Source organism: Petromyzon marinus, chromosome 63, assembly GCF_048934315.1.
Source record: "Petromyzon marinus isolate PM22_M1 ecotype Great Lakes invasive population chromosome 63, UKy_Petmar_22M1.pri1.0, whole genome shotgun sequence".
Lineage (NCBI taxonomy): Eukaryota > Metazoa > Chordata > Hyperoartia > Petromyzontiformes > Petromyzontidae > Petromyzon > Petromyzon marinus.
This window is the reverse complement of record NC_133729.1, coordinates 4949576-5063121: the sequence shown is the minus strand read 5'-3', so window position 1 is coordinate 5063121 and position 113546 is coordinate 4949576. Positions and strand designations below refer to the sequence as shown.

Genomic DNA, 113546 nt, shown 5'->3' with positions numbered 1-113546 from the left:
AACTAGCAAGTCGTGCCACTGGTGAGACGAGGCCCTTGAAGAAGGCTGCCTCTGGTGTAGACCAAGCAGTTTCAAAGACAATGCCGTCTCTTCTCAGAGCATGCTGCTGTCTGCATGCTTTTTTTTACGCAAGTACGTGTGGTCAATGGAGACACGATTCCTTGCAAAGCGATTCTATTTTAGCGTTCGAACATGTTCTATTGCCAGAAATGGTTATTAAACCAATGATTATTTTGTTCATGTCGAGTAATGAATTGCTCGGGTTGAGTCGTTCGGGGCCGTCCATAAATGACGTCACGCGATTTTGGACGATTTTTGACCCCCCCCCCCCCACTTCGTCACACGACGTCATAAAAAGTCAGACCCCCCCACCCCCCACCACATATGACGTCACAAAGCTCTGCCCCCCCCCCAAAACCATATTTCCATTTTGGAAATAAAAGATGCTTCAAATTGCTTTAAACTATTGTCATTGTAGTGCGTATTTAATGTGGCGCTGCGCTCTGATGTTGTAGGATAAAACATTTATTAAGTCTATTTAATTAAGTAGAACGTGTTGTCTATATTTAAAGTTGCGCATTTTGGTGTGTAGCAGCAGCTGTAGGAGTTGTAGCATCAGCGGCTGTAGAGGCTGTAGCAGCAGTAGCTGTAGCAGCAGTAGCTGTGGTTGCTGTAGCCGCATCTGTAGGAGCTGTAGCAGTATCAGCAGCTGTAGGAGCTGTAGCAGCAGTAGCAGCAGCAGCAGCAGCAGGAGTTGTAGCATCAGCGGCTGTAGGGGCTGTAGCAGCGGCAGCAGTTGTAGTTGTAGCATCAGTAGCTGTAGCGGCTCTAGCAGCAGCTGTAGTTGTAGCATCAGAAGCTGCAGCGGCTCTAGCAGCAGTAGCAGCTGTAGCAGCAGCTGTAGCAGCAGCAGCTGGGGCAGCAGCAGCTGGGGCAGCAGCAGCAGCAGCTGGGGCAGCAGCAGCAGCAGCTGGGGCAGCAGCAGCAGCAGCTGGGGCAGCAGCAGCAGCAGCTGGGGCAGCAGCAGCAGCAGCAGCTGGGGCAGCAGCAGCAGCAGCTGGGGCAGCAGCAGCAGCTGGGGCAGCAGCAGCAGCAGCTGGGGCAGCAGCAGCAGCAGCTGGGGCAGCAGCAGCAGCAGCTGGGGCAGCAGCAGCAGCAGCTGGGGCAGCAGCAGCAGCAGCTGGGGCAGCAGCAGCAGCAGCTGGGGCAGCAGCAGCAGCAGCTGGGGCAGCAGCAGCAGCAGCTGGGGCAGCAGCAGCAGCAGCAGCTGGGGCAGCAGCAGCAGCAGCTGGGGCAGCAGCAGCAGCAGCTGGAGCAGCAGCAGCAGCAGCTGGAGCAGCAGCAGCAGCTGGGGCAGCAGCAGCAGCAGCAGCTGGGGCAGCAGCAGCAGCGGGAAACTGACCAAACGAGACGATCTCTGTAACGAACTCAAAGATGTTCTCGTGACTCTGCTGATGAGACGCTGATGTAAAAACCAGCATAGAACTTTGCTTATTTTGACCCAATGCTGCTGAAAATTTACAGCCCCAGAAGAGCGAAAGGGTGATGGAATGTGTACAACATTTTTTTTACGTGGACATAGTTAGGTGGCTTTGCGAGAGTTTGAAACGTATAAGTAATGGGTCCCCTGCAGCCAATTTTGTTTGAAACTTGCTCACCCACCTCCAACCTCCCCAACCACCCCCCTCCACCAACCTCCCCCCAACCTCCCCCCCCCAACTCCCCCCTCCCCCAACCTCCCCCCAACCTCCCCCCAACCTCCCCCCCCAACCTCCCCCAACCTCCCCCCTCCCCCACCTCCCCCCAACCTCCCCCCAACCTCCCCCCAACCTCCCCCCTCCCCCGACCTCCCCCCAACCTCCCCCCAACCTCCCCCCTCCCCCAACCTCCCCCAACCTCCCCCCAACCTCCCCCCTCCCCCAACCTCCCCCAACCTCCCCCCAACCTCCCCCCAACCTCCCCCCAACCTCCCCCCAACCTCCCCCCTCCCCCAACCTCCCCCCAACCTCCCCCCAACCTCCCCCCTCCCCCGACCTCCCCCCAACCTCCCCCCAACCTCCCCCCTCCCCCAACCTCCCCCCAACCTCCCCCAACCTCCCCCCCCAACCTCCCCCTCCCCCAACCTCCCCCCAACCTCCCCCCAACCTCCCCCCTCCCCCAACCTCCCCCCAACCTCCCCCCAACCTCCCACCAACCTCCCCCCTCCCCCAACCTCCCCCCAACCTCCCCCCAACCTCCCCCAACCTCCCCCCAACCTCCCCCCAACCTCCCCCCTCCCCCGACCTCCCCCCAACCTCCCACCAACCTCCCCCCCAACCTCCCCCCTCCCCCGACCTCCCCCCCAACCTCCCCCCCCCAACCTCCCCCCCCAACCTCCCCCCCCAACCTCCCCCAACCTCCCCCCAACCTCCCCCCAACCTCCCCCCTCCCCCAACCTCCCCCCAACCACCAAACGCTGCTGGTTCTTGTTCTAACCTTGCCCAGATTCACTTTGCAATTCCCTCCCGTCCTCCATCACCACCGAGCCCCTACTAACCTTATTCAACGCAACATTGTTTTTCTCACGCTCTCTGTGGTGCCACAGCAAGCGAAGCCGCTCCCTCGGAGCCGGGCCTGCCGCCGCGATGCCGCAGCAGCAGCAGCAGCATCATCACACTCTCCCGAGCCTGCCACTGTGATGCAGCAGCATCATCATCATCACACTCTCCCGAGCCTGCCACTGTGATGCAGCAGCATCATCATCATCATCACACTCTCCCGAGCCTGCCACTGTGATGCAGCAGCATCATCATCACACTCTCCCGAGCTTGCCACTGTGATGCACCAGCAGCATCATCATCACACTCTCCCGAGCTTGCCACTGTGATGCACCAGCAGCATCATCATCACACTCTCCCGTGCCTGCCACTGTGATGCACCAGCAGCATCATCATCATCACACTCTCCCGAGCCTGCCACTGTGATGCAGCAGCAGCATCATCATCACACTCTCCCGAGCCTGCCACTGTGATGCAGCAGCAGCATCATCATCACACTCTCCCGAGCCTGCCACTGTGATGCAGCAGCATCATCATCACACTCTCCCGAGCCTGCCACTGTGATGCAGCAGCATCATCATCACACTCTCCATTGCCTGCCACTGTGATGCAGCAGCATCATCATCATCACACTCTCCCGAGCCTGCCACTGTGATGCAGCAGCATTATCATCACACTCTCCCGAGCTTGCCACTGTGATGCACCAGCAGCATCATCATCACACTCTCCCGTGCCTGCCACTGTGATGCACCAGCATCATCATCATCATTACACTCTCCCGTGCCTGCCACCGTGATGCTGCAGCAGCAGCGAGGCCGTCCGGACGACTCCGTGGCCGCGACGCCGCCACCTCCAAGCGACGGGGCCGACGGTGCCCCTCCCTTACCACCCCCCACATGAACACACACACACCCCCACATGAACACACACACACCCCACACGTAGAGCCCCCACATGAACACACACCCACGTAGAGCCCCCACATGAACACACACACACATAGAGCCCCCACATGAACACACACACATAGAGCTCCCACATGAACACACACCCACATAGAGCCCCCACATGAACACAACACACCCCCACGTAGAGCCCCGAGGGGAGGTCACCTGGCCGACAGGTTTTTACCCAGAAGCCCTCTCATGGGACCAAGCTTCACGGTTTCCTGCGGCCAGGGAATTGGGCGACCTCCCCCGAGGCTAACTCGCACCACGGCCCCCGTGATTTGGGTTGTAATCACGTGGTCACGACGGGGCTGCTGAGCCACCGCGGGTAGAAAACACATACGACACACACGGGTCAGCAGGCAGGTAGGGAGGGGGACGGAGTCACGAACGGCGGGAAAAACAGGGCCGGTCCTCTGATTGATAGAACAAATGTGCTTCTTCTTTGGTTCTTTCGGTAAAGTCACGTAGAATGAGAATGAAATAATAAAATAATAAAATAAAATAACCCAATAAAATTCTCACGACGTTTCGGCCACAATTGAAGCTCTGTCGGGACGACAGTTCTGTTATGTTCTTTCACCTGAAGAAGGCTGCTTGTGTTGTGGCCGAAACGTCGTAAGAATTTTATTGTGTTGTTTTATTTTATTATTTTATTATTTTATTCTCATTCTACGTGACTTTACCGAAAGAACCAAAGAAGATGAATCCTTGCAGTCACGAAAGCTTTAAATCGAAATTTAAAACAAATGTGCTTGTTTAGAGGGTAAAAAGCGGACGTCTGAGAGAGCACCGGCCCGGGGAGAGTGGCGGAAAATCCGAGCCACCTGATTGGCCGGGAAGGTCAAGCGGATCAGTACCGAACTATCTTTGATGTGGGGAACAATAAAGAGGCGAGAGAAGGTAGGGAGAGGGGGGTCACGTGTTCCTCTCGAGTCAGGGATCGTGGGTAGTCACCTTGCCGGCCACTGGATCGTCCGTGAGACGAGTCACAGCGCAGCCAGGACACCGCTCCCAGCGAGAACTTCGAGCAGCCTCGCCTCTCCACGGCTTCCCGCACATCCGAGCCGAACCGTGAGTACGCAAGAGAGAGTTGGGATTTAGGGTAAGATCCTTGGGAGTTTGATTCTAAGGGGACGAAGTAGATTGGGTTTAGACCATCGGGAGATAGGTTAGACCTGCCCTGCTGACTCATACTGATTTGGGTGAGAGTAGCTCGCAGACACGCCGGAAATAAATCGTTGGCGGTGAATAAACCTTGCCGTGTGGTTTCTGCGAGTGTGGAACGGGCGCATGGTGGTGTGAGTCCGCTCGTCGTGGTACGGGGATTTGCGCGCGGGTAACTCTGTTGAGGCGGCAATTGTGTACGCATCCGACCAGGGTTCCTGCGTCGTTGTACCCTGCGCTTGCGCGCGAGTGTGTATTTACCCACGTGTTTACGCACGAGTGTGTATTTACCCACGTCTTTACACGCGAGTGTGTATTTACCCACGTGTTTACACGCGAGTGTGTATTTACCCACGTGTTTACACGCGAGTGTGTATTTACCCACGTGTTTACGCGCGAGTGTGTATTTACCCACGTGTTTACGCGCGAGTGTGTATTTTCCCACGTGTTTACGCGCGAGTGTGTATTTACCCACGTGTTTACGCGCGAGTGTGTATTTACCCACGTGTTTACGCGCGAGTGTGTATTTACCCGCGTGTTTACGCGCGAGTGTGTATTTACCCGCGTGTTTACACGCGAGTGTGTATTTACCCACGTGTTTACACGCGAGTGTGTATTTACCCACGTGTTTACACGCGAGTGTGTATTTACCCACGTGTTTACGCGCGAGTGTGTATTTACCCACGTGTTTACGCGCGAGTGTGTATTTACCCACGTGTTTACACGCGAGTGTGTATTTACCCACGTGTTTACACGCGAGTGTGTATTTACCCACGTGTTTACACGCGAGTGTGTATTTACGCACGTGTTTACACGCGAGTGTGTATTTACCCACGTGTTTACGCTCGCCCCTGCGTGTAACTCGTCGATAGCGTGTGCGTGTGGCGAGCGGCGGCGGACTCGTACAGGGGCACGTGAGGTTGCTCATGCGCCCTTGTGTTTAACGCGTGCGTGAGGCAGACGGGCGACGTGCACGCCAGATCATCCACACGGCCTTTGTTCAGCGTGTGCCCGCGGCGACCGACGGCGGACTCGCCGCCCGGGTACACGTGGGATAATTCATACAGCCCTTTAAATAATCTCCGAGACAACCCCCCGATACGGCTACGCGTAGTGCGAGTGACGTCCCTGCCCTCTGACCCCCCCGTCCCGCGCGTGCGATTGGTGTGTCGCCCTACGGCCGACTCCGAACCCCCGACCCCGCAGCCCTTTTTAACAACCTCCATTGCCCGCCCTCCTCGGTGGCGACGCGCGTGCGAAGGACGTCAATTGCCCTCTGACACCCTGACCCCCGGTTCAGCGCGTGCGAGTGGTGCGCGGGTGTTGCGCGAACGGAGACGTCGCGTTTGAGTGGCTGTGAAGCGACGGATTGACTCCGGGCAGCCGTGCGCCAGCCCCGAGTTCTGCCCCCCCCCCCCCCAAACAGGGCCCGCGGACCCGAGGAGATGAGCCGGGGAGCGGCAGCCCTCTCCCCACGAGCGAGGAGTTGGATAGCGGCGGTTCTCACACGAGCGAGGAGTCCGGAGCCTGCAGCCCTCCCGAGATCAACCCTCCACCGGAGGGGGAGCCGTTGAGCCCGCGTCCCCCACGCGAACTCCTATCAATAATAACTCTGAGAGTCCTGTCTAATGTTAGCCCCCCCTCACCCCCCGGCATTTATTTGACCTTTGGGCCTGTACTCAGGAACCGCGTTTATGCAAACAAATAAAAAACGTAAATACTTTTCAAGAATTAAACAACAATGGACTGTGTTAATTCAGGAAAGCCTCACAGAGTCTCAAGGCGTTTCACAAGGGGCCTGTCACATTGGGATATTTGGCCATTTTTTTGTTGTTGTTGCATTAACGAGGTTCGGCTCCGCGTTGGACACAGTACCCCGGGCAAACCCCGCCGTGCGTGCGGGATGAAAGCGCTCGGAGATGCACGCAAATGTGGAATCGTCTCCACTGCTGTTCTGCGATCTGCTCGCCACATCACAGCCCGGCAGGTTTAGGGGTTTCACAAATGTGCGTGACCCGGCCAATGATCGCCTCAATAGCGCCGTGTCCTTGCAGTGGAACCAGTTCTACTGCAGTTTAATTATACACTAACCACCGGCAAAAAGATACGGAGTATTTGGTTCACTCTTGCGAGAGAATGCCACCTCTGATAAAGGAATGTGTGAAATGGTGAAGAGGCTGCCGATGAATTGCTTGCCTCCACTACTGCAGGGATCTACGGAGATGCACCGCTACTCTTCCACTCTGGCCAGACGTATTGGAACATTTTGATTTAAAGCTGTCGGGACTGCAGGGAAACAATAAAATGAAGATATATATTGGAACATATGAACATATGAGAGTACCCACACTTGAAAATGTGAAGACCCATCAGTTAACAGAGATAAGTCATGATCTTCCAATTCAAACTCACCTTGTGTTTCAGGTTATCCTTCAGTTCAAGACTTCAGCCACATGCTCCACCACCCAGTCACACGCTCCACTACCCAGCCACACACTCCACTACCCAGCCACACACTCCACTACCCAGCCATACACTCCACTACCCATCCACACACTCCACCACCCAGCCACACGCTCCACTACCCAGCCACACACTCCACTACCCAGCCACACACTCCACCACCCAGCCACATGCTCCACCACCCAGCCACACACTCCACCACCCAGCCACACACTCCACCACCCAGCCACACGCTCCACTACCCAGCCACACCGTCCACTACCCAGCCACACGCTCCACCACTCAGCCACACCGTCCACTACCCAGCAACACACTCCACTACCCAGCCACACCGTCCACTACCCAGCCACACCGTCCACCTCCCACCCACACCGTCCACCACTCAGCCACACCGTCCACTACCCAGCAACACACTCCACTACCCAGCCACACCGTCCACTACCCAGCCACACCGTTCACTAAGTTGATTCCACCGCACAATCTGCTGAACCTGGGGTGAGCACCACGGGGTTTTTGTCTGCACGGCATCCCCCAAGCTCTGGAACTCCCTGCACTTGGAGGTGGGGGAACTCACAGTCGATAGAGACGTCCAAGTCCCGACCGAAGACACCACATCATCACCTGTTTCACTCGGACTCCCCTCTCTCTCTCTCTCGCTGTCTCTTCAGTCTCTCTCCCATGGTTATTTTTGAGAGAGAGATAAAAAAAAAGTTTCAACCCCTTGCGACAATAATACAGGAGGGAGGTGTTAAGATGTTCACACCTTTTTTGCACGGCATCAAGTCCGCACCAAGCCACCCATCATTTATCTTTAAAACTGCTCATGGTGTTTTCGTTTGTTGTCCTTCACCGCACCTCCGATTTACACGGTTGGCTGCGTACGGCGCAAAAAGAAGTTCAGCGCATATTTATATTCAGTTTCATTTATTAGGTACTGGCTGCACTACCCGGGACTTGGATTCACCACGCCCGGCCGCCTTTGTCTCCCCAGTGGCGATGTTCACACACCACTTATTCGTTTTGAGGCTGAGTCGACATAGGGGAGGCCCAGGACCGGTTCAAATAATCGCCACAGGTGGTGGCCGTGAGCGGGAATCGAACTCGGGTCGCCGGGTTCGTAGCGCGGCGTAGCGCTAACCGCTACACCACAATGCGTTACGCTTCCACGTGCGCGGGTCACGTGACAGATTTGACGTCACAGCTCACTTGCCGTGCAAAATAAAATCAATGCATTATTGAGCTCCCCCCCCAAAAAATAAAAAAAACCCACAAAAGTGTATTTTTATAATTTTTGCATGGTGTACAGCCTGGAAAGTACCCGCATGGCAAATTTCAACCTTGTTCCATGTCGGTAAGTACACTAAACATTTTGAACAAACACACGCATTCACGACCTTGTGAGCCCATGCGGCTCTTGACTCGGCGCTCTGAAGCCCATCGTTGAAGGGCGCCTTTCGCATCTCATGAGTAGCAGCAGTAGCAGCATGATCATCATTCTTATTGAACGCATCTGTCAGTTTCACGCACATTGCTTCGCGAGCGATCCCGACTCGGCTGACGGAGGGCACTTGCGCGTGGAGGCCTCTTGCAGAGGTTTTTGACCTCGGCCGTAAAATAAAACTTCGGTTGAAATTATACGGCTCCTGTGGCTGATGAGATGTATGTAATAAGCGCGTGTGTGTGTGTGTTTTTAAAAAAAACATATCGTTTATTTTGAATGTGGAAGCACAAATATGCGGTAAGACGTTAAGTATTATCATCATTATTCATCATCATCATTATTATTCATCGTTCTGTCTTTGGTTTTTCATTATCATCATCATCATTATTCATCATTCTCTCTTTGGTTTTTTCATCATCATCATTATTATTCATCATTCTCTCTTTGGTTTTTTCATCATCATCATCATTATTCATCCGATGTCGCCACCTCGTGCCGACTGCCGGTACAATCTCTCGGATTTTGCGGGCCACAATTTCGGCGGCCCTGCTCCATGCGATTCGCGATTCGGGGACACACGCTGCTGCTGCTGCTGCTGTTGGCTGCTGCTGCTGTTGCTGTATAACGGTGGCTGCAAAAACGAGACGCAATGGAAACAATACAAACGAGACAACAACAACAACTCTAGATTTTGAAGCTCTCGTGACTGCAAGGATCCATCACACTCTTTGGTTCTATTCGGTAAAGTCACGTAGGTAAAAAAATAAAATAACAAAACATCGCGACGTTTCGGCCACAACACAAGTGGTCTTCATCAGGTGAAGGGACCGGACTGTCCAGAGGACAGCGTTGTAGTGAAGACAGTCAAGCCCAGGTCGCGTCCTTTAAGCTTTGTGAGAGGAAACAATTAACGCCTTGACAAAGGAATTAGCATAACAATGATGTACTGGACCGACACGGTTAGGGTGGTGGGGGGTGGGGGAGTTTACATAATGTTGATGTGAAGGCAAATAAGCTGCTGTCAAAAGTTTGGAATACCACTACTTGAATAAATATACTGTGCCATTGAAAATTAGTTTAATGTTTGGTTTGATTTGGAACATCTTCTTTGGTTCTTTCGGTAAAGTCACGTAGAGTGAGAATAAAATAATAAATTGATAAAATAAAATAACATAATAAAATTCTCACGACGTTTCGGCCACAACACAAGCGGCCTTCATCAGGTGATGGGTGATGGTGATGAAGGCCGCTTGTGTTGTGGCCGAAACGTCGTGAGAATTTTATTGTGTTATTTTATTTTATCAATTTATCATTTTATTCTCATTCTACGTGACTTTACCGAAAGAACCAAAGAAGGTTAATCCTTGCAGTCACGAAAGCTTTAAATCGTGATTTAGAACATCTTTCCAACAACAACAACAACAAACAAATCGGTTCTTTAATCGCAATCCAAATCGTGCGGCGAATCGGATCGCGAGAATCCCCGCACGTTGCGGGCAGGAACCGGGCAAATTTATTGATGGGGCGAACCGTTCCCTGTGATTTGCGGCCACGGTACAATCGTCGTCGTCGTCTTCTTCGATATAATATAAAATAAAACGACAGAGTTTTAGAAACTCCTGCCTTTCTTACACATTGACTAGGGTACTCTTAGGAGCTACGCATTCCTGTTTTGGGTGCAGCATCAATTGCGTTTGTATATACCAGTTTGCCATGTGATTTAAAATGCTTGCCACAATAACTGCTGATGCCTCACTCATGTTGCTGGGCTCACCTTCAACCCGGTTTTTTTTATTTTTCCGCCCTGCAATACTATGCGGCATTACCAGTCAATCGAGATACAATTGAATAATGAATATAAATGTCATTTTCCTCCATCCACGACAGTAGATGTGGAGCACTCGGTTTACCAAGCTGACTGTTGTGTCTTACTCACGCTGTGTTCACGCCACCATGATCAAGGTCAACCCCCCGATTAGCACGGTTGGCTACGTACGGTGAGAAAGAAGTTCAAGATGCAGACAACATACATCTCTCTCTCTCTGCGTTTTCCCTTCACACTGCTCCACTTTGGAATTCCCTGCCACCGTCCGATATTTTCCCCAAGCCCTGAATCCACGGTGGCTATGAGATGTTAACTACCTCGCCTGGTATACAGGAGGTCGTGGGTTCGATCCCGACCCTGACGCCTGCCGTCTGTATATTTGGAGTTTGCGTGTTCTCCCCGTGGTCGCGTGGATTTTTCTCCAGGTCCACGGGGTTTTCCCTGAACGTTTAGAAACATGAGTTTTTGGCGGCTGCTATACATTTCCACCTGGTAAGCCAATTCGTTGAGCCATCATATGTGGCCACGTCGCTTTATTCTGGAGAAATCCGATGAGCTATGAAGCTCTTTTTTTTCTGTCACAGATGTCCAATGGGTTTGCGGGTCAAAACACGCGCTAACGCTTAGCTGTTACAACGTTAAAGAAAACAGCCCTGTTCGTCGCTGGCCTTTTGACGTTTCGAGCCCTTGGGGCGTGTGCTCAGAAACTGTGTCAGAATGAGTCGACGAATTTGTATCACCTCGTTAATTGTAGGGCCAATTGAACCTCATGGCGGGACCCTGGGGTCCCATAAGGCCACCACGGGCTCTCGCAAAAAAAAAAACTGCGTTGCGACCTCAGTTAATGTCTGTTGAAGGCGAACGGCACACGGCGATCTGTGCCTCTCGACGAGCTCGACCAAAAAGTTTCGAGGTTTTGTTTATGACCGCGGCAATGTTTGGCAACGGCAACCGGGTGCTCGGTGAAGGACGAGAGAGGATTGATTTGCCGGTGGGGGCCGCGGCGTTTATTATGCGCTCTGGGGAACGGAGTCGCCTTAAGGTTCAATTGTGGAAAACTCTCGCAGAGGACGGCGTTTGCGGCTCATGCTGCCGTGGCGAAAGGTCGCAACAGCTGCGACTTTCACGAGGGCCATCAGCGTGGCAGTGCGGGGAAAGAAGTCACGGGCATGGCCAATGTCCCGTGCCGGTGCCGGATGAAGCGAGTGCCGGGCCCGCAGCATATGACGATATAAAGGGGCCCTAAATATATGTTTAAAAACAAAACCACAAATATTAAAACACACATTTTTAGCTTGCACAGTGAAGTAAATTGTATGTTTTCATTTGCTATACAGCCACACGACAAATCGCTAACCTCAATCACCCGAACGGTTCGTAAAAGTTGAAGGCGGTATAGTACTATAGTGATAGAGCAAGTGCAGAATCACGGAACCGGAGTTGACGGCTTGAGAGCGTTTAGCGCGGGGGCCTTGAAAGTGCGGGGCCCGTAGCTACTACTACTACTACATGTGTAATAGTAGTAGTAGCTACTACTACATGTGTAGTAGCTACTACTACATGTGTAGCTACTACTACTACATGTGTAGCTACTACTACATATGTAGCTACTACTACTACATGTGTAGCTACTACTACTACTACATGTGTAGCTACTACTACATGTGTAGCTCCTACTACATATGTAGCTACTACTACTACTACATGTGTAGCTACTACTACATGTGTAGCTCCTACTACATATGTAGCTACTACTACTACTACATGTGTAGCTACTACTACATATGTAGCTACTACTACTACATGTGTAGCAGCTACTACATGTGTAGTAGCTACTACTACATGTGTAGCTACTACTACTACATGTGTAGCTACTACTACTACATGTGTAGCTACTACTACTACATGTGTAGTAGCTACTACTACATGTGTAGCTACTACTACTACATGTGTAGTAGCTACTACTACTACACGTGTAGTAGCTACTACATTTGTAGCCACTTTTGCGACTACGCTCATCCGGCACTGCTCCACGTACACAACCTTAACACACACACACAGGGAAATGTCGAAATGCGAGAAAGGGGTGGGGAATTGTAACGACGAATCGCTTAAATTTCGATTTAAAGCTTTCGTGAATTGCAGGGATTCATCTCCTTTGGTTCTTTCGGTGAAGGAACACCTGTGGAGGGCTACTTGTGTCGTGGCCGAAAACGTCGTGACAATTGTATTTTGTTACGTTTTATTATTTTTGTTTCCATAACTACGTGGTGACTTTACCGAAATAACCAAGATAGACGCTATCGTAATGTCGGGTCGCTCTGCACATCCACGTGTCGTTACCCGGCTCTCTCTCTCTCTGACCGACTTTCCGAGAAACGACGTGCCCCTCCTTCGGGGTGACGCGAATATAAATAAAGCCACCAAAAACGCCGCTCAGCGTTCAGCCCTCTCTCGCCCAGCTGAGCACGATAGGGCATCGTTAGCGCTGGGTGAGTCCGCCTTACTCGACCGCAAGACGACGGGCACCAATCATCATGCAAATAGACAAATTTAAGCATCTTGCTTTTTGAAAGTTTGTCCGCATTTACTGTACCGCGCTTCGAGCTCGAAGACTCGGGGGGGGGGGGGGTGGTGGGTGATGTGTTTCCGCGTAGTATTATTATTGTTTCATTGTTTAAGTTGTATGTACGTAGTGTATAATGTAGTGTATGTAATATTTGACACTGAAATCAAGCGTGGCGACATATGGTGCCGATCGTCGGACCGGGTTTCAGATTGGTAACAAATTGGCATTTGTTTCACGTGACAACCCTTTCCGCGTTGGCTGTAGCGGGTTGTAACGACGCGTGTGTACGTACGCAATCTCACCCCCTACAAATAAAAAACAACCCTCTATTATGGATCATATTGGTCTGCTGAAAGCCTACGTGTTAAACTGAGTCATTCTCGTCTCCACGACGTGTCACGTATAACCCATCCGACATCGTCATGATGGTTGGTTGCAGTTCCTACAGAAAGAAAGAGGAAGTGAGCACAATAAAAACCGTGTTGGTCACTAATCATACACAGCAGTCGTGCGCGTCATTGTGGGGAATGTAAGTAAACGCCTAACCATCATGTTATAAGGAACAGTATGCAGATTGGTGATTTAAATATACATTGCCTCCCCCCTCCTCCCCGATGTGTGATATTGCAGATAACAGGAAGATATTTCTTCCCAGCTCCTGTGTGTGGGTTACACACCCCGGTATGTGATACGACTCCTAACGCATCTGAATTGTGTGCGTGTGTGTGTGCGCGCGCCTCCTGTAACGTGAAATAAAAAGCATCGTAGGGGACTTTGCGAAATCATCTCTGCTGTCAACATTGCAGATGGCTTTGTTGTCTGTACCGTACAGTATTTCTATTCATGGACGCAGAAGTCGCAGCCAGTGAGTAAACGTTAGGGTTTGATGAACATTGACCCGTGAACCAAAGGTCCAGGAGCTGGTAATCCATTGAAGTGGAATGTCAGCCGAGATCTGCCGATTGAACCGTTCAATCGGCAGATCTCGGCTGAGGTTTTGGGGCAAAACTGGGAAACATTTTCCCCCCAATTTTCAGTTTTAATGTTTTTCATAAGCATATATATATTTTTTTAAACAGAGGAACGCTTTTGATTTAAAGCTTTCGTGACTGCACTTTTTTCAATTTTTCTTGCTGTGCAGGTTTTCACACCTGATGATGATTGCTTGTGTTGCAGTCGAAACGTCGTGAGAATTGTATTGTTTTATATTTTTATTATTTTAATGTTTCCCTTCTACGTGACTTTACCGAAAGAACCAATAATTTTTTGGGCTGTGAAGTAATAAGGATACATTCCATTATTGATCAGAGGCAGATTTTGCATGTTCAGCAGTACAGAATCAGAATATGTATTTGTCCTGGAGGAATCTGATGAGCTATTAAGCTCTTTTCACAGATCTCCAGTAGGGGCAGGTCAGAACGTTGCCAGGCTCTGTCACATCTGTGATGGGGTCCACCCCGTCCTTAATCAAATATAACAACCACTTTTGTCTTTCCAACAACAAATGCAATCTAAAAAAACGAAAATGTGAAGGTGGTGTGTAATGCTCAACATTATGTCATTATGTACTCTATAATAATACTTGTTAGGAATCACAAAAGTCAATACATTTGGGGTAAACTTTTAATAGTTAACAGCAATTAACAATATATTCTTAGCTCTTTCGGTAAAGTCACGTTGAAGGGAAACAATAAAATAATAAACTATATTAAAAAAAACAATAAAAATTCTCACGACGTTTCGACCATAACACAAACGGCCGTCATCAGGTGTGCCGGTTTGCATTAATTTATTTATTTAAATTTTTCGTCTCCCCCCTCCTCTTTTCAGAACATAGATGGACTAGTCCTTCTAAATAAATTGCCAAATCGCTGCGCGTGGCGCTGACGTTTTTTTTTATAAATAAAAAAATGCACCGTTTAAAAATAAATTAATTAATGCTAACCGACACACCTGATGACGACCGTTTGTGTTATGGTCGAAACGTCGTGAGAATTTTTATTGTTTTTATATATTTTATTATTTATATATATTATTATTTTATTGTTTCCCTTCAACGTGACTTTACCGAAAGAGCTAAGAATATGAATTACTGCAGTCACGAAAGCTTTAAATCAGTAATTAACAAACCAAATGTTTTGCAGTGAACTCCAACAATGGCGTCTGGCACCGATCATCTGGACGAACTTGATCAATTCTACAAAAAGAAAGTTGAATTTCCACCTAAACAGCTCGAAGGCCACATCAACACTGCTACTCGGGAGGTGGGGAAACTCCTGCAAGAGATGAAAAAATTTCAAAAACCAGGCTTGGAACCCGTCATTGCAGATAATATCATTCCCACCGGCAGCTCGTACGAAGGACTCAAAGTTCGGGGAGAAATGGAGCTGGATTTTATGATTCCTCTCTCTCACCCTGAATTCAACTTTGTCCCACTCTCACATGCTAGTGTACCAGGTGGCTATCGTCAATTAAAAGTCGAGCGACACAAACAATTGCAAAAGCCCCAGACCGTATCAACACCATCAAATCCATCATTTGAAAATGAATTCACCGAAGGCGGATTCCTGATCCCATCAAAGGTATATCATTGGTTTCAGTCATTAGCAGACAGAGCAATGAATAGCATACGAGATAAGGTTAGATTTCCTGTGAGGTTTACAGGCTACCAACCAGCCCGTAGGCTCGTCATAACTCTCAGCCCTGACAATGAAATCTACGTGGACCTGGTCCTTGCGGTCTTCATTGGGGATGGTCTCTACGTCGTGGCCAAGCCTTTGAAGATGGCCCCAGAACTGCTTCTCTGGAGGCTGTCGTTCTCGGTCTTCGAGAAAGACATCCTGAATCAGCTTCCGAGCTCTTCCTGCCACCTGAAGACCCTGAAGATCCTCAAGTACCTACGGGAGCACGACACTCGGCTGGAGGAGACGTCGCAGTTTGCGAGTGGGATCTGCTCGTACCACCTGAAGACGGCCTTCTTCCACCTGCTGACGCGCACGCACCCGACGCAGTGGGAGGACACCGCAAAGAACCTGCGTGCCCGCCTTGACGACCTCATGGAGCTCCTGATTAAGGGCATGGAGGAAGGGCAGCTCAACCACTTCTTCCTGGGAAATAAATCGAGCCTGGCAAAGAAGGTGGGCGCGCGGAGCATGAAGAGTGAGGCCGTTCTCAATCTCTTTGACGCAAAATTTATGAATGCAACCACCCTCAATCAGGCCAAGGGGAGACTCATCATCATTAAAAGCTCTCTGCCTGCCATACTCAAAAAATACTAATCCGTTTGTGTAGCTAAACTAAGGCCTACTGATCTATGTAGCTTTTTTTTGTCATAAGTGGCCTGGCCACAAATGATACCACTAAAGAAGTGGCTCATCATGTGCAAATTTATAGCAGCCAAATACTCTAAACGTATGTTGATTCTAAAAGCCAGAGGAACCAGAGAAAAGTCCACGCGACCACGGGGAGAACATGTGTAGTGACTTAACTCGGAGACACGAAGAGTTGGAAGCACTTCTTTTATTTAACCGAGCACCCTTGGCACAATACACAGCCTATGCTGGTGCACACTCTTCTGTCACTCGCTTATGCACAACTCTACGTGTGTCGCTAGCCTATACACAACGCTAGCCGTCTAACACTGACGGGGCTGAACCGAGACAGCCAACTAGCGTCTAGCAGCGCAATATCGACGGCGATGCAGGCGACGAGGCGACAGCGACGATGGCGGTGATCTTCAACAGCACGACGAGGATCCCACTCCAAACGACAGCCTCGAGCTCTTGCCCAGGGCCCCCCTTTTATGCTCCCAGCGTGGCCTCGCTCCGCCATGGCCACGGCCCTTCTCTAGAACCTACCAGCGGGTTCCTGGGCTTTCCCCACGTGCCCCTTCTGTAACCTTTCCCCCAGATATCCCCTCTGGTGTATCACGTGGCCTGCTGACGTCAGGGCTGCTGTAAGCCGCAGATGCCCTTCCCCGCCAGCAGCCAGCACTATGCTGCTACACTACTTATTCTATGCCACTACACATGTCAACTCCAAATATACGATTTCCTGTATACCAGGCGAGGTAGTATGTTGGAGAGTGGATTTACTCTCCAACGTACCGGTGGGCTGAAGTAGAAACTAATTTGCGTCTTGTTCACATGACAAATCCCTTACTAATTTGCTGTGTGTGGGTGGTGGAGGGTTACGGCACATTTATACTTACGCGATCTAACCCAAAAACCTTTATTGGGAGGGTCATTGTTGACGTCCATTGTTTCATCGACGCTATAGACATGGACTGAGATGCCTCACCAAGATTTGAACTCTTAGCTTCCCCTAAGTGGGAGTCGAGCACACTTGCTAAAGTGTTGCTTCCAATCGATAAAGCCTCAGAGGTCAATTACAATTTAGTTCATATTGCAGCATTGGGTGAACTAAATGGTGGGCCATAAGTAACTACCTGATTTACTCTTTGTTTTTTTCGGTAAAGTCACGTAGAAATAAGAATGAATATAAATTACATAATAGCATGCGGTGTTTCGATTGCAACACAAGCAATCATCATCAGGTAGAGGAAACACATAACCGCAGATATATATATACAGACCCTAAGTAGAGGGAATTAACACAGATACACCAGGGGATACAGAGAGGAAGGAGCACACTAAATCAAACAGGGTTTAGCAAAATTTGGAAACTATGTAAAGCAACACGGTCGGTTAAAACACAATTAACGCATGGTCTGGTTGATTATGCGATTTCAAAGATTGCTAAATTGTAAGTTAAGTGTGAAATTTAAGAGTGATAGAATACAGACCGCAAAGAGACATATGGGGAGACACTTAGGGTCTGTATATATATCTGCGGTTATGTGTTTCCTCTACCTGATGATGATTGCTTGTGTTGCAATCGAAACGCCGTATGCTATTATATAATTTATATTCTTTCTTATTTCTACGTGACTTCACCGAAAAAAACAAAGAGTAATTCCTCCAGTCACGAAAGCGCCGAATCGAGTTCAACTGCCTGATTTGTTTTGCCTTTAGCTTTTGAAAAATGTGATGAAAACACAAACTCCGAATAATGGGAAATTATTTAAAACGTGGAGATTTTATATAATTACGCGTGGAAAAGATTGTAAACGACCGTTGCCATATCCGTGCTCTTTCACCGGCATGTTCCGTCACTCTCCTCAAAACTTGTGGCGAAGTCGGAGATCGACCCAGTTCGAGGTCTGCCAACAACGCTTTGCGTCCGCCGTTGTTTCTGATTCCCGAAATCGGGACATCAACGCCCGATAACGGTGCGGAGTTGGGAGCTGTTCGGATCTTAAAATATCTGCGATAGTCTCTCCGTGTTGAAATAATTTAAAAGAAAATTCTGAAAATAAATTTCAACTGTTATTGCACGCTGCTGAGGTGTATAATCGATGCCTCATAAACTCCCAGGCTTCTACTTTATTTCTGCAAAAATAAAGTTTAACACAAAATACTGCTATTTCAAATCAGGAAGTTACTCATGGACAACCCGATAGAAATAACTTGAATATTTGGTTAAATAAATACGTGAGAATAACCATGTTTAGCATTGGGTTAGCAATTGATTTTGGGATTGGGTGTTTGCTTACAGAAATAAAAACGTTATTCCAAATTGATTGCCTCTGCTATTTATTAAATGAACGTGTTTAACGCTTCGTCACGGTTTTACCCCCAACAACAGTACCTCGCCAGATTATAGTTATTTTGTATTTTAATTTCATTAATAGTTTAAGTGCATGGGACTCTTAACTTACATTTGTCATGACAGTGGAGTCGACATGTGGTGTGAGTGTGAAGGGACTAGTGGCCAAGGGAGGTAATGACAGGGGAGTCAGCTGTGAGTGTGAAGGAACTGGTGGCCACGGGAGGTAATGACAGGGGTATCAGTTGTGAGTGTGAAGGGACTAGTGGCCACGGGAGGTAATGACAGGGGAGTCAGCTGTGAGTGTGAAGGGACTGGTGGCCACGGGAGGTAATGACAGGGGTATCAGTTGTGAGTGTGAAGAGACTAGTGGCCACGGGAGGTAATGACAGGGGAGTCAGCTGTGAGTGTGAAGGGACTGGTGGCCACGGGAGGTAATGACAGGGGGTATCAGTTGTGAGTGCGAAGGGACTGGTGGCCACGGGAGGTAATGACAGGGGTATCAGTTGTGAGTGTGAAGGGACTAGTGGCCACGGGAGGTAATGACAGGGGAGTTAGTTGTGAGTGTGAAGGGACTGGTGGCCACGGGAGGTATGGACAGGGGAGTCAGGCTACAGTGTGAATGCACTAGTGGCCACGGGAGGTAATGCCAGGGGTATCAGTTGTGAGTGTGAAGGGACTGGTGGCCACGGGAGGTAATGACAGGGGAGTCAGCTGTGAGTGCGAAGGGACTGGTAGCCACGGGAGGTAATGGCAGGGGTATCAGTTGTGAGTGTGAAGAGACTGGTGGCCACGGGAGGTAATGACAGGGGTATCAGTTGTGAGTTCGAAGGGACTGGTGGCCACGGGAGGTAGTGACAGGTGTATCAGTTGTGAGTGTGAAGGGACTGGTGGCCACGGGAGGTAATGACGGGGTATCAGTTGTGAGTGCGAAGGGACTGGTGGCCACGGGAGGTAATGACAGGGGAGTCAGTTGTGAGTGTGAAGGGACTGGTGACCACAGGAGGTAATGACGGGGTATCAGTTGTGAGTGCGAAGGGACTGGTGGCTACGGGAGGTAATGACAGGGGAGTCAGTTGTGAGTGTGAAGGGACTGGTGGCCACGGGAGGTAATGATGGGGGTATCAGTTGTGAGTGCGAAGGGACTGGTGGCTACGGGAATGTTCGAGAAGGGAGCGTGGTCAGGCGACGGGAGAGGACGGTGGAGTCTGCCGGTGGAGCGAAGGGTGGCGTGGCCTCGTGTCGGTATATAAGGGGGAGATGCGCGGGAGACTCGGGGCTGTTGCAGTGGGGGGTTTCTGTCTGATGTCAAGCGAACGTGTCTTCAATAAACAGCCATCTCAAGAAAAGTTTGTCAAGTCTTTACACATTTGATGATAAAAAAAAATAGATGTTAATGTGGCCTCGTAATCTAGCACTGAACAATAGATATGTGCCAAGGTCGGTCTGGGATATCAGCTCTGGAGGACTTCCCAATTAGACACAGACTAAATGTCCTGTGAAAGGAGTTTGAAAGCGTGAACGCATTGCCGTGCCCGCCTGCGCATGTGCTTCATGATGCGATGCGAATTAAACGTCCGCGTGCAAGCTGCGTTGCCATTTACATCACTAGACCTCCTTTGCCAGTACCAAAATGTAATAATAGGGTTTCCCCCTTTTTTCTACAAACAAAACTGAAACCTTTTTACAAGGATTCATATCTGCATTAACCACAATACCTGCAGTCAAAATGCAAACAAAAAACATACTATGATAATATATGCATTGTCCTTGAAACTGATTGGTCCACACCAAGGGACGGCTTTCTTTTGAGCCTCGACCCAATTGGTGCTCGACCAGATGACGTCAAAAGGCGTCACACAGCTCAAAGACAATGCACTATCAAAGTTATGAGGGCTCGGGGTGAGCATCTACATCATTAGACCTCCTTTGCCAGTACCAAAATGTAATAATAGGGTTTTTCCCCTTTTTTCTAGCAACAAAACTGAAACCTTTTTACGAGGATTCACGTGAAAAGGTTTCAGTTTTGTTGCCAGAAAAAAGGGGGAAAACCCCCTGTTATTGCGTTGCCATTGTTAGAGACTTCGCACTCGACCCAAAACCTGGAGAGAAAGACAAAGCGAAAAGCAGCGCTACAAAGGGTTTTAACTTGGTGACCGAAGTGCATTCAGCGTACACCACCCACTCTCGTCGCCGGATAAGAAGTTGCGTGCGACTGCATCCCACGACGTCACGCGTCACGCACCACGAGGAGGTAATATTCCGGCGAGGGCTTTACCATTCTGGCGAATTGCTTGATGATGCTGGATGTATTTACCAGCGAAACGTCGTACTCAAACTGTAAATGTGGATTAACTCTTCAACACACCGGTGGGCTGAAGTAGTGAATTATTTGTCTTTTGTCAACGTGACACTTTTTTTACTGTTTGGCCGTGTCGGGTGGTGGAGGGTTACGACACATTTATAAATAAACGCGATCTAACCCAAAAACCTTTATTATGAGTAATAGGATGTTCAAGCACCAAATTGACACGGTTTTTTTTGCCACGGCACCAAGTCTGCACTAACCGCACGTAATTTTTGTTAGGGGCCGTCCATAAATGACGTCACGCGATTTGGGACGATTTTTGCCCCCCCCTCCCCCCTCCCCTTCGTCACACGGCGTCACAAAAAGTCAGACCCCCCCCCCTCAAATATGACGTCACAAAGCTCTGCCCCCCCCCACCTCAAAATATAAAACATGCTTCAAATCGCTTTAAACTATTGTCATTGTAGTAGTGTGTATTCAATGTGTCGCTGCACTCTGATGTTGTAGGAGAAAACACTTATTTGAAAAGTATATTTAATTAAGTTTTATATATTTTTTTAATTTTATTGTTTCCCTTCTACGTGACTTTACCGAAAGAACCAAGAATATAAGTAGAACGTGTTGTCTATATTTATTAAAAGTTGCGCATTTGGATGTGACGTCACATTTCTCACCCCCCCCCCTTTCGTCACACATCGTCACAAATGTCTGACCGCCCCCCCCCCAGAGTGCGTGACGTCATTTATGGACGTCCTTTTAGAACTGCTTGTTCTATCCTCCACAACAGCTGAGCACCAGGGTGCGGTGATTGTTAAACGGCAAAGACTTGACTTCAAAGTGTTCCTCATATGAATACTTTGTGGTTCTGCGTGTTCCTCAGAAAGGCACACCTGTCAACCCATACGGTTTACCCCGTATACTTGTACATGCGAATTGAGTTTTCAGGTCCATTTTTTGTTTTTAATCTATTTGTGTTTCTCCATAAGGGTGATGGGACTTTGTAGGATGAACGTTGAGATTTATAAGGGGCACGGGGTGAGCAATAAGGTCTGAATTGGTCTGTAATAAGGTAGGGCACTGATACGGGATTTACAGGTATGTAGTGGTGAGTGTACTAGTGATGAGTATAGTGATGAGTGTACTAGTGGTGAGTGTACTACTGGTGAGTGTACTAGTGGTGAGTGTACTAGTGATGAGTGTACTAGTATTGAGTGTACTAGTGGTGATTGTACTAGTGATGAGTGTACTAGTTTTGAGTGTACTAATATTGAGTGTACTAGTGGTGAGTTTACTAGTGGTGAGTGTAGTGGTGAGTGTACTAGTGGTGAGTGTACTAGTGGTGAGTGTACTAGTGATGAGTGTACTAGTATTGAGTGTACTAGTGGTGAGTGTACTAGTGATGAGTGTACTAGTATTGAGTGTACTAGTGGTGAGTGTACTAGTGATGAGTGTACTAGTGATGAGTGTACTAGTGGTGAGTGCACTAGTGATGACTGTACTAGTGGTGAGTGTACTAGTGGTGAGTGTACTAGTGGTGAGTGTACCAGTGGTGATTGTCTATTTGTGTTTCTCTCTTGTGACGGGACTTTGTAGGATGAACGTTGAGATTTAAAAGGGGCACGGGGTGACCACGAAAGGTCTGAATTGGCCTGTAATAAAGTAGGCAACTGATAAGCGGGGTTGACAGGTGTTGAAAGGCAATTGCGATCAGAAGAATCAATGCCACAGCATCGCAATAATGAATTTTCTCAGCACGAAAACGACCCAAATCTCAATTGGGGTGGAAGGGGCTTCAACTGTACTCGTCTGTGCATGGGGGAGGCGGGTGGGGGCTCTGAATCCAATCCCTCGATCACCATTGCATTCACTTCAATAGCAATGATGTTTAAACAAAAATGAGGCAGTGACTGGAGACAGTGACTGGAGACAACGACTAGAGACAGTAGAGACAGCGACTAGAGACAGTGACTAGAGACAGTGACTGGAGACAGTGACTAGAGACAGTAGAGACAGTGACTAGAGACAGTGACTAGAGACAGTGACTAGAGACAGTGACTGGAGACAGTGACTAGAGACAGTAGAGACAGTAACTAGAGACAGTAACTAGAGACAGTGACTAGAGACAGTAGAGATAGTGACTGGAGACAGTGACTGGAGACAGTGACTAGAGACAGTGACTAGAGACAGTAACTAGAGACAGTGACTGGAGACAGTGACTAGAGACAGTAGAGACAGTGACTAGAGGCAGTAGAGACAGTGACTAGAGACAGTGACTAGAGACAGTGACTAGAGACAGTGACTGGAGACAGTGACTAGAGACAGTAGAGACAGTGACTAGAGACAGTGACTAGAGACAGTGACTAGAGACAGTAGAGACAGTGACTAGAGACAGTGACTAGAGACAGCTACTAGAGACAGTGACTAGAGACAGTAGAGACAGTGACTAGAGACAGTAGAGACAGTGACTGGAGACAGTGACTGGAGACAGTGACTAGAGACAGTGACTAGAGACAGTGACTACAGACAGTAACTAGAGACAGTGACTGGAGACAGTAACTAGAGACAGTGACTACAGACAGTGACTAGAGACAGTGACTGGAGACAGTGACTAGAGACAGTGACTGGAGACAGTGACTAGAGACAGTGACTAGAGACAGTGACTAGAGACAGTAGAGACAGTAGAGACAGTGACTAGAGACAGTGACTGGAGACAGTGACTAGAGACAGTGACTGGAGACAGTAACTAGAGACAGTGACTACAGACAGTAACTAGAGACAGTGACTACAGACAGTGACTAGAGACAGTGACTAGAGACAGTGACTAGAGACAGTAGAGACAGTGACTGGAGACAGCGACTAGAGATAGTGACTGGAGACAGTGACTAGAGACAGTGACTGGAGACAGTGACTAGAGACAGTGACTAGAGACAGTGACTAGAGACAGTGGAGACAGTGACTGAAGACAGTGACTAGAGACAGTGACTAGAGACAGTGACTAGAGACAGTGACTAGAGACAGTAGAGACAGTGACTAGAGACAGTGACTAGAGTCAGTGACTAGAGACAGTGACTAGAGACAGTAGAGACAGTAGAGACAGTGACTAGAGACAGTAGAGACAGTGACTAGAGACAGTGACTAGAGACAGTGACTAGAGACAGTGACTGGAGACAGTGACTAGAGACAGTGACTAGAGACAGTGACTATAGACAGTGACTAGAGACAGTGACTAGAGACAGTGACTAGAGACAGTAGAGACAGTGACTAGAGACAGTGACTGGAGACAGTGACTAGAGACAGTGACTAGAGACAGTGACTGGAGACAGTGACTAGAGACAGTGACTAGAGACAGTAGAGACAGTGACTGGAGACAGTGACTAGAGACAGTGACTAGAGAACGTGACTAGAGACAGTAGAGACAGTGACTAGAGACAGTGACTAGAGACAGTGACTAGAGACAGTAGAGACAGTGACTAGAGACAGTGACTGGAGACAGTGACTAGAGACAGTGACTAGAGACAGTAGAGACAGTGACTAGAGACAGTGACTGGAGACAGTGACTAGAGACAGTGACTAGAGACAGTGACTAGAGACAGTAGAGACAGTGACTGGAGACAGTGACTAGAGATAGTGACTAGAGACAGTAGAGACAGTGACTAGAGACAGTGACTAGAGACAGTGACTAGAGACAGTAGAGACAGTGACTAGAGACAGTGACTGGAGACAGTGACTAGAGACAGTGACTAGAGACAGTAGAGACAGTGACTAGAGACAGTGACAAGAGACAGTGACTGGAGACAGTGACTGGAGACAGTGACTAGAGACAGTGACTAGAGACAGTGACTAGAGACAGTGACTGGAGACAGTGACTAGAGACAGTGACTAGAGACAGTGACTAGAGATAGTGACTAGAGACAGTGACTAGAGACAGTAGAGACAGTGACTAGAGACAGTAGAGACAGTGACTAGAGACAGTGACAAGAGACAGTGACTGGAGACAGTGACTACAGACAGTGACTGGAGACAGTAGAGACAGTGACTGGAGACAGTGACTGGAGACAGTGACTACAGACAGTGACTGGAGACAGTAGAGACAGTGACTAGAGACAGTGACTAGAGACAGTAGAAACAGTGACTAGAGACAGTGACTACAGACAGTGACTGGAGACAGTAGAGACAGTGACTGGAGACAGTGACTGGAGATAGTGACTACAGACAGTGACTGGAGACAGTAGAGACAGTGACTAGAGACAGTGACTTGAGACAGTGACTGGAGACAGTAGAGACAGTGACTAGAGACAGTGACTATAGACAGTGACTAGAGACAGTGACTAGAGACAGTAGAGACAGTGACTAGAGACAGTGACTGGAGACAGTGACTAGAGACAGTGACTAGAGACAGTAGAGACAGTAGAGACAGTGACTAGAGACAGTGACTAGAGACAGTAGAGACAGTGACTAGAGACAGTGACTAGAGACAGTAGAGACAGTGACTGGAGACAGTGACTAGAGACAGTGACTGGAGACAGTGACTGAACGTGGTATGGTACAGCAGCAGGGGTTGGGTTAAAACCCGCGAGACCTCCTGCGCACCTGGCGAGGTAGTTAACATCTCGCCCACGATGGATTCCAAATATCGTGGAATTTAAATCTAAATCGTTTGCTTTTTCATCTCCATATGAATCGATTGGCGGTAGCCCGGGTCACCGCAAACTATTGGTGGACCGGGCAGAGTTTAAGGGGGGTTTTTCTTTTATTTTCTGGGAGCATCGCTGGTACCACCAGCCTGTCCTGCCGGAGGACGACGCTCGGAGCGATGATGAAGACGACGACCACGATGTCGATCCCGCCAGCACGACCACGTGACCGCCCGGTGCCACATTGCCTCCGAGTGGTCTCGCTCACACAGACAAGGAGGGTGGACCGCCCACCGTAAGAAGCGGAACGTGCTGGGGGAATGATCAGACCAGCATCGCGATGTACTTTCACAACAAGCGATGAGCAGCCGTTGCCACGCACAAATACCCCAGCAGCCCCCCCTGCCTTGTTTATGGGTGTTTTGCGTGTGGTTTTTTTAACTTCCATATTTACAGCTCCCATCTTCATAGGAACCTCTGGTTTCGGAGTTATGGAGGTTTTGGCACCCCCTGGGGTCACGATGGTGACCCGGGTCACCGCCAATCGATTCATATGTATATATAAAAAAATGCAAAGTTGTGATTATGTGTCTGTAAAAAAAATGTTGAGCGTACTTCCCGACACGCAACAAACTGGAAATTTGCCATGTGGGTACTTTCCAGACTGTACACCAGGCAAACATTATAAAAATAGACTTTTGTGGGTTTTTTTGGGGGGGGGGGGCGTGGGGGGAGCTCAATAATGCTTATACTTTTGATTTAAAGCTTTCGTGACTGCAGTCATTCATATTATTAGCTCTTTCGGTAAAGTCACGTTGAAGGGAAACAATAAAATAATACAATATATATAAAACAATAAAAATTCTCACGACGTCGGTTTGCATTAATTTATTCATTTTTAAACGGTGCATTTATTTATTTATAAAAAAGCGTTAGCGCCACGGGCAGCGATTTGTCAGTTTATTTAGAAGGACGAGTCCATCTATGTTCTGAAAAGAGGAGGGGGGAGACGAAAAATTAATGTATGCTGTCTGAAAGCCACCGTAAGCGTGAACAATCAATTAAGACCTGAAATGGTTAATCAAATCTTTCCAATGATTGCTAAGCCAGAATCCATCTTCTCGGTTGAAATTGTCTCTGTGCTTGTATATGTGAATAGCCTCATGAACGAATTCAGGTCTTAATTGATTGTTCACGCTTACAGTGGCTTTCAGACAGCAAACCGGCACACCTGATGACGACCGTTTGTGTTATGGTCGAAACGTCGTGAGAATTTTTTTTATTGTTTTATATATATTATTATTTTATTGTTTCCCTTCAACGTGACTTTACCGAAAGAGCTAAGAAAAATCCAGATACTTTTTTGCACGGCAAGTGAGCTGTGACGTCAAATCTGTCACGTGACCCGCGCACGTGGAAGCGTAACGCATTGTAGTGTAGCGGTTAGCGCTACGCCGCGCTACGAACCCGGCGACCCGAGTTTGATTCCCGCTCACGGCCACCGACGGTGACGATTATTTTAACCTGGGCCTCCCCTAGGTCGACTCAGCCTCAAACGAGTAACTGCTGTGGTGTGTGTGAACATCGCCACTGGGGAGACAAAGGTGGCCGGGCGTGGTGCTGGCCACCCCACCCACTCGTATTTAATAAAAGGAATGTATTTACCAGTCGTTAGGTCAACGTGACTGAGTACTGCAATCTGCTGTTGGAGACATCATTATTGTTCTGTTGTTGTAGAAGTAACTCATGCAGCCAGCTATGGCTCTAGGGTTTTGGTGTTACATGTTATTATTTATGTAGTTTATTGTCAAAAAAAATTCGGTCACAGTCCCCGTGATCACTGTTACGTTGCAATTATGGCTTTTATTTTTTGGTGATTTCGAAAAGTTTTTTTGGTTTGGACTTGTTTGTTTTGTTGTAGTACGGAGTTAGACTGATGGCCTTAATCTAAGTTGTCTTGTGGTTGTTGTTGTTTGACTTTGCATCCCACTGGGATTTTTTGCACACAGCGTTGGTGGTGTACACGGTGATTTTTTTTCAGGAATATTTTGCTGTTTTTTTCCATGGATTTTCTGTTTTGCACAGTCACACATAGTCACTTTAAGATGTTTTATTGTTCGTGTGTTTTTTTTTGTTTGTTGTGGTTGCACTCGATTCAAGAGCCGAATGGCTCACAGGGCTATACCACTATAAATAAACTGAAATAAATAAACTGAATGTGTGTGAATTGGGTATTGTGAAAAGTTGTGAACTATGAACAGGTCCCTGCAGGGTGGGCTGGTAGGAACATTGGAATTTTGCGCAATTTTATGACATTGTTACGTAAAATTGTGCAAATTGAGAGCGTCTTCCCACCTTTTTGCCCTCAAAATCGTTGAGGGTTCATCGGACAAATTAACCTCTGTAGAGGAATGGAATGGTGAAATCCTTATTGACTGAAATCTGCTCATTTTGGAGCAATGTATCATAAAATCGTTAAGGGCTGGGCCGAAAAATGTCAAGAATTGCATTTTAAAATGAGGAATTGTTTCCCGGTATACGGTAGTATGGGGCTTTTGAAAGGGGACGGACGGACGGACACATTAATCTATTGCAGGCTGGTACACTCAGTTTACAACTTCGTACCTACCAGTATTATTCTTTTATATATATTTTATTTTGATTTAAAGCTTTCGTGACTGCAGTAATTCATATTCTTAGCTCTTTCGGTAAAGTCACGTTGAAGGGAAACAATAAAATAATAAAATATATATAAAACAATAAAAATTCTCACGATGTTTCGACCATAACACAAACCGATACACCTGATGACGACCGTTTGTGTTATGGTCGAAACATCGTGAGAATTTTTATTGTTTTATATATATCTTATATATATTTTATTGTTTCCCTTCAACGTGACTTTACCGAAAGAGCTAAGAATATGAATATAACTATGATTATTGTTTTTTTTCTCACCAAATATTTCAATTGCTATTATTCATTGTTTCGTTTGCTTTATTTAAATGTATATTTTAGTTTAAATTGTGATTATGTGTTGGTTATCGTTTTAACAAATGCAGAGTACGGTATTGCCATTCTTTCAGTTTCATTTATTTTGGTACAGCCCTGTGGCGAGCCATTCGGCTCTTGAATCGGGTGCAACCGCAACACAAACAAACATAACAAAAACATGAACAAGAATAACATCTTAAAGTGACTTTGCGCAAAGAGAAAAATCCAGGTGAAAACTGCAAAGTCTTCAAAAAAATGCATCTAAATGTAGGTATCCTAAAGTATTTGATTCACATTCAGCAACCACAAAATATTCGGAACCGTCAGTTAATGTGTTAAAAGATTTCGTGACTGCACGTTGAAGGGAAACAATAAAATAAAAAAAAATCTATAATATATAAAAATTATTATTTTTATTATTAAAAATATAAAATATTTTTTTTATTGTTTCCTCTTTCTACGTGACTTTACCGAAAGAACCAAGAATATAAGTTAATGTTTTGTTTCTGTGCGTATTTTTTTTTGTTAAATCAGTTCAGTTTTTAATAAGTTGGCGAAGTATTCGCCCAACAATAACCCGTTCTTAAAATTCAATTGAAGGGCTGGAATCTGAATCGAATCAGTAAAATCATGGAAAGGGAATCGATTTTGGAATCGACTTCAATCTTTTATTGGAATCCCCCCATCCGCGTAACTGAACACGGAGACAGCCCGGATCGCTTTTAGCGATTCGCAATAAACAGCCCGCGACAGCCGGAGTCGATTCTGATTTGTACCGCACCGCAGACAGCGGGAGAATCGAAGGGTGGAAATCGGAAGCTCTAATTGGTTATAGAATCGATTAGCTCAGGCGAAAGCTGTGATTTGACGGCGCGGTCAGACACAGAGACACGGGGACAGGGAGACACGGGGACAGGGAGACAGAGACACGGGGACAGGGAGACAGAGAGACACGGGGACAGGGAGACAGAGACACGGGGACAGGGAGACAGACACACAGAGACACGGGGACAGGGAGACAGAGACACAGAGACACGGGGACAGGGAGACAGAGACACGGGGACAGGGAGACAGAGACACAGAGACACGGGGACAGGGAGACAGAGACAGAGAGACACGGGGACAGGGAGACAGAGACACAGAGACACGGGGACAGGGAGACAGAGACACGGGGACACAGAGTCAGACACACAGAGACAAAGACACGGGGACAGAGAAACACGGAGACGGAGACACGGGGACAGAGACACGGGGACAGACACACGGAGACAGAGACACGGAGACAGACACACGGAGACAGAGACACGGACACAGACACACGAGGACAAGGACACACATACGGAGACAGCGGGACACGAGGCTCCCAACAAGATACTCCACTGGCTGAATGGTGGTAAGGTTCCAGTCACTCTCTCCACTCTAGTCACTGTCTCTAGTCACTGTCTCTACTGTCTCTAGTCACTGTCTCTACTGTCTCTAGTCACTGTCTCTAGTCACTGTCTCTAGTCACTGTCTCTACTGTCTCTAGTCACTGTCTCCAGTCACTGTCTCCAGTCACTGTCTCTAGTCACTGTCTCCAGTCACTGTCTCTAGTCACTGTCTCCAGTCACTGTCTCCAGTCACTGTCTCTAGTCACTGTCTCTAGTCACTGTCTCTAGTCACTGTTTCCAGTCACTGTCTCTAGTCACTGTCTCTAGTCACTGTCTCTAGTCACTGTCTCCAGTCACTGTCTCTAGTCACTGTCTCTAGTCACTGTCTCTACTGTCTCTAGTCACTGTCTGTAGTCACTGTCTCTAGTCACTGTCTCTAGTCACTGTCTCCAGTCACTGTCTCTAGTCACTGTCTCTAGTCACTGTCTCCAGTCACTGTCTCCAGTCACTGTCTCTAGTCACTGTCTCTAGTCACTGTCTCTACTGTCTCTAGTCACTGTCTCTACTGTCTCTAGTCACTGTCTCCAGTCACTGTCTCTAGTCACTGTCTCTACTGTCTCTAGTCACTGTCTCTAGTCACTGTCTCTAGTCACTGTCCCCAGTCACTGTCTCTACTGTCTCTAGTCACTGTCTCTAGTCACTGTCTCCAGTCACTGTCCCCAGTCACTGTCTCTAGTCACTGTCTCCAGTCACTGTCTCTACTGTCTCCAGTCACTGTCTCCAGTCACTGTCTCTAGTCACTGTCTCTAGTCACTGTCTCTAGTCACTGTCTCTAGTCACTGTCTCTACTGTCTCTAGTCACTGTCTCTAGTCACTGTCTCCAGTCACTGTCTCCAGTCACTGTCTCTAGTCACTGTCTCTACTGTCTCTAGTCACTGTCTCTAGTCACTGTCTCTAGTCACTGTCCCCAGTCACTGTCTCTACTGTCTCTAGTCACTGTCTCTAGTCACTGTCTCTAGTCACTGTCTCTAGTCACTGTCTCTAGTCACTGTCTCCAGTCACTGTCTCTAGTCACTGTCTCTAGTCACTGTCTCTACTGTCTCTAGTCACTGTCTCCAGTCACTGTCTCTAGTCACTGTCTCTAGTCGCTGTCTCTAGTCACTGTCCCCAGTCACTGTCCCCAGTCACTGTCTGCAGTCACTGTCCCCAGTCACTGTCTCCAGTCACTGTCCCCAGTCACTGTCCCCAGTCACTGTCCCCTGACTCCGTTGTCCTCCGCAGACTCCGCCGGGCTGGCGAGGATGAAGCTGCCACTGCGTGTGGCCCTCGCGGGCTGCGTCCTCTTGCTGTGCGGGGTTCTCTACGCACTCGGGTGGACGTCTGCTCTGCTGTTCGAGTTCAGGGGTGGAGGAGGAGGTGGAGGTGGAGGAGGAGGTGGAGGAGGAGGTGGTGGGGCCCCGGTGCTCAGCCGCGAGCTTCACCTGCACGGTGCCCGCGCTCAGCCGCCGGCCTTCGGCGTGAGGTACCAGAACGAAGGCCGTTGCGAGCTTGGTGGCCTTTTGTGCTATTATTATTTACACGCTTTTCATTCGCTCACTCTGTTGTTGTTGTTGTATCCTCAAATCTTGTAACTCAATTTCAACCCACTTCCCAATGTGGTATCGACTGCAAACTTATGCCATACCGATGACAATACTACATTCCGTCGTTAAAAATTAAAAAGAATATTCTTTTTTTAAACCATCTTTTTTACATGTTATGTTTCGGCTTGGGTCTAAGTGTCCACGGTCAACTGACGTTGGCTGTTACAGACAACACTCGCCCTATCGTTGTGGCAAGGGGCCACTTGCTGGAGCCGTGGAGTTCTGACGTTAACTAGTACGGTACATTTCATTGGAGCGTGTTTTTAAGAAAAGTAGTTTTTTAACAATATTACTTATTGTGTTGGCGGTCACTGGCGACCTCGCTGAGACCCGTAGTAAACTCCCGTCAACGGCAACCGCCTTCAGCAGTGGCCTTCTCGTCCCGTAGTTAAAGCATTCATCTGATACAGAGGTGCCGCAACCTCTGGAATTCCTATCTGCACGTTGCCAAACTATCATCATCCCTCACCGACTTCAAGCAGAGACTTAAACGGGTCAGTCTGGTGAGCCAAACTACCAATGTAGTCACCTCCATGTAGCCTAACTCTCACACACAAAAACAAAACACCGAGTTAAACGTGTGGAAAGTTAATTCGTTTGTATTGTTTAACTGATTGTACAATCGGCTTTGTATATACATTGTTCATTTCTTTCGGTGGTGTTTTTCATAGAAGCCCTCTTGGGTTTTCCAACCTCACCTCTGCACCACCTCTTTTATTTTTTACCTCTTTCTATGAGCACTGTTTAACTTTCGCTTGTTTTTCGTTGTTGTGAGAATAAACAACACAAAATAACACACCGGTATTCTTGGTTTCTCTCGGTAAAGTCATGTGAAAGGGAAAGAATAAAATAATAAAATTTAAACAATCACATTTTATTGTTTCCCTTCTCCGTGGTGACTTTACCGAAAGAACCAATAATGTGAATCCCTGCGGTCACGAAATCTTTCAATCGAAATATAATGCATCTGCTTGGCACGGCAGTCTCAGCTGAGCTGCCGCTGGACGGCTATGTCGCCCATCTGGACTAATGGGGCGTCAAAGAAGCGTGGTTTCCCCCTCCGTGCCAAAGCCGCTTCTGCGCGCAAGCACAGAGGAATCAGCCGACGCTGGAATCCTCCTGCTGTCTCTACATCTGGAGGGGAGAGACCCAGTTCGCGCCTCGCTGCACATGACAAGAGTTCAGAGTAAAGCAGTTAGGGGGGTGGGGTCGATGACCCAGCACTTGCCAGTTCACCCCAGTCGCTCGATAGGCGGCAGTCAGTCGCCTCCTGTTCACTCGTCTTTCGCGACCCCCCATGAAGTACTTATTCACGTGTTAAAACGGCTTGAACGTGGTTTTTTTTTTCCTTTCACGCACGTTTATATATAATTTAACCTCGAAATTTGATAAGCGCACGCACGCACGCACGTTGAGCTTCTTTCGCTCCGCACGTGGCCACCCGCGCAGCCGGACGGAATCCTAAATGGCGCCCGCCGTTTCGCAGCGAGCGCCTGCGGCAGCAGCGGCGCAGGCTGCGCCGGGCCGAGACGATGCACGTGGCCGTGGTGGCGTGCGGCCAGAGGGTGAACGAGACGCTCGTCATGGCCAAGTCGGCCGTGCTCTTCAGCCGCAAGCACCTGCACTTCCACATCTTCGCCGAGCGGCAGCTCCACCGCAGCTTCGCCGAAAGCGTACGTTGGGCGATGCCAACGCCGCAGGGCCCCCCCCCCCCTCCCCACGCCCCCCCCCCACGCCCCCCACGCCTCCACGTCCCCCACGCCCGCTGCCCCGGCTCCTACGGGCCGCTTGCTCGGCCGTATATCCACGTTACGCGGTCTCGCCTCCGACAGTCTGGTCACGACTGTACGGGGGTGTCTTTGGTGCCGCCGGCGACGAGACGTTGAGCTGCCTCGCCTGGTGTACGCTTTGAGGTCGTGCCCTTTGATCCCCCGACCCTGACCCCTGCTGTATATTTGGAGTTTGCGTGCGTGCGTGCGTGCGCGTGTGTGTGTCTCTCTCTCTCTCTCTGTCTCACCCCGTGGTCGCGTCGATCCTTCTCCGTGACCTCCGGTTTTTCCCTCCACATTTAGAATCGCGCATTGAGATTGCTCAGGTTATTTTTGGGTCCTGTGAATGTCCAAATGATGGGCCGCGTTGGTGGCCGCTGCACATCTCCACGTGATAATCCCCTTCGTCGGGCTATCATTTGAGGCCACGTCGCGTCTGAAAAAAAGAGCCTAATAGCCCCGTAGGCTTTGCCTGGTAAAATAAAATTTTAAAAAATGGTTTCGTTTTTATCAAGTAAAACGTTTTACTTACAGTTTAGAGGTCTCTTTGCGAGCGAGTCTAGGGCCCGGTGGTGGGATACGGTTAGTGGCTGCGCATCGACCGTGCGGGACCTGGCGGAGGGTCGAAAGCATTGGGAGCGACATGTGGTGGCACCGACAACTTTGGCCGGGATGGCACCTGCGCAGAGACTTAGCGGCGACGTTATCAGCTCGGGGGGGGGGGGTGGGTGGGTGGTACGGCAAATCGGTCATGTTGGGGCCCCAATATTGTGATTTGTCTCGCACGGTCGCACCCACGCTGCTACGTATTGCGGCTCCTCTAATCGCATCGTCATTACCCTCACGGCCTCGAACGGTTCACGCCGTCAGGGCACTCCGTCTTCGCAAGATGCGGTCACGACAGCTCCGTGGCACGGTGCTTGTCAAGGGGGGGGGGGGGGGGGGGCCCCCCAACTCGTAGCTTCGGTCGCCAGGGGAGGGCCGAGGCACCCCCTGGACCGCCACGCTCGTTACGCAACGTCACCTTGGTCCTGATGTTGTTGCTGAAGCGAGGAATGGCTCGTCGATTGTGCATCTCCCCCTACCGCGGGCAGCTTGACTCGTGGCCGGACGAGTATCGGAAGAAGTACAACTTCTCCGTGTACCCCATCACGTTTCCCAAGGAGTACGCCGAGGAGTGGCGGCAGCTCTTCAAGCCCTGTGCCTCCCAGCGCCTCTTCCTGCCGGTGAGAGACCACCCATGTCTGCGTATCGCAACATCGCCGGGCGCCGTAGGGTGCAGGCGGCTCGCTGCAGCGCCGGATGGGTGCTGGATGATGTTCAACACGCGCACGCTGTGGCTACGCGCATTAAGGAGGCTGGGACATCCTGCAACGAGCCTCGATGCTCTCTGGGGCCGCCACCCTGGCGAGATGTTAACTGCCTCGCCAGGTATGCAGGAGGTCGTGGGTTTTTAATCCCGACCCTGACGCCTGTATTTTTGGGAGTTTGCGTGTTTCTTTCCCACCGTGGTCACGTGGATTTTTCTCCGGGTCCTCCGCTTTTTCCCCTTAACATTTATAAGCACGCGCTCAAGAGTATTTCGCTGCTATAAATTTCCACACGATGATGATCCACTTTTTCGTTGAGCTATCATTTGTGGCCGGGTCGCTTCTGAAAAAGAGCTACGTAGCTCAGTGAGGCCTTACGTGGTAAAATAAAAATAAAAAAAAATTTGATTTAAAGCTTTCGTGACTGCAGTAATTCATATTCTTAGCTCTTTCGGTAAAGTCACGTTGAAGGGAAACAATAAAATAATAAAATATATATAAAACAATAAAAATTCTCACGACGTTTCGACCATAACAACAAACGGTCAAAACGTCGTGAGAATTTGTTTTATTGTTTTAATATATATTTTATTATTTTATTGTTTCCCTTCAACGTGACTTTACCGAAAGAGCTAAGAATATAAAAAAAAATAGTTTAGAAACAACGACAACCCAATTTCACATTGACTTAAGAAATGTCCTCTCTGGGCGGCATTAAAACTTTATAGAACGTCACCCAGCCGACCCGGATCTCGAATGACAACCTGTCCTGATGTTCAATTGAAAACCACCGTTGTCAAACGGTAAACCGGTGAGCCGTTTTCAGAATCGGTAACCAATTCCAGCGCAGTGGCAGTAGCGAGCGCACGCGTCGGCACGCGCACGCCCGAACGTTCAAACCACGCGGCGTAGGTCTACGTCACCACGTGGTACATTCACCCCCTCGCCTCTCGGCCAGAGGCACAGCCCCGCAGAAGAACCTCAGCTAGAGGGAGTGGATTGTTCGGTCTACCCTTCCACACTGACCAGATGTCTTGGAAGAAGTGGGCCCACCCGCACATTCACCCCCCCCCCCCACCACCACGTGCCACCCGCCGATCGGCTAGCCAGGCGGTCGGCGGGTGGCTTACACACGCCGATAATCCGGCGCTGCGGAGGCTCGGTGGATCGGACAAACGTTGCGAGACTGCCTTCCCGTACGGCGCCGAGGAGGCGCCGTACCCCCCGGCTTGCCTGCAGTGTCGCGGTGCGGCAAAGCGATCGGCGAATATCGACCCGTCCCGTCTCTGTGCTCGTGGGGCCCTCTTGCGCCTGCGTGGGGTTTCTCCGGGTGCTCCGGTTTCCTGCGCTCGTGCAAACACGTGTGGTGCGCGAAGGGCCCGCCGGCGGGCTGAAACATCTTCATTAGTGGAGAACTGCGGATCAAACGTCGGCGCGCTGGCTTTGAGCCTGGCATCATTCCTGCTTGGGTCCTGTTGTTCCTCAGCGGATTGCGAGGTGCAATTTTCACGAACAACATTGTGCGTACTCTTTGGTTCTATTCGGTAAAGTCACGTAGTAGGTAAAAAAACATAAAACAACAAAAAATCACGACGTTTCGGCCACAACACAAGCGGCCTCCATCAGGTGAAGGGACCGGGCTGTCTCGAGGACTGCGCTGGAGTGAAACACAGAGCCAAGCTCAGACCGCGACCTTTAAGCTGTGTGAGAGGGATTGAGGTGCCTTGACAAAGGAATTAGCATAAAAAAAATAGCATTTGATTGGCGGACTTAGCATGATGAAAGGTGTAGCACGCGGCAGTGCACCTTTAAGCTGTGTGAGAGGGGTTAAGGTGCCTCGACAAAGGAATTAGCATAAAAAAAAATTAGCATTTGATTGGCGGACTTAGCATGATGAAAGGTGTAGCACGTGGCAGTGCACCTTTAAGCTGTGTGAGAGGGGTTAAGGTGCCTCGACAAAGGAATTAGCGTAAAAAAAATTTGTCGAGGCACCTTGATCCCTCTCACACAGCTTAAAGGTCGCGGTCTGACCTTGGCTCTGTTTCACTCCAGCGCTGTCCTCGAGACAGCCTGGTCCCTTCACCTGATGAAGGCCGCTTGTGTTGTGGCCGAAACGTCGTGATTTTTGTTGTTTTATTTTTTTACCTACTACGTGACTTTACCGAATAGAACCAAAGAGTACGATGGATCCTTGCAGTCACGAAAGCTTCAAATCTAGAACCTTTTATACATATGAAGTAATCACATTTTTTTTGTTTACTGTACTGGACCCATTTATGCTGCTGGGTGGACAGAGGTGGGGGGGGAGGGGATTTGATAACATTTCCACATTGATAGAAATGAACTGGATTGCAAGTCCAGTGCGCTAAACCATCGCTGCATGGCACCTCTGTTGGCTTCTCAGTTAAGGTGGTGGAACGAGTTGAGTCATGGGTACCTTGATCAAGGGGCCTTTTTGCCAGTATCAAAAGTATGAAAAAAGAGGGTTTACCCTTTCTGGCAATAAAGCAGGCGTTTAGATATTCACACACCGAACAGACACCTTTTGCAACGAAAATCAAGTCCGCATTCACCACGGCACGGTACTTGCGGTGATGGTGCAAACAAGCACTCATTATTTACGCACGCATTGCCTTTGAAGCTGATTGGCCTACACCAGAGACTACAGCCTGCTTTATGGCCCAATCTCGCCAGTGTCAGACCGGGGAACAGCGCCAAAAGGGCGCGCAAAACGAACGCATTCAGCGCGTAAAAACTAACGTGCTCCTTTCGTTCCGCGCTTGACATGTCTGCTTGTGCGGCAAACTGGGGGGGCCCGGGGGGGGGGAGGGGGGAGGGGGGTGGGTTGTGCATCGGTTGCCGCTGCCCCTCCAGCCCTGACCACTCGCGTCCCCTCCCCCCGCGCCACTTTGCCCGGCTCAGACTCTGCTGGCCGACGTGGACTCGCTCCTGTACGTGGACACGGACATCCTGTTCCTGCGCGCCGTCGACGACCTGTGGGCGATGCTGCGGACGTTCACCGCGGTGCAGGCGGCCGCCGTCGCCCCCGAGCACGAGGAGCCGCGCGTCGGCTGGTACAGCCGCTTCGCCCGGCACCCCTACTACGGCGCGACGGGCATCAACTCCGGCGTGATGCTGTTCAACCTCACGCGCGTGCGAGCGGCCACGTACAAGGTGCGCGCTGTTGAGTACCTCGCCTGGCACGCGGGATGGTCGTGGGTTCGTACACGGCGTTGAGTACCTCGCCTGGTATACGGGATGGTCGTGGGTTCGTATACGGTGTTGAGTACCTCGCCTGGTATACAGGAGGTCGTGGGTTCGTACAAGCTGCGCGGTGTTAACTACCTCGCCTGGTATACGGGAGGTCGTGGGTTCGTATAAGGTGTTGACTACCTCGCCTGGTATACAGGAGGTCGTGGGTTCGTACAAGCTGCGCGGTGTTAACTACCTCGCCTGGTATACGGGAGGTCGTGGGTTCGTATAAGGTGTTGACTACCTCGCCTGGTATACAGGAGGTCGTGGGTTCATACACGGTGTTGACTACCTCGCCTGGTATACGGGAGGTCGTGGGTTCGTACACGGTGTTGACTACCTCGCCTGGTATACGGGAGGTCGTGGGTTCAATCCTAACCCAAACGATGTCTGTATAATTGGAGTTTGCGCGTCTCTCTCACCCCTTTGGTCGCATGGATATTTCTCCTGTCCCTCCGGTTTTTCTCTCCACATTTCGAATCAACGTGCGTTCAAAGCGTCAGGCCGCTATACACTTCCACGGGATGATAAAGCGACTCCGTTGAGCTGTCATTGGTGGCCCCCCGGGTAGCTTCTGACGAAGCAGCGACATGGCTCAGTGGGACCTTACCGGGTAAAATAAAAAGTAGCCGAGTTTGCCGTTTAGGCGCCTTGCGTCAGCTGTCCCCTCCAGTGGTTCGCGCACCGCGCGGACATCACAGCACGCACGGCACGACGGCGCTCACAGTACGATGGCACGCGAGTCACCGTGTGCACGCACGTTGAACTTCTTTTTGCACCGTACGTAGCCAACCGTGCCCGTCGGAGGCGCTCCTGTTGCCGTGCGTGCCGCCGCTGCGACATGTTTGCGGCCGCTGATTTGTGGGTTTCCGCTGAAGCCGTCCCGTGCTTTCTGTCGACGCAGAATGACATGAGCCCTGTGCAGCTGCAGTGGGAGGAGATGCTGCTGCCGCTGTACAAGAAGTACAAACTGAACATCACCTGGGGGGACCAGGATCTCCTCAACATCATCTTCCACCACAACCCCGGTGAACAGCTGCTCGGAGCTCGGCGGCGGGCGCCGAGAGGGAGTACGGGATTTCAGTATTGCCTCGTTATTCACGCGACCTTGATGTCGGCGATGCTGGGCTGTCTGCGAGCTGCACTCGGAACTCAGAATCCCTAGAGAGAGCGGGAAAGAAAGTGAGGGTGTACGGCAACGGGAGGGAATTGTGATGCGATAAAGTGATGGGAATCGCGGTCATCGTCACCGTTGTCAGCGTCACCGTTACTGTGCAGCATCGGAATCTAACGCGAGTTAATTTACAAACTGTTTATCTAATACTCTCCTATTTATTTGTTTTTAACTTTAGGTTTGTTATTACCGATTTAAAAAAAAAAATATATATAGTGTTGTGACAATTGCCATGTATATTTGATCTCGATTTGAAGCCGTCGTGACCGCAGGAATCCACGCACTTTGGTTCTTTCGGCAAAGTCACGTGGGCAGAAAACAAATAAATAAATACATCACGACATTTCGATTGCGACGCAAGCAATCGCCATCATCAGGTGTGACAACCACAGCAAGAGACAAATTTTTTTTTTTTACCGAAGTGGGAGAGATGCCGGAGTTAAGAGGGTTTGTGTAAGTCAGAGAGGGCGGTGGGGGAAATGAGGAGAGGTGGGGGAGAGCGTTGCGTGTGCGATGACGACTGGGATCATAAGACTGGGCAGAGGTGGGGGGGGCGCTGTAAGTGACCTGACGTGGTGTCAGGTGCGGAGAGGAGGGCAAAACGGCTACACGATTGCCGCCAAGACAGATGCATTCTGACCGCTTGTGTTGTGGTTATTGCAAACATGACGCCTTGTATGAAGGTGTCAGTTTTTTTGTGCCAGTCAAAAGGGTAAAAACCTATTACTATATATCTTGTTACCGGCAAAGGAGGTCTCGTAACGTTGGTAGTTTTTGACCCCCGGGATTTCTATTCGGTTTTGTGATTTATTTATTTTTTTGCGCTCCGATTGAAATTGTCTCCATCGTTGAACGTTTTTCTTTCTCCTGCCGTTGCTTGCGTCACTTTCGGTGACCCGTGGCCACGTATATATTTTTTTTTTTTGCGAACGAGACTCTCCCTTGCCTCTGTAGTTTTTTTTTAGCCCCCTCGTTGCATTTTCGAATACGAGCACGGCGCTGAGCAACAACCGGGCATCGACCCTCCCCCCTCGCCTCTCTGCCTCGACGTCGCTTCGTGGTGAAGCGAAACTTGCACCCTTTTTTTTCCGTCGACGTTTTGGCGAGACCGCAGAAATGCTCCACGTGTTCCCGTGCGAGTGGAACTACCGTCCGGACCACTGCATGTACGGCAGCAACTGCAGGAGCGCCGACACGCACGGAGTCTTCGTCCTCCACGGGAACCGCGGAGTCTACCACGACGACAGGCAGCCGGCCTTCCGCGCCGTGTACGACGCCATCCACAACGTACGGGACTCGTACGGGAACGTTTACGTTTCGAAATGGACGTCACGCGCGCTTTATCTGTTATGGCGGCGTACACCGGACGTTAAAGCGGGATCGGGTGCGTGACTGCTGATATAAGTTTACACGTGGTGGTGGTGGTGGTGATGATGGTGATGGTGGTGATGATAAGCCACTTCGTTGTTTGAGCCGTCATTCGTGATGGCCAGGTCACTTCTGAAAACGAAGCTAAATAGCTCATTAGGACTTTACTTGATTAAAAAAAAACACCACATTTATTTGTATATATTTTTTGTTAAAGTTGTTTACATTGCCTCAATTTTTTTGCACTTTTATTGTATCTTTGTATTTCGATTTAAAGCTTTCGTGACTGCAAGGATTCATCTTCTTTGGTTCTTTCGGTAAAGTCACGTAGAATGAGAATAAAATAATAAATTAATAAAATAAAATAACACAATCAAATTCTCACGACGTTTCGGCCACACACGACAGAGCTTCAATGAACGTTCATTGAAGCTCTGTCGTCCCGACAGGTCTGTTCCTTTCACCTGAAGAAGGCCACTTGTGTTGTGGCCGAAACGTCGTGAGAATATTATTGTTATTTTATTGTATTAATTTATTATTTTATTCTCATTCTACGTGACTTTACCGAAAGAACCAAAGAAGATATTTTTGTATTGTTCGTCGTTGTAATGTTCTGATCCGTTCCGACTGGACTTCTGTGATGAAAGAGCTTTACAGCTCATCGAATTACTCGGGGATAAATAAACATTCAGATTCTGAGGCAATGGAAACGCCACCGAATAAACATGCAGGGAATGCACCGCATTCACATCTCCATCCCACCTAGCTAAGGAGGCATTGGAGAAGCTTGGTTTTAAATGATTAAAAGTAAAACTAAACTATTTTTATATTCTTAGTTCTTTCGGTAAAGTCACGTTGAAGGGAAACAATAAAATAATAAAATATATATAACGATAAAAATTCTCACGACGTTTCGACCATAACACAAACGGTCGTCTTCAGGTGTGTGGGTTTAGAAGACGACCGTTTGTGTTATGGTCGAAACGTCGTGAGAATTTTTATTGTTTTATATGTATTTTATTATTTTGTTGTTTCCCTTCAACGTGACGTTACCGAAAGAACTAAGAATATGAATTACTGCAGTCACGAAAGCTTTAAATCAAAATGTAAACTATTTTTTTTATTTTGACAGGTAACGCCCACTGAGCTACGTATCTCTTTTACAGACGCGACCTGGCCACAAATGATAGCTCAACGAAAAGTGGCTTACCACGTGGAAGTGTATAGCAGCCAAATGCTCCAAACGCGCGACATTGATTCAAAATGTGGAGGGAAAAGCCAGAGGACACCGGACGAGTGTGCAAACTCCAAATATCCGGGCGTCTTGGTGGGGATCAAATCCAACACCTCCTATATACCAGGCGATGGCAGTTAACATCTGGTCAAATCTAAACAATGATCACTGCGGCCACACACAGCACAGAGTCAGCTGAAGCCGGAATCCTTCTGCTGTCACATATCTGGGGTGGAGCTCCCAGTTCCTACCCTCACTGCACTTGATAGAATTCAGAGTAAAGAAGGCCAGGTGAGCGGTGATCCAGCACTCACTCCAGTCACTTGCTCACTGGCGATCAGCCTCCTAATGGCTCTTCTGTTGCCACTACCACGATGATTGTTCCCGTAAACTGCACCTATTGATTCTCACGCTGAACAAAAAGAGCTACATCGCTCAGTGGGCCTTGTCTGGTTAAATTGAATAGTTGTTAAATTAAATAGTCGTATTAGCGTGTGCTTGGCTCGTCGCAGCAGCCATTGGCGTTTGCGTGCGATCACGCCGTGGCTCCGCGTGCCGCACGCTACTACAAGGCGCTCGGCGCTCCTAAAATAAATGCACTCCTCAGAAGGCTGTGTTGCCGCTGGGAAGAGTAAAACAAAAACAAAAACATTTAAAACGGAGACGCTGAAATGGAAGGGTAGCGCATTACCAACTTTAGTGTGGGGGGAGGGGGGGGGGGTTATTTTTGATCACTGCCCGATACGATAGCTTCGCAAACGGTGCTGGTCGTCAGTTTGCGCATGAAGTCGCCTCGTCCACAAACGTTCGGGTCAGAAACCACGTCGCCCGACCGGGCCTCCCAAAACAAAAACGACAACAACAAAAACCACGCGGACCAAAAAAAAATTCACTGCCATCTTATCCGTTGTTGTTTGTTGTTATTGTTGTTTCCTCTGCCCCGCCCGTTCACAGTTCCCCTTTGACGAGAACCTCTTCCAGTCTCTGCTTTATCCCCTGGAGCGCCAGCTGCTCGCCACGGTGCACACTCACTGCGGACGCTCCTCCCACCTCTTCACGCGCCAGCTGCAGCGCACCATGCGGGCGGTGTACGACAAGATGGGGCTCGCCTCCTAGGGGGCGCCAGCAAGGAGACGCGCCCCCAATGACACGTTCTGTTAGGCGCCGTGCGTGTGTGTGTGTGCTGTTGGTGTGTGTGTGGTGTGTGTGTGTGCTGTTGGTGGTGTGTGTGTGTGTGTTGTTGGTGGTGTGTGTGTGTGCTGTTGGTGGTGTGTGAGTGGGGTGTGTGTGCTGTTGATGGTGTGCGTGGTGTGTGCGTGTGTGTGTGCTGTTGGTGGTGTGTGCGTGGTGTGTGTGTGTGCTGTTGGTGGTGTGTGAGTGGTGTGTGTGTGCTGTTGATGGTGTGCGTGGTGTGTGCGTGTGTGTGTGCTGTTGGTGGTGTGTGCGTGGTGTGTGTGTGTGCTGTTGGTGGTGTGTGCGTGGTGTGTGTGTGTGCTGTTGGTGGTGTGTGTGTGTGCTGTTGGTGGTGTGTGTGTGCTGTTGGTGGTGTGTGTGTGTGCTGTTGGTGGTGTGTGTGCTGTTGGTAGTGTGTGTGTGTGCTGTTAGTGGTGGTGTGTGTGCGTGGTGTGTGTGTGTGCTGTTGGTGGTGTGTGTGTGTGTGCTGTTGGTGGTGGTGTGTGTGTGCTGTTGGTGGTGTGTGAGTGGTGTGTGTGCTGTTGGTGGTGGTGTGTGTGGTGTGTGTGTGTGCTGTTGGTGGTGTGTGCGTGGTGTGTGCTGTTGTTGGTGTGTGTGCTGTTGGTGGTGTGTGAGTGGTGTGTGTGCTGTTGGTGGTGGTGTGTGTGTGCTGTTGGTGGTGGTGTGTGTGTGCTGTTGGTGGTGTGTGTGTGCTGTTGGTGGTGTGTGCGTGTGTGCTGTTGGTGGTGTGTGTGTGTGCTGTTGGTGGTGTGTGTGCTGTTGGTGGTGTGTGTGTGTGCTGTTGGTGGTGGTGTGTGTGTGCTGTTGGTGGTGTGTGAGTAGTGTGTGTGCTGTTGGTGGTGTGTGTGTGTGTGCTGTTGGTGGTGTGTGTGTGTGCTGTTGGTGGTGTGTGTGTGTGCTGTTGGTGGTGTGTGTGTGTGTGTGTGCTGTTGGTGGTGTTTGTGTGCGTGCTGTTGGTGGTGTGTGCGTGTGTGTGTGCTGTTGGTGGTGTGTGCGTGGTGTGTGCTGTTGTTGGTGTGTGTGTGTGCTGTTGGTGGTGTGTGTGCTGTTGGTGGTGGTGTGTGTGTGCTGTTGGTGGTGGTGTGTGTGTGGTGTGTGTGCGTGTGTGTGTGTGCTGTTGGTGGTGTGTGTGTGCTGTTGTTGGTGGTGTGTGCGTGGTGTGTGCTGTTGTTGGTGTGTGTGTGTGCTGTTGGTGGTGTGTGTGTGTGCGTGTGTGTGCTGTTGATGGTGTGCGTGGTGTGTGTGCGTGTGTGTGTGCTGTTGGTGGTGGTGCGTGTGTGTGTGCTGTTGTTGGGCTGTGTGTGCGTGTGTGTGTGCTGTTGGTGGTGGTGTGTGCGTGTGTGCTGTTGTTGGTGGTGTGCGTGCGTGTGTGTGTGCTGTTGTTGGTGGTGTGTGTGCGTGTGTGTGTGCTGTTGGTGGTGGTGTGTGCGTGTGTGCTGTTGTTGGGCTGTATGTGCGTGTGTGTGTGCTGTTGGTGGTGTGTGCGTGGTGTGTGCTGTTGTTGGTGGTGTGTGTGCGTGTGTGTGTGCTGTTGATGGTGTGTGCGTGTGTGTGTGCTGTTGGTGGTGTGTGCGTGGTGTGTGCTGTTGGTGGTGTGTGTGTGTGTGTGCTGTTGTTGGTGGTGTGTGCGTGTGTGTGCGTGTGTGTGTGCTGTTGTTGGTGTGTGAGGTGTGTCTGCGTGGTGTGTGCGTGTGTGTGTGCTGTTGTTGGTGTGTGAGGTGTGTCTGCGTGGTGTGTGCGTGGTGTGTGCTGTTGGTGGTGTGTGTGTGCTGTTGGTGGTGTGTGCGTAGTGTTTGCTGTTGGTGGTGTGTGCGTGGTGTGTGCTGTTGGTGGTGCGTGGTGTGTGCTGTTGTTGGTGTGTGAGGTGTGTCTGCGTGGTGTGTGCGTGGTGTGTGCTGTTGGTGGTGCGTGCGTGTATGTGTGCGTGTATGTGTGCGTGGTGTGTGTGTGCTGTTGGTGGTGTGTGCTGTTGGTGGTGTGTGTGTGCTGTTGGTGGTGTGTGTGTGTGTGCTGTTGGTGGTGTGTGTGTGTGTGCTTTTCGTGGTGTGTGTGTGTGCTTGTAGCGTAGCGGTTAGCGCTACGCTGCGCTACCAACCCGGCCACCCGGGTTCGATTCCCGCTCACGGCCAACACCAGTGACGATTATCTGAACCGGTCCTGGGCCTCCCCTAGGTCGACTCAGCCTGAAATGAGTACCTGGTGCGTGGTGTGTAAACAAAGGCGGTCGGGCGTGGTGGCTGGCCACCCACCCCGTCGTGTACCGTTCCGGCCTTCACAGGTGCTGCTCGCTAACAGCACTTGCCCCAACAGTCTGTTGCAGGCTACACGGGGGATCTTTGTTTGTGTACCGTGTTGTATGTCCAGGGCTGTGTTTGTGCAGTATGCGTGTGGCCGCGGTGTGTGTGTGTGTGTGTGCTGTTGGTGGTGTGTGGTGTGTGCTGTTGGTGGTGTGTGTGTGTGCTGTTGGTGGTGTGTGTGTGCTGTTGGTGGTGTGTGTGTGCTGTTGGTGGTGTGTGTGTGTGCGTGTGCGTTGGGCTGTCTAGCACTGGAGAGAAGAGTGCACTTTTCGGTTCTCGTCCCAGTTACATTTTTATTTTTTTTTAAACCTCGCGCCACCGGCAACTTCGTCGCGAGGAAGAGACGCGCGGCCGTTGGGAACTCTCGGACCCGCGTCGGGCTAACAGCAGAGCCCCCCGGAAGACGACGTCCCCGGCGACGCGTCGAGTCGTCCGAGGTGCCCCCTACTCGAGCCGTCGCGATGTCGCTGCCTCCTCCGGCGTGGCCGTTCGCGGAAGAGAAGAAACCCATCGGGGGGGGGGGGGCCGGGGGGCCGGGGGGCCGGGGGGGGGGCGGTGGCGGTGTTGGGTGGTTGAGATCGCCAACAGGAGACGGCGTGGACTACGTTTACAAAAACTTTTTGTTTTTGCCTTTCATTACCCAGCCGCTGCATGGAGATGCATTAGGTCTGCTTTTAAATGCCCGCCGGGTTCAAATAGGCGAGCGAAGACGCGCGCCCCCCTCCCCTCCCCCCGTCCGCATGTCTGCGCCTCGGGTACGTGAAGGCGGTGCGAATTGTGGTCTTATTTATTCCGGCTGTGTACTGTGTAGTTTTGTGTGCGCGAGCTCGGACCCATGTCTAACAGAGAGGGAGGGGGGGGGGTGTTCTTGGCCGGAAACATTGCCTGACGTCTCATCGGCATCGGCAAAAGCAAGCCTTGCCGATGAGACATTTGCGTGCCGAAGATCAGCCCAAGGGGGCTTTGCTTTGTGTTGAAGCAACGCTGCTAAAAATGTTGCCCTCCCAGAAGGCCGTGTGGCTGATGGAATGTGTAAAATACTTTAGATTATTTTTTTTTTACGTGGACGGACGGACAGACAGATATATATTTGTAATATAAATGGGCGCATGTAAGTTCACAGAAATGGGAAATCTATGTCACGTGAAAATATCCCACGTTGCCTGCGCAGCATATCGAGTGTGAGTTGCTGTTGCGGATGCCAACCTGCCTGGGTTTATTTCCCTGCCAGTCAGCAAAGTCGGTGTTTGTGTTTTGGGTGGCAGCCAAATGCTTTGTACGGAGATCTGGTACCAGTGTTGTGTTGAACTTTATAACGGAAGACCGCACGGTTTTGACAGACCAAGGCTGTCCCGCCACCGTGACACGCCACGGTGGCCAGGAGATGTTTACTCCCTCGCCTGGTATGCAGGAGGTCGTGGGTTCGATCCCGACCCTGATGCCCGCTGCTGCTGTATATTTGGAGTTTGCGTATTCCCCTCTACCTGTGGTCGTGTAGATTTTTTTTTTTATCTTCGGAGGCCCTCCGGTTTATAACCTCCTCCAGATTTAGAAACACGCGTTTAAGAGTATTTGGCGGCTATAAGTGTCCACGTGGTAAGCCGCCGCCTCGTTCAGCTGTCAGTTTGTGATAGAGCCAGGTCGCTTCCGAGAAAAGTTGCGACATAGCTCAGTGGGCCTTACCTGGTCAAATAAATCGCAGTATAAGTATGCTTGGCAATAATGGTCTGTGCAAAAGCTGGCAGCCATTCGGCACATCGCAGCAGCCATTGGCATTTGCGTGTGATCACGCGGTGGCTCTGTGTGCCACACGCTACTACGGGGACTCCTCTACTTACGAACGTTCGACTTACGAACTTCCAGAGATACGAACAAACCTGTCCGTATGTCCAGTTGCCCCTGCTGCACAATAGATGGCGGTGGTGGCATCTACATCTGCGGACAGAACACGAAGAATCGGTGGCATCTACAGGAGACGATGCAGCTTTTAAAGCCATTCCTCGTGTTTATTGTACACGCCGTACAACGTGTTTGGAATCGACGGGAGCGAGGTTGGACTTGCGAACAAATCGACGTACGAGCTTACCTCTGGAACCGAACTCGTTCGTAAGCAGAGGAGTACCCTGTATAGGTTCACTGCATTTCTGTCCTGACGGTCGAGTCCCTACGCTGTCGTTCAGGCCGTTACAGTATTATCGTTACGCAAGGTGCGACTGCCCTCTCGAGAGATCGATGCCGCTGTCGGAGAGAGCTCTTGAGCGCAGGGCGTTCCAAACGATGCCGAGAGCTCAATCGGGGCTTCGGCCTCTCCCGGATCAGCCCTCGTTCGTTCTCAAACGCGGCGGAATTCGACGACGCCGCAGCCTGATCACCGTTGGCCGCAACAGAAGACACGAGGTGCTTTGGTTTGAATCTTCACTCAGGGCTACAAATGCGTAAATATGCTTCGTATGAAAAATAAGAATGGGGTTTTTTTATTTTTTATTTTCGTTGTTACCCCTTTCCGTCAAACAAACAGGAGATGTTAAGATGTTCATACACCAAATAGACACCTTTTGCAAGGAATCAAGTCCGCATTAACCACGTACATGCGGCGAGCATGGAAAACAAGCACGCTCTGATCATGTGTGGATAATATACGGATTGTCTTTAGAACTGATCGACCTACACCAGAGACGGCCTTTTTTTTTCATGGCCAGGGGTGGGCAACCTTTTTCTCTGCCAAGGGCCATTTGGATATTTATAAAACATCATTCGCGGGGCCGTACAAAATGATCAACTTAAAAATTAGCCCGTTTATATTTGGTCTAACATTGAATTAACTTAAAACCCCTAATGCGATCGGCTGGAACCGCTTCTCTTTGGCGAGGCGCGGTGATGATGATGATGTTAGCCGGCTATTGACGATGTTGCCGCTACTCGCTACTGCTTTTCCACGTTTGCTCCTACCTGGATTTATTGAATTTCGAGTCCCGCCTGCGATTGCCTTGGCAGGGCCGGAGACCCAATTATTTTGCGGGCCTCGCGGGTCGGACATTCCCCACCCCTGTTTCATGGCGTAGTCTCACCAGTGTCAGACAAGAGGCGAACAGCGCAGAGACGATGCACATATCAGAGCATTTGTAGTTCGGGGATGAGCAGCTACGTCTTGGGGGGGGGGGGGGGACACCCCCTTTTCCCAGTAGGAATCGGTTTTACCCTTTGTTTGCGTGTTCACCACAAGCGCTGCGCGTTAATTCCTCGCAAAAAAGGTTTCTGTTAAGCGCGTTTGGACATCTTAACAGCGGTTTTATTGGCAGGAAGGGTCAAACTGAACCCTTGTTTTTCATACTTTAATACTTCCAAATGAAGGTCCCATTGCGTGCGGGTTGTGCAGTCCTCACACAGGCGCCCGGGTGCTTGCGAGGCTGCGGTGGGGGGGGGGGCCCTTGGAAGAGACCTTCGGCACAAGGCAACAAGCGAGCTTCGAGGCATTTCTGCTCGTCTGCTTGCTGCCCTGAGGCCAGAGGAGGGAATTCCACATTCCTACGGCGGAGGGACCAGAGTCTCGCTTCAAGGGGACAGCCACCACCCACGTTTTGGCGAAGGATGGTGGCTCTGCCGTCGAGCACAGCTGGGTAATTGGGACTTCGGAACAACGGGCATTGTGCTCGTGACCCGGCCAAGCCTGTGAGTGGCGACAGCGCGGAGCTTTGGGGGGGGGGGAGGGTGGGGGGCTTGTTCGGTGTCCTGATCGCTCTTCAACTACAGCAGGACTGCCACAACGCGCGATCCGTAGCGCGCTGCGCCAGGCGCGCGCCGTGTTTAGCAGGGGGCGATAGCCGCCTCGTATTTTTACGAACAAGATTGTATTGGGTTTTTTTTTTTGCAGCCATGGGACGTGAAACCGATGGTTGTTTTTTGTGTGTGTGTGTGTGTAAATTGCTACGTAACGTAGTAATCTTTGACATTCCGAAACGTGCGTGGCCCTTTGATCAGCTCTTGGCCGTCTTAAAAATTTGCTTTGGTTGTCTTGCAATGCCATCGTCCTCAAGTTGGCCAAAACATCCCAATATAGGACCACAGAGCTTGGGCAACTTGCGCGTTCAAAACGCCGCGGTGTTTATTTTTTCTGTCCGCAAATTCGCATGCGTTACGCTTTACATATATATTAAAAAAAAAACATTACAGTGTTATTACGATACGCAAGACTGGCTCGGCTTGGAGTTTGTCCGTGTTCCACGCTGCGCGCGGACGCTGTTGCCCGCCGCTGTTGCCCGCCGCTGTTGCCCGCCGCCACTGTGGAGTCAGCGACGATGGTTTGGTTTATCGGCACGATTGTTGGCAGGAAAAAACTTCATGCCCATGGGCAACGAGGAAGGGAGGCGGCCCGTGCCGTAGCTCGCCAGGAGACAGCGGCAGCGCGAGTTGTGGACCGATATCCACCGTCTCATCCGGATGGGATCGAGGATGACCCCCTCGCACGTGCGTGGGTTGAATTTCTTTGGCACCGTACGTAGCCAACGGTGGGTGCTCATCGCAGGTGCCGGGGGGAGGGGACGACGACAACTAATTAATTTACCGAAAATATGTATAGAGCGAGTCCTCTACTTACGAACATCCGACTTACGAACTTTCAGAGATGCGAACAAACCTGTCCGTATGTTCGGTCCGTATGCGGACATTGACGCCAGACGAAATACTTCTTGAACTCGTGACGTCGATTCTCAATGTGTGATGGGGGGGAAAAAAACGACGGACCCGGAGAAAAATCCACGCGACCACGGGGAGAGAGAGAGAGACACCGCAAAGTCCAAATATACGATCTCCTGTATACCAGGCGAGGTAGTTAACATCCCGCCACCGTGGCTACGGGGTTGCACCTTTTAAAATTCAGAGGAGCTGCATTTTAAACAACATAGAGCCTACATATTACACCCTCTGAGCTACTTAGCACTTTTTCAGAAGTTGACCTGATCATCACAAATGATAGCTCAACAAAGTTGGCTCATCATCATCATCATCACGTGGGAATTTATAACAGCAGCCAAATGCTCTGAACGCGTGACGTTGATTCTAAATGTGGAGGGAGAGACACGCAAAGTCCAAATATACAGCAGCAGCGGGCGTCATGGTCGGGATCGAACCCACGACATCCTGTATACCAGGCGAGGTAGTTAACATCTCGTCACCGCGGTGTTAATTGCAGTGTAACAAAACAATTGTCCCTGGGTAGTAAGTGTTATTTCCGAATTGCTTATGCCTCAAAAGTATGGAAAAATTGGCTTTTACTCCCCACAAACTTTGCGTTTGTGACCAGGACAGTGATATTTTGAAATGTACCTATGTTCAATGAAAGAACGGGCGAATTTGTGTCTTTTGCTCACATTAAGTAAGGCCTGGTCACAAAAGCAAAGTTCGTGGGGAATAATCCAATTTTCTAAACTTTTTAGGCATAAGCAATAAAAAATATATATTGCACTTAGTACCCAAGAATAAAAATTGTGTTACATGGTATTATGTATCAGAATGAGAATCCGATAAGCTATGAAGCGGCCAGCAATTTACATCAACGATACTAAAAAAACGACAAGAGGAAGATAGAGCAAATGTAAAGAAGTCGCTAAAGTTTAACACACTGCATTGAAGTACAAATTGCACGAGCCTTTAACATTGAAGTCTATGGGAGAATTTAACATTGAAGTCTAATAGGGGCCTTTATTTAACATTGAAGTCTATGGGAGGGAGCCTTTAACATTGAAGTCTATGCGATTTAACATTGTGTCTCTGCCCTCTATATAAAAAAAAAAGAATGTTACTGGTAGGAACCTCCCCTGGTTACACCACCAGCCCACAGGCGATTATTGTGTCCATCCGTCCGTCGTGCATCCAAAAATGGGAGGGGTGGGGCTGGGTGGAGAGGGGAGGGTGGGAAGGGAGGGGCTGGGTGGGGGGTGGGGAGGGGCTGGGTGGGGAGGGTGGGGAGGGGCTGGGTGGGGAGGGTGGGGAGGGGCTGGGTGGGGAGGGTGGTGCTGGGTGGGAGGGGTGGGGCTGGGTGGGAGGGGTGGGGCTGGGTGGGGAGGAGCTGCTCACCCCGTGGTGCCCTTATAAAACTCAACGTTTAACCTACTCAGCGCCGGCTTGTGCCCGCCCTCATAGTCGAGCATATTTGCGGAATACACCACGTGGTGCCGCCGTTGACCCTGGCCAATGACCGAGCGACCCAACGTTCCTACCAGCTCCCTCTGCAGGAATGTGTTTAAACCTCTGTATTTGGTGTTTGAACATCTTAACGCCTCTTGTTTTATTGCCAGGAGGGGTAAAGCCTATTCTTATTCATTTTTGACACTGGCAGAAAGGTCCCATAGATACACTATTGTTGGTAAACACACGACTGTTGGCACCGTGGTGGCGAGATGTTCACTCCCTTTGCCTGGTATGCAGGAGATTATGGGTTCAATCGCGACCCGAACGCCCGCTATAGATTTGGAGTTTGCGCGTTCTCTCTCTCTCTCTCACGCCCTCTCCACCGTGGTCACGTGGATTTTTTCTCCGGGTCCTCCGGATTCTCCCCTCCACATTTAGAATCGACATCGCGCGGAGAGCATTCGGCTGCTTTTTTTTAAAAAACCTTCCACGTGACGATGATGAGCCACCCCCTTCGTTGAGCCGTCATTTGTGATGGCGAGGTCGCCTCTGAAACAAGCGATTCGTCGCTCAGTGGGCCTTATACCTGGTTTAAAAAAAAATAGTAAATATACGTCTGGCGATGCTGCTACTGCTGCTTTGGCAGTGCACAAGCACAACCAGCAGCAACGATTGAGCGCGTTCCGTCAATGAAAACTATTTTATTTCGCCAGGTAAGGCCCGCCGGGCGATGGAGCTCTTTTTTGCAGAAGCGACCTGCCCGACACAAAAGACATCTCAATGGAGGAGCTTATCATCGTGTGCAAATTTACAGCAGCGTCCAAATGCCCTGAACGCGTGGTGATGTTGAATATAAATGTGGAGGGGGAAACCGGAGGACCCGGAGAAAAATCCACGCGACCACGTGGAGAGAGAGAGAGCGAGAGACACGCAAACCCCAAATATACAGCAGGCATCGGGTTGGGATTGAACCCATGACCTCCCCCATACCAGGCGAGGCGGTTCGCATCTCGCCACCGTGCTGCCAGTAACCACACTGGCCTTAAAGGGAACAGATATAATGAGTGACGTTTCGGGCAATGACCCTTCTTCAGAGTTCACGAATGGAGAGGCCAGTAGAGAGACGGAGTGGGCGATGCGAGTCGGTGACTGAATCTGTTTACACCGTGGGGCCTGGATGATGTGAATTTGATTGCAGAAATTAGTTAGTTTTTAAACAGTAATAGCTTACCAATATTTGGGGTGCTGCTTGCATCAAGTTACCTATCCTAGGTAACTGTTCATCACCAGTACCATCACCACCGCCGTCACCACCGCTGACCAACGCGCGGGTGTGACCGCGGCGAGGTGAAGTGAACGAGTGCCAGTGAAGACGCGGTGGAGTTAGGAAAGTGTGAATGACGACGCCTCGTTTTCGCAAATAGGTCGTCACTTTATTATTAACACCGCGACCCGATTTGCCGTTGCCTCAACCCCCATGCTGACGTCGCTTACAGCATCGTCTCTCGCTACACGTTATCCGTTGCCTCTCGGACCTTTGCCTCCACCACCGACTACTTACTCCATAAACCGCTTTGATTGACGCCGTTTCGATATTCGCCGTCGCACCTTCCAAGAACGCATCCCCCGCTTAAACCGGGGTATCACCGCACTGCTCACTTTATTGATCCCTGAGTTACGGCGATGATGACGACGACGATGACGCCGGCGACGATGACAAATGATGACGACGACGTTGACGATGAACGTATGCATGCTGAACTTCTTTCGGACCGTATGTAGCCAACCGTGCTAATCAGAGGTGCGGGGCCAGCAGACCGGCAGCATTCACCCCCCCAACTCCGGGGAGGTCAACGTTAAACATCCGATGGATGCCGGATCTTGTAGCCAGCGGCATGTCGGATAAAATTACGTTTTTGCTTGGACTTCTCATCATTCCTCCTCTGGCCTTGACGATGAACCAAACTGCACATGGCATATGTACCCATGTGACGAGACGGCCCCCGGATTTGATTGGCTATGCCGTTGTCGGGTGGTGGAGGGCTATAAGTTAACGACACATTACATTGCCACCTACGCGACGATCAAACCCAAAAAAATTATCTCGCAGTGAATCAACGCGCCTCCGATTTCCCAGTGTGCGACTTCAAAATTCAACATCTCGTTTCTTTGTGAACTCCTTGTCGTGTTCAGTTTGATGTCCTTCCCTTGCACACCTCCGATCAGCACGGTCAGGCTACGTACGGTGCGAAAGAAGTTCAACATACATGCGTACGTGCATATATATGCGTACACATGCGCACTTGAAGGTTCTTCCACACAGGCATAGCTGCCATCGACTAAAGAAATGCGCTTGGGAGACCTGTGCTACCGTTGTTGTAAACCATCGCTTTCTATGGATTAACGCGTCGGCTTTCGCCAACAAATGTTACCCACAATTCATGTTTTTTAAGGCCGAAGCAGGAAGACTCCTTCGCAATTTCTGGCCGATCGCCCGATGGAAGCTGAAGTGGTGACGAATTGGCGCCACGTTTTCCGTTTACGCGACCTTTACCGATTGGGATGTGGCATGGGTTTGACGGACACATTAAAATCCCACCAAATTAGTTTTTTTTTTAAATTATTATACTTTCTAACCATGTCCAAATTATTAGTATTATTCAGTTTGTTTCCCCAGGGATGCCTCGCTAAGTCTCAAGACCCGTTTTAGTAGAGGGGTGGGTTGGAGACGGGGTGGGGTGGGCGGGGCGGAAGGCGATGATCGCTGGCTGCCGCCGCTGCTGCTGCTGCATCACAGCCGAGCCATCCGTGATGTTAGTTTTCACTGACATTTCCGTCCGGCCAATTTGGACCACAACGTTCCCGGCTCTTGCACGCACGCCTGCCGGCGCGGTCGCGGTCGCGTCGCGGGAGATCTCCGGCGTGCGCCGGGCCAAGCGGTCGTTTTCCACGGTCGGTCAAACCGGGCCGCGGTGCCAACCCGGGGGGGGCCGGCACGCGCTGGATCCAAAACCGTCGTCGGAAAATGGTCGGGGCAGACCCCCCCCTCCCCCCCCCCCCCCAGGCGCGTTAACCAACAACGTACGTGCCCGGCCATAGCGAGCGACGTTGTGTTGTACTGTACTCCGGAGGGGGGGCAGTTCGCGGCTTCAGAGCCGAGAGGGCGAGGCGCCGGTCTCGGGCCGCGCGCTCCGCACCGCGTTCTCGTAGCAGAGCTTGGCGAAGATGGGCTCCACCTGGCACGGCGGGAGAGAGAGGGAGAGAGAGAGAAGAAAAAAAAACCGATGGCTTAACGACGACGAGTGTGCTCACTTTGACACGCAGGCTTTTTCGGGAAACCAGCAATTTCTCGATTTGAAGCTTTCGTGTCCGCAAGGATCCATGCTCTTCGGTTCTATTCGGTAAAGTGACTTTACCGAATAGAACCAAGGAGTATAAAGCCAGGATTATTCACGGTTAAGAGTTTTTTTTTTTGTTTGTTTGGGGGGAGTTAGATCGCACGAGTACAAATGCGTCGTTAACCCCGTCAACGATTCTGGCAAAAAAAAAAAATGGAAAATCGCTCGATGACTCTGGACGTAATCACCGGGGAAACGGCACGGTACTCAAATTGTTCAGCGTTGTCGGGTTTGCTTCTCCAACGCACCACCGGCAGTAACCCCCACTGGCACGCTTTGTTTACGTGACGAACCTTGCCCAGTGGCCCTTGCCTGGCAAAGTCAAAATTGGCCCATAACAGTTTCACAGTTTATATACGTGGACGTCTATGGGTCTCTCCGAGTCTCGGCGGGTTTCTTTGTGTCCGATTTCTGTAGATCACAATGGGTCCCCTGCAATAGCAAAACGACGTTCGACGCGCGGGCAGGGCGGGTAGGGTGGGTAGGGTGGGCAAGGTGGGTAGGGTGGGTAGGGCGGGTAGGGTGTTCAGGACGGGTAGGGCGGGCAGGACGGGTAGGGCGGGCAAGACGGGTAGGGGTGGGTAGGGCGGGTGGGGCGGGTGGGGCGGGTAGGGTGGGCAAGGTGGGTAGGGTGGGCAGGCAGGGTGGGTAGGGTGTTCAGGACGGGTAGGGGTGGGTAGGGCGGGTAGGGCAGGCAAGGTGTTCAGGGTGGGCAAGGTGGGCAAGGCGTTCATGACGGGCAGGGTTGGCAGGGTGTTCAGGACGGGCAGGGCGGGTAGGGTGTTCAGGGTGTTCATGACGGGTAGGGTGGGCAGGGTGTTCAGGGCCGGCAGGGTGTTTCAGGGTGTTCATGACGGGCAGGGCGGGCAGGCGCGGCGGTGCGCCGGGCAGGCCACCGACCTGCACGGTGACGAACTTGTGGTGCAGTGGCCTCTCGTCAGGGAACTCCTCGCCGAAGCAGAGCACAACGGTGAAGCGCGGCTCGGGCCCGCGGCCTTCCTTGAAGGCCCTCAGCTCTGCGTGCGTCAACGACAGCGTGTAGGTGGCGGGTGACGAACGGTCATCGGCGCGGACGAACACCCGCCTGCTCCCCCCCCCCCCCCCCCCGCTACCCTCGCCGCCCCCCGTGTAGCCGCAACGGACCGTCGGGGGTGGGTTGGCACGTGCATGTCGTGATTCGCGTGGAGCGGCACTTATAAAACTAAACATTGCCACCGTTTTTATTCTAGCTGGTTTGTGCCCCACCGAGCTGTGTAGCTCTTTTTCAGAAGCGACCCGGCCATCGAAAAAATAATAGCTCAACGAAGTGGGCTTATCATCATCATCATCATCATCGTGGAAATGTATAGCAGCGAAATAGCTCTAAACGCGTGACGTAGATTCTAAATGGTAAGAGGTAAAAACCGGAGGACACGGAGAAAAATCCACGTCACCACGGGGAGAGAGAGAGAGAGAGACACGCAAACTCCAAATATTCAGGGGGGCATCAGGGTCGAGATCGAACCCACGACCTCCTGTATACCTGGCGAGGTAGTTAACATCTCCGCACGTTCTCACGAAGCCGCCCACGGTCATCAACCCCCGTTCGAATGGGAGGCCCGTCGCTCCTTCTCAGCTTCTGTTCCCCCTGCATGGAGTCTCTCTTCCTCCGCTAAATTGTGTTGTGTTGCATCATCGTCGTTGTGACGGGCAATAATGATATAATCGGATTCCTCCAGTATACGTAAACATTCTGAAGCAAACCAAAAAATGATCTCAGTGGCCCCGTCCGTAGCCCTGCGCCCGCCCCGTCCTCGCCGTCCGTGCTAATCCGTTGAGCTTCATCGCTTTACAGGCAATCGGATACCTCCAGTGTAAATGAATTATTCAGTTTTTTTTTGGTTTAACACGTGGCTTTGCTTTCCAACACACCGGTTAGTGCTGTACTAGAACTGGCCACGTTTCCGTTTACGTGACAACCCTTACTAGTTGGCTGTGTCGGGTGGCGGCGGGTCTTTTTTTTATTTACGACGCATTGATATTCGCACGCGTTCCAACCCCAATAAAACCTCAGATTATTTTTATTACAACAATTTTTTCGGGGTAAATCTCAGCGGCCCCGTCCGTCGCCCCGCGTCCCACCCGCCCTCCCGTTCACCCGCCCGTTCACCCGCCCGTTCACCCACCGTCCCAGAAGCGGCGCACGTCAAACATCGTCACCACCTCCCGCTTCTCCAGCTTGTTGGGCCTAGGCGGCGGCACCGGCGGCGGCGGCGGCGCGCAGGGCCCGTCCCAGAAGACGCGGCCGCGGCACAGCCGCTGGGCCTGCAGGCCCCGGCGGGGGTCCAGGCGCAGCAGCAGGCCCCGGCGGGCGTGCCACACGGCCGCGCTCGCAAAGTCCTCGTGGAGGGGCCGCGCCAGCGAGCGGACGCGCGCCGTCGGCGGGAACGCCAACAGCTGCAGCGGCGGCGGCAGCGGCGGGGGGGGCGGGGAAGGAGCGCGGCGCGGTTGTGGCGCTGGTGGTGGTGGTTGTTGTCGTGGTGGTGATGAACGTGCTGGTGGTGGTGGTACTTGTGGTGGTTGTGATGATGATGAGTACGGTCGTGGTGGTTCTGGTGGTGGTGAACGTAGTAGTGACAGTGGTGGTGGTGATGAGTATGGTGGTGGTGGTTGTGATGATGAGTATGGTCTTGGTGGTTGTGGTGATGATGATGAGTGTGGTGGTGGTGGTTGTGATGATTGTGGTGGTGGTTGTGATGATTGTGGTGGTGGTGGTTGTGATGATTGTGGTGGTGGTTGTGATGATGATGAGTGTGGTGGTGGTGGTGGTTGTGATGATGATGAGTGTGGTGGTGGTGGTTGTGATGATGAGTGTGGTGGTGGTTGTGATGATGAGTATGGTCTTGGTGGTGGTGGTAGTTGTGATGATGATGATGAGTATGGTCTTGGTGGTGGTGGTAGTTGTGATGATGATGAGTGTGGTGGTGGTGGTGGTTGTGATGATGATGAGTGTGGTGGTGGTTGTGATGATGATGAGTATGGTCTTGGTGGTGGTGGTAGTTGTGATGATGATGATGAGTATGGTCTTGGTGGTGGTGGTAGTTGTGATGATGATGAGTGTGGTGGTGGTGGTTGTGATGATGATGAGTGTGGTGGTGGTAGTTGTGATGATGATGAGTGTGGTGGTGGTAGTTGTGATGATGATGAGTGTGGTGGTGGTAGTTGTGATGATGATGAGTATGGTCTTGATGGTGGTTGTGATGATGATGATGAGTGTGGTGATGGTGGTAGTTGTGATGATGACGAGTGTAGTGGTGGTGGTTGTGATGATTGTGGTGGTGGTTGTGATGGTGGTGGTGGTTGTGATGATGATTGTGGTAGTGGTGGTGGTTGTGATGAGTATGGTCTTGGTGGTAGTGATGAACATGGTCGAGCTAGTGATAGCGGTGATGATGATGATGTTAATAGTTGTGATGGTGTTTGCGATTGTGGTTGTATCGTTGATGGTGGCGCTGGTAACTGCAGTTGTGATGATGGCGGTGGCGGTGGTAATATTGGCCGTGGTGATGATGCTAAGGGCGGGCATGGGGCTGGTAACAGAAGTCCTGATAACGATGGCGTTGTTGATAGTAACAAGCGTGATGATGATGACGACGACAACGACGACGATGATGATGATGATGACGATGATTGCAGTGGTAGCAGTAGTAATGATGATGGTGCTGGTACCAGTAGGAGTGATGATGATGACGACGGCGGCGGTGGTTGTGATGCCGACTGTACCAACACTAGTTGTACCGATTGTGGTCGCGGCGCTTGCGATTGTAACAATGGCAATGATGATGGTGGGGGCGGGAGCTGCAATGCCCGCGGTTGTTGTGGTTGTGGTTGCAATGAGGACCGTGGTAGTGCGAGCGATAGTGGTTGTGGTGACGTTGATGACGGTGGTGGTGGTGATGATGATGACCACGATGACGATTGTGGTGGTGGTGGTGGTGTCAGTGATCGTGATGATGATATCGACAATGACTGCGGTGATTGTGTTGATGCTGATGATCGTGGTGGTGGTGGTGGTGATTGTGATGATGGTATTGATGATGCTGATGATCGTGATGGTGGTGATTGTGATGATGGTATTGATGATGATGCTGATGATCGTGATGGTGGTGTTGATGCCGCTGCTGCTGATCGTGGCGATGGTGGTGGCCGTGGTGGTGATGATGGTGGTGGCCGTGGTGACGATGATTGGTGGCGAGCCGAGTGCCGGGAGCCGGGTTGGCGGTTGGGGGAGGGAGCGATGCGGTATCCATGGGGGTTGGAGACCCGGACCCGTTTCACCACCAAGCCCCGGTAGCGGAACGTCACCTCCAGTTCTGGGGACCGGAGGAACAGCAGGGGAACAGCGGGGGAACAGCGGGAGAACAATGGGGGAACAGTGGGGGAACAATGGAGGAACAACGGCAGAAGAGTGGGGAAACAATAGGGGAACAGCGGGGGACAACAGGGGAACAACGGGGGAACAGCGGGGGAACGAGGGAACAGCGGGGGACAAGAGGGGAACAACGGCAGAAGAGTGGGGGAACAACAGGGGAACAACGGGGGAACAGCGGGAGAACAACGAGGGAACAGCGGGGGAACGAGGGAACAGCGGGGGAACAGTGGGGGAACAGCGGGAGAACAGTGGGAGAACAGCAGGGGAATGGTTTAGCAATGAGGGAACAGTGGGGGAACAGCGGGGGAACAACGGGGGGACAGCGGGGGAACAGCAGGGGAATGGTTTAACAATGAGGGAACAGCGGGGGAACAACGGGGGGACAGCGGGGGAACAGCAGGGGAATGGTTTAACAATGAGGGAACAGTGGGGGAACAGCGGGGGAACAGCAGGGGAATGGTTTAACAATGGGGGAACAGCGGGCGAACGGTTTAACAATGGGGGAATAACGGGTTAGAGAAAGACGCAGTGCGAGAGACCCAGAGAGATGCACGGGAAGAGGGACACGGAGAGAGACTGAGATAGACACGGAGAGAGACTGAGATAGACACGGAGAAAGACAGATAGATGGCCATTGGAAGAGAGACACACATACACCCTGCACTTTTACTCCGCTCGTCTGTTTGAACAATTTTTTTTTAAACGCGTTACACCGGTGATCTAAGTTAGATCGCGTAAATATAAGTACACAAATCCTCCCCCCTCTTCCCCCGTGAACTCTTGCAGCCACGACTCTACAAAACTCCCCCCCCCCCTCCTCCCGTGCCTATATAAAGCCACAACAGCTGATCAGTCTTGCCCGCCTGATGACGGACGCTTGTGTTGCGACCGAAACGTCGTGTTTCTTTCATTATTTTTTCTTCTACCTACGTGGACTTTACCGAAAGAGCCAGAGAGTATGGATTCCTGCAGTCACGAAAGCTTCAAATCGAGACTGAAATATCTAAATGTGTCGTAAAACCCGCCACCACCCGACACAGCCAACTAGTAAGGGCTTGTGTCACGTGAACAGAACGTGGCCAAATTTTGATTTAAAGCTTTCGTGACTGCAGTAATTCATATAATTCATCAAGTCACGTTGAAGGGAAACAATAAAATAAACAGGTCCCTGCAGGGTGGGCTGGTAGGAACATTGGAATTTTTCACTTCGTTAAAGTATTGAAAGGGGACGGACGGACACATTAATCTATTGCAGGCTGATACACTCAGTTTACAACTTCGTTCCTACCAGTATAAAATATATATAAAACAATAAAAATTCTCACGACGTTTCGACCATAACACAAACGGTCGTCATCACGTGTGAATTGTTATTGTTTTATATATATTTTATTCTTTTATTGTTTCCCTTCAACGTGACTTTACCGACAGAGCTAAGAATAAGAACGTGGCCAGTTCGTCACTAGTGCAGCACACCTGTGTGTGCGAGAGCAAATGCACAACATTTACACTCCGAGGACGACGTTTCGCCAGTAATTACAACCGGCATCATCAGGCGGACCGCCAGATCTGTGGAGAAATCCTCCTGTTTCGTTCCATAGAGGGATAGATGTGATGACGTCACTTGTGAACCCTTCACGTGGAAGGGGGGGGGGGGGTAATGAATACATATTAATTACAATGGGTATCCATTATGACGATGTTTACACATTGCACCAGGTACTCATTTGAGGCCGAGTCGACCTAGGGGAGGCCCAGGACCGGTTCAGATAATCGTCACTGGGTGTTGGCCGTGAGCGGGAATCGAACCCGGGTCGCCGGGTTCGGAACGCAGCGTAGCGCTAACCGCTGCACCACCGCTCCCCACTCACACCAACACGGCCTGCACCACACACATAGCCTGCATCTCCGCACTGTACAGGCGCCGTGGTGACGTCACCATCACCTCGTGGCGAATGGCGGGTATTGTTATTGGTGTATGTGTGTGTATGTATATGTGAGTGTATGTATATGTGTCTGTATGTATATGTGTCTGTATGTATATGTGTGTATGTATATGTGTGTATGTATATGTGTCTGAATGTATGTGTGTCTGTATGTATGTGTGTCTGTATGTATGTGTATGTATATGTGTGTGCATGTATATGTGTGTGCATGTATATGTGTGTGCATGCATATGTGTCTGTATGCATATGTGTCTGTATGCATATGTGTCTGTATGTATATGTGTCTGTCTCATACCCGTCAACCCCTTATCAGTGCCCTACCTTATTACAGACCAATTCAGACCTTATTGGTCACCCCGTGCCCCTTTATAAATCTCGGCGTTCATCCTACAAAGTCCCGTTGCAAGGGAGAAACACAAACAAATAGACACAATTCATTGCTTTGTTGCCCGTATTGAAACGGCTGCACGCCGTATGGATCTGAGAACCCATTTTCCCTGTAAGGATACGGGGTAAACCGTACGTGTTGCCAGGTTAGGGTGTCTGTGCGTGCGTGTGCGTGTGGGTATCGTAGAGTGAACGTCGATGTTTGTGGCAGGTGAACCAACTCCAGTACCCGATCGGAGCAGAGCTCTCCACTCGTCTTGGTTCATGAACGAGATGGCCTGCCCCAGCAGGACAGAGGACACTGCCAACAGTCAAACGGACAACGTCACTGCCATCGTCGTCATCGTTGACATCATCGCCACCATCTACATCATCATCATCAACAACATCATCGCCACCATCGCCATCACCGCGATACGAGCCGATTCCATCGCCCCCTAGCATCAGTTGCGTGCACCCCCTCTTGGGAGAGGGCTCCGGAAAGCTTCACCTGCACGGTCGCCATGCCGCAGGCTGAACCCCTCCACCCCTCATCCCTCCGCTCCCCCTCCCCCGCAAGTGGGATATTAATTTTTTGTCTATTTGTATGTTCATGGCAATTTCATGCAGTGCACAAACTTAAAACGCTAAAGAAATATAACGACAAACAATGTAAAACAAGAATGTGCACGAAATAATCTATTTAAAATCATGACGATTTGGCGATTCTTCGGCGTTTTTTCAAAATCTAGCATCCCCTCCCTCCCTCGAGGCCAATCGGTGATCTCCTGTAAAGCCTGAATCGATCCCATAGTGGAACCCTATAAACTACGAACAATTTTTGTATTTTATCTACCAGGTAAGGCCCCAACTGAGCTATGTACAGCTCTTTTTTTCAGAAGGGACCTGGACCATCACAAATGATGGCTCAACGAAGGGGCGGCTGATCATCACGTGCAAATGTCGAGCAGCAGCCAGATATTCTGAACGAGTGACGTAGATTCTAAATGTGGAGGGAAAAACCGGATTTCATGGAGAAAAATCCACGTGACCACAGGGACAGGGAGACGGGCAAACTCCAAATATACAGCAGCAGCAACAGGCGTCACGGTCGGGAGCGAACCCACGACCTCCTGTACACCAGGCGAGGTCGTTAACATCTCGTGGCGCACTTTAATGATGGCAGTGGTGACAATGATGACTATGATGACTGATGATGACAACGATGACGACGATGATGACTATGATGATGACTATGATGATGACTATGATGATGACTATGATGATGACTATGATGATGACGACGATGATGTCTATGATGATGACTATGATGATGACTATGATGATGACGACGATGATGACTATGATGATGACTATGATGATGACTATGATGATGACGACGATGATGTCTATGATGATGACGACGATGATGACGACGAGGACGACGACAATGACGATGATAACTATGATGATGACGACGATGGCGACGACAATGACGACGATGATGATGATGACTATGATGATGACGACGATGATGACGACGAGGACGACGACAATGACGATGATGACTATGATGATGACGACGACGACGATGATGATGATGATGACTATGATGATGACGACGATGACGGTGATGACTATGATGATAACGATGATGATGACGATGACGACGAGGACGACGACAATGACGACGATGACGACTATGATGACGACAATGACGACGATGATAATGACGACGATGATCACAATGATGACGACGACGATGATGACGATGATTACGATGACGACTATGATGATGACTATGATGATGACGACGTCGACGATGATGACTATGACGATGATGACTATGATGACAACGACGACGACGACAGTGATTATGACGACGACGATGATAATGATGACTATGATGACGACGATGACGACTATGATGATAACGACAACGACTCACCGGCCAGGGGGGAGGGCAGGCGACTCATGTGGGATGTGAAGTAATCAAAGCCTGGAGAAGAGGAAAGCGAAGACGACGACTCGTAGCAGTAGGAGGTGTTGGTGCTGGTGGACGCAGCATCGGAGCTCGTCTCGAACTGCGCTCGGAGAGACGCGCACAAACACGTACAGCACTACCGCTCACACTCACACGTACAGCACTACCGCTCACACTCACAAGTACAGCACTACCGCTCACACTCACACGTACAGCACTACCGCTCACACGTACAGCACTACCGCTCACACTCACACGTACAGCACTACCGCTCATACTCACACGTACAGCACTACCGCTCACACTCACACGTACAGCACTACCGCTCACACTCACACGTACAGCACTACCGCTCACACTCACACGTACAGCACTACCGCTCATACTCACACGTACAGCACTACCGCTCATACTCACACGTACAGCACTACCGCTCACACTCACACGCACAGCACTACCGCTCACACTCACACGTACAGCACTACCGCTCATACTCACACGTACACCACTACCGCTCATACTCACACGTACAGCACTACCGCTCACACTCACACGTACAGCACTACCGCTCATACTCACACGTACAGCACTACCGCTCATACTCACACGTACAGCACTACCGCTCATACTCGCAGAGACCCACAGAGACCCATACTCACAGAGACCCATACAGAGACTCACAGAGACCCATATACATATAGAGACCCATACAGAGACCCACAGAGACCCACAGAGACCCATTTCCAAATAGAGACCCATACTCAGAGACCCACAAAGACCCATACTCCTAGAGACTCACAGAGACCCATTTCCATATAGAGACCCATACTCACAGAGACCCACAGAAACCCATACAGAGACCCAGACTCATAGAGACCCATATTCAAAGAGACCCATACTAAGAGACCCACGGAGACCCATACTCAGAGACCCACAAAGACCCATACTCGTAGAGACTCACAGAGACCCACAGAGACCCATTTTCAAAGAGACCCATACTAAGAGACCCACAGAGACCCATACTAAATCTAAACTAGTTTTATTGTACCAGGTAAGGCCCACTGAGCTGTACAGCTCTTTGTTAGAATAGCTTATACAGCCATGGTGGCGAGATGTTAGCTACCTCGCTTGGAATACAGGAGGTCGTGGGTTTTGATCCCGCCCCCGACGCCTGCTATATATTCCATGTCTCTCCCTCCACATTTAGAATCAACGTCATGCGTTCAGAGTATTTGGCTCCTGCTATAAATTCCCACGTGGTGATGGTGATAAGCCAACTTCGTTGAGCTCTCATTTGATAAAAGAGCTAAGTAGCTCAGTGGGCCTTACCTGGTAAATTTAAAAAAAGCTGTTTGGTTTAATCATTTAAAGACAAGCTTCTCCAATGCCTCCTTAGCTAGGAGGGATGGAGATGGGAAAGCGGCACATTCCCCGCTTGTTTATTAGGTTGCGTTTCCATTGTGTCAGAATCTGAATATTTATTTATCCTGGAGTAATCGAATGAGCTGTAAGCTTATCGTAAAAAAAAAAAAATAGCTGATCGTTTTCACGTTCCATCCCCTAGCTGCCGCTCCTCGATTTGTCTCGACCCAAAACCACGAGGACCAGATGCCATAGGTTGACTGTCTGAGATGACTGGCAGATGCGCCACCTGCGCCCCCCGGTTGTGCCAATTTGCTGCGTTTCAGCTGCCCGGCGCTCCGCTCGTTGCTGCAGTTGGAGGGCGGCTGCCTCCCAACTTCCCAGTCGCAGCGTCCTTCGCGAGCCTCCTCCTCGACCACAGAGGCCGATCTCGACACCGCCGGTACCGGCCGTTGGCAAGCCCACTCAGCACACACATGCCCACACGCGCACACACACACGTACACACACGCACACGCGCACACAAACACACCTTGATCTCCAGAGCGGGGCCTTCAGGCTTCACCTCGGCCTGCTTCTCGTAGAAGGCGTGCCCCTCGTAGTCGTGGTCCATGCGCCTGCGTTTCTCTGCGGCGGCGGAACGCGACAACAAAGGTCAGAGGTTACGATCACCCCCATCCCCTCCTGCACTCTCCCCCCCCCCCCGTGTGTAGCCCACACAAGGCTGGTGGGGGCCACGCGTCGTTGGCGAGCAGCGGCACCTATAAAGCGGCACGGCGCCCAGCCGCCTTGGTCTCCCACGGCGCCGATGTTTTACACGCCGTGCCGGCTACCCATTTAAGACTGAGTGGATCTAGGGGATGCCCCGCCACCAGTATTTAAGTCAGGGGCGGAGCCGGGGGGGGGGGGGGGGGGGGTGACAGGGTAGACAATTGTCACCCCCGAAAAAAATAAAAAATCGAAAATCTGAAACATTCTGCGTGTAAGTGTACGACACTCGGTCTGGCGGACTCCGTGCAACTGCATTGTGAGAGCGCGTCGCCAACCGATGGCGTGGGGTATAGCCGATTTCTTAGCGCGTCGTCCTCGGCCTGCTCCTGAAGCGCAAGACGAGCCTGCCCTTCAGCGGAGGCGTGATCGTTCCCCTTCGCCGCCGCCGCCGCCGCCGGATGAAGAACGGATTTCGATCACGGTCCGATGAGCAAGAGCGGCAGCTACGGCTCCGGATCGCGACCCCGCCACGATGGCTCCCGATGGCGGAGTCGGACGCCCAAGCATTGCGCTACGCGTATCCGCAAGCGGGACGGTTCGTACCGCCTCCGGCTCCGCAACCTGGCCCCGACCGGGACGTTGAAATACCCGTCCAGGTTCGCTGGCGGCGCCGCCCCATCCGCCGCGCGACGGCGTCTTTGCTTGTCCAGTTCGACCGGCTCGAGTGCTCGTTCACCAGCGAGTCTGTTCACTCGCTTCTATTGCTACCTCTTCCCGCCGTCGTCAAGCGCTGGTGACGTTGCGTCGGCATTCATCAGCTCCCCCCGGCGTCTCAACCTGGAATAAGATCGGTGGCAAGAATTGCGGCCTGCTCACGCATCAGGGTGGGCACAGGTCGGCACACAACGTCGCCGTGAAGAAAGGCCGGGGGACCTTCCCAACGCCCGGCGGCACGTCATCACGGGCGACGCTGGGCCGGCCCGACAGAATGCCGAAACTCTTGACGGCAACCGCAAGCGCCTGGACGTCCTCCGTCGACGTCATGCGCGCCTGCGTGAACCGGGGCATTGCGATGCGGGGACGCGACGAGCCGCCGGGCTCCCTTAACCGGGGCGATTGTCTGGGGACTCTCAACATGCTACGAGAGTACGCGATGCACTGCTGCTTGCGGCCGTCACCTGGGAGAACGCGCCGCAGAATGCGACCGCGACCAGCCCCGAACGTTCAGAAGGGCCCGATCCGTGCTCACGCTCGACGCCGAGACTGGCGACGCGTTACCATTGCACCGTGGCGGACGAGTCGCGTGACGTCGGCGAGAAGGAGGAGCAGCAGCAGCTGGCCTTTCGTCAAGCGCTTTGTCGAGGTCAGCACGGGGGCATCCTGCGCGAGCGACTCGTCGACAATCGGCACGTGTCGGACGCGTGTGCGCCCGCCCTCCACCTCTGCAGCGCCATTGTCAACCTGCTCTCGAGTCGCCGGCGCCCCATTGAGACCGGCCGCGGCCAAGGATACGACGGCGCGTCGAGCACGAGCGGCGAGGTCGCTGGCCTGCGGCTCGCTCTCGTCGCTGCCCGCACAAAAATGGCGTCGCCGACGTTGCCGCGCTCTTTGACACCCCCGTCCAGAGGACACAATCCGCACTGCCGCCGGCTCGCGCAAGCGCAGCGACCGACCGCTCGCCGGGGCACACGAAGCTCGTCGACGGCCTGGTCGACGAGCTGGCCGTCTCTCCACCGGCCGCGGTCAGAATCAGGAGACGGCGTTGTCGGCGGCGGGCAACGCGAGCCGCTCGCCTCTCTGGCGCTCGCTGCACCGCCTGATTGAGATGTTCAACGCGGCGGCCGTCGTCGTCATCCAGAACGCGGGAGAGGGCGGCGCGCCAAAGGCAGAGCAAAGGGGCCGAAGCTCATCGCCTTCTCAGCGACGCGTTCTCGTTAAAGCTCGCGTGCTGCCCGCACCCGACGGAGCGCTTGCTTGAGATCACGAGCGATTTGCACGTGGCGCTGCGGAAAGAGGAGCAGGACGTTGTCAATGCGATGCGGCTTGCCGATTGCACCACTGAGTCGCTGAAGGCTAGGACGTCAACGCCTTCTGCGACGTCAACGAGGTACCCGTCTTGATTTAAAGCTTTCGTGACTGCAGTAATTCATATTCTTAGCTCTTTCGGTAAAGTCACGTCGAAGGGAAACAATAAAAGAATAAAATATATATGAAACAATAAAAATTCTCACGACGTTTCGACCATAACACAAACGGTCGTCATCAGGTGTGTCGGTTTGCATTAAATTAATGCAAACCGACGTCGTGAGAATTTTTATTGTTTTATATATATTTTATTATTTTATTGTTTCCCTTCAACGTGACTTTACCGAAAGAGCTAAGCATATGAGGTACCCGTCGTCGACATGAACGCGAACCGCACCCGCCCTGGACGTCCTCGGCGCTGCGCCTACGTCATCACCAACGACCACGTGTTTCACATCGACCTCGTTAACGCCTCGATCGACGAGATGCTGGTCGAGCTCGATCTGCGTTTCGGCGCGGAGTCGGTGAAGATGTTGCGGCCGGCGGTCCATTCATCGCCCCGCGATCGATTTTGAGTCGTTCAACGTCAGCGAGATCCTGGAGCTGGCCTGTGATTTTCCCGATCTCGACATGCTTCTCCTCGAGCTGCAGCTGCTCATACTTCGAACAGGAAATCCGGCGAGATGAAGAGCCGAAGAATGTGAACACGCTGCCAATGCTGCCCATGAACCTGGCGACAAGCGGCCGCGGAGATTCCGGCTCTCACCTGCTCTACCGCCTGGTGCGCCTCGTGTTGGCCCCACCGGTGGCCACCGCCACAGCCGAGCGCATCTTTGGCGCGATGAAGCACATTAAGACCCGATTGCGTACCGCCATGGGTGCCGAGTACTTTACTGACGCGACGCTCCTGCTCGTCGAAAACGACGTCGCAAAAGGCGTCACACCGACGACGAAATCATGGAGCAGTTCCAGCCGATGCGCCCGCACCGCAATCATGATCGTCCGAAGTCTAGTTCAACAGCCTGACTCTCTCATCATTCTTGAAATTAAAATTTGTTGAATGTCACCCCGGGCTGACAATCCTGGCTCCGCCCCCGATTTAAGTCGCCGATTTTTGGCTGCGTGCGGGAATCGAACTCGGGGTTGCCGAGTTTGCGGCGCTCCACTACCGCTCCTCAAAATCATCACCACACTCACCACTACTCGCCACTACTCACCACTCTCACCGTACCCACCACCTATACCACATTCACCACCACCACCACCACACTCACCACTCTTACCACCGTCACCACATCCACCACGCTCACCACTATCACCACCACCATCGTTACCACACCCACCACTCACCACACTCATCACCACGCTCGCCAAATTCCAACACCCAGCATTTGACACTAAGCGACGGTGACGACACCACAGAGCCTGTGCTAGGCTAGGTGCACACTCTGAGGTGCACCACCACCTCCCACCACCATTACCGCCACCACACTCACCGCCACTCTCACCGCCACCACAACCACCGCCACTCACCAACACCATCACCATCACGACTCTCGCCACCGTCACCACACTCGCCACCCGTCACCACACTCGCCACTCTCAACCTACCCGCAACCACTACCCATCACGACCACCGCACTCACTCTTTCCTCCTCCTCCTCCTCCTCCGTCGGCGCCGGTGCTGCCGGAGGAGCTGCCCGTGTCCTCCGGCAGCACGCGGTAGACCTTGTAGGGCTCGGGGATGTCCAGCTGGCTGCGCTGGGACACCTCCTGGAAGTCGGTGCTCTTGTTGAGGGCGCAGCGGAGGCGAGTCTTCATGGCAGACGGCTCGGCCTGCTCCTTGACGCTGAACTTGCCCCGGTTCTGGGCCCACGCCTAGGGCGGCGGCGGCGGCGGCGGCGGCAGGAAACCGTCGTCAACGGCAAGAACGCACGCCAATGGGAAAACGTCCATGGCAAACGTCGATGGCAAACGTCGACAAACGGACGGGGGGCGCGGGCGAAGAAACCAAACAAGCGAGGAATCATCTTCTTTGGTTCTTTCGGTAAAGTCACGTAGAATGAGAATAAAATAATAAATTGATAAAATAAAATAACACAATAAAATTCTCACGACGTTTCGGCCACAACGCAAGCGGCCGTCTTCAGGTGAAAGGAACAGACCTGTCGGGACGACAGAGCTTCAATGAACGATGTTAAGATTCGTAGCGACTTTTAAGCTGGTTAAAAGTCGCTACGAATCTTCGTTCATTGAAGCTCTGTCGTCCCGAGAGTTATGTACCTTTCACCTGAAGACGGCCGCTTGCGTTGTGGCCGAAACGTCGTGAGAATTTTATTTCATTAATTTATTATTGTATTCTCATTCTACGTGACTTTACCGAAAGAACCAAAGAAGATGAATCCTTGCAGTCACGAAAGCTTTAAATCGAAAGAAGCGAGTAAGTGTGGACGTGCGGAGCGAACCCTGAAGATGGCGCCGTGCATCCCTCGCGAGTAGTCGTGCTTGGACGCGTGCTTCCAGGGGATGCGGAACGTGGCCTTGGTGTCGTCCTCCCAGCAGAGGCCCGGGTAGAGGCCGCTCTCGATCTGTTCCAGCAGCCAGGGCCTCAGGCGAGCCTTGCTGTGCGCAACGTCTGCAGCGGCACCACGGCGGCAGGAGCAGCAGCAGGAGGAGGAGGAGGAGAAAGAGCAGGAGGAGGAGCAGCAGGAGGAGCAGCAGCAGCAGCAGGAGGAAGAGCAGTAGCAGCAGGAGGAGAAGCAGAAAGAGCAGCAGCAGGAGGAGCAGCAGCAGCGGGGGGAGCAGCAGGAAGAGCAGTAGCAGCAGGAGCAGCAGGAGGAAGAGCAGCAGCAGGAGCAGCAGGGGGAGCAGCAGGAAGAGCAGTAGCAGCAGGAGGAGGAGCAGCAGCAGGAGCAGCAGGGGGAGCAGCAGGAAGAGCAGTAGCAGCAGGAGCAGCAGGAGGAGCAACAGCAGGAGCAGCAGTAGCAGCAGGAGGAGGAGCAGCAGCAGGAGCAGCAGTAGCAGCAGGAGGAGGAGCAACAGCAGCAGGAGCAGCAGTAGCAGCAGGAGGAAGAGCAGCAGCAGCAGGAGGAGCAGCAGGAAGAGCAGCAGCAGGAGCAGGAGGAGCAGCAGGTGGAGGCAAAGGTAGAATCATCATCGTCATCCACGGAGTGGCCTGGTGTCGTCAAGAAAACGACTAAGACTATTTTACCGGGTAAGGCCCCCCTCCCGCCCCCCACTGAGCTGCGTGGCTCTCATTTGGGAAGCGACCTGCCCATCACAAATGATAGCATCCCAACGAAAGTGGCGGATCATCGTGAGTCGTGCGGAAATTTAGAGCAGCCAAAGACTCGGAACGCGTGATGCCGATGACAAATGTGGAGAGGAAAACCGGGGCAAGATCCGAGCGACCACGGGGAGAGAGAGAGAGACACCGCAAACTCCAAATGAACTCACACTCACCCTACCGTTAACACACTGACACTACCGTTAACACACTGACACTACCGTTAACACACAAACACTAACCCTACCGTTAACACACTCACCCTACCGTTAACACACTAACACTACCGTTAACACACTCACCCTACCGTTAACACACTAACACTACCATTAACACACTGACACTACCGTTAACACACTGACACTACCGTTAACACACTGACACTACCGTTAACACACAAACACTACCGTTAACACACTGACACTAACCCTACCGTTAACACACTAACTCTACCGTTAACACACTGACACTAACCCTACCGTTAACACACTAACCCTAGAGTTAACACACTAACACTAACCCTACCGTTAACACACTAACCCTACCGTTAACACACTAACACTAACCCTACCGTTAACACACTGACACTAACCCTACCGTTAACACACTAACACTAACCCTACCGTTAACACACTGACACTACCGTTAACACACTAACACTAACCCTACCGTTAATACACTAACACTAACCCTACCGTTAACACACTAACACTAACCCTACTGTTAACACACTAACACTAACCCTACCGTTAACACACTGACACTACCGTTAACACACTAACACTAACCCTACCGTTAACACACTAACACTACCGTTAACACACTAACACTAACCCTACCGTTAACACACTGACACTACCGTTAACACACTAACCCTACCGTTAACACACTAACCCTACCGTTAACACACTGACACTAAGCCCTACCACAGTATTACCACACTGACACCAATCGTTTTCAGAATCTGTATTCATCCTGGAGGAATCCGATGAGCTATGAAGCTCTTTTGGACAGATGTACAGTAGGTCAGCAAGTAACAACAAACGCCACAAAAAAAACACTAAAAATAAATAAAGTGTCCATAATCTGACAGTTATACTACTAACACCACACGTTTCTGTTTGAATACGTTTCAGTGTTGTATAGCCCGAGCTAACATTGTGGAATTTCAACACAAGCTTCCGTCTTCAGGTGGAACAGTCACAGCAAGATCGCTGCATCAAGTGATGCAGTGATGCAGCTACCTTGCTGTGACTAAATTTCAATTTAAAGCTTTCGTGACTGCAAGGATTCATCTTATTTGGTTATTTCGGTAAAGTCACGTAGAATGAGAATAAAATAATGAAATGAAACAATAAAATTCTCACGACGTTTCGGCCACAACACAAGTGGCCTTCTTCAGGTGAAAGGAACAAACCTGTCGGGACGACAGAGCTACACTGAACGCTGCTAAGATTCACAGCGTCTTTTAAGCTGGTTGAGAGAAGTGAGGCACCTTGACAAAGGGGGTTTACATATCAAACAGGAGAATTTAGCATTGAAACAGTTGAGGGATTAGTTTGTGACTGGTCACAGAAATAGCTATATTAAAGTTAAAGCCTACACATCCACAGAGGCACCTAGTACAAATCAAACAGGAGAATTTAGCATTGAAACAGTTGAGGGATTAGCTTGTGACTGGTCACAGCAATAGCTATGTTAAAGTCAAAGCCTACACATCCACAGAGGCACCTAGTACAAATCAAACAGGAGAATTTAGCATTGAAACAGTTGAGGGATTAGCTTGTGACTGGTCACAGAAAGCTGTGTTAAAGTCAAAGCCTACACATCCACAGAGGCACCTAGTACAAATCAAACAGGAGAATTTAGCATTGAAACAATTGAGGGATTAGCTTGTGACTAGGCACAGAAATAGCTATGTTAAAGTCCTACACATCCACAGAGGCACCTAGTACAAATCAAACAGGAGAATTTAGCATTGAAATAGCTGAGGGATTAGCTTGTGACTGGTCACAGAAATAGCCATGTTAAAGTCAAAGCCTACACATCCACAGAGGCACCTAGTACATATCAAACAGGATAATTTAGCATTGAAATAGCTGATTGATTAGCTTGTGACTGGTCACAGAAATAGCTATGTTAAAGTCAAAGCCTACACATCCACAGAGGCACCTCGTACATGGACGCCAAAGGGGCAGCAACAACTCAACTATCATACAGTAAACCGATGTGAAAAAAACCTAAGTCTAAATTACATCAATATAATAAATGTACTCAATATATTCTTAAATAAGCAGAGCTATTAACAGCAACTGGGTATACATTACACTATATAATGAATACCATATAGTAAACAGATAAAAAAACTAAAATATAAACTACCTCAATGTTATCAATTAACTATATATTCTCCAATCAGCTGAGCATTCCAACAATAAGTCGTTATATATCACGATGCTATATGGCGAAAAAATGGGTGGATTCTTACCCTCCACCTTGCTGTGACTGTTCCACCTGAAGACGGAAGCTTGTGTTGCCTCTGAAACGTCGTGATTTTATTTAATTTAGTTTTATTTTATTTTACCTACGTGACTTTACCGGAAAAAAAAACAAAGAGTATGAATCCTTGCAGTCACGAAAGCTTCAAATCTAGATTTGTGGAATTTCCACATTATCATGACATGAGCCAATCGGAGTACTTTGCTGTGTATAGGACAGCAACAACCGCCATTCTCCACTAAGTGGCTGTGACGTCACCGCGGCGCTTGTGCCAGGCTAGGTGCACTTTAAGGCCACGTGAAGTATCGAATGCCTGCTGGCAGTGATTCAGGCGATACAGGCGATCATCGATAATTATCCGGTGGCCTCCAGGGTGGGGCGAGAGGGTGGCAGGTTTTTCGAAACGCCGAAGAATCACCAATCATCATTATTTAAAATAGATTATTTTTGCACATTCATGTATGATATTACGTTTGTTGGTGTGGTGTGTTTTTTAGAGTGTCACGTTTGTTTAACACGTAAGCTTTCGTGACCAATATCATCCATAATATAAAATATATGATCCATAATAAAAAAAAATCTGGCTGCAACCTGATGATGCCAGTTGTAATTACTGGCGAAACGTCGGACTCAGATTATAAATGTTGTGAATTTGCTCTCCAACACACCGGTGTGCTGTACTAGTATACTACACTATACACTACACTACTATACACTTCACTATACACGACACTACTATACACTTAACTATACACTACACTATACACTACACTATACACTACACTACTATACACTACTATACACTACACTACTATACACTTCATTATACATTACATTACGATACACTTCACTATACACTACACTATACACTACACTACACACGACTATACTCTACACTACTATACACTTCACTACTATACACTTCACTATACATTACACTACTATACACGACTATACACTACACTACTATACACTACACTATACACTACACTATACACTACTATACACTTCACTATACCCTACTATACACTACACTACTATACACTACACTATACACTACTATACACTTCACTATACATTACACTACTATACACTACTATACACTTCACTATACATTACACTACTATACACTACTATACACTTCACTATACACTACACTATATTTATTACCATGCTGGTAAATTTCGTGTTCGGTTGAACACGAAATTTAACACTTCTGAAATCCGTGGTCCGCCAGGAAGTGTCTAACTGTGTTGTTGGCCTGACTGGATGTGCTTCACATGTTTTTTGCAGGTTTGTTGAATTCTCGTCTCTCATCTTTTTTTTGTGTTGTATTTACCTCCGTGATTTGTTCTTGGCACCTGATGAAGATCGCTTGCGTTGTGATCGAAACGTCGTGATTGTGTTTTTTTTGCTTTCACATAATTTCATTGTATTTCTACATACGTGACTTTACCGGAATCACCACTGAGTACAAATACATCCTAATTACGGGCTAGGTGGGGGTGGAGCAGGGGGAGTTCATAGTTCAGTTTAGACTGCGATGACTGACAGACCGGCACCCACGCACGTGTGTCGCCAACCACAACCATCACCAACTCATCCACAACTCATCCACAACTCATCCACAACTCATCCACAACTCATCACCAACTCATCCACAACTCATCCACAACTCATCACCAACTCATCCACAACTCATCCACAACTCATCACCAACTCATCACCAACTCATCCACAACTCATCCACAACCATCACCAACTCATCCACAACTCATCCACAACTCATCCACAACTCATCCACAACTCATCACCAACTCATCCACAACTCATCCACAACTCATCACCAACTCATCCACAACTCATCCACAACTCATCACCAACTCATCACCAACTCATCCACAACTCATCCACAACTCATCCACAACTCATCACCAACTCATCCACAACTCAGCACCAACTCATCCACAACTCATCCACAACTCATCCACAACTCATCACCAACTCATCCACAACTCATCACCAACTCATCCACAACTCATCCACAACTCATCCACAACTCATCACCAACTCATCCACAACTCATCACCAACTCATCCACAACTGCCGCGCCGCGATGTTGTTGTGCAAGTCAAAGCCTCACGACGTTAAACGCCAACAAATCGAAGCGGAGCCGGTCCTGCAGGGTTTTGGTTTTTGTGTTTTTTTTTAATAATTCGGTTGCTTCTCTTACACCCAGGAGGAATGTCGCACTGCTATCAGAGACGGGTTGCGTGGCCTTAGAGGGAGGGGGGGGGGGGCTTGGCTCTCAGTCTCTCACTTCACCTCCACCCCCCCCCCCCCCAAAAATAAAGATAAAGAATCCCGCACCCCCCCACCGTGTAGCCTGTAACAGACTGTCGGGGCAAGTGCTGTTAGCGAAGACTACCGGCACGGCAACACGAGGGGGTGGGGGTAACCAGCACCACGCCCGGCCGCCTTTGTCTCCCCCCCCCCCAAGGGGCGATGTTTACTACCACACCGCACCAAGTACTCATTTGAGTACCTGGTGCGGTGTGTAGTGACTGGGGGGTGGGTGGGGGGTGAGGTGAGTGGGGGGTGGGGTGAGTGAGGGGAGGGGTGAGTGGGGGGTGGGGTGAGTGGGGGGGTGGGGTGAGTGGTGGATGGGGTCGGTGGGACTGGGGGGGTGAGTGGGGGGTGAGTGGGGGGTGAGTGAGGGGAGGGGTGAGTGGGGGGTGGGGTGAGTGGGACTGGGGGGGGGGTGAGTGGGGGGTGGGGTGAGTGGGGGGTGGGGTGAGTGGGACTGGGTGGGGTGAGTGGGGGGTGGGGTGAGTGGGGGGTGGGGTCGGTGAGACTGGGTGGGGTGAGTGGGGGGTGGGGTGAGTGGGGGGTGGGGTGAGTGGGGGGCGGGGTGAGTGGGGGGTGGGGTGAGTGGGACTGGGGGGGTGAGTGAGGGGTAGGGTGAGTGGGGGGTGGGGTGAGTGGGGGGTGGGGTGAGTGGGGGGTGGGGTGAGTGGGGGGCGGGGTGAGTGGGGGGTGGGGTGAGTGGGACTGGGGGTGAGTGAGGGGTAGGGTGAGTGGGGGGTGGGGTGAGTGGGGGGTGGGGTGAGTGGGAGGTGGGGTGAGTGGGGGGTGGGGTGAGTGGGGGGTGGGGTGAGTGGGGGGTGGGGTCGGTGAGACTGGGGGGGGTGAGTGGGGGGTGGGGTGAGTGGGGGGCGGGGTGAGTGGGGGGTGGGGTCAGTGGGACTGGGTGGGGTGAGTGGGGGGTAGGGTGAGTGGGGGGTGGGGTGAGTGGGGGGTGGGGTGAGTGGGGGGTGGGGTGAGTGGGGGGTGGGGTGAGTGGGGGGCGGGGTGAGTGGGGGGTGGGGTGAGTGGGACTGGGGGGGTGAGTGAGGGGTAGGGTGAGTGGGGGGTGGGGTGAGTGGGGGGTGGGGTGAGTGGGAGGTGGGGTGAGTGGGGGGTGGGGTGAGTGGGGGGTGGGGTGAGTGGGGGGTGGGGTCGGTGAGACTGGGGGGGGGTGAGTGGGGGGTGGGGTGAGTGGGGGGCGGGGTGAGTGGGGGGTGGGGTCAGTGGGAATGGGTGGGGTGAGTGGGGGGTAGGGTGAGTGGGGGGTGGGGTGAGTGGGGGGTAGGGTGAGTGGGGGGTGGGGTGAGTGGGGGGTAGGGTGAGTGGGGGGTGGGGTGAGTGGGGGGTGGGGTGAGTGGGGGGTGGGGTGAGTGGGGGGTGGGGTCGGTGGGACTGGGGGGGTGAGTGGGGGGTGGGGTCGGTGGGACTGGGGTTGCGCTACTTAAGAAACGTTCCCTGCCACTGCTTCAACTCGTCATTATTATTCAGAGTATTTGGCTGCTGCTATAAAATGTCCAACGCGATAAGCCACCGTCTGTGACGACCAGGTCGCTCCTGACAAAAAAAAAGACAAGCTCACAGCCGAGTGGGCTTTACCTGGTCAAATAGAAAAACAATAGTTTCGTTTCATTTGTGTTAGTTCTTCGTTTGGTTACCTCTCGTAAAACTTCGCCTGTTGTTATTTGTTGCTGTAACTTTTTGACCCCGTGCCCCCTTCGCTGGACCATCTGCGAAAGAGAGAGCTTCATAGCTCATCGGATTTCCTCCACCCGGCCTAAATAAAGATTCTGATTCTGGAACGGGCCCGAGCCCAGTCCCTTGTCGTCCCCCCCCCACTCCCCCGGGAGACGGAGCGATTTATTTCGGGGTGAGCTATTGGCTTCTAACAACCGCCGTTCACCACCTTAGTGGTGGTGACATCAACACGCCACTTGTGCCAGGCGAGGTGCACTTTGAGGCCACGTGGACGTGTCAAAGGCTCGCATGCCGGCAGGTCACGGGCAGACCCAGGTGCCACGTGTTGACTGGCTGACTGAGATGACTTGGCAGATGAACCACCTGTGCCCCCTACTGTGCCAACTCGCTGTATTGTATTCGTCCGGCGCGTTGTTGTGAGCGTCGCTCCTCTGCCCTCTGCTGTTGCTGGAGGGCGACTGCCTCCAACTGCCCAGCAGCAGCAGCGTCCTTCACGAGCCTCCTCCTCCTCCACAGAGGACGACCTTAAACACCGCTGATACCGCTCATCGGCAAGTTCACTCAGCTCCACGTCCTCCTGCACCTCATCGGTCCATCTCCTCTCTAGCCCATACTGTGCCCGTTTCGCCTCCTCTGTCCGGCCAAAACAGAAGATTCTTGGACATGCGGTGGCTGGGCACCCCTGTATATACACAAACACGAGTGCACAGACACACTCACCTGTACACACACTCACCTGTACACACACTCACCTGTACACATACGCGTACAACCCACACACACACCTGTACGTACACACCCACAAACTCGCTGAAACCAGCTGGCTTTAAGCCCGACACTACAGACAAAGGCCACCTCTATCTTTTGAAGATGTGGGTCTTAAGTTGAACAGCAGGGGTGGGGGGGGCCAGTGAATTACATAACACGAAAGAAGATTTGAGCGCCCTTGGGAGAGGTTGTGTGAGTGACGAACGCCCGTGGCCACGCGGAACCCTGCGACCACCTTCCAAGCTGCCGCTCCCCACGCCTGTACAAAGAAAAAGATCCCCCGTGTAGCCTGTAACAGACTGTGGGGGCAAGTGCTCTTAGCGAGCAGCACCTATGAAGGCCGGAACGGTACACGAGGGGGTGGGTGGCCAGCACCACGCCCGACCGCCTTTGTCTCCCTAGTGGCGATGTTTACACACCGCACCAGCTACTCATTTGAGGCTGAGTCGACCTAGGGGAGGAGGCCCAGGACCGGTTCAGATAATCGTCACTGGGTGTTGGCCGTGAGCGGGAATCGAACCCGGGTCGCCAGGTTCGTAGCGCAGCGCGCTAACCGCTACACCACCGCTCCCCTACATACATACACACACACCCCCCGATACACACAAACCCACATGCCCCTATACACGGACACTTATATGACCGGGCACACGCCCATCACTGTATACCGTCACATCAATTCACTCACTTCCTTCACTACACTCTCACATTCACTAGTTAACACACACACTCTCACATTCACTAGTTAACACACACACACTCTCACATTCACTAGGTAACACACACACACACTCTCACATTCACTAGTTAACACACACACACACACTCTCACATTCACTAGTTAACACACACACACTGTCACATTCACTAGTTAACACACACACACTCTCACATTCACTAGGTAACACACACACACACTCTCACATTCACTAGTTAACACACACACACTCTCACATTCACTAGTTAACACACACACTGTCACATTCACTATTTAACACACACACACTCACATTCACTAGTTAACACACACACTCTCACATTCACTAGTTAACACACACACACTCTCACATTCACTAGTTAACACACACACTCACATTCACTAGTTAACACACACACTCACTCACATTCACTAGTTAACACACACATTCACTAGTTAACACACACATTCTCACATTCACTAGTTAACACACACACACACTCTCACATTCACTAGTTAACACACACACTCTCACATTCACTAGTTAACACACACACTCGCATTCACTAGTTAACACACTCACATTCACTAGTTAACACACACACACACTCTCACATTCACTAGTTAACACACACACACATTCACTAGCTAACACACACACATTCACTAGTTAACACACACACACACACTCTCACATTCACTATTTAACACACACACACACTCTCACATTCACTAGTTAACACACATACACTCTCACATTCACTATTTAACACATACACACACTCACATTCACTAGTTAACACACACATACTCTCACATTCACTAGTTAACACACACACTCACATGTACGCACACACACACACACAAACAGACTGTTGGGGCAAGTGCTGTTTGCGAGCGCCTATGAAGGCCGGAACGGCACACGAGGGGGTGGGTGGCCTGCACCACGCCCGGCCGCCTTTGTCTCCCCAGTGGCGATGTTTTACACAGCGCACCAGGTACTCATTTGAGGCTGAGTCGACCTAGGGGAGGAGGCCCAGGACCGGTTCAGATAATCGTCATTTGTGTTGGCCGTGAGCGGGAATCGAACCCGGATTACCGGGTTCGTAGCGCAGCGTAGCGCTAACCGATACCACTCTCACTTGCACGTGCTCACACTCACCTGTACACACACTCACCTGTACACACACATATGTACGTGCTCACAATCACCTGTACACATACACTCGCCTGTACACACACACCTACCTGTACACACACACCTACCTGTACACACACACACACCTGTACACACACACACACCTGTACACACTAACCTGTACGTGCTCACAATCACCTGTACACATACACTCGCCTGTACACATACACACCTACCTGTACACACACACCTACCTGTACACACACACCTACCTGTACACACACACACCTGTACACACTAACCTGTACGTGCTCACAATCACCTGTACACATACACTCGCCTGTACACATACACTCGCCTGTACACACACACACCTACCTGTACACACACACACCTGTACACACTAACCTGTACGTGCTCACAATCACCTGTACACATACACTCGCCTGTACACATACACTCGCCTGTACACACACACACCTACCTGTACACACACACACCTACCTGTACACACACACCTACCTGTACACACACACACACCTGTACACACTCACTTGTATGTGCTCACAATCACCTGTACACATACACTCGCCTGTACACATACACTCGCCTGTACACACACACACCTACCTGTACACACACACACCTGTACACACTAACCTGTACGTGCTCACAATCACCTGTACACATACACTCGCCTGTACACATACACTCGCCTGTACACACACTCGCCTGTACACACACACACCTACCTGTACACACACACCTACCTGTACACACACACACCTGTACACACTCACTTGTACGTGCTCACACTCGCATGTACACACACTCACCTGTACACACACCTACCTGTACACACACCTACCTGTACACACACTCACCTGTACTTGCTCACACTCGCATGTACGCACACCTACCTGTGCACACACCTACCTGTACACACAACAACAACCGCCATTCGCCACTACGTGGCGGTGACGTCACCACGACGATTGTGCCAGGCCTGTACACACACTCACCTGTACGTGCTCACAATCACCTGTACACATACACTCGCATGTACACACCTGTACACACATTCACCTATCATCTTTACACACACACACATCTCACTGGAAGCTCTCTAGATTCACAGATTAAGTCATCCGTACACAAAGACAAAGATCCCCCGTATAACCTTGCACAGACTGTTGGGGCAAGTGCCGTTTGCGAGCTCCTATGAAGGCCGGAACGGCACACGAGGGGGTGGGTGGCCAGCACCCACGCCCGGCCGCCTTTGTCTCCCCAGTGTCGATCTTACACATCACATGTACACACACGCACCTCACCTACCACAGCACGCAACAGCCGCCATTTGCCAAGAAGAGACGATGACACCACCACAGCACTTGTGCCAGGCTAGGTGCACCTTGAGGCTATCACGATTGAGTGATGAAGGCTCGCCGCTGACATGAGGTCACGGGACAGACCCAGGTCGACTGACTGAGATGATCGGCAGATGCGCCACATGCGCTCCCTACTGTCACAACTTTCTGCGTTTTATCCGCCTGGCGCTCCGCTCGTTGTTGTGAGCGTAGCTCCTCCTCCGCCGTTGCCGGAGGGCGACTGCCTCCAAACTAAATTTGAAGCTTTCGTGTGGACTGCAGGAATCCATACACTTTGGTTCTTTCGGTAAAGTCACGTTAGGTGTTTGCCCCCCGAAACGTCGTTTATACCTACGTGACTTTACCGAAAGAACCAATGAGTATGCCTACAAACTGCCCAGTAGCAGCAGCAGCAGCAGCGTCCTTCACGAGCCTCCTCCTCCTCATCCTCATCCTCCACAGAGGCCGATCTTGACACCGCTGGTACCGCTCATCGGCAAGTCCACTCAGCTCCACGTCCTTCTGTAACCACGTCACTCCATCTCTCATCGAGCCCGTGCCGCGCCCGCTTAGCCCCCTTCAATGGGACTGCGTCCAGAAACCTCAAGGACCCGTGATCTACTCGCACAATCCATCCCGGTTAAATTCAGGATGGAAGCGTAGGAGGAGGAAGAGGAGGCGGCGGTGGGGGGGGGGGGTGGTGTGTACGCCTGTTCGAGTATCTCTAACCGGTGAAGATGCTCCATTAGAGGGGTGGGGAGTGGGGGGGGTGGGGAGTGGGGGGGGTGGGGAGTGGGGGGGGTGGGGAGTGGGGGGGGTGGGGAGTGGGGGGGGGTGGGGAGTGGGGGGGGTGGGGAGTGGGGGGGGTGGGGAGTGGGGGGGGTGGGGAGTGGGGGGGGTGGGGAGTGGGGGGGGTGGGGAGTGGGGGGGGTGGGGAGTGGGGGGGGTGGGGAGTGGGGGGGGTGGGGAGTGGGGGGGGAGGGGGTCCACGTTTCGCAAGCCTACGTTGAAGAAGGTTTGGAATACTTTTTTTTCCTGGATTTTTCTGTTGTGCGGAAGTCACTTTAAGATACTCGTGCTCTTTGGTTTTTTTTGTTTTCGGTAAAGTCACGTAGGAAAAATAAAATTAAAATAAAAGAAAACTAAATTAAATCAAATCACGACGTTTCGGAGGCAACACAAGCTTCCGTCTTCAGGTGGAACAGACACAGCAAAAGTTCGCCGTATCAAGTGAACAGCGCTGGGACACACGAGCTTATATACAGGTTAAGGTTAGGGGAGGGCTGAGCTAAGCCGCCTTTTTGTTATGTAGCTGTTTTATTTTTTTATTTTATTTTACCTACGTGACTTTACCCAAAAAAAAACAACAAAGAGTATGAATACTTGCAGTCACGAAAGCTTCAAATCTAGAAGCACTTAAAGCTGTTTTATTTGTTCGTGTTTTTGTTGTGTGTGTGTTGCGGTCGCACCCGATTCAAGAGCCGAATGGCTCACGGGGCTATACCTAAATAAAACAGGTCCCCGCAGGGTGGGCTGGTAGGAACATTGGAATTTTTCCGCAAATTTATGACATTGTTCCTTCCAAATGTTGGGTGCAATAAGACATATCAAGTCTCTGCGCTGTCAATTGCTAATTTTTACACCCAACAGCACGAGATTTCACTTCGTTAAAGTATTGAAAGGGGACGGACGGACGGACACATTAATCTATTGCAGGCTGGTACACTCAGTTTACAACTTCGCTCCTACCAGTATAAATGAAACTGAAACTGAATGACCGTGGCCGAGAAGACCCGAAGCTTCGTGCGGAAGCGACAGACCCGGGTAGCTTCCATGCAGGTGACCAAAAAACAAATATACAGATAGTCCCCAAAGTTACGATGTTTCCCGACTTACGATATTTCGATCTTACGATGGCGATAGCGACAAAATTGTTAAATATTTTAAATTTAGTGCGGCAGGCAAACACAGCAGCAGCATACGAGCTACGGATACGTTCGATGCATGTTAAAAGTTTATATTTTTTATAGCAGATAGGATTGTTTTCTGAAAAAAACTTCTATTAAACTGCAGTTCATATTAGGTAGGCTAATAATTTACATTTTACTGTGCAACAGAGTATTGTAATTAATAAATACAGACAGTATATAGTTTTATAGAGTACGGTACTGTAAATTGCTTTGCTTTGCTCAATTATCACCATTCTTTAAGACTCCTGGGTAGATTTCGATTTAAAGCTTTCGTGACTGCAAGGATTCATCTTCTTTGGTTCTTTCGGTAAAGTCACGTAGAATGAGAATAAAATAATAAATTGATAAAATAAAATAACACAATAATATTCTCACGACGTTTCGGCCACAACACAAGCGGCCTTCATCAGGTGAAGGGACGAGACTGTCTGGTAGGACAGCGCTGGAGTGAAAAAAAAAGCCACGTTCAGATCACGGCCTTTAAGCTGTCCTTTGTCAAGGCGCTTTGTTCCTCTCACACAGCTTAAAGGGCGTGATCTGAACGTGGCTTTTTTCACTCCAGCGCTGTCCTACCAGACAGTCTCGTCCCTTCACCTGATGAAGGCCGCTTGTGTTGTGGCCGAAACGTCGTGAGAATATTATTGTATTATTTTATTTTATCAATTTATTATTTTATTCTCATTCTACGTGACTTTACCGAAAGAACCAAAGAAGATGACTCCTGGGTAGGCTAAGGCCATCATCGACTTACGATATTTTTGACTTACGATGGGGGTTGTCGTAACGCACCTCCATCGTAAGTCGAGGACTGCCTGGATAATGCCGCTCGACAAATTCGTCAGGGGTTGAGACCTCTGCTGTCAATCCGGAGCTGGTCATGAGCACACTGCCCATGGCAATTGTAAACGGAGCTGCACACGCAAAGACAAAGCTCCCCCGTGTAGCCTTGACCACACAGTTAGGGCAAGTGCTTACGGAGTTCGGAACGTGACTCAAGGGTTGTGGGCGGTGGCCAGCAACACGCCGCTGGTTGACACATCATAGCAGGTACTTTATTTGAGGCCGAGTCGACCTAGGGGAGGCCCAGTACCGCGACAGATAATTCTGTAATTATCGTCACCGGTGTTGGCCGCGAGCGCGAATTGGATTCTGAGCGCAGTGCGCGCACCACTTCGCCACCGCTCCCCACTTACAACAACCAAACCACATAATGTACAAACAACAACAACGTACTGTACAAACAACAAGTTATTCGCCACTAAGTGGTGGCGATATCACGACGGTGATTGTGTCAGGCTTGGTGCACTTTGAGACCACCACGTGACAGACCCTGGTGCCGTCCGTGGGTTGACACTCACCCCGACACTCACCCCCCACTCACCCCCCATTCACCCCTACACACTCACCCCACACACTCTCACGCCACACACTCTCACCCCACACACTCTCACCCCACACACTGTCACCCCACACACTGTCACCCCACACACTCTCACCCCACACACTCTCACCCCACACACACTCTCACCCCACACACTCTCACCCCACACACTGTCACCCCACACACTGTCACCCCACACACTCTCACCCCACACACTCTCACCCCACACACTGTCACCCCACACACTCTCACCCCACACACTCTCACCCCACACACACTCTCACCCCACACACTGTCACCCCACACACTCTCACCCCACACACTCTCACCCCACACACTCTCACCCCACACACTCTCACCCCACACACTCTCACCCCACACACTCTCACCCCACACACTCTCACCCCACACACTGTCACCCCACACACTCTCACCCCACACACTCTCACCCCACACACTCTCACCCCACACACTCTCACCCCACACTCACCCCCACCACTCACTCACCCCACACTCACTCACCCCCACACTCACTCACCCTCACCCCCACACTCACTCACCCCCACACTCACCCCCACACTCACCCCCACCACTCACTCACCCCCCCGCACTCACCCCCACACTCACTCACCCCCACCACTCACTCACCCCCACCACTCACTCACTCCCACCACTCACTTACCCCCCCACACTCACTCACCCACACACTCACTCACCCCCACACTCACTCAGCCCCACACTCACTCAGCCCCACACTCACTCACCCCCACACTCACTCAGCCCCACACTCACTCAGCCCCACACTCACTCAGCCCCACACTCACTCAGCCCCACACTCACTCACCCCCACACTCACTCACACACTCACCCCCACACTCACACACTCACCCCCACACTCACTCACCCCCACACTCACTCACCCCCACACTCACTCACTCACCCCCACACTCACTCACCCACACACTCACTCACCCCCACGCACTCACTCACCCCCACGCACTCACTCACCCCCACACTCACTCACCCACACACTCACTCACCCCCACACTCACTCACCCCCCACACTCACCCACACTCACTCACCCAACACACTCACTCACCCCCACACTCACTCACCCCCCACACTCACTCACCCCCACACTCACCTCCACACTCACTCACCCAACACACTCACTCACCCCCACACTCACTCACACTCACCCCACACACTCACCCCGCCACACTCACCTTGAATCACGTTATTCACCCCTACCACGGGCTGGGCCGACCCCACGCCGCCCAGAGTCACCGCCGTTCGCTCCATGCCACACGGACGGATGGGGAACCCCAGCACAGGGGAGGAGTGGGAGGGGGGAGGACTTCTTTCGCACCGTACGTGTCCAACCGCTCTAATCCATCGCCTCGATGTCTGAATCCGCAAAAGCAGCGACGTCGATGGGTAAATATCCTCTTTGGCAGCCCACTTACACACTTTGGTCCAAACGCAGCGATAGTTCGGAGCGACCGCCCTCCATCCTCCTGCTCCTCCTCCTCCCGTGTGTTGTTATGGAAGTGTCGCTGCCACCACGACCCTGACAGTCGTGGAAGACTTCGGCTGGTTCCCGGGGGTGGAAAGCTTCTTCCTTATAAACTCGTTCGCACTTCTTCTCCTTTTGAACCTGCGAGCCAACAACACAGCTCCCCTTTCTCCTCCACCCACCCACACACCCCCCACCACCACCACTAAGGAGGATGCCACGCCAAGCCAAAGCTCCCCTTTGAGGAAGTGAAATGTCGCAGGACGAGAGAGTCGCTGTGGGTCTCTGCCATTGGCTGCCTTTCTAAAGCGTTGCACGAGGAGGAGGAAGTTCGGTTTCTGCTTTCGTTTTTCGCGAAGCAAGCCGTGGTGGCGGGGTCTTAAATTTGGATGTAAAAGCTTTAAAGAAAGAACCAAGAATATGAATACCGGTGGTGGTGTGATGTCGCTTGTATTGCCGTAGATGTCAATCCATAACACGGGGTAACCACCCCCCGTGTTCTTGTTATAGGGGACATTTGAGTTTTGGGGTCGAAGCGGCGTAACCAGCCTTTTCAATACGGGCAAACTAAATTAGTTGAGTTTTATCGCCTTGCGATGGGACTTTGTAGGACGAACGTTGAGATTGTATAAGGGCACGGGGTGAGCAATAATGTCTGGTATGTAATCGGGTACACGCACTGATAAGGGGTTGACAGGTATGTAATTATAGTGTAGTGTATAATGTAGTGTATAGCAAGGTCGTAGCTATGGAATCAACATTAGGGGGGGGGGGATCAAATCTTCCGGGGGGTCTGGGGTCCCCCCTCCCCAGAAAAAATATAAATTTGAAAACTAATTTCCTGCCTAAAATATAGCAAAAAATTCACGAACACCATTAGACAATGTCTAATGGTGTATTGTATTACATTGCGCTGTTTTTATATTTTCTACCTTGTCTCATTGTATGTTATGGCAGAGATTAGGGATTAATAAAGTAACAACCATAACCACAATCATATAAACAGAAATCTATGCATTGTCCAGATATTGTGGCCAAGGTTTAGGGAATTGTTATTTACATAGCATCGCAATATTTTTTTTTTTAATATTTTTATCGCAATTTTTAAAAAGTGGCGTTTTTTTCTTGCTGTGGTTTTCACACCTGATGATGAATGCCTGTGCTGCAATCGAAACGCCGTGAGAATTGTAATTGTTTAATTTTATTTGCATTATTTTATTATTTCCCTTCTACGTGGTGACTTTACCGAAAGCACCGAGAATATGAATTCCCTGCGGTCACGAAAGCTTTACATGGAAAAATAAAACGTGTCATAAAATCATTGTCGGGCCACGCGCGGACTTGCCGCTCACCACGTGCTGCGTCGCCCCGTTCCTAACAGGCCACGGACCGGCTACCGGATGGTTTAGTTTTATTTGTGTTTTGAATGATTTCTTTCTTGGACTTTGCATGATTATCACATGCCTTTGTACTTTTTGTTGTGGTGGCGTTCTTTCCCGCCCCCTACTGGACGCCTGTCAAAAAAAGCTTTATAGCTCATCGGATTCCTCCAGTGGAGGTGTATTCTGATTGCGAGTCTATGGGTCTGTGCGAGTCGATGTATGTTGAACGTATTTCGATGACCGGACGTGGCCAACCGTTCTAATCGGAGGTGCGGGGGAAGGACAACTAAACACTTCTAAATGAGTCTCTGTGTGAGTCAAGGCCGTAAATTATGATATTCAAAGATGCTCAAAATGTCCCCCCCCCCCCAATATATTGCTATAAAATAGATTTATGTTTATATGATTGTGGTTATGGTTGTTACTTTATTAATCCCTAATCTCTGCCATTACATACAATGAAACAAGATTAAAAAAATAAAAAACAGAGCAATGTAATTCAATATACACTATTAGACATTATTGTAAAAAATAAAAAGTCCATCTTACGTGTTAGTGAATTTTTAAATATTTTTGGCAGGAAATTCGCTTTCAAATTTAGATTTCTTTTCTGGGGGGGGGGGGGGGGACTCCCAGACCCCTGGAAGATTTTGTCCCCCCCCCAATGCCCCAATGTTGACTCCATGGCTACGTCCTTGCAACAAACTAAACACAAAACAACCGTTCTAAATGAGCCTCTATGTGCGAGTCTATGGGTCTCTGTGTGCGAGTCTATGTATGTTGAACGTATTTCGCACACCGTGCGTAGCCCAACAGATCTCATCAGAGGTGCGGGGGAAGAACAGAATACGAAGCACAAAACCTCCCAACACATTTCAACAAGTGACCTTGGGATCTCCGCCATAAAAGATTAAGAAGATACTGTACCGTACGTGGGATGACACAGACGGACACCAGGGGTGAAAGTTTTTGTTTTTTACAAGCTGGTTTTATTGGACCGTATATTGTAAAAAATCTCACTCCGGGCACGCCTTTAAAAACAACAAAAAAACTCGCGTCGCCACTTGGGTCGAATTGATGGTGGATAACAAAAACAAATTGAGACAGTGCAACAACAACAAAAAAAACCCGTAGCACTGCTTCTTAAAATGATCGTATTTGCACTAAACAAAAACTACACATTTTTAAAAATATTTTTTCACCTCTTTCAACACGGGTATCGCGTGGTGGCACTAAAGTGTGGGTAACTTCCAGCCCAAAGGTGGAAGAGAAAGGCCAGAATTGCACTCGAGAGAGAGGGGGGCCGTCTGCGGAGACAACTTCTGCCGGCGGTGGCTTGAGAAGGGAATTGCGGTGCTGCGCCTTGTTTGCCTTTCACTCGGCGGTCAACTCGGCACATCATCACCATCTTCAACTCCCTGGGAGGGGGCTGATAAAATAAGGTGACGAATTGATCCCTCCATTTCTCCCGCGTGCGCGTTTCATTCCGGTTGCGCCGCGGTGTTGTTCAGAGGGACGTCCGACGTTTCGCAGCCGCGTACTGGGAGGCTTTTTCAGGATGCCGACTTCAAATCACACGGAGCGAAACGCAGCATCGGTTCCCGCCGCTGTCCTGTTAAGACGTGACGTAGCGTGGCGTCCCCTTTGGCATTACGAGCCACCTTAGCACATCGTAGACATCCAAGCATCTGATAAACTGCTCTTAAATAGTACAAAAAAAATCTGTACTAAATGTTAAAGTCTAAAATTCATGCCAAGTTCATATATATGTATCTGTACTTTCAAAATGACATTTGCAGTTTGTAAAACAACAAAATTGCCGGCAATTTTACAAATGACGATTAAACTGCCACTTCCTTAAAAGGGGGGGGGCTGATATTCCATTGCTTGTTAATTCATTTAAACGCACCACTGCGGGAAAAAATATATATATTAATTGCATAAAATAAAAACCTGAATTACAAACAAAATAAAACACAATGGATAATTGTGAAGTAAACAAGTTAATAATCGTAGCAATATACATACACCCTTTTTCCAATGGCAAGATCCCAGCCAAGCCAGCGTGGGTCCGGTACGGTACGCGTCGCTTTTCCACTGGCAACATTCGAGCCAGCGTGGGGCTGGCACGGTACGCGTCGTTTTTCCACTGCAGCCGTTCGCAAAGCTACGCCGGAACCAAATGTGATACGCTGGTGGCATCGCAAGACAATCCGACTCTAGCTCGGAGCCAATCGGGGTAAGGAGAGCGGGGCTAATAGACGGGTTCAATGTGTGTGACGTTACGCATGTACGTTGTGTAGCGGTTAGTGCGCTGCGCTACAAATCGGGTGGCCCGGGTTCGATTCCCGCTCACAGCCACCACCAGTGACGATTATTTGAACCGGTACTGGGCCTACCCCTAGGTCGACTGAGCCTCAAATGAGTACCTGGTGCGGTGTATAGTAAACATTGCAACTAACGGAGACCAAGGTGGCCCAAGTGTGGTGCTGGCCACCCACCCCCAGTGTTTGCCGTGCCGGGTTTCGCAGGCCAACACGGGGGGGGGGATCTTTGTCTTTTTGCACGTACGCCACACTCCTTTTGCGCCGTACGCGGCCAACCGTCGGTACGACATGTTAAGCGACACACCCACAGCGTCACCGCCGGCGGTCGTCCCCGCACGCGTCTCGAGTCGGTCCGCGTGGCACGGCTCGGTTGTGCAGTGGAAAAAAGGGGCGATCATTTGTTCCTTCACCAAAGGAGAGCCTCACTGACAGCTACCGCATCTAGATTGACAAATTCATTTCTTGGAAACTGCTTTTTGCGTTTAGTTGTCCTTCCCCCGCACCTCCTGTTGCCGCGGTTGGCTACGTACGGTGCGAAAGAAGTTTAAAATACATTAAAAAAAATTTGGCTAGCCATCGAACAAAGCTTGCAACGTGCGCACTTTCGGACGCGCTTCTGCGGCCGTCTGGAACGCTCTTCCTTACCGATATCAGGAAGCCATTGGGAGCTGTGCACTTTTAAAATCATCTAGATTGCCAAATTCACTTCTTCAAAACTGCTCGTTGCGTTGAGTGTGTTGGCCTTTCCCCCGCACCTCCGATTAGCGCCGCTGGCGATGTACGGTGGTCCGGAAGAAGTTCAGCATACGGTACCGTACGCGTATGTACACCGACACTGTCGGGAGGGCGCTACCACCTTTGTTCCACGTGCCACGATCAAAAAAAGAACCCACGCGGAATGAGGAGAGGCGGGAGGGGAGCAGCGCTCAACAATCCCTACAGACAGGTCAGCAAAAACCAAACTTGGGAGTTTTGAACATTTTCTCTCCGCCCCCCCGCCCCACTCACGTACTGCCGTGGGTTCCCTCCGGGTTTCTCCGGTTTCCTCCAGCAGCTGGAACAAGCACGCAACACAGCACGCGCCCGCTTGCGTGCTTGCGTAGACCGTGACGGCAACTGGCCAACAAAACGTACATCCCGATGCTGACGAACGTACCTGCGCAAATTAGTCAACGGTGGGATATAAATAACGTAACACCGCCACCGCCACCGCCGCGAAAACTTGGCAGGAGCCTCCTGCAAGAGAGTCCTGAGACTCGGCGACACTTCGCTGGGGGGTGGGGGGTCGGGGGGGTAAAACGAGCGTGGCCAGAACAGCCTGCAGTCGATTCTCAGTACGGGAGCGATGTCGCCGTGTTACTTAATCCCAAATGAGGTCATCTGTGGGTGCGTTTGCCAAAACTTGGGAAATCTGCAATCGCCGGCATCGCAGGCAGACCGAGTTTGCTCTTGGTTAATACGCCTTCAGTATTAACCAGGGTTAATAAAACATTCCGGCATTGACACGGGTTAATATGCCTTCAGTATTAACGAGGGTTAAAACACCTTTCAGCATTAACCTTCAGATCGCTTCTCATTCAAGCAACACTCTGCTCCGGACAGAACGGCACGCGGAAGTGGATACGATAGAGCTACTTCCGAGATCCCTTCTTCATCAAGCGACCTCTGGTCGCCACCCGCTCTCTCGTACGAGGGCGAGGTTCGTCGCCGTCGATTCGCATGGCCGGAGTCCAGCCAAATGAAGCACAGAACCGAACTTTAACGTGAAGGGTTAATTGGCGTTTTAATGTTTACCAGAATCTGCATTCGAGCCAATATTTGGTGCAATTCCCAAATCTGTTTTTTTTTTCTTTGTGAATCTGCAGCCCCTTGGATTGCTGGGGACTCCTTAATATTTTGCTTGGCTTCCTCTACAGAGTGCCAACACTGGCCCCTGTACCCCAAACTCCTGTCCAGGCTCAAGACATTCTCCTCTGCCCGGGTCCGACTGCCTCTCTCTCTCTTTGTTTCTCTATATACGTAACATAAACAGTCACCGTTCCACGAACTGCATCTTGAGATACGGTTGCATTTCGACGGTACATAAGACTCGCACGGAGACCCACGGACTCGCACGGAGACCCACGGACTCGCACAGAGACCCACGGACTCGCACGGAGACTCAGGGACTCACACGGAGATCCACGGACTCGCACGGAGACCCACGGACTCGCACGGAGACCCAGGGACTCGCACGGAGACCCAGGGACTCGCACGGAGACCCAGGGACTCGCACGGAGACCCAGGGACTCGCACGGAGACCCAGGGACTCACACGGAGACCCAGGGACTCGCACGGAGACCCACGGGCTCACACCGACTCGCACGGAGACCCAGGGACTCGCACGGAGACCCACGGACTCGCACGGAGACCCAGGGACTCGCACGGAGACCCAGGGACTCGCACGGAGACCCAGGGACTCGCACGGAGACCCAGGGACTCGCACGGAGACCCAGGGACTCGCACGGAGACCCAGGGACTCGCACGGAGACCCAGGGACTCGCACGGAGACCCAGGGACTCGCACGGAGACCCAGGGACTCGCACGGAGACCCAGGGACTCGCACGGAGACCCAGGGACTCGCACGGAGACCCATGACTTGACTGCCCCTGTCTGTAAAGGAATGAAGCCCCGCTATTTTTGAGTCGGTCCCACTTCGGTGCCGCGTAAACCCGCGCGGTTTTTTTTTTTGGTTCGTATTGGGACCGTTGTAAAATTAACTCGGGCCAAATTTTAATGAATCGAATCGGCCAAACGCAGTTTTCCCCGCAACCTCCGACCCGTAACGTGGCCATCGGAGAGACAAACCCACACCGGGCGGCCATACAGGCCAGGCCACTGGCACGCGGGGGAGAGCAGAGATGTTTTTACGCACTCGGGATCAGCCGTCCGTCGCCCACTCGTCCTTAAATTGTCACCCGCCGCATCACACGCCCGCGTCACCCCCACGTGTCGCCCCTCGATCGAGCGGTCATCCAACTGCGCTCGTTCCGCGGATGGTCTGGCGCCCGTCACGGGAATGTGGAATTTCCACGGCTGGTTCATGGATGCTGGGAGATTTTTTTTTTGTTTTGTTTTGAGTCAGGGCACGGCTATGGCTTCAACTTGCGCTGGCCAAAAGTGCTCGTTTCCTGGATGGACAGGCGCCCGTCACAGGCATGTGGAATTGTTACCGGTGCCCAAGCGCCGACTTTACGTTGAACGTCTTCGGCGGCGTACGCAGCCGACCATGTTATAATCCGAGGTGCGGGGGATCGAAAGAAACTCGGCATGTGTACCTCCGTACGGCTGCTCGCAACCGGTTGCCACTCAGTTGCCCGCGGTGGAGTTGCGATTCGCAGCGACGCGTTTCGCCGGCCACGTGACGAAGACGCCTGCGAACTCCCGATTGGCCGTTGCTGTATTTTCAACGCGACCGTTTCACAGTCGTTGTTACGCAAGCACTTGCTCGGATGGGAACAAAGCGGTTGCGGTTGATCGAGTTGCGCGATTGCGAGGGTGATCCGCTCCCCGAACGTGCAGCCAGCGTTAGGGCATGGGGGGGGGGTGGGTGGGGTGGGTGGGGGTGGGGAAACCGCTTCCTAACCCACGGGACCAGCAGGACTTTCGTGCGTACGGAAGCTAGACACGTGGGGGACCGTCGCGCAGGGCGAGGTCCACTCGCGTCTTTACGCAGTCAATTCTGCCCTCGCTTGCGTCCCCCTCCCCCCCCCCCCACCCTCTGCGTGTACGTGCGCGTGCGTGCATGCGTTGAGCTTCACTGGCACCGTACGTAGCCGACCGCGCTCATCAATGTCGCCCGGTTTTCCCTCTCTACGGTGACGTCCCGGGAGGCAAACGCGGCTCGGTTAACTAAACGTCTTTATTCGCTTGGCATCGAACGCTACGGGAGTCGTCCTGAACCCCCGCCCCCCCCACTCCCCCCCCCCCCTCAGTTTCAGAGAGACTGACAACGCGGACGGACAAGCTTTGGGCAACGTCTCTTCACGGATCTGGCCAGGTTTTCTCTGGGGCAAGCCCCGACAAGCAACGCGGCTCTGTTCACACCGGGCCCTCTCTGTGAGAGTAGCCCTGCATTCAAAACTACTCGGCTTTTTGTTTTATTTTAACCAGGCGAGGCCCCGGCGCTGCAGCTCTTTTTCAGAGGTGACCTGCCCATCGCGAATGAGAGCACAACAAAAGCGGCTTACACCATCGTCACGTGGGAATTTTACAGCGGCCAGGTAACTCTGAACGCACGTCGATTCCAATCTAAACGCGGAGGGAGAAACCGCAGGACCCGGAGAAAAAAATCCACACGACCACGGGGAGAGAGAGACACGCAAGCTACAAATACACAGCAGGCGTCAAGGGTCGGGGGGCTTGAGCCCACGACTTTCTGTATACCAGGCGAGGTAGTTAACATCTCGCCACCGCGGCGCCCCATTCACACTTGGACTCAACCTTAATGGGACCCTACACTGAACAGGGAGTTAAGTATGGAGGGGATGGTACACCAGGGGTAGGGGGACACACACACACGGAACCCACGCACACACACGGAACCACAGGGACTCGCACGAACCAACAGGCACCCACGCGGACCCACACACGGCCCACAGGGACCCACAGGGACCTACAGGGACCCACAGACAGACCCAGAGGGACCCACAGGGACCCACAGGGACCCACAGACAGACCCACCCACACGGACCCACACACGGCCCACAGGAACCCACAGACAGACCCACAGGAACCCACAGGGACCCACAGGGACCCACAGACAGACCCACAGGGACTCACAGGGACCCACAGACAGACCCACAGGGACCCACAGGGACCCACAGACAGACCCACAGGGACCCACAGGGACCCACAGGGACCCACACGGATGCAGAGACTGACTCAACCACATGGACCCACCCACACGGACTCACCAACACGGACCCACACGGACGAACACACGGATCCACCCACACACACCCGCAGGGACCCACAGGGACCCACAGGGACCCACAGGGACCCACAGGGGACCCACAGGGACGGACCCACGCGCGTCAAACCCCCCCTCCCCTCCCCCTCCATCCGCACCCCACCTCGTCCGCCCCACCACCCTGCTAGTGGAAGCTGTCCCTGTCTGGCCGCGAGGAGCCGAGGTGCAGTGAGTACGGCTGTCCCCTCGGCGGCCAGTGTGCCCCGTCCCTGGTGTCGCGGTGCTCCTGCTGCTGCTGCTCGTGCCGGGCGAGCAGGGCGCGGGCCTCCAGCTCGTCGTCCGGGGACGGCTCCCCAAACTCCGCGCGCAGCCACCGGCGCGTCTGCACGCGCACACCAAGGGGTAGTACAGGTCAGGGGTAGGGGACGCGCACACACGGAGCAACGCGGACCGCCAACACGGACGCACACACGGACCCACGTGGGTGCACACACGGACCAACACGGACACACACACGGACCCACGTGAACGCACACACGGACCAACACGGACACACGCACGGACACCCGCACAGACGGACACGGACCCACGCGGACTCTCGCGGCGAACGCGGAAGTGGAGTTTGTTCGTCCCCCCCCTGCTCTGCAGAGCGTGAGTGAACGTGCGTGTGTGAGCCAGTGGAGATTGTATTCTCTCCCCCTGCTCTGCATGGCCTTCGTCCGGTTTCTCTGGCTCCTTCCCACAACTACAAAACAAAATAACCGTGCAACATATAACTGATACTGGCCCAAAAACATCCCGGTGCTGAGAGTCCAGATGCCAATTACTTGCTTGATATGACAAATAGCAACTTCACATTCGCCTGTAAAAAACGCAATTAATGACGTGGGGTTTTTTTTATATCGCGCACTTCACTTCCCAGAGCACCCACATTTGTAAAGGGCACCCCCAGTGGCAGCTGCCCCTGTGCGGGACAGACGAAACCCAGCACCTGGCCTGCAAAGCGGCCATCGGTTTGCCAGTAGGAGGAGACAAAACTACAATTATTCTTTTCGCTTCCCAGCTAAGGCCCACTGAGCTCGATAACAATTTTTTTCAGAAGTGACCTAGCCCATCACGAATGATAGCTCAACCAAGTGGCCCGTCGCCATCACGTGGAAACGTATAAATGCTCTCAACGTGTGACGCCGATTCTAAATGTGGAGGGAAAAAATTGGAGGGCCCGGAGAAAATTCCACGCTACCACAGGGAGAGCAAAAGAGAGAGCACGCGGGCTCTAAATATAGAAGAGGCGTTAGGGTCGGGATCGGACTCACGACGACCTCCCGCATACAGGGCGAGGGAGATAACATCTCCCAGCCACCACGGCTCCCCGTCCCTGTCGACCCACGGACGCGGGCGCGATGACCGCCCCACCCCTCCCCGTGTCTCTGCCCACCTCCGCGAGCTGCTCGTTCTGGAACATCTGCAGCTGCTGCTGGAAGCCGAGGTTGGGGTTGGCGCAGGTCCTGGCCGTCTTCACCGCCACCATGGCCTCCTCCCAGCCCAGCGACGTCACCGTCATGATGTAGGCCACCACCATGGTGACGCTCCGCGAGACGCCCGCCAGGCTGCCGACACGGCGACAGCGGCGGCAGCGGCTCAACGACGATTACAGCCTCGCGTCGATTTGTGATTCACAGGGTTTGGCAAGAGCCACGCGCGACAACCGACGAGGTTGGTTTGGCAAAGAGTGACGTGGGTGGGTGGGTGAGTGGGTGAGTTGGTAGGAGAATTTGTGGGTGGGTGAGTGGGTGAATGAGCGGGTGAGTTGGTAGGAGAATTTGTGGGTGGGTGGGTGAGTGAGTGAATGAGCGGGTGAGTTGGTAGGAGAATTTGTGGGTGGGTGAGTGAGTGGGTGAATGAGCGGGTGAGTTGGTAGGAGAATTTGTGGGTGGGTGGGTGAGTGGATGAATGAGCGGGTGAGTTGGTAGGAGAATTTGTGGGTGGGTGGGTGAGTGGGTGGGTGAGTGAGCGGGTGAGTTGGTAGGAGAATTTGTGAGTGAGTGAATGAGCGGGTGAGTTGGTAGGAGAATTTGTGGGTGGGTGAATGAGCAGGTGAGTTGGTAGGAGAATTTGTGAGTGAGTGAATGAGCGGGTGAGTTGGTAGGAGAATTTGTGGGTGGGTGGTTGAGTGGCTGAATGAGCGGGTGAGTTGGTAGGAGAATTTGTGGGTGGGTGGGTGAGTGGGTGGGTGAGTAAGCGGGTGAGTTGGTAGGAAAATTTGTGGGTGGGTGGGTGAGTGAGTGGGTGAATGAGCGGGTGAGTTGGTAGGATAATCTGTGGGTGGGTGGTTGAGTGGATGAATGAGCGGGTGAGTTGGTAGGAGAATTTGTGGGTGGGTGAGTTGGTGAATGAGCGGGTGAGTTGGTAGGAGAATTTGTGGGTGGGTGATTGAGTGAGTGGGTGAATGAGCGGGTGAGTTGGTAGGAGAATTTGTGGGTGGGTGGGTGAGTGAGTGGGTGAATGAGCGGGTGAGTTGGTAGGAGAATTTGTGGGTGGGTGGCTGAGTGAGTGGGTGAATGAGCGGGTGAGTTGGTAGGAGAATTTGTGGGTGGGTGGGTGGGTGAGTGAGTGGGTGAATGAGCGGGTGAGTTGGTAGGAGAATTTATGGGTGGGTGGGTGAGAGTAGGTGAATGAGTGGGTGTGCGGGTGGATGAGTAGGTGAATGAGTGGGAGGGTGAGTAGGTAGAATGAGTGAGTAGGTGAGCGAGTGGGTGAGTAGGTAAATGAGTGGTGAGTGGGTATGAAAATGAATGGGTGCGTGAGTAGGCGAGTGAGTAGGTGAATGAGTGGGTAGAAGAATGGGTGGGTGGGCGAGTGGGTAGAAGAATGGGTGGGTGGGTGAATGAGTGAGTGGGTCACCGTGTGAGTGGATGAGTGTATGAGTGAATGAGTGGGTAGGTGGTGAGTGTACAGTATCACAAAACAGCATTCAATAAAAAAAAAACACATGCGTAACAAATAACAGTACATTTTGATTTAAAGCTTTCATGACTGCAGGGATTCATATTCTTGGTTCTTTCAGTAAAGTCAAAAACAATAAAATTCTCACGACGTTTCGACTGCAACACAAGCAATCACCTGATGACAAGAGCAATCATCATCATCACCTGATGATGATTGCTCGTGTTGCAGTCGAAACGTCGTGAGAATTTTATTGTTTTATATTTTTATTGTTTCCCTTCTACGTGGTGACTTTACCGAAAGAACCAAGAATAACAAACGGTATATTAGTGACGCAGCATGCTAGTGGCAGGACCGTCCTCGCGACCACATAAGGGAATGCAGAAGTGAAAGGGAGACGTGCTTGGGTCTCCCCCCAGATGCAAGGCGACAACCACGAGGGCGAGAGTGACAGAGAAGAATGCATACAGAGAGAGGGAGAGTTAGCAGGAAGCCAAGGGGTGGTTAAGTTAAACCGCGGCGTGCGTACATGTAACGTACATTTGTTGAACTTCTTTCGCATTTGTACGTGCTGATCAGAGGTGCGGAGGGAAGTGCAACAAACTAATCACGAAAATCAGTTCTAACGAAATGATTTTGTCAATCTAGATGATTTATGCGTGCATAGCTCCAGTGGCTTCCTGATATCAGAAGGAAGAGTGTTCCAGACGGCCGCAGGGGCACATCTTAAAGCGCCGCACGATGCGGTAAGCACCGTCTTTGTTCAACGGCCAGCCAAAAGCCGCCGCTATTTTTCCGTTTTCCCCCGCACCTCCGATCAGCACCGGTCGGCTACGTACGAGGCGAAAGAAGTTCAACATACGTACGTAGAGGGAAACGCTGAGACGTTCTGAACTAATGATGATAAACGCAAAATTGGCATGTTGATGGTGCACGTCCCTTTGTAACTGCAGTGGAAATAAACGCGAGCCCATTAAGCTTTTGCTGTGTTCACCTGGTAAAGTGCAGCAGTTGTGTTACGTGTACAGTTTCTGCATGCTCTCCTAAACGTTGCACAATTTAATTATGATGAACGCAGTTGTGCAACTGCGTGATGCAATCGTCTCCTTCTTTCGTGTGGCTGCTCATGTAGGTGCAGAGCAACGACTACATTTTCACATTAAAGTGGTCGAGCCCAGATAACCGTTTCAGGAGCCAGCCGAGTGCACGATCGCTGTGATGTCCTTTGCATTTGTGGATCGGGCCGCTGCGTCATTATTGGTCGTACGTTCTGCTCTGGATGACCACAGTCGCATACTACTAGTGGAGAGTTACATTTTAAATGTGTGCATCAGGTATCCGCATCTGCCACGGTTCGTGCGATGGATGTGGGGTTTCGGCGGTGGGCCACGAGCAGCTTCGTGGAAGATCAAACCCCAGGGGGGACCTTTCGCGTTGGGGCTTTCACGGCAAGGAGTTTGTTTGGGAGTTCTTTTGAACTCCACTCAGCCCTCCAAGCTTCATCGGGGTTGAACTCGCATCGTTGAAGGTTGAAGGTTGAAGCCGCAGTATGCCAATACCAACACAACCGCCGTTCGCCACTAAGCGACGGTGACGTCACCACGGCGCCTGTGCGTGGCCAGGTGCACTTTGAGGCCACGCGAAGTGTCGAAGGCTCTCGCTGCTGGCAGGAGGTCACGGGACAGACCCAGCAGGTGCCTTAAGTTGACTGAGATGATATACAGTAAAACCTTGGATTGCGAGTGTTTTGCAAGACGAGCAAAAATTTTAATTAAATATTAATTTGATAAACGAGCGAGGGTCTTAGCAATACGAGCAGTAGTACGTGTACACGCTTTGTACTGCCGAGCGTCACGTGATCACACACTGATGTACGAGTTATTTGGATTACAAAACACGTTTTCCGGAACGAATTATGCTCGCAATCCAAGGTTTTACTGCAGATCATTATAAACACCGGTGTTCGCTTAATTATCGTACAGCGCCGCTGTTTCACTCACGCGCGTGGAGTTTCAGCGGCGCCAACGGTGAACCGGAAAACGGTCGAGAGGTGGGAGAGAAACCCAACGGAGGGGGTGGGAACTTACCAGTGAACAAGGCAGCCCTTCTTTTCCATGCGGCACTTGTGGATGAACTGGATGCAATCTTTAAAATGCTGGGTCCTGACGGAAGAGAAAAAGATAAGAGCGCCTGGAACACGCCGTCTCACTGCGCAGGGTGTGTAGGAGTAGTAGTAGTATTAACATCGTATCTTAGCAAACTTTGTTACATTAGCTGTGGAGAAAGTTTTTCACTGGACTCGGCACTTTTGAACAACGCATTTACCACTCCTCCATAATATCGCTTTTTTTTGGGGGGTTAGATCGCGTAAACATTCATGTGTCGTGAAACCCGTCACCACCCGACACAGCCAATTAGTAAGGTTTGTCGCGTAAACAGAACGTGGCCAATTCGTTACTAGTACAGCACCACCGGTGTGTCGGGAGAGCAAATCCACAACATTAACAATCCGAGTACGACGTTCCGCCAGTAACTACAACTGGCTGTTTCGCCCGAAGCTAGTTGTAATGACTGGCGAAACGTCGTTCTAAAATAATTGGTTTTCAATCTAGATCCAAGAGTGCACGGTTCGAAGCGGCTTCCGAATATCGGAAAGAAGAGAATTCCAAACAGCCGTATCATCAACATCACCACCGTCATGTATGTACGCAGAATTTCTTTCATCCCTTACATAGTCTTACCGCGCTAATCGGAGGTGTGGGGGAGGGGGGTAAGGACAACAATCTTAAACACACGAAAAGCAGTTCTAAAGAAATTAGTTTTCCATCTGGATGATTTTCAAGTGCATAGCTGCCAGTGGCTTCCTTAAGATCGGAAGGAAGAGCGTTCCAGACGGCCGCCAGAAACGCATGGGTGCCACGGTGGCTAGGAGACGTTAACTACCTCGCCTGGTATACAGAAGGTTGTGGGTTCAATCCCAACCCTGATGCTTGCTGCTGTATATTTGGAATTTGCATGTTCTCCTCGTGGTCACGTAGATTTTCCTCCGGGTCCTCCAGTTTTCCCCTCCACTCGCATTCAGAGTACAGTCACACACCTCGGTATACGACCGCTTTGGAATACGTCGAATTTGGTATAGGTCGTGTTTTGACGAGAAAAAAATGTCTTGGGATACGTCTCGCTTGGGATACGTCTCGCTTGGGGTACGTCTTGCTTGGGATACGTCTTTCTTGGGGTACGTCTTGCTTGGGATACGTCTTGCTTGGGATACGTCTTGCTTGGGATACGTCTTGCTTGGGGTACGTCTTGCTTGGGGTACGTCTTTCTTGGGGTACGTCTTGCTTGGGGTACGTCTTTCTTGGGGTACGTCTTGCTTGGGATACGTCTTGCTTGGGATACGTCTTGCTTGGGATACGTCTTGCTTGGGGTACGTCTTTCTTGGGGTACGTCTTGCTTGGGGTACGTCTTGCTTGTGATACGTCTTGCTTGTGATACGACATCTTGCTTGGCATACGTCTTGCTTGGGGTACGTCTTTCTTGGGGTACGTCTTGCTTGGGGTACGTCTTGCTTGGGGTACGTCTTGCTTGGGATACGTCTTGCTTGTGATACGTCTTGCTTGTGATACGACGTCTTGCTTGTGATACGTCTTGCTTGTGATACTATGTCTTGCTTGGGGTACATCTTGCTTGTGATACGTCTTGCTTGGGGTACGTCTTGCTTGGGGTACGTCTTGCTTGTGAGACGTCTTGTGATACTATGTCTTGCTTGGGATACGAGGCGCTGCTTGCTAGAACTTGTATGGGTCGGGATGAGTCACCGTGTACCCGCGTAGACCCCGTTCACGACTGAGACGAAGCGCCGCTCCTCAGCCTGCCTGTAGCTCTTGTTCAGTGCACAACCCCCTTGCTGTACACTCTCTGTGAATTTTCACGTCTTCTCCCCCTCCCCTTCCTCACCACCATCCTCGTAGGCTATCAACTCCTCTCAGCAAGGTAAAGTGACGTGAAATTTTATTTTTATTTCAATTTATTTAAATTTATTTTTGCATTTATTTTAATTTATGCATGCATTTTAGTAATAAGTAGTGTCTACATTATATTAAACAACACCATTAATGTATAATATGCCGTATAAAATATCATTTCTTATACTCTGGATCGGATTATTTCCTTTACCTTTATTTCTAATGGGAAAAATTCGTTTGGTAGACGTCGCTTTCGGTATGAGTCCTCCTACCTTCTGGAACAAATTAACGACGCGTACCGAGGTACCACTGTATTTGGCTGCTGCTATAAATTTCCACGTGGCAAGCCACTTCGTTGAGCTATCATTTGTGGCCAGATCGCTTCTGAGAAAGAGCTACATAAGCTCAATGGGCCTTTCCTGATTTAAATAATAATTTTTTAAAAAAATGTCTTAGCTTAACTGAAAGTGCTGTGACCATCTTGGCTCGATGGCCAGCCAAGAACCAGTTGATGGTCTCTCTCCAGTTCTCACACAGGTTCGACAAAATCGACGCGTAAACTCAAAACGTCCGGTCGTTTGAAAAAAAAAAAACCGGGGGGGTTGGGGCGTGCGTGTGCGCAAGGGATTACAACAGGCCGGTGGAACTCACAGGTTCTGCGAAGGCGTGTCGGAAACTTGGATGCAGAGGTAGGTCATTTCCTACGCAAGAGAAACGGCGCACGCAGAAGGAAGCGAAAACACAAGGCGTGGTTCATCCCAGATTTGAAGCTTTCGCGACTGCAAGGATCCATCATACTCTGTGGTTCTGTTCGGTAAAGTCACGTAGTAGGTAAAAAAATGAAACGACAAAAAAATCACGACGTTTCGGCCACAACACAAGCGGCCTTCATCAGGTGAAGGGACCAGCGCAGTCCTCGAGACTTTACCGAATAGAACCAAAGAGCGCGGTTCATCGTTAGTGGTTTCGTAATGGGCCCAGGTCAGAGACACTTTGCACATCCCGAGCACGAGCTCCGGGTTCTGGCCGTCTCTCGGGAGTTCACAATGGGTCACCAAACCTAACCGCTAACCTTTTGGGAACCTGCGTTGAAGCGCCATTGCTGGATGGCTCACGAGCAGGTGTGTCGATCAAGGCAAAAGTCAGAGACGGCGAGCAAGTGCACGTCAAGCTGCGTGCTGGGTTTGACCTCTGGCACGGAGCTACAGGGCCCCACCCTCTGCCCCCTCCACCTCCCCTGAGCCCCACCCCCTCATGGTGGTGCCCACACCTCAAGCGCCTCCCGGGCCGCATCGTGCACCGACAGGATGTGGGTGATGTTGTGATCTCGCAGCTGCTTCAAGTCGGCGGAATCTGGCGAGGTGGGGGAGGGGGGGTAAGTAAACAGCAGCATGCCAGATCTCACACAAACACAACAGACAAAGATCTCCCCGTGTAGCCCCTGAACGCACTGTCGGGGCAAGTGCTGTTAAGTCCGGCACGACACACGAGAGGTGGGGGGGGGTGGGCAGCACCACGCCCGGCCGCCTTTGTCTCCCCAGCGGCGATGTTTACTGCACATCGCGCAAGCTGCTCGTTTTGAAGCCGAGTCGAACTAGGGGAGGCTCGGGACCGGTGCAGATAATCATCACTGGTGTTGGTGGCCGTGAGCGCAATGCGCTAACCACTGCGCCACCACTCTCCACACGAACATCCCTCGTGTGGCCTTTGATAGACTTGTGGCAAGTGCTGTTAGCGAGCACCTATGAAGGCCAGCACGGCACACGAGAGGCGGCTCGGTTGCCAGCGCCACGCCCGGCCGCCTTTTGTCTCCCCAGTGAGGATGTTTACACACTGCACCACGTACTCGAACTAGGGGAGGCCCAAAACCAGATCAGATCATCGTCACCGGTGTTGGCCGTGAGCGGGAATCGAACTTGGGTCGCCGGATTCGTAGCTAACGTACACACAGGTACACAAGTACCTGTGTTTAAATCCCAGCAGCAAGTTTAAAATCCCAGTCCAGTACTGACCACCATGACCATCGCTTGCAAAAGTGATTCCCTGCCAAAACGAACAATGAGGCAGTGCTCATCTGTTTAAAGAACTGAGGCAGTGATGGGCATGTCTATCCGTGGGACAACTACTGTCGACTCCCTCACAAAGCGGTACCTATTTTATCGACCCCTCCACGTGGATGATGGGCCGAGCCACCACCCGGCCAAATCTCTCTGGGGTCGATCAAAGGAGCCGCCACACCCTTGTGGAAAGTCAGCCACGGTCCCCCATCCTATGGATATACTCGTCCTCGCCCATGGGAACGTGGAATTTCCACGACTGACACAAGAGGGCCGCGAAGGCAGATGAGCGCCGCCCCATGTTTGTTTTGAGCCGAGAGATTACTCGGCCTTCTATGAAAGTTTTTTTTTTTTAAAGATTTTTCCAAAGTCAGTGCCTTCTAGGTGTGGCTGTTATGAATGTTTGGACGCAAGCTGTAATGTCCCTCCACGTTTAAGACGGACATCACGCGTTTCAGAGTCATTTGCCCGCTGCTAAACATGTCCACGTGATGATGATATCCGCCACTTGGTTGAGCTATCATTTGTGATAACCGTATTGCTTCTGAAAAAGTAGCAACAGAGCTCAGTAGGGCCCTTACAACCGGGTAAAATACAAATATACAGTTGTCCCTCGCTATAACGCGGTTCACCTTTCGCGGATTTTTTTTAGTGTAATTTTGCATGCTTTTTGTTCCTGCGTACAGTATGAACGCGCATTGTGTTCGGCGTCCTGATTGGCTAAGGGAGAACCGCACGTGTGTTCTGCGTCCTGATTGGCTAAGGGAGTACAGAATGCGTTCGGCTAGCCAGATTTACAAAAATGTTTGGGCTTGAAAACAGGTTTTGATCTTTGGTTTCATTTACTTATATTGTACTTATTTTTTTAAATCTGCGAAAGTTTGAACTTTGAGAGTGTTTAAATAAGAGAGAAATGTGAGAAAATGTTAATGCGTGTCTGAGAAAAGTGTATAAAAGTGTGTGGTTAGGGGTTTTACGGCATTAAAACATGTATAATAATTGTAAAAAATAAAGCTGATTACTTCGCGGATTTCGTCCATTGCGGGTTATTTTTAGAACATATCCCCCGCGATAAACGAGGGACCACTGTATATATAATTGCCAGAAACCCAGAAATAAGATATTACGATTCAAATGCATTTAAAATACCGCACCTTTAATGTTGCCCAGGTACAAGCCTTCCAACACCTGGAAATACAAAAAAACAAACAATGAAATTTAATGTTGAATACACATTTTTTTTCTTCCTCAATACAAAACAAACCAATTTAAATACTGTTTGGTTCTTTCGGTAAAGTCCCTGATGATGGACGCTTGTGTTGCGCCCGAAACGTCGTGCTTTATTTTATTTTATACCTACGTGGACTTTACCGAAAGAATCAAAGAGTACGGATTCCTGCAGTCACGAAAGCTTCAAATCAAGATTAAACCAATCTAATTCAGTGTAAACCTTAACAAAAACTGAGACGTAACTGAATGAATGGACGATTATGATATTGTTGATGAAGGTCATGATGATGATTACAGTATATTGGTTAAGATGATGATACGAGAGATTTTGTCAACTCTTTCTGGCTTCCCCGAGCCACTTGTGGAAATTCCACATTCCCATGGCATGGGCCAGTATATCCACTGAGCGTCCTCTGTTGACGTCCCATATTGTGGAAGTTTTATCTACCCTTAAGGGGCAATGGAAATCACTGATAATATTATTATTTTGACGGTGATGATGTTGGTCATTATGCCGATGATAGTTTTTTTTTGGGTTAGATCGTGTAAATGTGTCGTTAAAACCCGCCACCACCCGACACAGCCAACTAGTGAGGGTTGTGTCACGTACACAGAACGTGGCAAATTCGTTACTAGTACAGCACTAGTGTATAGTGTAGTGTATAGTGTAGTGTGAAGTGTATTATAGTGTAGTGTATAGTAGTGTAGTGTATAGTAGTGTAGTGTATAGTAGTGTAGTGTATAGTAGTGTAATGTATAGTGTAGTGTATAGTAGTGTAGTGTATAGTAGTGTATAGTGTAGTGTATAGTGGTGTAGTATATAGTAGTGTAGTGTATAGTAGTGTAGTGTATAGTAGTGTAGTGTATAGTGTAGTGTATAGTGTAGTGTATAGTAGTGTATAGTGTAGTGTATAGTGAAGTGTATAGTAGTGTAGTGTATAGTGAAGTGTATAGTAGTGTAGTGTATAGAAGTGTAGTGTATAGTGTAGTGTATAGTGTAGTGTGAAGTGTATAGTAGTGTAGTGTTTAGTCTAGTGTATAGCAATGCAGTGTATAGTAGTGTAGTATATAGTGAAGTGTATAGAAGTGTAGTGTATAGAAGTGTATATTAATGTAGTGTATAGTGAAGTGTATAGTAGTGTAGTGTATAGTGAAGTGTATAGTAGTGTAGTGTATAGAAGTGTATAGTAGTGTATAGAAGTGTATAGTAGTGTAGTGTATAGTAGTGTAGTGTATAGTAGTGTCGACGGGGGATCTTTGCTTGTATATGATGGCAACTTTTCGTGTCGCGAGATATGGAAGGCGACCCCTTTCGTTCACGGTCTTCATTCAGCAGCTGACTGACCACGTCTGATGGGCTGTAGCGGCGAGCGCGCTACGCTACGAACCCGGCGAACCGAACTCCCATCTCCGCTCCCGGCCACCACCACCATCACCACCATCATCATCACCATCACCACCACCATCATCATCACCACCATCATCATCATCACCACCACCACCATCATCACCACCACCATCACCACCACCATCATCACCACCACCATCACCACCACCACCATCATCATCACCACCACCACCATCATCACCATCACCATCATCACCACCACCATCACCACCATCACCACTACCACCATCATCACCATCACCACCACCATCACCACTACCACCATCACCACCACCATCACCACTACCACCATCACCACTACCACCATCATCACCACCACCATCACCACTACCACCATCACCATCACCACTACCACCATCACCACCACCACTACCATCATCACCACCACCATCACCACCACCACCCACCACCAAAGCAGTGGTAGCGATCAACTGAACCTGTCACGGGCCTCCCCCAACCCCCCCCCCCCCAAGGTCGACTCGGCCTCAAATGAGTACATTGACGCCGCTTGCAACCAAACATCGCCGCTTGTGAAGACAAAGGCCGTGGTGGGTGGGTGGCGTGCGTGGTTGCTGGTCACCACTAACACACAATCCACCCAATTCGTGTACCACAGCTAACGGCCTTCAAAGGGTTTACAGTTTTCAGTTTAATTTATTTGGTTTAACCCTGCGAGAGCCATTCGGCTCTTGATTCGGGTGCAACGCGCAACAAACAATACAATTGCAACAAGATACATTTAAAATTTTACTGCGACGCAATTTGAAACATCTCGAGGCCTATGCAAACAGTTAAATGTGCCACCGTGTGTGTACAGTGTGCAGCAACAACAACAAAAATCCCAGTTTGATGTTAGGTCACAATCACAAAACAATTTAGATTCTAAAAAAAAAAATTCGAAGTAGAACTCGAAACTGCAACATACAAATGTGGCTAAACTAAACCTTTTTTTATATAAAAAAATCACGTAAAATAATGCTGCTAAGGAGCACTACGCAGTAAAGGGCCTCCCTCTTACCTCTTATTCTTGATTCTTTCGGTAAAGTCACGTAGAAAAGGGGAAAACAATAAAAATATATAAAACAATAAAATTCTCACGACGTTTCTACCGCAACACAAGCATCGTCAGTTGTAAACAAAAAAACAGCAAGAACAATTTTCTTGCTGTGGTTTTTCTTGCCGTGGTTTTCACACCTGATGATGATTGCTTCTTGTGTTGCAGTCGAAACGTCGTGAGAATTTTATTGTTTTTAGTAATTTTGTATTATTGTATTGTTTCCCTTCTACGTGGTGGTGACTTTACCGAAAGAACCGAGAATATGAATCCCTGCAGTCACGAACGCTTTAAATCTCTCTCTCTCTCTCACCTTGTTCATGCCGTTCCCCATCGCGCGCGCAGACTTTGGGACGATTTAAACGGAACGGCAAATCGAAGGCGGCGGTGAGGAGTGGTGGTGGTGGTGATGTGATTGTTGTGTTGATGGTGGTGTTGGTGGTGGTGTGATTGTTGTGTTGGTGATAGTGGTGTTGGTGGTGGTGATGGTGGTGATGTGATTGTCGTGGTGGTGTTGGTGATGGTGGTGATGATGTGATTGTCGTGTTGGTGATGGTGGTGGTGTTGGTGATGTTGGTCTGATTGTCGTGGTGGTGATGGTGGTGTTGGTGATGATGGTGGTGGTGATGGTAGTGTTGGTGGCGGGGTTGCCGCCTCTGTAAACACGGCGCCTGAGTCGCTCTTCGTATCGAGGGAAGTGGAAGGACGGAGGGAGGCGGCGAGGCGGTTGTTTTAAACGTCGTTACGACAACGTCGAAACGCTAGAGCGTTCGAGAGAAGCACTCGCTAACACGCACACAAGCGGTAACTCGCGAAGCGCACTGTAACCACTGTACAGCCGTGCCCACGGCTACCGCTTCCTTTCCGCGCGGGTGACGTCATCGGTGTCTACCGTGACGTCGATAATTTTTTCGACGTCACGGCGACGATTCGTTGTAACGTATCGTCACTGCTCGTGACGTCATCCGCATTTTCACTTCCGCGTCTACACTCACTTCCGTTACGTCCCTCCGCAATTTCACTTCCGCGGCGTCATCCGTGTCTTCAAATCCGTGACGTCATCCGCGTCTTCAACTTCCGTGTCGTCCTGTGCGTTTTTGCGATGCCCGCCGTGTCCTCGCTTCCGTGACGTAATCCGTGTCTTCCACTTCCATGACGTCATCCACATTTCAACCTCTCCGACGTCACTCCACATTATATCTTCCGTGACGTCATCCGCGTTTTCACGTCCGTGACGTCACACGCATAATTTGCATCATAACTTACACATCATGGGACCTCCCTTTGCCAGTACCAGTTTATTTATTTCAGTTTATTTATTTTGGTACAGCCCTGTGAGCCATTCGCCTCTTGCATCGGGTGCAACCGCAACACAAACAATAAAAACAACAACACGAACAAGAAAACATCTTAAAGTGACGATGTGTTGACTGTGCAAAACAGAAAATCCAGGAAAAAAAACCACCCCAGCAAAATATTCCTGTAAAAAAAATCACCGTGTACACCGCCAACGCTGCGTGCAAAAAAAATCCCAGTGGGATGCAAAGTCAAACAACAATAACAACAACCACAAGACAAAACTTAGATTAAGGCCATCAGTCTAACTCCGTACTACAACAAAAATATGTTGGGTAGAAAATCTGGTAGGACAGCGCTGTCCTCCAGACAGTCTCGTCCCTTCACCTGATGAAGGCCGCTTGTGTTGTGGCCGAAACGTCGTGAGAATTTTATCGTGTTATTTTATTTGATCAATTTATTATTTTATTCTCATTCTACGTGGTGGTGACTTTACCGAAAGCACCAAAGAAGATGAATCCTTGCAGTCACGAAAGCTTTAAATCGAAAAATTATGTAGGGTAGGTTTGACCCCTTTTTGGTACTACTGGCACGAGGTCACATGATGTAGCTGCCGACCCCGAGGTCTCGTTACTCTCACAGTGGCATTGTCTCTGGGTTGTGCACGCCTTTTGGCGTCCTCTGGTGGTTGAAGTCTGCTCGAACACCCATTCTTGATTTGAAACTTTCGTGGACAGCAAGGAATCCATAATCTTTGGTTCTTTCGGTAAAGTCACGGAGGTATAAAGTAAAATAAATCACGACGTTTCGGGCGCACCTGATGACGGACGCTTGTGTTGCGCCAGAAACATCGTGATTTAATTTTTTTTATACCTACGTGACTTTACCGAAAGAATCAAAGAGCATGGTCTAATTCTAGATTTGAGTATGGTCTAACACCGTTTGAGACGACGCTCAAAAGAAAGTTGTCTCTGGTGTGGACCAATCAGTTTCAAAGACAATGCCACACATATTATCAGAATATTCTTTTTGTTTGTATTCTGACCACAAGTATTGTGGTTAATGCAAACATGATTCCTTGTAAAAGGTTTCAGTTTGGCGTTTTAACATCTCAACACAGCTGTTTTGTTGCAAGAAAAAAGGGGAAAACCTATTCTCAACTACACACGTGTCCAGTAGGGGGCTGGGTCAGCAAGTTGCAACAGCAAACACTCACACAATCACTGGTCCACTCACACTCTCACTGGCCCACTCACACACTCACTGGTCCACTCACACACTCACTGGCCCACTCACTCACTCACTGGCCCACTCACACTCTCACTGGTCCACTCACACACTCACTGGCCCACTCACACACTCACTGGCCCACTCACACACTCACTGGCCCACTCACGCACTCACTGGCCCACTCACACACTCACTGGTCCACTCACACACTCACTGGCCCACTCACTCACTGGCCCACTCACGCACTCACTGGCCCACTCACACACTCACTGGTCCACTCACACACTCACTGGTCCACTCACTCACTCACTGGCCCACTCACTCACTGGTCCACTCACACACTCACTGGTCCACTCACACTCTCACTGGTCCACTCACACATTCATTGGTCCACTCACACACTCACTGGTCCACTCACACTCTCACTGGTCCACTCACACACTCACTAGCCCACTCACACACTCACTGGCCCACTCACTGGCCCACTCACTGGCCCACTCACTGGCCCACTGGCCCACTCACACTCTCACTGGTCCACTCACACACTCACTAGTCCACTCACACACTCACTGGCCCACTCACACTGTCACTGGTCCACTCACGCACTCACTGGCCCACTCACACACTCACTGGCCCACTCACTGGCCCACTCACTGGCCCACTGGCCCACTCACACTCTCACTGGTCCACTCACACACTCACTGGTCCACTCACACACTCACTGGCCCACTCACACACTCACTGGTCCACTCACACTCTCACTGGTCCACTCACTCACTCACTAGCCCACTCACACAATCACTGGTCCACTCACACACTCACTGGCCCACTCACACACTCACTGGTCCACTCACACTCACTGGTCCACTCACACACTCACTGGCCCACTCACACACTCACTAGCCCACTCACACACTCACTGGTCCACTCACACTCACTGGTCCACTCACACACTCACTGGCCCACTCACACACTCACTAGCCCACTCACACACTCACTGGTCCACTCACACTCACTGGCCCACTCACACTCTCACTGGTCCACTCACTCACTCACTGGCCCACTCACACTCTCACTGGTCCACTCACACACTCACTGGCCCACTCACACACGCACTGGCCCACTCACACACTCACTGGTCCACTCACACTCTCACTGGCCCACTCACACTCTCACTGGTCCACTCACTCACTCACTGGCCCACTCACTCACTCACTGGTCCACTCACACTCACTGGCCCACTCACACTCTCACTGGTCCACTCACTCACTCACTGGTCCACTCACACTCACTGGTCCACTCACACACTCACTGGTCCACTCACACACTCACTGGTCCACTCACACTCTCACTAGCCCACTCACACGCTCACTGGCCCACTCACACACTCACTAGCCCACTCACTCACTCACTAGCCCATTTACACTCTCACTGGTCCACTCACACAATCACTGGTCCACTCACACTCACTGGCCCACTTACACTCTCACTGGTCCACTCACACAATCACTGGTCCATTCACACTCACTGGCCCACTCACACACTCACTGGTCCACTCACTCACTCACTAGCCCACTCACACACTCACTGGTCCACTCACTCACTCACTGGGCCACTCACTGGCCCACTCACACACTCACTGGCCCACTCACTGGGCCATTCACTGGCCCACTCACACACTCACTGGCCCACTCACACTCTCACTGGTCCACTCACACTCTCACTGGCCCACTCACACACTCACTGGTCCACTCACACACTCACTGGTCCACTCACACTCTCACTGGCCCACTCACTCACTAGCCCACTCACTCACTCACTCACTAGCCCACTCACACTCTCACTGGCCCACTCACTCACTAGCCCACTCACTCACTCACTAGCCCACTCACACTCTCACTGGCCCACTCACACACTCACTGGTCCACTCACACACTCACTAGCCCACTCACTCACTCACTGGCCCACTCACACAATCACTGGTACACTCACACTCTCATTAGCCCACTCACTCACTGGTCCACTCACACACTCACTGGTACACTCACACACTCACTGGTACACTCACTGGTCCACTCACACACTCACTGGCCCACTCACACACTCACTGGTCCACTCACGCACTCACTGGCCCATTCACACACTCAGGGGCCCACTCACTCACTGGTCCACTCACACACTCACTGGTCCACTCACACACTCACTGGCCCACTCACTCACTGGTCCACTCACACACTCACTAGCCCACTCACACTCTTACTGGTCCACTCACACACTCACTGGCCCACTCACACACTCACTGGTCCACTCACACACTCACCGGCCCACTCACACACTCATTGGTCCACTCACTGGCCCACTCACACACTCACTGGTCCACTCACACACTCACTGGTCCACTCACACACTCACTGGTCCACTCACACACTCACTGGTCCGCTCACACTCTCACTGGTCCACTCACACACTCACTGGTCCACTCACTCACTGGCCCACTCACTCACTGGCCCACTCACACACTCACTGGCCCACTCACACACTCACTGGTCCACTCACTCACTAACTGGCCCACTCACTCACTGGTCCACTCACACTCACTGGCCCACTCACACTCTTACTTGTCCACTCACACTCTCACTGGTCCACTCACACACTCACTAGCCCACTCACACACTCACTGGTCCACTCACTCACTGGCTCACTCACTCACTGGCCCACTCACTCACTGGTCCAATCACTGGGCCACTTACTGGCGCTGGCGTGCAATTGTCTGACACTGGCGTGTGATTGGCTGGTGTTGGTGTGTTAATGGCTGGTGCTGGCATGTGATTGGCTGGTGCGTGATTGGCTGGTGTTGGTGCGTTAATGTCTGGTGCTGGCGTGTGATTGGCTGGTGTTGGTGCGTTAATGACTGGTGCTGGCGTGTGATTGGCTGGTGTTCGTGCGTTAATGACTGGTGCTGGCGTGTGATTGGCTGGTGTTGGTGCGTTAACGACTGGTGCTGGCGTGTGATTGGCTGGTGTTGGTGCGTTAATGTCTGGTCCTGGCGTGTGATTGGCTGGTGTTGGTGCGTTAATGACTGGTGCTGGCGTGTGATTGGCTGGTGTTGGTGCGTTAGTCTGGTGCTGGCGTGTGATTGGCTGGTGTTAGTGCGTTAGTCTGGTGCTGGCGTGTGATTGGCTGGTGTTGGTGCGTTAATAACTGGTGCTGGCGTGTGATTGGCTGGTGTTGGTGCGTTAGTCTGGTGCTGGCGTGTGATTGGCTGGTGTTGGTGCGTTAATGTCTGGTGCTGGCGTGTGATTGGCTGTGTGTTGGTGCGTTAATGACTGGTGCTGGCGTGTGGTTGGCTGGTGTTGGTGCGTTAATGACTGGTGCTGGCGTATGATTGACTGGTGTTGGTGCGTTAGTCTGGTGCTGGCGTGTGATTAGCTGGTGTTGGTGCGTTAATGACTGGTGCTGGCGTGTGATTGGCTGGTGTTGGTGCGTTAGTCTGGTGCTGGCGTGTGATTGGCTGGTGTTGGTGCGTTAATGACTGGTGCTGGCG

At 51.0% G+C, this 113546-nt stretch overlaps 4 protein-coding genes across 7 annotated transcripts; 2 read left to right on the top strand and 2 right to left on the bottom strand.

The window, feature by feature from the left end:
* The first annotated feature begins 8322 nt into the window (after nt 1-8322).
* Nucleotides 8323-18586, top strand: LOC116956097 (inositol 1,4,5-trisphosphate receptor-interacting protein-like). 2 transcript variants are annotated; one of them, XM_076053872.1, is made up of 3 exons: nt 8323-8465; nt 13580-13630; nt 15094-18586. In XM_076053872.1, the coding sequence occupies exon 3, from the start codon at nt 15106-15108 to the stop codon at nt 16225-16227; it is 1122 nt and encodes a 373-aa protein (XP_075909987.1). In that variant the 5' UTR covers nt 8323-8465; nt 13580-13630; nt 15094-15105; the 3' UTR covers nt 16228-18586. The 2 variants fall into 2 exon arrangements, with proteins under 2 accessions (XP_075909987.1, XP_032833440.1); XM_032977549.2 differs by lacking the exon at nt 8323-8465 and adding an exon at nt 12722-12872.
* A 12760-nt stretch (nt 18587-31346) lies between these two features.
* LOC116956085 (glucoside xylosyltransferase 1-like) lies at nt 31347-42970 on the top strand. The gene is made up of 7 exons (XM_032977533.2): nt 31347-31444; nt 33052-33238; nt 34429-34560; nt 37567-37818; nt 38801-38924; nt 40185-40357; nt 42627-42970. Exons 2-7 carry the CDS (start codon nt 33098-33100, stop codon nt 42786-42788), a joined length of 984 nt encoding a protein of 327 aa, XP_032833424.2. The 5' UTR covers nt 31347-31444; nt 33052-33097; the 3' UTR covers nt 42789-42970.
* Nucleotides 42971-52700: 9730 nt separating this feature from the next.
* Nucleotides 52701-86349, bottom strand: LOC116955985 (uncharacterized). 2 transcript variants are annotated; one of them, XM_076053870.1, is made up of 9 exons: nt 85867-86349; nt 69958-70127; nt 69139-69370; nt 65289-65383; nt 63359-63494; nt 61661-61732; nt 56853-59039; nt 55588-55703; nt 52701-54525 (listed from the first exon to the last, which is right to left on the bottom strand). In XM_076053870.1, exons 1-9 carry the CDS (start codon nt 85940-85942, stop codon nt 54439-54441), a joined length of 3171 nt encoding a protein of 1056 aa, XP_075909985.1. In that variant the 5' UTR covers nt 85943-86349; the 3' UTR covers nt 52701-54438. The 2 variants fall into 2 exon arrangements, with proteins under 2 accessions (XP_075909985.1, XP_075909986.1); XM_076053871.1 differs by lacking the exon at nt 85867-86349 and adding an exon at nt 81257-81918.
* Nucleotides 86350-88498: 2149 nt separating this feature from the next.
* DUSP22 (dual specificity phosphatase 22) lies at nt 88499-108395 on the bottom strand. 2 transcript variants are annotated; one of them, XR_012930145.1, is made up of 8 exons: nt 107790-108395; nt 104939-104972; nt 102998-103080; nt 102379-102428; nt 99850-99924; nt 96255-96426; nt 94562-95198; nt 88499-94519 (listed from the first exon to the last, which is right to left on the bottom strand). XR_012930145.1 is itself a non-coding variant. In XM_032977621.2 (7 exons), exons 1-7 carry the CDS (start codon nt 107808-107810, stop codon nt 95001-95003), a joined length of 633 nt encoding a protein of 210 aa, XP_032833512.1. In that variant the 5' UTR covers nt 107811-108395; the 3' UTR covers nt 88499-95000. The 2 variants fall into 2 exon arrangements, 1 of the variants encoding a protein (XP_032833512.1); XM_032977621.2 differs by having other exon boundaries at nt 88499-95198.
* Between the last annotated feature and the right edge of the window lie 5151 nt (nt 108396-113546).

Coding starts and splice junctions, on each gene's coding strand:
- LOC116956097 (XM_076053872.1), top strand. CDS start 15,106: ATGGCGTCTGGCACCGATCATCTGGACGAACTTGATCAATTCTACAAA.
- DUSP22 (XM_032977621.2), bottom strand. CDS start 107,810: ATGGGGAACGGCATGAACAAG. Junction 102,429..102,997: donor CGGCCCGGGAGGCGCTTGAG/GTGTGGGCACCA, acceptor TCTCTTGCGTAG/GAAATGACCTACCTCTGCAT. Junction 96,427..99,849: donor AAGGGCTGCCTTGTTCACTG/GTAAGTTCCCAC, acceptor CCGTGTCGGCAG/CCTGGCGGGCGTCTCGCGGA.
- LOC116956085 (XM_032977533.2), top strand. CDS start 33,098: ATGCACGTGGCCGTGGTGGCGTGCGGCCAGAGGGTGAACGAGACGCTC. Junction 37,819..38,800: donor TGCGAGCGGCCACGTACAAG/GTGCGCGCTGTT, acceptor CTGTCGACGCAG/AATGACATGAGCCCTGTGCA. Junction 40,358..42,626: donor TGTACGACGCCATCCACAAC/GTACGGGACTCG, acceptor GCCCGTTCACAG/TTCCCCTTTGACGAGAACCT.
- LOC116955985 (XM_076053870.1), bottom strand. CDS start 85,942: ATGGAGCGAACGGCGGTGACTCTGGGCGGCGTGGGGTCGGCCCAGCCC. Junction 65,384..69,138: donor AGGAGGAGGAGGAGGAAAGA/GTGAGTGCGGTG, acceptor CCGCCGCCGCAG/AGAAACGCAGGCGCATGGAC. Junction 55,704..56,852: donor CGTGCGCCGCTTCTGGGACG/GTGGGTGAACGG, acceptor TGACGCACGCAG/AGCTGAGGGCCTTCAAGGAA.